This window comes from Podarcis pityusensis (genome assembly GCF_964106645.2).
Source record: "Podarcis pityusensis genome assembly, chromosome: 16".
In the NCBI taxonomy this organism is placed as follows: domain Eukaryota; kingdom Metazoa; phylum Chordata; class Lepidosauria; order Squamata; family Lacertidae; genus Podarcis; species Podarcis pityusensis.
Window position 1 is genome coordinate 10,706,552 of NC_138041.1, and position 141,057 is coordinate 10,847,608.

The 141,057-nt window shown below is 48.5% G+C and overlaps 5 protein-coding genes and 2 long non-coding RNA genes across 9 annotated transcripts; 4 read left to right on the forward strand and 3 right to left on the reverse strand.

Moving 5' to 3' along the window:
* The first annotated feature begins 2,207 nt into the window (after positions 1 to 2,207).
* Positions 2,208 to 17,155, forward strand: RAB1B (RAB1B, member RAS oncogene family). Its single transcript, XM_080984877.1, has 6 exons — positions 2,208 to 2,364; positions 9,467 to 9,539; positions 11,919 to 12,014; positions 12,233 to 12,328; positions 13,112 to 13,243; positions 15,247 to 17,155. Exons 1-6 carry the CDS (start codon positions 2,351 to 2,353, stop codon positions 15,439 to 15,441), a joined length of 606 nt encoding a protein of 201 aa, XP_080841003.1. The 5' UTR covers positions 2,208 to 2,350; the 3' UTR covers positions 15,442 to 17,155.
* Positions 16,788 to 27,360, reverse strand: LOC308465161. Of its 3 annotated transcripts, XR_013980300.1 has the most exons (4): positions 27,137 to 27,360; positions 25,274 to 25,393; positions 24,331 to 24,382; positions 16,788 to 23,396 (listed from the first exon to the last, which is right to left on the reverse strand). It is a non-coding gene; the product is annotated as an uncharacterized lncRNA (long non-coding RNA). The 3 variants fall into 3 exon arrangements; XR_013980299.1 differs by lacking the exon at positions 24,331 to 24,382; XR_013980301.1 differs by lacking the exons at positions 24,331 to 24,382; positions 27,137 to 27,360 and adding an exon at positions 26,294 to 26,481.
* A 1,398-nt stretch (positions 27,361 to 28,758) lies between these two features.
* On the forward strand, positions 28,759 to 77,239 carry CNIH2 (cornichon family AMPA receptor auxiliary protein 2). The gene is made up of 6 exons (XM_080984906.1): positions 28,759 to 29,190; positions 60,400 to 60,468; positions 67,384 to 67,431; positions 70,049 to 70,161; positions 71,852 to 71,995; positions 73,138 to 77,239. Exons 1-6 carry the CDS (start codon positions 29,110 to 29,112, stop codon positions 73,163 to 73,165), a joined length of 483 nt encoding a protein of 160 aa, XP_080841032.1. The 5' UTR covers positions 28,759 to 29,109; the 3' UTR covers positions 73,166 to 77,239.
* LOC308465201 lies at positions 54,921 to 56,633 on the forward strand. The gene is made up of 2 exons (XR_013980346.1): positions 54,921 to 55,254; positions 56,224 to 56,633. It is a non-coding gene; the product is annotated as an uncharacterized lncRNA (long non-coding RNA).
* A 6,942-nt stretch (positions 77,240 to 84,181) lies between the features above and the next one.
* YIF1A (Yip1 interacting factor homolog A, membrane trafficking protein) lies at positions 84,182 to 98,141 on the reverse strand. Its single transcript, XM_080984839.1, has 8 exons — positions 97,942 to 98,141; positions 95,561 to 95,781; positions 94,392 to 94,496; positions 92,604 to 92,682; positions 91,065 to 91,122; positions 89,830 to 89,985; positions 87,573 to 87,666; positions 84,182 to 85,449 (listed from the first exon to the last, which is right to left on the reverse strand). The coding sequence occupies exons 1-8, from the start codon at positions 97,970 to 97,972 to the stop codon at positions 85,300 to 85,302; spliced, it is 894 nt and encodes a 297-aa protein (XP_080840965.1). The 5' UTR covers positions 97,973 to 98,141; the 3' UTR covers positions 84,182 to 85,299.
* A 12,630-nt stretch (positions 98,142 to 110,771) lies between these two features.
* On the forward strand, positions 110,772 to 119,901 carry TMEM151A (transmembrane protein 151A). The gene is made up of 2 exons (XM_080984710.1): positions 110,772 to 111,234; positions 118,421 to 119,901. The coding sequence occupies exons 1-2, from the start codon at positions 111,142 to 111,144 to the stop codon at positions 119,780 to 119,782; spliced, it is 1,455 nt and encodes a 484-aa protein (XP_080840836.1). The 5' UTR covers positions 110,772 to 111,141; the 3' UTR covers positions 119,783 to 119,901.
* An 8,112-nt stretch (positions 119,902 to 128,013) lies between these two features.
* Positions 128,014 to 134,288, reverse strand: LOC308465051 (homeobox protein SIX6-like). Its single transcript, XM_080984864.1, has 3 exons — positions 133,397 to 134,288; positions 131,842 to 132,005; positions 128,014 to 131,263 (listed from the first exon to the last, which is right to left on the reverse strand). Exons 1-3 carry the CDS (start codon positions 133,793 to 133,795, stop codon positions 131,095 to 131,097), a joined length of 732 nt encoding a protein of 243 aa, XP_080840990.1. The 5' UTR covers positions 133,796 to 134,288; the 3' UTR covers positions 128,014 to 131,094.
* Positions 134,289 to 141,057: the final 6,769 nt, after the last annotated feature.

A 141,057-nucleotide genomic window follows, 5' to 3' on the forward strand; every position in this document is an offset into this window, starting at 1 on the left:
ATCTGCTTTACAAGCAGGAGGTCCCAGGTTCAATCCCCAGCATCTCTAGGTAGGAATGGGTATCTTCTCTGTCTGAAGCCCCGCAGAACTGCTGTGGATACCAGTGTTGATAACAGTGGGGTAGATAATAGTGGTTTGCTATGATATAAGGCCAGCTTCCTATCTAGATTCCTATGTTGTCTTTTAACTTGAGAGCCAGCAACCTTTCCCACAAGACACAATCATTCATTTCTTTCACATACAATATAACATCCTTTTCACATGTACTCCTGGCAAGCCAGGTGTCTACTATCTTACTGTATATCTGTGCAGCTGGTTATTCCTGCCTAAGTGTAGAACCTTGTTATGTACTGAAGTTCTCACCCTGGGCCAGCAGGGGGATACTGTAGATAGTTTTCACTCAGGTCCACATATGTAAATAAGGAAATGAAAGTGATGTTCAGTGATTGGATAGTTACAGAAAGTGGTTGCTGTTGCTTTGTAGTTGAGCTCTATATAAGCAGGTTGGCTGAACCCTTCAGCTCGGTTCTGTTCTGGCCTATGAATAAACAAGAGCTGTTTGAAGAATCGCTGTGTCGTCTGATATGCTCACCCACAACTTAACAAACCTTACATTTGTCCCCATTGAAATTCATTTTGATAGCTTGGGCCCAGGTCTCCAATCTGTTAAGGTCATATTGAATCCCGATTCTGTCTTCAGCCGCATTAGCTATCCCTTTCTGTATGTGCTTACATGCTCTTCCAAAATTCTCGTTTGTTTCATTTGGAATTGCATAGCTGCTTCCAGAACATGTCCGTACCATCAAAGCTGAGATGTTGGTGGTAGCTATATGTTTCTCAAACAATCTACTTATGAACAATGTTAAAACTAACTTAAACAGCACTCATCTCATCTAACCAGTTGGGCACAGAAAATCCAGTTTTTGAATTACTTGTTCTCATTATATATCATTAAAACATTATCCTTTAGACACCTATGCATAGGCTAGCCAGGGGTCAGCAAACTTTTTCAGCAGGGGGCTGGTCCACTGTCCCTCAGACATTGTGGGGGGGCCTGACTATATTTTGAAGGGGAAAAAATGAACGAATTCCTATCCCCCACAAATAACCCAGAGATGCCTTTTAAATAAAAGAACACATTCTACTCATGTAAAGACACGCTGATTCCTGGACCATCCACAGGCCAGATTTAGAAGGCAATTGGACCGGATCCAGCCCCCGGGCTGTAGTTTGCCTTCCCATGGGCTAGACCCAAATGAAATCAGTTGGGCTCTGCAATTTGGAAGTGATCCACTGCCCTACATCAAGGAAAGGGTATTATTTGCAAGGTTATAAACAAGCCTACACGACTGGAGTCCTTCATACCACAAAAATAAAAACATATTAAACGTGACAAAATCACTTGGTGACAGGCAGCGGGACAAATTGCCAAGGGCACTTCCAGATAACAGCTCTGCAGAGATCCAAAGCAGAGCGCTCTCTCTTGACACCCATCTATCAGTGATATTTAAGGATAATTAAATCAGTTCTACCCCAATGCACAAGCTAGATGAGTCACAGATGATCCCTCCCAACTGAAAGGGTTCTAGTGGATGAAAATAAGCTGTTATAACAAGGAGAGTAGACTGCAGATGCAGCAGAGTCAGTATACAGCATGTAACTAGACAACAGCAATTATTGCAAAAAATCAAAAGGCCAGTGCAGCCCAATGTCTGAATTATTTTACATGTACTGGAGCAGAGATTGTTTGTCTACCAACACCCCCATTTTTTAATTTTGAGAACTGCATGCCTATATTTGTTATATTTTCCAGTTCCAGAAATGTATGAGTAGACATTCTTAGTACTGCGTTTGTAAGGTCAAATAATTTCAACTCTGCACTCCCAGAAAGAGAGTCTGCTGCACTTTTGCTCAGTTGAGCGTTGCAGCGCGAACTACATCTCCCAGAAACCTTTGCGCAGGCAAGGAGCGAGTCCAGGTCACGCGGTGTGAAAGCCGACCCGAGGCGGGGCGTGCGCGAGAGGGAGGCTGACGTAGGATGTGAACGGCCTAGAACTCCCTTTCCCACAATGCCTCGCGTGGCCAGGAAGGCGATGGGTGGGGCTGCGGGAGCAAAAGCGCCTCGAAAACTCCTCTGGAGAGCGGGAGGGGGAGGAAAAGACTACATCTCCCGGCGTGCTCTACGCGCTGGCGCCTGCGCGGTGAGAAGTCGCACCTGAGGGAAAGAGGGGAGGAGGGAGCGGCCGCCATCTTGCGTGAGGGAGAGACCGGACCAGCTTAGCCAGGAAGGAAGGAAGGAGGGAGGGAAGCAGCTAGTCAGCCGCCGACCCACCACCGCGGAGGAGCCGCCATGAACCCCGAGTAGTGAGTGTTTCTCTGCTGGGCCTGGCCGGAGGGAGGGGGCGGACTGGCTTCTACTTTGGGGAAGGGGAGGGGCTGAAGTTCCGGGCTGTCTTCTTCCTTCCCCCCCATATGAGGCCTAGATAGACTCCCTCCCCCGGTTCTCCTAAGGGCGCCGGTGACAGTCGGTGTAGAGTGGGGGAGAAGAGGCTGAATATATATACATATAATATATATATATATACACACACAAATACGCATGCACATACACATACACCGTAGCCCATTCCTTATAGGTGTGGGGAGTAGTATACATATAACTGGTTGGAGGGAACGGCTGAAACTCGACTCTTGTGCCAGCCCCTTCCTCTCCCATGAACTGTTTAGCCCCGTTGCGCTATGGTGCCTCCTGTCCTTGGTAGCTTTTTATGTCTGTCCCCAACTTCCCACTATGTGTCTCTTGCTAGTCTTCACCCCACATTGGTCTTGTGCCATTCTTCCTCCTGCCCCCAAATTGCCCACTTGCCTTGTCTGTCTTTCCCTAACTTTCTGCTGTGTTTTCCCGCAACCACTCCCCTGCCTCCGCCCTCCCCTTGCAACTACTAGCCTCTTGTGCTATTATTCCCACCCCCCCGGTGTTCATGATTTTCCCCCTTTCCATTTCGTTTTTACACACCTGCATACCACACTGTTTCGCTTATAATGCATTTAGTTCACTTATTTCGTGAAATATCTAAAACAATGTGTGCAGTTAAGAAAAGAGAGATTTAGCCTGTTTTTAAGGACTAAGTCTTCACAGGGTGTTTGAAAGCAGATAGTGTTTCCTTAAGATGTACGATAGACAAACAGATGGTGGAAGAGGAAGATGAAAGGTCAATTCACTGATTAAGTGAGGCATACATAAATGTTATATATAGGTGTACCTGTGTATAAAGCAGGGATGGGGAATCTGGCCCTCCAGATTTTGCTGGACTACAACTCCCATCACCCCTGGCCATTGACGATGCAGGCTGCTGGGAGTTGGAGTCTAATAACATCTGGAGGGCTGTAGGATCCCTACCCCATATAAAGTTAAGCTTCTGTGTTTGTCCTCATTAACTAAGAAGAGTCTGTTCTCATACATCCCTGCAAAGAAAAAAAAATCTGTAATCCTATTCACCCTTACTTGAAAGTTGACTGTTTTACTCAGTGACACTTGCTTCCAAGTAAAGAAGCATAGAATCAGGATGTAAATTCCTGTGTCTATCTCACTTTCTGTTCAGTGGAATAGTCTTCGAGTCCATATAAACATCTTCCAACTCCATCATGTGCTCCCACTATATTGTCATGTGTTTTTTACTTTGTACAGGAAAGTATCCACCCAATCAGGTGAGTAGTTGTTTACAAATCTGCTGTTAGATCCTCCTATATTATATACCTGCCCACTTAAGTGACCACTTGCCACATTATGTGGTTTCTGACCTAGGAAGTCTTATGCCACAGTGAACAATTAAGGTCTTTAAGGTGCTGCAAGATGCTTTGTGTTTGCTGGAGTTTGTCTTCTGTAGAAGCTATTTAGGTGGTGTGGCCTAACTTCTGTAGTTGACACTGTTCATCTGACCACATTCATTGAGGCCTTGCGAGGTTATCCCAAAGTTGTTTCTGGTAACTTTTCCTGCTGTGTCCTACAGCCTAATCTACAGCCGTGGTAGAAAAGAGCGGGGGGCTTTTACAAGTAAAGTTCATGAGCAAGCAAGCAAGCAAGCAGGGATTTGGGCATTAACTCAAACTCCTGCTTCTTTCAAACTGTTAAGAACTTGAAACAAGTTTTGTTAAACTGAGGTAGTTTGTAAAAACAGTAATTTCAAACTGTGTACCAAGTAACACAGGTATCTGAGTGCATCTGTATTCCCATCTGCTGAGAATGGGAGAGCCCCTTAACACACTACTTTGTGTGTGCAGAGGCACTGGCTTGAAAGCTATTCTTTTATGGGCTAGCACAATCACATTTCAAACCCATCTGTCTGTTTTAGCTAGTCCTACGCAGAGCAGACCCATTGGCATTACTGTATATGACCAGCATTGGACCAAGGATGGACACAAGAACTTACATAGAACATAAGAAGCTCCCTTATAAGCTAGCTCAGATCATTTGTCCACCCAGCTCAATTTTGTCCATGCTGACTGGCAGCGGCTCTTCAGACTGAAGTCTTTCCCATGCAGCCTAGGATCTTTTGCATGCAAAGCATGTACTTAACTATTGAGCGACATCCCTTTAAGACTCTGAGTAGAATATGCTGTTGTTTAATTCCCAGATGTCAAGTAGTTGGGCTTTTAGTCACAGAGTGTGAAGGGAAAGCACTATGCAGGTGCTCAAAGGCACACTTTCTTGGAGATACAGAGTTCTGGCCATTGTATGTAGCACGGGAGACTAATGAATCTCAAAATGGGCTCATGAAATCTTCGGGCCCGGCCATAGTGGGCCCGAGGCCACTATAAGTTCTGGGACCTTTGGTCCTTTCTGCTGCATCACTGGCTAGTTCTGACTTGTAAAAAATTACTTGCCTCATGTTCTGTAGAGAATAAATAATGCTTCCATGAAATCAACCAGGAGATCATTGGTTTTACATTCATTCCAGGGATGGGGAGCCTGTAGCCTATCAGCCCCAACCAATGGTTAGGGTTGAAAAGAATTGTAGCTCAGCAACATCTGGAGTGCCACAGGTTCCCCACATATGTTTTATTCTAAGCTCTTGGTTTTCCAGTGTGGGCAAGCAGGCTAGAACAGCCTTCTTTGGGCCAGTTTCTTCTGTGGACTTCGTTTACAAAGGATTAACAGCTACCCATCAGGATGATCTGCTGCACCTTTTGGGAATGGCTACTCTGAGCCATCTCCAGAAACATTCACCCTCATTATCCAGGGTTGACTGTGGTTGCCATAGCCTCTGCAGAGGCTACTGTAGCTTGTCGGGTCAGCTTTGGTACCTTTGGTTTAAAAAACAAGAGTTTCTTCTCTATCATCTCTTACTTAGCTGGTCATAAATGCCGTTACCATTGAGGTGATGTGTTAGCAAAGTTACAACTGGTAGTGGCTGCAGACTCAGTGGCCAGACTTTGTTTCATTGGCGCCTAGGGCAGCAGTATCTTTTCTGAGTGCTGAGCCCAGGCTATATAGTTTACTCTGGTGGAGAGCTAACATAGCATAGTGGCTAAGAAACTGAGCTGTGGAAACAAGAAGTTCCCAATTCAAATCTTGCCTCTTCTGTTAACTCATTAGGGGCAAGCTAAGACACTCTCAGCCTTCCAGCTGCAATGTGGGGAATCATAATATTGATCTACCTTACAGGACTGATGTATACATTACTGATAAGATGTCTGTGTAGCACTTTGCTACATGCTAATCATCACATTAAGTGCTTGGCTGCACAAATCCAGAAAGCATCAGTTCTGCTGGTAAACCTGCATTACAACAGGAACCTCCTGTTTTTAGGGGTGAAGGTGGAACATGATGCTGCACTGGCAAAAATCTTGGGTTGCTCGACCCTTAGGTCTGTAAACATTTATTGTGGATGGCACCTTAAGAACTATAGTGGTGGTTTTGGCTTTGTACAGACCTATTTCTTAAATAGGTAGAGGTTTCTAGCCTTGAAAGGATGTTGGTTACGTCCTATAGAGGTCTGGTGTTCTGAAGCAAAGGGGTGTAGTTTTAAAATAAGGAGAAAGGAGAAATCATCTTTGGTCTTGCAGGGGGTGATAAGTGTATATAAAGTGTCAACAAGATCGTTGGGTTGTCATAACTACTCTGAAAAACAATCTTGAGGTCTCTTTTAAGTTCAAGGGTCTTCTTTCACGGGAAGTGTTCAAAGAAATGACCTGAAGATCATGTGCCATCCTTTCCTGGCAGAATGGATTTGCTGTCTGGCTGCCCTTAACTTTTTAGGACACCTTGGTCTTCACAGTTCAAGTTTGTTGACTGCCTCTTTAGCAGCTGCTGACTCCCCTGCCCTGGTAGCTGTGAGTTGGCTGGGAAAAAACAGATGCGTTCTAGGTTGTGGTGCAATCTGGCAAATAGATCAGAAGCATGTGATCTGGGTCAGATGCCTTTAATCTGAATTTAGGTTCAACAGAATTGGGGCTACCTCTAGCTCAGGCTAAAACCTTTTGAAGTCTGTTTCGCAGTTGTTTGTCCCTTTGGGCCCAGGGCTTGTATATATCTTGCCCTTCCTTTCTCAAACCTGCAATGAGTGAGGAACAGCTGGGAATTGGTGGCATTCCTAAGGTCACCTGAGTCCATGACTGAGGCTTGGGACTTTAGATTTTATTGGCATGCATTTGCTTTGTGAATAGCATTGCCTCCCCCACCCCCCAAGATTAGGGATAGTCCCTTCCCTCTGTGCTTAATCAGGAAAAGTGCCAGCACACCATCTCGTGACTCGCCTGCTTCCTGTCACCTCTCCCGCACACTAGTCAAACACTCCAATTAAGAAACTTCCTTCCTTCTGACTGTTGGCTATACTTACAGTTTGGTACATGGGAGAGAACATCCTGATAGTCAAGTGCCCTGTTGTGCTTTTGGGGTAGGGGGATCCTTGGCAGCAGTGCTGGTGGTGTGGCAAAGGGGTGGTGTTGTGAAACAGATTCCAGAAGGTTTCTGTGGTAGTCCCCTGAGCTGCAACTTCAGATGAGTTGGGGGATAATGGGAAGTGATTCTGGGGCTTTTCGGAACAGGAACGATGTAAGACAAAGGGCCTGAGTAAGACAGTGGAACTGTCTCCCTCTGTGGACTCTCCTTCATTGGAGGTTTTTAAGCAGAGGTTGCATGGCCATCTGTCATGGATGCTAGATGTCTCGTTCCCACTCTACAATTCTCTGATTCTAAGGCCCAGCGACTCAGCTGGGAGCATGATGGTGCTTAGATATATTACACACTCTTCATCACAAGGTCCTAGGGCAGGTCACAACAATGTAAAATACATTAAAACCAGTTTAAAACAATTTACAAGCACAACAGATGTGGGTCCTAAAATATCTATATCTCAAGTGCAAAAAGGCCAGGCATCTTCAGCCTACAAATGAAAGGTGTATAGTGATGGTGCTAGATATGTCTCTCTGTGGAGGGAGTTCCGCCGCTTAGGGGCTCCCGGGTCATCCCTATCTTGAGCTTCTGAGGGCAGAGGATCTACTCTTAATACCCTCTCTGCTGATCTTCATACCTGAGAAGGTCTGTATGGAAGGAAGCAATCTTTCATATATTTGGGGCCCGTTGCTTTAAACGCTAGCGTGAGCACCTTCCATTAAGCTCCCAAAGATGGCCATTCTTAATTGTTATGGAGGCTTAACAGTATTGTTTTAGAAAAGGATGAAGATAAGGTGGTGGAAGTTGTGTTGTAAAACCTCTAGGCCAGCATCTTCTAACCTGGTGCCCTCCAGACATTTTGGACCACAACTCCCATCAGCCCCAGCCAGAACATTGTAGTTCAACATTTCTGGAGGGCACCAGGTTAGAGGAGGCTGCTCCAGGTGGCAGGAGTTAGCCATGATTTAAAATTGAGCCTGTGTTTGAAACAGTTTGCAAACACTGGTTAAAGCTAACCATGGTTAGAGTTGATGTCGCTGTAGGTTAGCTCTGACAAAAGTGAAGCAAGGCAGGGATAAATTTTCACTAGGGTGTGTGGGGAGGAGAGTGCATGAATCACTGACTCACTCCCTGTTGCTTAACCATGAGTAAGAGATTGAGAGAATTATGTTTCTACTGGGCCTTACTGTCCCTAGTGCCAGTTAACCATACTGATTCATAGGACTTAGTAGACATAGTGCCTGAAGTCCACTGCTGCATTTGTCACTGGCGGCTGCATCTTTTAATTGGGCAAGGGGCTCTGTCCCTCTTGTCGAATCTGGAAAAGGGAAGGAGATGCTCACCTTGAAGTTCAGTCTCTCAGAAAGTAGTGAAATTTCTTATTGCTTTTTTAGTGCCTCCACCACAACCCATCCTTGGCAAACCAGATGTTGTGGCCTACAACTCCCATCATCCCTGACCACTGTCTATGTTGGATGGGGCTGATGGGGGTTGGAGTACACAGGCTCCCTGCCCTGTTCTAAGCACTTCTGAAGCTAGCATTACAAGTCCTCCCCTCCTTCCCTGGTCCTCCAATGCTCACTGGAAAATTGTAGCAGAGACCTTATCCCACACCTTGGGATAAGGGCAGAGCTGGGTCTCTGGTGAGTGCCAAGGCCAAGCAACATTTCTAAAACCCAGCAGAGTACATAATCATGGCGTATACACAGAGCCCTACCCTATGACTTTCCAAGGAAGTATCTGCTTTCGATGAGTAGTGCATTGTGACAGTTCCTACAAAGATGATTTATTTGGATAGTGAAGTCAGACCTGAACAATCAAACAGAACATTCAAACATTGCTCAAGGCTTGTGCATACACAGCAAACTCATCTAAATGATAACCTTGTCAAAGAAACAAATGTGGTGGGGTATTTAATGCAATTTGCTGCATTTCAAATACATGTTTCACTTTGTGTAGAGGTGCTCCTTTACAGAATACCTGCCGGCCCCAGATAATTTGGGGTTTAGCCATATCTCAGTGCTAGAGCATCTGCTTCTTATGCAGAAAGTCCCTGGTCTAATCCCTGACATCTCTAGATAGTGCTGGGAACATTCCCTTGCCTGAAAGTTTGGAGACCTGTCTCCAGGCAGTGTAGATGCTACTGAGCCATGTGGACCAGTGGTGTGACTTGGTATAAGACAGATTTCAGTTTCCTGTTGGGTGAGCTGGGACATGAGCTAGAACAGTGAGGAGGCTGATAATTGGGGGCAGGGGGGGGCAGTACCACTTGGGACCTAATGGTTTCTGCTTTGGCCTGCTCTGGCTCCTGATTTCTTCAGTAGATAACAATCAAGATGTTTTTGTACCTCCCTTGAGCAATTTCACAAGAGAACTTGGATTTCTGGGGCAGCCAGATCCTGTGCTATATTACTGTAATATTCAGAATACTCAAGCTTAGTATAAGAATGTCCTCACTGCCGAGTCAGGTACAGTGTCTGGAGAGGAAACAAATTAGCCCAGATGATGATGATGAGCGATACTTTTTCTATCCATACAAAACTTGTTTGTTCTCCTCTTTCTATTTTCCAGTGACTACCTGTTCAAACTGCTTCTGATTGGTGACTCCGGTGTGGGGAAGTCATGTCTCTTATTGCGGTTTGCTGTAAGTATTTACTCTTGCCCTAAGTGGCAACTTTTCTTCCTAGCCTGGGGAGCAAATGCAACCCTCCAGGGCTCCTTGTCTGGTCTATGGCATGCTTCCCAGGCCACCCCCCCTCCTCCAGACCACATCCTCCTTGAGGCAGCTGCCTCAAGGGGCGGAATCCATGTGGTGGCACTATGGGTGCAGGATGAGTGCCTAGCCTAGTGCTGGTGGAGAAGCTGCAAGAAACAAGGAGAAGAGGCAGCGGCTTCTGGCAAGATCTTGTGGACCTCTCAAAATGCACCTGGCATGTGGTGAATTTCAAATGCTGCATTTTGAGAGGTCCACAAGATCTTGCCAGAAGCCGCTGCCTCTTCTCCTTGTTTCTCCAGTGCTGGTGCCCCACCATGGGAGAAGAGTTGTGCTGACTACCACAGCTTCCAACAAGATCTCACAAGAGCCCTGCAGGATCTCACTGGAAGCCGTAGCTTCACCAGCAGTGCATTTTGCACCTGGCTACTGGACACTTGCGACCAAGTGAAGATGCCCAGGCACCAGGATGGCGCCTGACATCTCCACCATCTGAAGATGCACGCCTGGGGATCCTTGGATCTTGCCTGTTTTCACACACATCATGTAGAATTCTATCCATGATATTCTATCCATGATATTCTATCCATGATATTTTATCTACACAATTTGTATTGAATAATATGACTTTCAAGCCCTCTGGCCTCAAAATGGCAACTAGACATTCCATTTTGGGGACTGTACCCCTGACTTAAGGAGCCACTTAGTTCCTAGCTTATATATCTGAGTTTGAACCCCGGTAAGTGAGACTTCAGCAGGGGCAGTAGTAGGAGTTGAGGACACCTTCCTGTTTCACCTCAGGTAGTGAAATGGGATGGGCCACCCCTGACTCTGCACATCCCTCTTTCTTTTCTGGATGAAGGCTACTCTGCTCACTTTTGCCTTTCTCCCCACCCATCACTGGCATGTCGCCCTCAAAAGCTTTACCAGAAGGGAATGCAGTCCTCAGGGTGAAGGGGTTTCCCCAACCCTTGTCCTAGCCTATTGTTAGTGAGCCTAAGAGAAAGCAACTGATTGGAGCTGCCTCTTGGTGATGAGTTTTCTTAAAGCTTTTCAGTAGATTTGAGCCAACTGAAGAGGCACAAGACCTGTGACTAATCCCCTTGGAATCTCTTATCTCACCCCCCCTTAACACACACAAAAATACAACATTCATTGTGAGGAAGCTTTGTTTTCTCTGTTTGCCCCTCAGGATGAGCAGCTGTAGCAATACAGTTTTTAAATTTTTCTGGTCTTTAGGAAATCCCTCTTCCATTCCAACATGTCTGCCAAGGAACCCTAGTTTGCAGTGTAGAGAGTTTTGCTAAATGCATTGCTCACATGAGCTGAGCACAGATTAAGAAACAGACTCCCCCCACAACCGAGTAGTTGTCATGAGCCTAAAAATTCTGAGTATTATTTATTAAATTTCTATCCCACCCTTCCTGCCAAAGAAGCACAGGGTGGCAAACATCAAACAGTTTAAACAATGCAATTTAAAATAAAATAACCTATTTAAAACATTTGAAAAATTATCTAAAAACATTTAAAGGCAATCACAATGGTACTACTACCAGTAAGAGATCTCCCATTTCTGGGTGCTGTATTAGACATACTGCCTTGCCTGCAGGCTTACAGTCAGAAGGTAGAAACAAAACAAGAGGTGAAGGAGGAGAATCAAACTGGGGAAAGCCAGGATGAATAGCCATTGCACTGGAGTTGGGTGGCAGTTTCAGTACTAGCTGCCTGCAGTCCTCCCCAGCCTTCAGACTCAGACACTGATTGTCGAAAGCCACAAGAAAACCTTTATTAACTGTGATGTTCTTGCTGCTGAACTTATTCCCATTGAGAAACCCTAATGGGACCTTGAAGAACCTCTGAACTTGGAACAGTCCTGGGGCGAGGAATCATTGGTCTAGACTGCGCAGGAAAACAAGGGGAAAGTTGGTTTTGGTGGATTCCTTCCCTTCTGTTGTGTAATGCGTGGTTTATACAGTGGTCTCACACTACAGTTGTTCCTTGCCAGTTGGCATTCCAGGCATATGCCAGCCTTCCCCAACCCTGTGCCCTTCAGGTGTTTTGGATTACAACAACTCCCAATAACCCCCCATCCAGCATGGATGTGCTGCCTGAGGTTGGTTGGATATAAATGCCGTTACCGAAAATGTACGCTGCTTCTGTTTCATGTGTGTTTGGAAATCTCGAATGTTAGAATTGTTGGCTGCATTTTGATACACCTTTCCCTCACCCAACAAAAGAGAATTGAGAACAGGAACAATGACTTCTGTCTGCAACTTCTTCTTATTGTTGATGAAACACTCTCTTTCCTAGGATGACACCTACACAGAAAGCTACATTAGCACCATTGGGGTGGACTTCAAAATCCGCACCATCGAGTTGGATGGCAAAACTATCAAGCTGCAAATTGTGAGTCTGTAAATCTCTTGGTTTCAAAAGTGTCTTTAAATGAGTTTTTGGATGTGGGAACTAATCCCAGAATTCTGGATTGTTCATTGATTCCTCTGTGGAGAAGATGAATCACATTCCTATAGCTCTGTCTAAAGGTTTTGCAAGATCCAGTTTCATCCATGGGTTGTAATCTAATGGTGCTGAGCCACAACTGTTATCATCTCTTCCCTCTCCAGTGGGACACGGCCGGGCAGGAACGGTTTCGAACCATCACCTCCAGTTACTACCGAGGGGCACATGGAATAATTGTGGTGTATGACGTAACAGATCAGGTAGAGTAATGGCTGCATTGTGGTGGTTGGAGCAGGGGTGGGAGATGGGTTGGGGGAAGATGAAAAAATCTGTGTGTGTCCGTTTAGGGTATCCAGCTCTGGGGGTGAGGAGGAACAGTGGGAAAGAGGGACCATGAGTGTAAAAGGCAATCACCCACCTCATTTCTACAGAAGATGGTCTATGGCTGACATCTGTTCAGAAGGGTGGACCAAATGCTCCCATTTCCAGATGTTATGTTGGTAGCGGTGTCTTGAATCAAAAGGCAGCTCTGTCTAACTAGAGACCATGAGAAGCAATTATCTCTCTATCCCCGATTAACAGGTGCAGTTCAAATTGTAATGTCAAAACACCCAAAAGGATGAAAGCAGGACAGTTAACTGGAGTGAGTGAGCAAAGCTCCATTCTGGCACATTTTTACCTCTCTTATTGATGTATTTTGTGGATTGATGCATGGGTTGGATCCAATGATGTCCTACTTGGAGTAGACCCATTGAAATGAATGGACCTAAGTTTGTTCTCTGAACAGGATTAAAGTTGCCTACAACCCTAGGGCCATAATTTCGGAGAGCTCAGAATTTCCTAAGTTCTCCTTAAGGCTGAAGTTCTTGGGGGGTCTGAGTTTTGTATTAAGTATTTCGTGAGATTCTTTCCATTGATGAAGCTGTCTAGTCTGCCTGCAGTCCTTTCCAGTGCCAAGGGATAATCAGGTTGATGGCCAGGCTTGGAAGTCTGAGCTCTGCTGCCTCTCATCCTCTTCCCTCTTGTGGGCTCCCACCTTTCAGGAATCCTACAACAACGTGAAGCAGTGGCTTCAGGAAATTGAGCGCTACGCCAGTGAAAATGTCAACAAGCTTCTTGTGGGCAACAAGTGCGACTTGACCACAAAAAAAGTGGTGGACTACACGACTGCCAAGGTGAGCCGCTGAAGGCAAGGCAGATGCCAGTGGCTGGGAAGAATAGCAAGTTGGAGGAGTTGCTCTTGTCCTTTAGGGCTTCTCACAGGCATCTGGTTGGCCACTGTTAAAAAAGGTAAAGGTAAAGGTAAAGGGCCAGTCGTGTCCGACTCTAGGGTTGTGCGCCCATCTCACTTAAGAGGCCGGGGCCCAGCGCTGTCCGGAGACACTTCCGGGTCACGTGGCCAGCGTGACAAAGCTGCTCTGGCGAGCCAGCACCAGCACAGCACACAGAAACGCCGTTTACCTTCCCGCTATAAAGCGGTACCTATTTATTTACTTGCACTTAGGGGTGCTCTCAAACTGCTAGGTGGGCAGGAGCTGGGACCGAAAGACGGGAGCTCACCCCGCCGTGGGGATTTGAACCGCCGACCATACGATCGGCAAGTCCTAGGCACTGAGGTTTTACCCACAGCGCCACCCGCGTCCCTAGTTAAAAAAGGACACTGCACTAAATGAACCACAGACGTGATCTAGCAGCCAGGCTCTTCCTATGCTCTTCAGGCTTTTCTTAGGTTCTTCAGGCAGGCGCAAGCAAACCCTGCAAATCAGCAACCTTTTCCCTCTCATCCTCAAGGCAGGAAGTGGGGCAACGTTCGCTCCCTGTCAACCTTCTGGAGGCCATATACCAATGGTGGGTGGGATCAGAGGCAAAAATGGCTGGAGCAACAAATGTAAATTTTCATTTGGCAAGTTCTATTCTGCACAAGTTCATACACTCTCCCTCCTTTATCCTCAATCCAAACATGTGTGATCAGAGTTTGACACAATTCCAGCCGGGCAAAAGCACTCCGGGAAGATGTGGGAGGAGTGTAGCCTAGGGAGAATTCAGTGGTCCAGGTAGATGGCCTGGAGAGGCACATTTGACTCCAGGCCTGAAGTTCCCCACCACATCATAGGGCCTGGTCTGCATGTGACAGAGTACAGTGTTGTTGAAAGGACTTCAGCATAACCCTGCAGACAGCTTAGGCACAAATAGTCTTTAACAAAAAACAAAACACCTAGCAGCCGTTTAGTGGGGGGAAATGTTTTTAAAAACACATAATTCTTTATAGGCTTGGCTCTTGCATGTAACACTTCAGCGAAGGAAGGCAAAGCAATTCAGTTCAAACGCCCCATTGTAAACAGCTGTCCTGGATCAGCAAATTAATTATTCTTTACTTTTGCCTTTCAGATGCTCCGAATAGAGGCAGTGTTCTGTTTATTTTAGCTTTTCAAACTGTATGGTACAGACAGGTGTCTAGATCATATCTTTGAATGTCAGAATGCCTTGGGAACCTCCTGGCCCTTCTCTGGAACATCTGCTTTTATTTGCTTGCATCAGGGATAGCCAACATTGTGCTCTCCAGACTGTAGCACATCAGCTCTAGTGAGCAAGGCTAAGGATGGTGGGAGTTGTAGTATAGCGATATATCGATGGCACCGTGTTGGCTACTGCTGATTTACATTATTTATTTCCCACACCTTCAACCTAAAGGCAGTGGTGGTATGGTGGTTAGAGTGTTGGATTAGGACCTGGGAGAGCAGGGTTCAAATCCCTGCTCAGCAAAACATGCTCAGCCTAACCTGCCCCAAAGGGTTGTTGTGAGGCTAACACGAGGAGGAAGAGAAGCATGTACACTACCTGAATCTCCCTGGAGGAAAAGGGGGATATAATTGTAACAAAGAAATGTCCAAGGGCAGCTAACAATAATAGTAAGAAGCAAAGTACATTGTAATATTATTATTATTATTAATAATAATAATAATAATAGTATAAAAACAGCAAATTAAAGCAACAAATTGAAGGAGAATGTGAAGAAAGGCCTCAGGCAACAATCTCAGTGTACACGTAGATTGATTATGGGAGATGGTTCAGCTCCTGGCCTTGCAGTTGAGGTCCTGCAAGGAGCCTCTGACCTATGTAATAAAACCTGGGACTCTTTGCTCCTTCCTAACCTTCCCTCTCTCTTTCCTTTGGGCAGGAATTCGCAGACTCGCTTGGGATCCCCTTCCTGGAGACCAGCGCCAAGAATGCCACCAATGTGGAGCAGTCGTTCATGACTATGGCGGCTGAGATCAAGAAACGCATGGGCCCGGGTGCCACGGCTGGCGGCGACAGACCCAACCTGAAAATTGACAGCACTCCGGTCAAACAAGGAGGCGGCGGCTGCTGCTGAGGAGGAGGGACATGAGGATAGCGTGGGGGGGCAGCCGGGGGGGCAGGCTGTGGGGAGAGGGGGCCTGCCCTTCCCCTTCTGGTCCAGCCCCACCTCCTGCTTCTTTTTCTTCTCCGAAGGTGGCTTTCCCGGATGATACCTCGCCGGAGGGGGACGGGACCTCCCTCCCCTTCCAGCTCAGCTGCTCCAAGTGCTGTTGAGTATCCTCGGCCTGTTTATTTTGGTTTTGGGGTTTTGTTTTGTTTTGTCACTTAACTCTGTAGGGGATTTTGTGTGGGAGGGGTATTGGGGTTGCGGGAGGCAGTGGGTTGGGCTGAGGGTGGGCTCTGTACAGGTTGCAAGCTTCCCTACAACAGGGGGAAGTGGGGGGTGATGACATGCTCGTCTGCCTTGGGGCCCTCCTTCCCCCTCCGCACCCCCCAAGGTAGGCAAGGCCTGGGCAATGGTTCTCTTTGCTGGTTTCGTTACGCTGCCCTCCCTTCTCTTCCCCCACCTCCAAAACTGTGTTTCTAATCTGGGGCAGAGCGTTGGTTATCTTTCGCTTCAGTCTCCCTTTGCTTCCTGCCCCCATGAGTCTTTGGACTTTGCTAGGGCAAGCCTGAGTTCCTGTGTCCTGTCCTTCTTACTGGCATTTGACTGGTTTGTCAGCAGGCAGGGTTTAGCTGGCAAAGGGCTGAAGTGTCTGTGCATCTCCCCCCCCCCCTTGTCTCCAGGCCCCATTTGGACAAGATGCTGTGTGGCCCACCGCACTCATTCCCCTGCATGTAGCAACTGCTTTCTTTTCCTGCCAGGGGCGGGGGCTTGATGTCCCTTGCTTCCTTGCCATTTTTTCTACCACCACATCCTTTCCGCCCCGGCCACTCCTAAAACCTTTCCTCTCAGGGCACCCTGTCTCACAGCTCCTCGCTTTCCTAGCTGTCTTCTCCCTGCTGTGCCCCGTTTTTCCCAGCCTGCTCTAGGAACAGACATCCTGCTGGCCTCTAGCGGGAGGAGAAATGTGTAATATGGCCTCCCTCCATCACTAGCGCTGCTGCTGCTGCTGCTTCCCCTCGCCCAAGTGGCGGGTGGTTTATTGATCTAATTTAATCCTTCCTCAAGACTGAACTACTGGGAGGAAGGAAGGTGGGTCGCGGGGGGCTTCCCAGCTCCTGCATTCCACAGTCGATGAATGTATCTTTTGGACAGCTGGGCAAACTCTGTGAGTCTGCTTCAGGTGTGGTCTGAGCAGGACCCCGCTCACCTATGGCCATCTTGGCATGCTTTGGCCCTGATCTTCCTCCCACGTCACCCATTGATTCCCTTGTTGATATTGCAGGTCCGTGTAGCCAAACCCTATTCTTTTCCACCCACCCATCTTCCTTCCCTGGATCATGACCAAACCAAGGCCCATCCGTCCCCCCCTGTCGCCCCCACTACCCCCGGTTTGGGGCTCTGGCTCCCAAGAATGCTGTATCGTTTTTTTGTTTTTTTTTAGCACCAGGAAGCTGCATTTTCCATATTGCTTCACTACTACATTCATCCCATTGTCTTTCCCCTTCCCCCACTTTATTTAAGGAACGTCAGGGACCCCGCTGGGCCAGGAAGTGGGTGGAAGGTGGTTTTGTTCGTCAGCTTCTTCTTTTTCCACAAGTGAAATTAAAAAAACACAAATGAGAGGAAAAGAGAAAAAAATCCAATAAAACATAACCAGCCTCTGCAAAATGAGGGATTTTCAGGCTTGGCTGTGTAGTCCTTATCTTCCTTCCTGCAAGGGATTCAAAAGGGTTGAGCTGTGCTTATGGATTGTTGGGGTGGTGGTGTGTTTGCACTCTTGAAATGTTGCACCCAAGGAGTGGTGGATGTTAATGGTCTTAACTCCCACAGCTATGCTGGTAACCCCAGGCATCTCCTCTTCTTTCCTTTCCCTGCCCTGATGAAAAGCCATCAACTGAATTTGAAAAAATGTCGCCATCTCATTTCTGGCTGCAGGAAAATAAGTGTCAGCTGAAAGAGCGTGCCAGACAAGAGTTTTGTGTCCCTTTCTTGGTTCAATCAGGAAAAATCAGGTTCCTTTGGGTCTTCAACATCTTCTTGAGGAGAGTAAACTGTGGGTGGGAACGTGTCTCTGCATCCTGTTGGGCTCCCTATGGCAAGATTTGCCTTCCAGCTGAGAGCCACTAGTTTTTAATGTTCATTTTTAGCTTGGTGTAGCCAGTGCCGTGTCTGCTTTTGTGCCTCATCCTGGCTGGTAAAATCAGCCTCCATCTTTGACTTTATTGTGCAAGGCAGAGTTGATACTCCAGGGTGGGGCTCGGGTACTCTTTCTTTCATGATTCCACAGAACTGCTGAAAAGCAGAACGCAGGAAGCCTGATTGTGCAAGATGGATTAGGCAAACACTTCCAGGTTATCTGTAGATTTGTGGCTTTTGCTAACAAAACCCGGTTATCTTTTTAACTGTGGCTCGGGCTGACTGTGCTGGCTCCTGGCCTTTCATGAAGTGGGATTCAGAGAGCTCAGGTTCTCACTGCCCATTCTCCAGGTCGGACCCTAGAATTGCTGTAGCCAATGTGGTATATGGACTTAGGGGCAGGGAAGACTTCAAAGCTATGTCAAACCTGTGTGTGTGAATGAGAGAAAAATGGTAGGCTTCCCCCAGCCCTGCTCCACACAGTGCCATCCAGAAGCCCTGGACCACAACTCTTATTGACACCAATGGTTATGCTGGCTGGGGCTGATGAGATCCGCAGTCCAAAACATCTGGAGCACACCAGCCTAGGAAAGGATGAAGTAGACTGTTTCTGGTTATGTGGGCCACAGACTTACCTGTTATCAGGCATGGGAAAAGGTGCTTTCAAAGCCTCCATACAGGGGGTTTGCTCTTCTGGCAAAGCTTGTGCAGGATGTGGCTGTCGGAACACACTGGGAACCTCCAGCCACTTGTCAAGCTCCTTGATCATGCAGCCGTCAATGAAATTTAGGCAGTGGTCTCCTGTTACCTGCTGGTGCTTCTTGTCGAAGAACTCAGCCTGCAGTGGGCAGGAGAAGTGGTTCCTCCAGTCTCCAGCAATGCCTTTCCTCATGAACGGGCTTTTTTCGATCATCTCATGAGGGATACGTGTACCATTCACGAACCTGCAATGCCTCCAGGTGGAATCCAGGAAGGCACCCAGTCCTCCAGGCCCTCATGTAGCTCATCATAGGTGGCATTGGAAACCTCCAGCTCCTCCTTGCAGCTGAGTCAGACTTTGGTGTCCTCAAACCAGGAGCCATAATGCTCTGTGCCATCCAAGTAGCTGAGGAGAATCTCATGGAAGCAGCCAGGGTGATGGAAGAAATTGGCCATGCTTAGAACTGAGAGGACGACATGGCAACGCCTTCAGGGTTGCTGACCAAATGGATCACCTTGGGCTTGGATTTCTTCAGGGACGATGTTGGACACCCCTAGACTAGGCAACAATTGCACCATATCAGCCTTCATCGGCGTGCTGTTGTTGAACTACCCTTAAATCCAAAATAGTTTATCGCACATGCCTTCAGTTAGAGGGAGCTGTAGTTTGTTACGGGTGCTAGGAACTTAGCTCTGTGGGAGGTAAAGTTCCCATGGTTCTTTGGGGGAAGCCATGGGCTTTAAATATATGGTGTGGAGGCAACCAAAGCCTTTAGGGTACCACAAAGTTCTTAATGTATTATTACAGATTTAGGGGTAACAGAGTTTAGGGATGCGAGGGCACTCATAACTGCTAAGAGTTAGTGAATATCGGAAATTACTAAAATGGTAGAATTTAGATACTATTTGGGATACTGAAGGGAAAATACAGGCTGCAGCAGTTCTCCTGAAATGGGCCACACAGATAAGTTCCTGGGTTTACACAAATGAGCCTTGCTGGGCTAGCTAAATGCAGTCATTGAGAAACAATGGAGAGTCAGGTACTGGGTTATTAAGGGCCATTGGCAATGCAAAAAGCTACCCTTCCCTCCTGCTCTGAGGAGTGGACAGAGACAGTAGATTTGGGTGGTTGCCCAACGTGATGGGGGGCAGCGGCATGGTGCCACACAGGAAAAATGTGCCCCTTTTAAAACAGAGAGGCTGCTTAGCAAGTGTTCTTGGGAAGGAGAAGGAGGTGCCAGAGCTCCAGGCAGAGGCCAGGTGGGGCAGAACCATATTGGCAGGCTGGGGAAAAGGCATGGAAATGGTGTGCAGGATGCCATGAGCTCCAATGCTGTGCTGTTGTGGGGAACAAGCCCCCCCCCATGCTGTGAACTCTCTTTACCAAGATCCAGGTGTACAGAGGTGTAAAACCATATACAGTGGTACCTCGGATTACATACGCTTCAGGTTACAGACTCTGCTAACCCAGAAATAGTACCTCGGGTTAAGAACTTTGCTTCATGATGAGAACAGAAATCGTGCTCCGGCAGCACAGCAGCAGCAGGAGGCCCCATTGGCTAAAGTGGTGCTTCAGGTTAAGAACAGTTTCAGGTTAAGTACGGACCTCCAGAACGAATTAAGTACTTAACCTGAGGTACCACTGTATCTTAAAATGCTACAGTCTCTTATGTGCCTGAATTCCTAATGGAAACAGGACCCTGGGTAAGCGCCTGGAACCCCCTGGAAATTTGCTACCGCTTAGCAGCGACTGGGGTGATGTGCAACCTTTGTAACAGTATATAGGCTTTGTACACACTGGCATTAAAAGCACATTTGAAACAGAGACTTTCCCCCATAGAATTCTTGGCACTGTAATTTTCTCCTCCCAGAGTTATAATTCCTAGTAACCCTTAATAAACTACAGCGCCCAGAATTCTTTGAGGGGGGCGGGAATGTGCTTTAAAGGTACAGTGTGTACACAACCTTAGTTGTCCTAAGCTGTCCCCAAAGGAGCCACTAGAGGGTGCCAACCCACCAGCAACGTTTTCCAACCAAATCTTAATTGCCCCATTGTGAACCCAATTTGCTCTCGGGTAAGAAACAAAGCTGAATATGGGAGAGAATAAGAATTTGCTTTGCTCAGCAACCTCCAGCCTGCCCGACCTGTGCCAGGGTGGCTCGGAACAGCCGGCAAGGGACTGGGCCGCCGCGGAACAGGCTGTTTCTGCTGCCTATGGTAGTGTGAATGATCTATATGCTATTGTCCTGTTTCTCCCCAAGTCTCTATTTTAAGCCCTCAGCCGGCAAGTATTAAGGTCAGTTCAAGGCAATGGGAGCAGACTCAGCAAAGCATTTCTACACAGGGGAAAAGTCTACATGTCCACAGTGATGCCCACACTATGTTTTCTGTACCCTCAAAACACACCATACCCTGCAAGGCAAAACCTTCTAGAGGAATTACAGCAAAACTAATTAAAAGTTTTGTAGCAGCTTAAAAAATAACAGATGCTTATGATGCAAGTATATAAATACTTGTTGTTATTGTTAATTTATTACCTGCCCTTCACCCTAAGGTCCCAGAGCAGGTTACAGCATTAAAAACAACATTTAGAACAACTTTCATGATGGTCTAATGACATTGCAATATAACAGAAAACCAGAAAAACTACCGTATGGAAAGTTTGACTGTAGCATGGTATGAAAATATTCTGTTACAGATTATAACTATGCCAGCTAATTCTAAACAAGTAGCTGGACATTTGTTAGAAAGAATATTATGTAGCTGCCTTCTTTACCTTGAGCAATCAGGCAGTGATGGAGGGCATAGTGGTAAATTTTGAATTGCAGGTGCTTATTCTGGGAGCCCATATAGTCATTATTAGGATGAGAACAACTGCAATCCTATGAATAGCTTCTTAGGAGTGTTGGTTAGTTCTGACCGAATGGGTTCAGCTTATGAAGCAGGCATCTTTTAAAGGTCTTCATCCCACTGAAATGCAAATAGGCATTATTATCTAAACTGCTGGCATGAAGCTGGAACCTCATCAAAGGAAAGGAAAGAAGTGTCTAGCCTCTTGTTTCCCTCTATTTTAATCTGTTACGAATTTGAAAGCTTCGTTAACACTTCACTCACTTGCCAGAACAAGAAAAGTTATTTAACACTGCCAGTGCTTCAGCCAGCAGGTGACATCATTTGCTCCTGCTCTGGGGTGGGGAGAAGTAATCCCAGAGCTGTGAGTGCCAGTGCTTATGTATCTGCATAACGTTCCAGAGCATTGGCTGTAAAAAATAAAAAAGTAAAGGTGCTACGAGAGTCCCAGCAGATTTTCCATGAAATAAGTGAAGCTGCTATGGATGTTAATGGCAACAAAGCTAGAAAGATTGAAAGCAATACAACTACTGCTGTTATCAACAGGCACAGTGCTTATCAGGGCTGGGGAACCTTTGGCTCTGAAAGTGTTGCTGCACAACATCTCCTGGGCATGAGAAGTGCTTTGAACACTTGAGAGAAGAATACAGATGGGAAGCATGATATTCTTTACAGCAAGTGTAGCCAATGTAGTGCCTATTATGGTAGAGGGAAGTGGGGGGCAGATGGGGCTGGGAAGGTAGCCCATCTAGGAAAAGGAAAACTCTGACTCTTGCGAGATATCTTTGGGAGAAGAAAAGGCTACGGCAGTTGTTTTCAACCAGTGTGCCGTGGCACCCTGGAGTGCCTTGAATGATGGTCAGGGGTGCCACAGGCAATACTGGCCTCTGTCCCTTTCCCCCTCCCTCTTCTGATGCCCTCTCAGATCTCTGCCTCCCCAAGGCTTGCACAGCTCTTTGTTGCAGTGACCCTGGCTACAAGCTCCACAAGTGAATAGTGCTTCTGGGGCTGGGCAGGGGGTGCTGGCTGCCAGAAGGTGAGGCAGCCTCGGAGTAAGCAAGCAGGCAAGGGAGCCCAGCCAGCCAGCCAGTCCTCCAGCCCTTGCTGTTGGGAAAGGACAGTGTGAGGCACGTGAAGTGTAGGTGGGTTCCCACAAGGCAAGACACAATCATAACAGCAAGAACCTTTATTGAACTACATAACTGGGAAACAGGCAAAGCAACCGCTTATATACATTTCTGAAAGCTTGGGCCCCTCCCACTCACAATGTGATTGGCTGTCTAAACTTCCAAGCTGCAAATCACGACTCAGAGTTCAAGGGCCAATGGAAGAGGCCCAGATCCTGAAATGTTCTGTGATTGGACATCATGTATTGAATCAGAACACAGGAGCTCAGAATCCTTAGTCCAGACTCGAGCTCAGACAAACACAGACCACTGAACACATAACACCACATCTCTTTGGGGTGAGGTAAGATCAGAGATCAGGGGCGGCAGCAGCAGCAGCAGCTGCTGCCCGGAGGACTCCCAATAAGAGGGAAGAGGAGAGGAGACTGAGGAAACTCTACAAGGGAAGGGTGTTCGAAAAAGGATGAGAGACTGCCAGCATTGCAGGCAAGGAGTGACATACCTGGGCTCCTGAGCCCCACAGGGGTGCTGCAGGAAGAATGTAGTTAGTCAAGGGAGCCGTGGACTCAAAAAGGTTGAAAACCTCTGGGCTAAGGAGTAAACCCTACAAAAACCGGAGTCCCTAAGATGGTGGGTCCTGCCTGCCGCCTTCCTCCTCCTCCTTAGTCTTAGTGTTGCCCCTTGTATTGCTCAGCGAAGAGGAGGATGTGAGCAATGCTAGAATTAGCTGGCTCTGCCTGTCCTTGGCTCTGGCTCCACCTGCTTTGGGGCTCCCTGCCTTCTGCCCCACAAGTCCCCATGACACATCAGACACCATTGTTTACATTGGATGCATCCGCACGAACTTGGCTGCATGAACAGAGCCTGTGAGATTATAAAGGTTGCAAAGTCGAGGATTTCAGTTGCCTGGGCAACCTAAACCGAGCCTCCTCTCCCCCAACCCCATCGCTTTTCGGTTAGTGACATGGTCTTAAAGCCAGCGACTGCTGTTTCCCTAAGGTTCTTACCTCACTTTGGCGCTCTGGGCAGGGAGGAAGGGGCTGGTGGGTGGATCTCGATGTTGTTCTTGCATCGTGTAATCCAAGAGATGGGATTAGTTCCTTTAAAACCTGCGTGAAAGAACGGCTCAAAATTGAATTAACAATACTGAGGGATTTGGGGGAAGGTGGGGGGGGGGGAGCCCCAATGTGTTTCTGACAAATTGAACAACAACAACAAGTAGACAAAGCCTCCAGAGTACAAAGCCCAGATTCCAGGGATTTGCATGGGGTTTAGAGCCGATGTTTTTGTAAGGTATGTTATGTGCCGAAAACCGCATCTTCTTGTGTGTGCCCTACCCTACCTCCCTGGCCTGTCAACTCATTAGGGCATTTTTTTGGATCACTTGCAGCTGATCAATCAGTTAATAAAGCTAAATGCACATGTGTACCACCCAAACCAATATATATATCAGTGCTGTTGTTATTGTGATGAAACATTTGCAATATCTGAACCCACACATGCAGAAAATCTGAATCCATTTCTAATCCTTTAAAAGAGGGAGATACTATTGTTATTATTTAAGTTTCCATCTGGTCCTTCCTCCTGAAGGAGTCCAGGGCAGCAAACACACAAACACCTTCAAAACAATCCCAGTACTGTACAGATGCAGACTGGGAAAGGTCTTATCTTAAAAGGCTTGTTGAAGGGTCTTCAGCAGCTGCTGGAATGGCAAGAGAGACCATAATTAATGGGAGGGAGATCCAAAGGGGTAGCTACCCCACAACACAGGCCCAATTCCTATATCAAAAGATGGTATCTGCCAGAGGCCCTCTCCTGCTGCACACAGTGATTGATTGGGTATATAATCTTTCAGGTATCCTGGTCCCAAGCTGTAAAGGTAGCTTTTTGATATAATTGAGCGCTGCAAGGCTGGCTTAAGTGTTGATATGTCTGGGTACCGTATTTTGTTTTTCAAAGCAGGTTTCTAGTCCTCAGGAACGCTGAGGTTCCAGTTGCGAAGGCAGAAGTCTGAGCAAGGTTTGCTGTAAAGGAGCAACTCACTGAAGGAGAGAGGCCATGGGGTCTTGTCCAAAGGTTCTCTAGAAACCTGGTACTGGGAAGAAGTGTGAGAAGGTACAAGTGAACTGAAGAAGCTGCTGCACATTACTGTAGGGCAGGGGTGGCCAACTCCCAAGAGACTGCGATCTACTCACAGAGTTAAAAACTGACAGTGATCTACCCCCTCTTTTGGGGTTCAGGTCAAAGTTATTGAGCTTCTTTTAGGAGGGAGGGAGGGCTTTTTTTAGGGGAGCCAAAGTTGTTGGGCTTCTTTGGGGGGAGCCAGTGATCAACCAGTGATCTACCATGGATGTCCAGTGATCTACCAGTAGATCACGATCTACCTGTTGGACGTGCCTGCTGTAGGGGACAGTCCTCTTGCATTACCATTTCCCATTCTTTTTGACTGTAACACACCAGAACCAAAATGGCCTCCCTGAAATAAGCTCCATCGCCATTAATTAAAATGTGACGATAGCATCACCCTGGTTCTGAGGCAGGTGGCTGGAATGGTCAAAATAGGATTGGGAGACCGGGGTTCAAATCCCCACTCAGCCACAAAGCTCATTGGGTGATCCCAGGCCAGGCACCAACTCTCTGCCTAATCTATCTCACAAGACTGTTGGGAAGATTGAAGGGTAAAAGATGTGGGTATGGAGAGAACAACCTTGAGCTCTTTGGAAGAAAGATGGGGTATAAATGGAATAAAGAATTGCATCTTGAAGGAGCCCTCGGTTATTATAACATTTATATCCCCACCTTTCATTCAAGGTGCTCAAGGTGGGACACATGGGTCCCCCTTCCCCATGTTATCCTCACAACAACCCTGTGAGGTAATTTAGGCTGAAGTACAGTGAATGGCCCACAATCATGGGCTGGATGCAGATTTAAACCCTGGTCAAAGTTGGGGTTGTGAGTCCAGCGCTCTAACCACGATACCACATACCTCTTAAGGCTGCCTCCATTTTAAAAAGTTGTGATTTGGAATTTTAAACTGCGGTAGGACAAGACTTTTGTCTTTTGTTTAGAATGGAATATGAACGTTCAGGAAGGAGCCTGGAATATCCTTGAGGAAAGAGAGAGACACACAGGCACACATATTCCAATCACAACTTAAATGAATAAAATATTCATTATTGTGTGTAACTACCCACTGATTCATTGGAGCAATAATCTTAATTAGAATACCATGCATTATTGAAGTTCTGTTGAAGGAGGGGGGGGGGTGCACAAACACTCAGACACTACCACCCCATTTAAAAAAACCACAAATCCCCAAAAAGGGATCCAACAGCTTGCTTTGGCAGCTCCTGTTGACAACTGATCGATGCTTCTGACAGAATAGAACATTTTGTCAGATTTCATCAGCATGTGAGGAAAGAAGCTCTGAATGTGTATATTAAGAGCCGTCTGTCTTTTTTAAGAGTTATGGGGGGGAAAGGACACACTGAGAGACAGACACAGTGACACTCCATATACTGAACACACATTATTTCCTCCTGACAATCCCGGGAACTGTAGTTTACCCCTAAATAAGCTACCATCCCCACTGGTTGTGCTGGCTGGGGCTGGTGGGAGTTTTAGTCCAACAGCATCCAGTCAGCATCATGTTGGCTGCCCTTGTACCTTACAAAAGACACTTCTATGTAGGAATTCTTGAATAAAACACGCCGTGTACCTATCTTACGCATACATATTTGTTGGATTAAAAATTTGTTGACTAAAAAAAAAAGGGTTCTCATAACATCTTTCGGTCCTAACGCACCACACATTCCTTTCACACACTGCGCTTCTGTCAATCAGTTGCACCACTTTCCCTCCCTCCCTGCCAGCCACAACACTGTCTCCCTCATGTTTTTACACAAGTGTGCCCATGCACACTAAAATGGAGCTGCCCTGGCCTCCCATTCTGCTCCCTTTTCCTTCACACGGAGACCCCGTGCGATTCTTACACACACAAACACACCCCTCTCTTGTTTTCCACCCCAACCCTTGTCTGTTCACACGTCCTGCCTGTGGTGAAGGCACTGAGTGTGTGTGTGTGTGTGTGTGTGTGTGTGTGTGTGAGAGAGAGAGAGAGAGAGAGAGAGAGAGAGAGAGCTTGCAAGTGAAAGAAAGAACTGCATCCATAAGAGAGAGACGAAAGAAACAACTACATACATGATAGAGACGTTGCGAGGAAACCGTGAATATGAGGGAGCTGACTGAAAATACGGGTGAGAGGCAGGAGGAGACATAGGAATGGATTTGGGCGGGAAAGAGAAGAATGAGGTGTGAGGAAGAGCCTGGTACAGTACATCGTAGCACAAACACACTCCTTCCTCACATTTCCCTTTCATGGTTTCCCCCTCATAATCCACACTCCTATACAAGCCTTTCCCATTCACTCTTTCCTGACAGGATATGTGCCCCATTCTCCCCTGTCTGTCTGTCTGATACACACATAGACACACAGATCTGCAATGCATTTAAAACACAGACAGAATCCTCGGAACAGCAGCTTATTCCTCACAGAACTACAATTCCCAGCACCCTTAGCGAACGACAGTTCCCAGTTTATTTGGTGGTGGGGAGCCATGTGCTTTAAGCGTATGGCGTGTAGGCAAGCCAGTTGCCCCCTCGCTCTCCTCTATGCACGCACAAGCCCCTCATGCATCCACACAGTCACACCTCTCTCCAATTTCCTTCCTCCCCCCACTCATTTTTGTATTATGCATTTATCATCTATATTTGTTAGCCACTACATAAAACTTTCCGGGGCTTCGAGCAATAAATGGGGAAGTGCGGATCCCAACTAAGTTCTACTCACAAGCAGAGCCACTGAAATGAATGGGCCTAAATGAGCAGTGTGCTTTTATTCCAAAGTGGCTACACTTAAGTAGATGTAACATGATGGGCTACTGCTCAATGTATGCGTGTGTATACGGTATCATCCCCCGCCCCCATATGGACAACCACGAGCTAGTTCACACTCGCTTCCACACACTGGCGCGCAACCACATTCCTTTCGATGTTTTCACACGCGCCTGTATGCAGCGCCCCTAAGCCACGCCCCCTTTCAGACATCCAGAGCCACGCCTCCTCCGACTCACATTTGACGCCCACGAACGATCGCCGACAGCCACGCCCCCTTTTCACACGCGCGCACACTCTGCAGACTCGGCCCCTTTCAACGCAGCACCGCAGCCATAACATCTCCTTTTACGCATCATTTTTTATTATTATTATTATTATTATTATTATTATTATTACCCAAGGTCCCAGGGCGGGTTACGGTATAAAACACAACATTAAAAGAACTTTGAAAAGCGGGTCCTATCTCTCTCTCTCTACATGTATAGTGTCGAAGGGCAGGGGAAAGACCCCTTTAATTACCTCCACGCTACTGTATGGAATCCTTCACCCCCAGTGTAATGGTGTAGTGGTTAAGGAGCTGGGCTGGGACGCCGGAGACCAGGGTTCAAATCCCCGCTCCACCGCGAAATTCAATGAGTGACACTTGGCCAGGCGCTTGTTTCTCAGCCTAGCCTACCTCACAGGGCTGTTGGAAGGACTAAAAAATTTCAGAGAGCCATGGGTATGCTCCTTGAAGGAAAGGTGAGTATTAATGTAAGCTATTAATACCTGACAGTAAGCTCCACAGGGACTTACTTCCGAGTAGACACCGCTATGATTGCACTGTAGATCCCATATTACAGATCTCATGTTATTTATTTATTTAATGCTTGCATTCATATTCTGCTTTCCTTTCCCTTTCCCCACCCCACTCCTCCAAGGTGCTCAAGGCTGGCTTGGCACGTGGTTCTTCTCCCATTCCGCCTCCCCATCTCATTTAACCCCCACAACAACAACAACCCTGCGAGGTAGGTTAAACTGAAAGAGTGGCGGGGAAGGCAAGATGGAAGCTTCCTGGCTGAGGAGGGCGGGGACCCCAACCCTGTTCTCTCCGCGGTCCTCCCGCAATGCTCTAGCCCAGGAGTGCCAAGAAAATCTGGTGGGGCAAGTAAGGCCTGTCCCGCACCATCAATCACACGACACACACACACGCGCTCGCGCGCGCCACTTGAATGGCAATGCTCAACTATTTTATTGGGGAGACCCCGGCCCCTAGGAGTTGGCTCCTATGCTCTAACCACTGCACCACCGCTGCCTTATTCCGACTGGAGCCCCACGAGGCTCCCTCGCTCCTCCTCCTCCTCCTCTCCGGGCGCCTTCCCCCACCAGCGCAGCCCCGCCACGTGCTCCTCCTTCCCTGGGAGCCGAGCAGGGGACTCTCCCTCTTACCCCCCACCCCCCCCGGGGGGAGAGCGGGGCGCGCACCCTTCCTGGGGCGACTCTCTCCTCCCCGCCCGCCCTCTTTCTCCAGCAGCGGCAGCTCCTCCAGGTAGAAGCAGCCCCGCCAAGGCACCTCTCCTCGGTGGCGCCGCCCCGCTCCCTTCCCGCCGCCGCTTGCAGCTCCTCCTCCTCCTCGTCGTCGTCGGCGAGGGCGCCTCGCTCTCCCTCTCCCGGCAGACGGCGGCGAAGGAGCAGGATGAAGGGGGCGTCGTCGCGGACCTCGCAGCAGCAGCAGCAGCTCCTCTAGCCGCCTCCTCGCACCTTCCTCGCCTGCCGCTCTGCCCCATGGCGGAGTAGCTGCGCGCCCGCCTTTGCTGCCTTCGGGGCGGGGGGTGGGGGAGGGAGGAGGAGGTTGCCAAAGTGGGGGGAGGTCGCGGGCCGCCCCCTCCCTCGACAGCACCGCCGCTACTGGGACGACCACCGACGGCGCGCCCCCTCCGCCCCGCCATGGCCTTCACCTTTGCCGCCTTCTGCTACATGCTCACCCTGGTCCTCTGCGCTTCGCTCATCTTCTTCGTCATCTGGCATGTGAGTCGTCGGCTTCCCCCCACCCTGGAAGGGGGGACATGTGGGGTGGGGGGTGAAGAGCTGGGCTGGGTGTGTGGGGAGGGCTGTGGGGTGGGGGGATGTTCCAAGCGGGGCAGGATGGGGTGGGGGGCATTTATAGGCAACAGGACTGGGGTGGGAGGTTAGAAGTAGGGCAGCAAGGGGTGCATTTAAATGCACCTGGGGGCTGAGGCAGATCCAAGGGGGGGGAGGCTCTGTGATGGGCTAGGGGTTCATGGAGGGGAACATCTGGGGTACCCCAGGGTGGGGTGGGGAGAAAGAGAGCAGGGTCTCTGGGGAGGGCAAGAGGCAGTGGGGCTGCCAGTGCGGAATGAGTGGTTGCTTGGGATGTTGTCAAAAATGGGGGAAATAGGGGTGGAGAGATCAGGAAACTGGAGGGGGGCGTTGAGGGACTAAATGGGATTAGGGAGGTGGGGGCAGGGGACTCCTCAGTGGGACTCAAAGAAGGGGGCAGCAGCTGCCAAAGTGTGTTGGGGGGTGATATGAGACGGCAGAGTTTTCCAATGGGGCAGGCAGTGGGGTGGGAGAGTAGGGAGGCAATTGAGGTGAGCGAGGGGTCAAGCTGGGGCAATTAAAATGGATAAGCAGTGGGGGGGGGCCTAGGGAATGGAATGGGGGGAGCACAGGCAGGCAGTGTGTTGGGGGGGGATAGATGGCAGTGGGGGAAGATTGGAGAAGGTGAAGATGGGGCTGGAGGAAACCCCACAGGGAGGTTTGGTGATGGGGAAGTTGGGAGAGCTCATCTCCAAAAGGGTTGGTGGCAGGGCAGTGATGTTTTCACCCAATTCCTGCTGTGCTGCAGGTCTTTTTCCCCAGTCCTTTGAACCCAGAGCCAGCCGCCTGCCGCCTGGAAGGAAGTAGAGAGGGGTTTAAGTCCATAAGGCTGTTGCCCAGTGGTAGAGCGCATGAGGGCTTTGGGATGGGGTGGCGGCAATTGCTTGATCTCAGATAGTGGGTGCTGGGGTCACTAAGCAAGGGGGGTAGATGGTTCAGGGGGGCAATGGCAAGGGGTCCTGGGCAATGTGGTTAAACGCCAAAGAAATAGCCCCCCAAATGTGGGGCACTGTGAGCAGCTGTCTTATCTGCAAATCTGGTTTGTGGGTTTGCGGGACGGTTTGTGGGGTTTCTTTCTTGCTCCCTGCTGGAACGCAGGTGGGTTTCTGAAAAGAGGGGAGCATGTGGGTGAGAAAACCGAACAGTGGGGGGGGGGCATTTATTTGGATGGGTGGGGACAAGGTGGGGTAGGTAGAGATCCCTCTGCGTTTGGGGGGTCCGTAAACATGGCACTAGAGATTTTCATGGGTTTGGGTTGGGAAGAGTCGGGCAGTCGGCATCTTGTATACCAGGAACCAGTGTTTCTGTGCTACAAAATCCAGCATTATTTCTGGGCCTATTGGAGGAAATTGATACTCTTTTTTTGGGGGGGGGGTGCTGTTACCGGGCAAAGAATTTCATTTAGGGGGACAGTGGGAGAGGATTTCAGAAGCCAGCAGATCCTACTTTCGCTCAATCCAGCCACTACCTGCTGTTTCTTTCCCCTTCCTTCATCTTCTTTGCTCTCCCTATAGTTATTAAGGTATGTGGGGGTTTTTTGTGGCTGGGGAGAACTGCACCTCACACACGACTGCACCTCTGACTTGATATTGAACACCCTTCCTCTCAATTTTGCCCATTCCATTGTTATTTTTTTGTTAAAGAGGAAGAAGAAAGACAGTGGTGAGGAGGGTAGAAGATTTTTTTGGGATTGGTGGTGGTGGAATATGCACTTTTTTTTCTTGTGGGGCTCAGTATCCTCTCCACCACCCCCTCCCCACACAGTTCTCCCTATTATTGCATTTTTCTCTGCCTGAAGAGTCGGACAGAAAATAGGGGAGGTTCGTATTAAAATAGCTTTGGTTATCTATCCGTTTGTATTCCTCATGTGCTTTTTTCTGGGACGACCTGACTCTCTGTCCTCTCTCTACCCCCCTTTTTTTTGTTCCTTCCTTCCTTCCTTTTCGGTGACGCTTCCAGGAATCCCAGAAAAGAAAAGGGGGGGGGGGGAGAGGAACACACACACACACACACACACATTTTCCTCCCTCTGTTCCATCCATCCCCTCCTAATTTTGCTTTCCCTTCTCTCTCTCCCCCTCCCCACCCTCCATCCGTAACCAAGGAACCTGGCTCTGGTTGCCATGGAAACTACATATGTTTACAAAATGATGCTCCCTACTAATAATCCGGATGCTACTGTCTTTTAACCCCTTGGCTGCTGCAGCCCTGTGTCTCCCTCTCCCTTCTTCTGCTCGTTGGATGAGTTCTTCCCCCACCCACCCACCCACCCACCCATGCACACCCACACACAAACACACCTTCGTTGACATCGATAAGTCGGGGAGGGGGGTTGTTTATTATTATCAATGCGTTGAAAGGTTAGGGAATAGTTTGGGAAATGAGACTCACAAATGACAAGTCGTGGCAAGGAATCCTGATATGTGCGGTTTAGAACAGAGCGCCCTGCGCAAACCCTCCCGCAGCTCTGGTGCATAAGACCACATAGCACAGTCCGGTTACCTCCGTCAGGAGCTTCAAGCGTCATCAGTCATCTTATGCCCTACCAGAGTGGCCTGGGGATGGAGGCAGCCCCCAGGGGTGTCTGCTTGCCATTGGGGCTGATTGGGCAGCAGGCAGGGAGTCCGCCAGCAGGTGGCGCCAGAGCCAATGGCAGGCAGAGCCAGCTGAGTCTAGTTTTGCCCCCCACCCTCCTTCTCCCTGCTGAATAATACAAGGGGCAACGCTGAGACTAAGGGGGGGGGCAGGAAGGAAGCTGACAGTCCAGGCCACCCTCTGGCTGTAAGTAAGAAGGTAGGCTGAGAGTAGGCTCAGGAAAAGGCCATAGCTGCTTTGGGGGGGATTCATAAACATTGAAATGGGAGGGGAAAGGAAAGGGCCATAGCTTAGTGGTAGAGCACCTGTTTTGCATGCAAAATCCAGGTTTGATTCCCCACCTCTCCAGGTAGGAATGGGAGTGTCCCTGCCCGAAATTCAGGAGAGCTGCTGCCAGTCAGTGTAGGCAATCCTGAGCTATATGGACCAATGGTTGGCATGGTATATAATAAGGCAGCTTCCTATGTTCGTACAGGGGCTGGGGCTGTGCCCCCAATTGCCCTACCAGAGTAGCCTCCCTTCCGTCATGTTAGGGGCTGCTTATAGGTGGTCAGGATTTCGTTCTGTGCTTGTTTGCGTGGAATTGTGTGGTGGGTGGGCAGTGATGTGGTTAGGCGATTTCAGATTCTGGACTAAATGTTCTTGTAAGAGGCTTGGTGTTCTCCTTAGATGAAAGTGGGGGTTATTTAATACACTTCAGAATGTGGTAAGCCAGCCCACCCCCCCAACCCCCCGCTGCATTTGAGAAGGCCTTCCCAGACAGCACCGGATTCTCTCAGAAGAAATTACACCATGTGCATCAGGTGTGCCGTTCCCAATATGGCATCCCAGCCTGCCCTCCTCTCTGTCTCTGCCTCCTACGCTCAGGTATAATATGCACAGCTAATTGGCATGGCTTTAAAGTCATAGCCAGGCTTAAATTGAAAGGCAAAAGTGCAATGAAGCATGTGCAGAGCACCTTTGGTCCGTTCCCCCCACTGAGGATGTTTGGAGAGGGAGCTTAACTCAGAACTGCGCCGTAGAATATTTTCTGTGCAGGATGTTCCAAGGGTAATTGAGCATGTGCAGAGTGTGTTTGCTTTTTCCACCGAGGGAAGGCCCGTAGTGCAGCAGTAAAGCATCTGTTTTCAGGTCCCAGGTTCAAGCTGCAGCCCCTCCAGCTAGGGCTGGGAGATCCCCCTGCCTGAAACCCCAGAGAGCTGCTGCCAGTCAGTGTAGACAGTACTGAGCTAGATGGACCGGTGTTTTGGCTCATTATAAAGCATTTCCCTCTGTTGCTAAGGGAGAGGGAGCAGAACTGCCCTCCATGCAGAACATCCCAGATTCAGTCACAGGCCTCACCTGTGGAAAGATGACAAAGAAGACCTCTCTCTCTCTGCCTTAGAGAGTCGCTGCCGGCCAGAGTTGGCAGTACTGGACCTGATGAAGCAACAGAGGCTGCTCAATAACCTGATGCCTTAAGGCAGCTTCCTGCGTTTCTAATCAAGCAATACTAATGCTTTGTTCCTAATAGACAACAGGGGGCTGAAAGGTCACAGAATCTAACCTTGTATATAAGACACACCTCTGTGTTCCATCCTGTGTTTGCCGATGAGACTTAAAGGGCTTTTCGAACTTCAAGCCTTGTGTGATTTGTGTAAGCCAAATCAATTGTTTTTGCAGAACCGAAAGCAGAAGGTGTGTTGGGTGTGTGGGGTTGCAACGCAAGCGAGTCTTCTGACCAATTTATTCCTGGGACATTTATTCATTTAATATACGCCCCCTTGCCCGGTTCTGCATGGAGCACAGGGCTGGCTTGCACGGTTCTCCTCCTTTAATCCCCACAACAGCCCTGTGAGGTAGATTAGGCTGATAGCCAGTGCTTGACTCCAAGGTCACCCTGTGAGTTTCGTTCATGGCTCAGTGGGAGATTCGAACCCTGGCCTCTCAGGTCCTGACCCGACACTCTACCCACTAACAGTGCACCGGCTCTCATCCCTGACCATTGGCTGTGCTGGTTGAGGCTGGTACGGGTTCGAGTCCAGCCACATCTGGATGGCCACAGGTTCCCCAACCCAGACTATCCCACTCTCCTCCACCCCCCACTGAAGCAGGAACTGCTTGGAGCCTCATGTGTGAAGCCAGGGATGACAGCTAGCTGGGCGTGCAAAGGCTTTGAGGCTGACGACCTGCCGTCTCCCTTAAGAAAAATAGAAAAAGGACCTCTGAACGCTGGGATCAGTGGAACTGCTGGTCTGCCTCTCCTATGTGCGTCTATCTCTTTCCACCCATCTGTGATTAGTGTGGAGAGACTCCATCTCAGAGTACACGATGTGCGAGGCTGGGTTTGAAGTCCGCCGTTTCTCATTTTGAGGAGCATTGGGTCGCGGTGACATGCCAGTTGCGGCAATCTGTGCCGTGGTCTGGGAATGAATTATAAAGCGGTGGCGGCAGCGGTGGTGGTGGGCGCAGCCCTCTGCCTGCTTCTTTATAATACATTTGCCTTAGACCCACCGGTAAGGGGGAGGCTCGGCGGATGTTTGCAGGGGGAGAAACGAAAAAGCCATGTGCTCGGCCAGCTTGCTGGTGAGAGCAAGTGTCCTGCTTACTAGGCTGTGGGGGCTCTCCTTTCCCTCTCCATCCTTGCAAAGTCAGCATGGGCTGCCTCTTGGGATTTGCGAGCCCGGGGAGTCAAGCGAGTCAGCTCACCGCAAGCCACAGGGTCAGGCAAGTTGACTCGCATCCTCTGGTTCACTCCGAGAAAAGCCAGATTTCAGCTTCTGAAACAGAAAGCGAGGGCTGCTTCGCAGGCCAGATAAGACAACAAAGGTGGGGGCTGGGAAAGGATATCTGCTTATGGACAAGACACCCCCTCCTCAATCCAATTGGTACCACCCCACACTGGGCGTCTGTACATACCTTTGCTGCTTCAAAAACACTTGCTTCATCCACTCACACGTTGAACTTTTAAGCCACGGAAGCAGTAATGGCTGCCTAGTAGCGTTCAATGCGTCCCTAAGCTTCTGGTCCTCATGAGGTAGGGGAAATTCTTACGTTTAAAATACACATCATGCATTTGGAGCACACCCTGTCCTTGCCTCCCCCCCAAAGGACCCTGGGAACTGGAGTTTGTTAAGGGGGTGCTGGGAACTGGAGCTGTGCGAGGGATGCAAACTACAGTTCCCATGATTCTTGGGTGGGCGGAGGATGTGCTTTAAACATCTTCCTTATTTGGGTAGCTTTGAAGCCTGCACCCTGCAGTCGTTGCTGGAATATTTAAGGGTTTTTGCAGGTGTGCAGGTAGCTCACTAATCTGCATCTTTCCCCATCAATCCCTGTTTTCTTTATTTCCATTTTTTACATTGTCTGAGGGAAGCAGGTTGAGGTGTGTTCTCTCCTCCTAGAAAGAGCCCCTCTGCTCAGGGTTTCTGCCAAGCAGCATTGCTGCTGGTGCCCATTGGGGCTGGTGGGGCAGAGGGCGGGGGGGAGCCCAAAAGGGGGCGGAGCCAGAGCTAGTGACAGGTGGAGTCCCTCCTATTCTCCCCCTCCCTGTTGAGTTCTTCAAGGGGCAACACTGAGGAAGAGGAAGGTGACAGACAGTGCCCACCCTCTGGACAAAATGGGGCATAAGATTCCTGCATTGCATGGCAGGGGGGGTCCCTTCCAGCTCTCCCATTCTGTGATTCCAAGGGGGGCAGGCAGGTGGGGGCTGGCCCAGGGCAGACTGAACGGACCGGCCCTTATGAACCAGCCTCTGCTGCCTGCAGGATGCTATAAGCTCAAACATGTTTGTTATTACAATATTTGTATCTCACCTTTCCCTCAAGGACCTCGAGGTGATAGATATGGTTCTCACCCCTTCTAGTTATCCTTAGAGCGACCTTGTGAGGTAGGTTGGACTGAGAGATGGCGATTGGCCTAAGATCGTTTGGATGTGTGGAAACTGGAGCTCAGGACTCCCGGGTCCTAGTCCAACATGTTTCCCCCACCTCCAAAGTTTTCAGCCTTCTACCCCCCCAATTCTGTGAGTGATGAGGGTGCTCGAATCTTCATTGGGGTGTTTTGAGGACGGGTTGCCCCCTTTGTTTAAATATTTCTTTTCATTCCTTCAGCCCTCAAGGTTCCCTCGAGCGTGCTGATATCTCTCCCTCTTATGTCTCAGTTCTGCAGATTTCTTTAAAAACCTTCTCTTCTTGGGTGTAGAAAGAAAAATGAAAGGAAGAGTGAAATGTTTGTTTTTATTTTATTTAACAACCTTTATACATTACTTGATTGTAGTAAAACCTCCAAATGGGTCGCAAGCGGTGTTGAAATTATCAATAAAAAGCAGTGAAAAGCAGTGAAAAATAATTAGAAGTAAAGGAGATTAAAACAGGTCATCAGCTGCCTGTCTGGATAGGCTTAAGCAAAACTGCTTTAAGCAGGCACCAAAATTATTTGTTCGTGAATGTGGTAAGTACAGTTTTGCAGGCCCATCTATCGCATGCAGGCATGCTTGTAATGGAACAAAGTCAAACGTGGTGTGGTGGACTGTTAGAAGTGTGTCTCTAGGACTTGGAAGACCAAGTACAAATCTGTCTTCAGCCATGAACCATGCTGGGTAACCTTGCGGCTAGATCTCTCTCATCATCAACCTCATAGGGTGGTTGGAAGAATTTTTTAAAAAGAAGAAGGGCAAACTGTGTGTGCGCAACCCTTGGAGCAAAAGTGGGGTGAATAAAAACGTAACGTAAGCAGATCCTTGGTGGCAGACCCTGGTTTGTGCAAGATGTCTGCACCTGAAAACAATACACAAGCTAGCCATGGTTCCAAGGTATCCAGTTTCAACACATAGAGTCACAGAATGGCAGAGCTGGAAGGGACCCCGAGGGTCATCTAGTCCAACCCACTTCAATGCAAGAATCTCAGCTAAAGCATCCCTGGCAGGTGGCCACCCAACCGCTGCTTAAAAACCTCCACGGAAGGAGAGTCCAGGTAGATCTGGGGATGCCCATTGCGGTGGAACCGACGGCCTGAGTCAGTATAAGACGGCTTCCTATGTTCTGTTGGGGAAGGGCCATGCGTGGCTCAGGGGTGGAGCACCTGCTTTGCATGCAGAAGGTCCCGGGTTCAAACCTTGGCATCTCCAGGTAGGCATAGGAATGCCTCTTGTACAAAACCCTGGAGAACCACGGCTAGCCTCAGAGACAATTCTGAGCTAGATGGAGCCGTGGTCTGATTCAGGAACACAGGAAGCTCTGCTTATCTTGTGTTCTCATCTTCTACGAAGGTGTTCTGCATGGTATGTGGTGTGTAGGGTTTCTCGCCTGTCCTGGACCCATTTTGCCCTGTACATGTACCCAGAAACTCCAGAACAGCTCTTGTTCACATTTTAAAACGAGACTCCCTATTTATTCCAGCAATTTATTGGCCGCCCCCCACCCCGCAAAGCCCCCCATTCTGTTTATGGCATAGTAGCATAGTAAACACCATAACGTCATGTACGCAGCATAATGTCCGTAAAACAACGTTTAAAAAACAAAACAAAAATTGTTGCGCCAATACAATTCACCATAAGCAATTCATCTATAAGCAGCTGCACCAAGCCGTTCATCAGGCCAGCCCTGTGACAAACTCCGCAACGTGGCCCCTGCGAAACGCAAGTTGTCTAATAACATAAATTATCATCTATGCTCAGGTGCAACTAAAAACATACGGCATATTTAGCGCCACCAGCAGCAGTTTGAAAAATAGGGTTTTAGAAAGCCAGCAGCCGCAAGACCAAAAGCACAAAGGGTGTTCAAAGTGTGTATGCTTGAACACAATAAGAGCTCTGGCTGGCAAGCAAGACTCCTACAATTTCTTTGAAACTTGGTACCCTTTTTTTGGGTAACGTTCTCCGCTGGAAATCCCAACGTATTATTAATCTCTGTTCCACGGAGGGGGGAACAATCTGGTGGGATTTGTTTATTTGTCGTTTTGAAAAACCAGTAAATCTTGAAAAACCAAAATGTGCAAACCTAGTTCTAAGCACATAACGGCAGACCCTCTGTCGGCTCTCACTTGGGGGCTTTTCCCATGTGGGATAATTTCCTGCGGCGGTTGGGGGCAGTGGGTCAGGCCCATGCCAGCCTCTTGCTTTGCCACCCTATGTGCCAGGCTGTGTAAACAGCTGCCCCATCTCACTTGACAGAAGGGTCTGCTTTGCCGAAAGGGTGTTTTAAAATAGAGCCTCTCTCTGTGTGTGTGCTTGCGCGATGGGTAGCAAATCGATGTTGGAATGATCTTGTGAACGTGCCCTTGGAGAGCTCCTTGCCCGCTGGGTATGGTTTTAACTTGCTGGGTCCCCTCAATTGGCAGCTGTTGTTGCCCTGGCAACCAACCGTACCTCCCAGGTCTGTGCGGTTGAGGTGAAAAAGACTCTGCTGTATTTATTTCCCCCCCATCCCCTCCTCCATCATCTTCCCCCCTCCTTCCCCATTGGGGGCAGGTTCTCGTCTCAGTGGGAACAGGGGGGAGCTGTGCTTCTACGGGGGCGGATGGAAGTAGAACAGCAACCAAGCTCCCAGGCCTTTGATATCCGTTCTCACTGTGGGGCGGGGGGGGGGGGGTGGAGAGAGAGGAACAGCTTAGTCTGAAAGTAATGATACGTGGGGGCACACGTCGCCCCCGGTTTTGGTCGCTTTGGCTCCAGATTTCTCAGCAGCGAGGTGATAGGGGGACAACAGAGAGAGAGAGGTTTCTTCGCGAGGAAAGAGCAAGGGCTTGTGGGGGGAAATGCCAGGTATCTAGGCAAATTTGTGTTCCCGGATGCTGAAAAACCAGCGGCAGAGATGACGGGGGACATCTTTTCAAGAAAGAAATGCAAAAGGGGTTTTGGGTTGTGCAACTTTGGCAAGCCCAGAGAGGCATGAGGTGGAATGGCTGCCTCAGAGATTCATAATAAAACTCGCTCCCAGGGTCGTCGTACGCGAAAGGGGAATCATGTGTAGAACTGCTCATGAAAGTGTGAGGTCATTCATGGGTTGTTTGCGTCAATTTTATTCATGGAACTGTAGAGTCAGAAGAGACCCCTGTGGTCATCTAGTCAAACCCCCTGCAATGCAGGTATCGCAGCTCAACGATTCCTGGCAAGTGGCTGCCCAACCTCTGCTTAGAAATCTCCAAGGAAGGAGAGTCCACCATCTTCTGAGGGAGTCCGTTCCACCGTCAAACAGTTCTAACCATCAGGAAGTTTTTCCTAATGTTTAGTCGGACACACTTGCCTTCACAAAAGAGCTTTGGGTGGTGTCTATGGGTGTCTCCCCCCCTCCAAAAAAATTCTATACTAATATCATCCTTGTGAGGTAGGTCAGGCTGAGAGGTCCCTGCGTTTGTTCCCCAGCATCTCCAGGTACGACTGGGAGAGACCCCTGCCTGAAGCCTTGGAGAGCAGCTGCCAGCCAGTGTTGACCGGTGGTGGGGAATTTAAAGACCAAGGGCCACATTCTGCCCTCCCAGCCTCTCCGTCCAGCACTCTGGACTTTCCTCAGCTCACAACACCTCAGTGGTGTAGCATGGGTTGCTGGCCTCCAGGGCGGGGCAAGTGTTGTGCTCCCCCCCCCAGTGGACTGGGCAACTGGGGTGGGGGCACACGCCAGGGAGGGGGAACGGTGCCCACTTCCAACAAGCTCCTTGCCCACTGCCTCCATCCATCTGCTCACTAGACCAACCCTCCTGCTGCCTCAGCTGCCAGGGCTCTGTGCCTGTTGTGGAGGCACCCCCTAAAAAACGTGTGCCCAGGGCACCCCCCACTTTGCCTCTGCTTCGTACCCTCTTTGAGGGCTGTGTCCTTGAACTGTAATAAAACGTCCTGCTTGCCTGGAATGAAGAGCAGTGGGTGAGAGGGTTTAGAAACCACTGGTTTTCGCCTGGCTGTAGCTTAAAAGGTAAAGGTAAAGGGACCCCTGAACATTAGGTCCAGTCGTGGCCGACTCTGGGGTTTGCTGCGCTCATCTCGCTTTATTGGCCAAGGGAGCCGGCGTACAGCTTCTGGGTCATGTGGCCAGCATGACTAAGCCGCTTCTGGCGAACCAGAGCAGCTCACGGAAACGCCATTTACCTTCCCGCCGGAGTGGTACCTGTTTATCTACTTGCACTTTGACGTGCTTTCGAACTGCTAGGTTGGCAGGAGCAGGGACCGAGCAATGGGAGCTCACCCCGTCGCAGGGATTCGAACCACCGACCTTCTGATCGGCAAGCCCTAGGCTCTGTGGTTTAACCCACAGTGCCACCCGCGTCCCGGCTGCAGCTTAGCCTGCTATAAAAAAAAAGGAAAGCGTAGCACCTGTTGCTCTGCCCATCACTGACGGGCAGGCCCAGGGGGGTGCGCCACGAGGCAATGCAGGTCACAAAATGTCCCCACCTCTCAGGCCCCTTCTGCACTATGCATTTGAAGCAGAACCATGGCACTTGAAACAACCATTCTCCCAGAGAACTCTGGGAATTGGAGGGTGCTGAGAGCTGACCCCTATTCTCTTCCCAGTTGTTAAATTACTCTGTGAACTGCGAGAGGCATAGGGGTCTCCCCCCCCCCCCACACCCCAGGATTCTTCGGAGGGCGGCAGAAAGCCATTGCTGTTCAAAGTGGTGCTTTAAATGCATACTTCAAATGCACACATTGACAACACTGAGCTAGATGAGCCATCTTTGTAGGGTGGGTGGCCTAAGAAAGCCAGAAGTGTCTGGCAGCTGGATCAGGCCCATCTCGCCCAGCGTCCTGCTCTCAGGGTGTCCGACCAGATGCTCCACCAGGAAGCTTGCAGGCAGGACCCCTGAGCACAGCAGCCGCTCTCTCGCACCTTGCGATTCGCAGCAACTGGTCTTCCGATATTGGGGGTGGTGCACGGTGGGGAGGCTGGTGACGTGTTTCAGAGTTTGTTATGGAATCCTGATTAGTCTGCACAACTGAGCGAATATGCTTAGCTTAGCTGCAGAGGAAAGGGGAGGAAAAATAAGATAATTTCTGCCCAGGGCTTCGTTTGAGTGAGGGCTCATGGGCATTCTCTTCAAGGTCTGGGTTTGGTTTCCTCCCCCTCCCTTTTAATGCAAGTTCCTGAAGCATGTGAAATAATCATGCTTTATGAGCTCTGGGACTTTGTTGTCCATGAAGTGCAGCGACCTGAGATGGCCTTTTAAAAAGGACTTTGACAACTTTGCAGAATCAACTGCTTTTGGTAGTGATTAGAGGAGAATGGAGCCTCTCCTCACCTTCAGAGGTGTGTTGGAGATAATAATCTTGCCCCTCCAGCTTGCCAGATTTACCAGACTTTGGGATAGCAAGCAGGAGAGCAAGGCGGCTGCTTTGATTAACCCTCCCCTCCCCAGACGAGATTTCCCACTGACACCCAGTGTTAGAAATTTGGGTATATAAAGGTAAAGGGACCCCTGACCATTAGGTCCAGTTGTGGCCGACTCTGGGGTTGCGGCTGCTCATCTCGCTTTATTGGCCGAGGGAGCCGATGTACAGCTTCCGGGTCATGCGGCCAGCATGACTAAGCCGCTTCTGGCGAACCAGAGCAGCACACGGAAACGCCGTTTACCTTCCCGCCGGAGCGGTACCTATTTATCTACTTGCACTTAGGGGTGCTTTCAAACTGCTAGGTTGGCAAGAGCTGGGACCGAGCAACGGGAGCTCACCCCGTCGCAGGGATTCGAACCGCCGACCTTTTGATCGACAAGCCCTAGGCTCTGTGGTTTAAACCACAGCGCCACCCGTGTCCTTTTGGATATATAAGCTAGGTGCCAAATGGCTCCTTAAACCCAGGGTTGCAGTCGCCAAAACAGAATGCCTAGTTGCCTTTTTGGGGCCAGGCGGCTCGAAAGTCATATTTTCCAATGTGACTTTTTGGTTCCTGAAAGTCATTCCGATTGTGCAGATAAAATATAACTGACAGAATTCTGCTGGATGTGTTGCTGTAGTGTGTGAAAACAGTCCAGATCCAAGGATCCCCAGGCAGGAAACTCCAGATAGTGGAGAAGTCAGGTGCCATCCTGGCTCACGGGCATCTTCACTTGGCTGATAGCAAGTTACAAAATGTGCCTGGTGAATTTTGAATGAATTTTGCCACCCCATCCCTGGAATGCCTTTTGTTGTTGTTGTTGTTTAGTTGTTTAGTCATGTCCGCCTCTTCGTGACCCCCTGGACCAGAGCACGCCAGGCACTTCTGTCTTCCACTGCCTCCCGCAGTCTGCTCAAACTCATGCTGGTAGCTTCGAGAACATTGTCCAGCCATCTCGTCCTCTGTCGTCCCCTTCTCCTTGTGCCCTCAATCTTTCCCAACATCAGGGTCTTTTCCAGGGAGTCTTCTCTTCTCATGAGGTGGCCAAAATATTGGAGCCTCAGCTTCAGGATCTGTCCTTCCAGTGTGCACTCAGGGCTGATTTCCTTCAGAATGGAGAGGTTTGATCTTCTTGCAGTCCATGGCACTCTCTTGAGTCTCCTCCAGCACCATAATTCAAAAGCATCAATTCTTTGGCGATCAGCCTTCTTTGTGGTCCAGCTCTCACTTCCATACATCACTAATACCATGGCTTTAACTATATGGACCTTTGTTGGCAAGGTGATGTCTCTGCTTTTTAAGATGCTGTCTAGGTTTGCCATCGCTTTTCTCCCAAGGGAGAATGCCTATTAGGCTTGTGGAAAAGTTTCATGGGCATCTATAGAACTTCCTGGGTTTTTTTTTTGTTTGGGGGGGGGAGCCTAATTGTTGCACAGGGAGGGAAGCTACGAACCATATCTGGCTCCTGGGAAGCAGGTTTCGCACCCCGAGCTATTTGTATAACATAGGAAGTTTCCTTCTGCTGAGTGAGACCATGGGTCCATCTAGTGCAGTGCTTCCTACACTGACTGGCAGTGGCTTTCCAGAGTTTCAGGTAGGGGGTCTTTTTCAGCCGTTCCTGGAGTGCCAGGGATTGAACCAGGGACCTACTGCATGCAAAGATGCCAGTGAGCTACGCCCCTTTCCCATAAGGTAGCAGGTGATGGCAAGCACCTTTCTCTGCACTGCCAGGCCCCTTCCAGGCATCCATTCTTATTTTTCATTCATGATGGTTTGTGCTCCTGATGGTATCAGGGCAGTTATAAGCCACATTTCCACAGTATTTGTGTCTTGGACAAGGGCACCTCCGTCAACTCACAGAAATCTCCAGAGTAATCTGCTGAGACAATGAACGTGACATTACCTAATGCCTGTGATTGATCTCAATTTTTACGTGTGATTTGTTAAATAAATCACCTCTGTGCGAATGATACATATCTGCACAGGGAATGAATGGGGAATAGGAGGTTCTTTTGAGCCGCGCGGTTTATCTGTCTTTATTGCCGAGGCTTTATAAATAAAGACTATTACAAAACAACATTTCTCCCTGTGGAGGTTTTGGGTGTCTGTGAGTATTTCGGTTTAAAATCAGTGTCTAGCCTGTAACTTTCTGCACCGCAAATGTTCTGCAGGTTGTGTTTTTTTGCCCCACTTTTGTTGTGTGGTAGTAGCCTCTCTAGACAACAGTGTTGTGGTAGTGTTGAGGAACTGCCACAGAACAACAGATGGAATAAATCAACCACTAGTGTGGTGGTGTTGTTGTGTCAAGGACATGCTGCAGAATTAAGGTAAAGGGACCCCTGACCATTAGGTCCAGTTGTGGCCGACTCTGGGGTTGCGGCGCTCATCTCGGCCGAGGGAGCCAGTGTACAGCTTCCGGGTCATGTGGCCAGCATGACTAAGCCGCTTCTGGCAAACCAGAGCAGCGGACGGAAACGCCGTTTACCTTCCCACCAGAGTGGTACCTATTTATCTACTTGCACTTTGACGTGCTTTTGAACTGCTAGGTTGGCAGGAGCAGGGGCTGAGCAACAGGAGCTCACCCCGTCACGGGGATTCGAACCGTCGACCTTCCGATCGGCAAGTCCTAGGCTCTGTGGTTTAACCCACAGCGCCACCCGCGTCCCTTGCTGCAGAATTATACCCACAATAAAACCCCAGCGTGGAGGGGCCCTCTGTCAGAACTGATAGTACACGGCAGAGAGGGGGCTCTCGGAGGTTTGGGGTGGGTGGCGTGGCCTGGCAGGGGCTGCCACAGAGAACAGCCCTCTAAGCTGTGCGATTCCCTCGCCTGGCACCCTCACAGTACAAATTTGGGTGAATGCTGAAGACGGATCTCTGTTCTCAGGACCCACCCTGCTCCAGCGACTGCCAACTGTTCTTGTTTTTGAAATAACCTTTATTAAATAATAATAATTGTTGCATGTTGAACAGGGGAAAAAATGACAAGCTAAGGAGGTTTCTGCCCCAAAATTAAACAGTATATAAATTTTACGAAATACATAAACACCCCACTCTTTCCCACCCTCCCCAGCCTGAAGACATTGCTCAGCTGTAAAGAGAAATACCAATAGTTTACAAAGGAATGGGCATGCAAAGGATCCAAAAGTTGTTAATATTGATACAAAGGAAAATATTAGCACAACCATATATTACGGAATGAGGCAGGTACAGTTTGTCTTGTAGCGTCTCTATGGGTGTTAAATAAATGGGCAGTCCCTCAGGGGTTTCTAGCTACACAAAGTTTTTTGCATCAGTTTTTCAGGAAGTGCTATGTCCCAAATGACATTATACCATTTTTTGTACTTTTTGTACATTTAAACCCTTTGCGTCTTTCCAATTCCTTGCTGTTGATACTATTCTTGCTGCCACTAAGAAGTCACCAATTAAATGTTTATATAACCTTTTGGTTGCCTCCTCTGTCATTTGTTTTGGCTGTTTTTAATAGTGAATCTTAAATTGTTTGTTAACCTGCCCTGGGACCTGCTAGAGAAGGGCAGGCAATAAATTTATGATTGATAACAATTCTGAGCTAGGTGAAGCCGTAGCCTGGTCTCCCAAGGCAGCTTCTGATCGTTCTCCCATTCCGGTAACAGATGGGGGAGCTGTCCATAGTCCTGAATGTTCAGAGGCAGCCGGAGCTCAAGTGATTGCCTGCTCTTAGTTCATCCTCCGATGGAGGTAGAAGACTACAACATAAAATCAGTGGGTGGTATCCAGCTAAATTCTGCTCAGAGTAGACCCCTTGGAAGTAATGCACCTAAGTCAGTCATCTTGATTAATTTCAGTGGGTATACTCTGAGTAGGGCTAACATTGGATACAACCCATTTAATCTGAACATAGAATTGTAGAATTGGAAGGGGTTATTTATTTATTCGTTATTTATTTAATTTACATACCACCCTATGGATCTCATGGAGGTCATCTAGTCCAACCCCCTGAAATGCAGGAATCTTTTTGCCCAACGTGGGGCTCGAACCCAAGATCCTGAGATTCAGATTCTCGTGCTCAACGGACTGAACTATTTAGCAGGTAAAGATAAAGGAACCCCTGACCATTAGGTCCAGTCGCAGACGACTCTGGGGTTGCGGCGCTCATCTCGCTTTATTGGCCGAGGGAGCCGGCGTACAGCGTCCGGGTCATGTGGCCAGCATGACAAAGCCGCTTCTGGCGAACCAGAGCAGCGCACGGAAACGCTGTTTACCTTCCCGCCGGAGTGGTACCTATTTATCTACTTCCACTTTGACGTGCTTTCGAACTGCTAGGTTGGCAGGAGCAGGGAACGAGCAACGGGAGCTCACCCCGTCACGGGGATTCGAACCGCCGACCTTCCGATCGGCAAGCCCTAGGCTCTGTGGTTTAACCCACAGCGCCACCCACGTCCCTGATTTAGCATGTAGTCAGTGTTAAAATGGGCCAGTGACTACATAATGATTTGTCTGGGGTTGACTGATGCCCTGCTTTCCCTGGAGTCCCGGGGGGGGGGGGGAGAGAGAGCTTCCTTTTGGCATCCTGTTCTGATTTCTGGATGCACCAGAGCTATTCCTTTTGGTGGGATCAGCATTTCTTTGCTGACTTCCGCTGTCTGCTTGTCTCAGACCATCATTTGTCTGTCTGGGTTTCTTGGTTTGCTGCATTTCTGTCTTCTCCCCCCTCCAATAATGTCGGTGACACTGTGTGTGATGGCGAAGGGGGCTCCTATCAAATTATCCTGACAACAACCTGTGAGGTAGGCTTCAGTGGGGAGAAAGCAATTCGGCCAAAGCGCTGGTGAGCTTTTGTCCCTGAGCAGGGATTTAGATTTGCATCCTCTGGGTTGTCTCCAACTGAGTTCTACTTGGGAGTAGACCCATTGAAATTAATGGACATAACTTAGCCTTGTTTATTAATTTCAATAGGTCTACTTTGAGTACGAGTTAGACTGGATACGGCCTTCTGTGCCCAAACCTGCTAAACTGTGTTCACTGGAGAACCTGTTATAATCTGTAGCTTATATATTTTTTATGCAAGAGCTAATTTATTTTATTGGATTGATTGGTTTGTCTTTCAAAGCGTACATCCTGCCTTTTTGCACCAGGTGGACTCAGAGTGGCTCACCGTGTAAACACCTTAACGGGGTATGAGAAATAAAGAATTACCTCCTGCTTTTCCTTTACAGCCGTGGTCCCTGCTTTTATCCCACAACAACCCTGTGAGGTAGGCTAGGCTGAGCAATAGTAACTGGCCCAAGGCCACCAGCTTTGTGACTGCCTATTTGAACCGAGTGATTGCATCCAGTCCTGTGTGTACCAGTTTCCCTGTCCTGCAACAGGAGTTCCTCTCCCCACACACTGTCAAGAGCTGCACCCAGGATCCTCCAGCCGCTCTGGAGCAGGTCTTGAGGGGAGGGAATGTTCAGGGGAGAGGAAGGGAGGTTTATGTTGCACAAGCAGAGGTCTGAGAGTGGATTTAGGCAGAAGGAATGAAAGGGAAATGTGTGTGAGAGAGAGGAATGTGTTTGTGCGATATGATGCGCCTGGTCTCTCCTCACACCTAACACTTCTTTTCCCCATCCAAATCCATAACTGTGTTTTCTCTCTCACACATATTTGCAGTCAACACCCTCCTATTCAAAGTTTCCTCGCTGTGCGTCTCTGTCTCTCATACACACACACACACTCTGGACGCTCGCACGGGTTGTGATTCAGCGCTTCTGCACATGCCCAAGCGCCAAAACCCGGAAGTAACCCGTTCTGGTACTTCCAGGTTTGACGCGGTGCGCAACCTGAAATTGTGCAACCCGAAGCTTCTGCAACCCGAGGTATGACTCTGTGTGTGTGTGTGTGTGTGTGTGTGTGTACACACACACACACACACACACACACACACCCCATATTTTTCTCTGTATAAGACAAGGTTATATTCTTAAAAAATTATGCTAAAAATTTGGGATCATCTTATACACGGATAGTGGAGAGGTGGGATGGGCGATTGGTGGCTGCTGTGAGCAGGAGATTGTCAACACTGTTTTTGCAGGCAATTGGCGGGTACGTCAAGATCCGGTTGCTGCTGCAATCGATTGTGCGATTGGCTGTGGCGATCCTGCTGGTGTCTCCTCAAAAAAAGCTCAACAAGTCTGGACAATCCCCCCCCCCCCCCATTTTCTCAAATTGGAGTCCCAAAAAGAGGGGGCATCTTTTGGGGCATGTTATACACGAAAAAATATGGTGTGTGTGTGTGTGTGTGTGTATGTATGCATACAGTTATTTCTTTCACTGAGAGACACACTACCGTCACTTCTTCAGATAGGTGCAGGGAAAGGCAGTGTGTGTGAACAGACACGGGTTGGGGTGAGAAAGAGGAAAAGAGAGGTGTGTGTGTGTGTGTAAGAATTATATGGGGTGCAAATGTGAAGGAAAAGGAGGAGAACAGGAGGCCAGGGCACCTCCATTTTGGTGTGCCCGGTCCCACTTGTGTAAAAACAGTTGGAGTAGCTCATTTGGCAGAGCATGAGACTGAAGGGTTTGGGTCCCAACTTGGGCAAAAGATTCCTGCCTCTCTGTAGGGTTGGGCTCCACAATTCTGTGTGAGAACGTGAGGAGACAGTGTTGTGGCTGGCGAGGAGGGAGCTGTCTGAGAGAAAATGGTGCGAGTGAATCACAGAAATGGCGAGTGTGCCGGGAAACTCTGAATCCGACGCTCCAACCATTGCCCCACGCTGCTCCTTCTCGCCGGAGTGCAGAGAGCCGCTTAAAGGTTCTGCCAGCACCACCACTGCTCCTTTTTGATGCCTGCATGCCTGTGGGGAGGGGGCTCCCTCTGTCTCTTGAAAATTGTTTGTTAAAAATATTCCATTAAATTCAAAACCGAAAATGTCGTCTTATTAGAAGGTGTCGATGAAGTGAAGGCATCTTTAAGCATCTCATCGCTCCCAATTGATTTCTCCTTCTAAACTCTGCAGCTTAAGAAAACTTATCTCATTAAGAATAGTATACTATATCAAAAAATAAAAATAGAAAATAGTAAATAGGATCAAGAATGCATGGCAATAGCTCCAAAAGAAATTCTTCAGCTGATGAGGTCTTCCGGAAAATATTTTTCTTTTAGAAATAAATCCTTAAAAACAAAACAAAAAAACCTGCATCTAATATTACAGATGCAACGTGATTGTTCTTAAATTCCCCATATCAAAACGAATGATAGTGGAAATCTTATTAATAATCAGTATAAACCAAATATTTTTGGCACTGTTCTCCTGTGGCTGGAACTATACTTTTTTTTTTTTTTAGCTTTTGGAGTTTTTATTTTTATTTTTGTGGAGCTTTTGAGCAACCATAAAGCGTATTTACTTGTGGGGAGTGCCTTATCTCTGCGTTGCAGGGGGTTGGACTAGATGGCCCTTGCGTTCCCCTTCCAACTCTGCAATTCTACGATTCTATCCCGTACGTACTGATGTCATCACTTCAATCTGCAGACTTTGCCCTTCTTCAGGAGTCATGCAATGATCATTCCATGTTTATACGGAGTTTTTTCTTAAGTGTGGCCTGTCCTTTGGAACTCACTGCTGATTGACCCCATCTCCATTTAGACTTTTGTGGGAAATGTTTCTATTTCAGCAGAGTCTATCCAAACATGTGATTTGGTTACATCTGTTTTTCAATTTGTTTCAAATGTTTTGTTTTTTTAACAGTTTTTTTAAACATTTCAGTTATTTTATTTTATTGTTATTCTTTCTTTTTTTATCACTGCCCTATCATTAGGTGTGTTTGCCATCCTGGGCTCTTTTTGGGAGATAGGATAAATAAACAGATAGACAGATATTTTAAAAATAACTTATGAATAACATAAGAAGCATCGGATGTTAAGGGACCAGGATAGGAAATATACAAGAACACAACACAAAAGTTCTTTTTCCTTCAATGACAATAAGGCAAAAGAACTATGGGGTTGAATATTTTCTTGGAATTTATCGTTCTACAACATCAGAAAAATACTCCATCGCTCTCTAAACTTGTTTGGCTGTTGATCTTCCGACCTGTTTTCGTAGTGTGTCAATTTAGGTAGCTGTAGTCTGTATTTTTTTTTTTGAAAAACCAAATAATTTGGTGCCGTGTTCTCCACTCCTAAAGCTGGTCACACTACAGATCCCAGCAGCAATGATAAGAAGGATAACCATTTCCAAAACATCACCAAGGATTAAACCTTTTAGATAAACATATTTGGGTTTCGTGGCAATTTGGGGGTCAAAATTCAAGGTTCACCCAGAAACACAATTGGTTGTTCCCTGCCATAGAACATATTGACACACAATCTAATATTATGCAAATTGACATCCCTTCTGGCTTGTGGATTCTTTAATCCAGGGATGGAGAAATTTGGGGGAACCTTCAGAAGCTGTTGGACTTCAATGCCCATCACCCCCAGCCAGCACACCCAGTGGTCAGGGATGATGGGAGTTGGAGTCCCACACTCTCTGGGAGGGCCACAGGTTCCCTGATTTAATCTACCCTCCAGATTCTCACATTCCTCCGCACTCAATGCAAGGGGTGTGCATTGCGTACATCCTCCTCTTGCCGTTGCCTTTTAGACAAACACGTTTACTCAGACACAGCTATAGCCGTATTATACAGAGCCCCAGGCCATTGGCCCACCTATCTCAGTGTTGTCTACACTGACTGGCAGCAGCTAGTCAGGACTTCAGCCAGGGGACTCTCCGAACCCCCCCCCCCCGAGATGCTGGGGATTGAACCCGGAACTTCTACATGCAGGGCAGATGCTCAGCCACTGAGCTACAACCCTTCTTCTGTCTTCCTGCCATCCAAATACAGTGGTACCTTGGGTTAAGAACTTAATTCGTTCTGGAGGTCTGTTCTTAACCTGAAACTGTTCTTAACCTGAAGCACCACTTTAGCTAATGGGGCCTCCTGCTGCTGCTGCTGCTGCTGCTGCTGCTGCTGCTGCTGCTGTTCTCATCCTGAAGCAAAATTCTTAACCCGAGGTACTATTTCTGGGTTAGTGGAGTCTGTAACCTGAAGCGTCTGTAACCTGAAGCATCTGTAACCCGAGGTACCACTGTACATCTTTTTAACAGCAGCCCTGTCCCCAGGACTTTGACCACCTCATCCTCTTAAATTCCCTCCCCCCCCAACTACACAGCAAAAATCTTCCACTATTATTATTTTTTAAAAATAAGCCCACCCCAATCTCTTGCTTACCCTTATCTAGGGATTGGGGTGGGGTGGGGAATCTGATTCAGCTTGCATTTAGCAGGCGGTCCTTCCTAATTTCTGAAACAATAAACGAACCGGAGAACAGCCATCCTTTGGGATTTGCACATCTCCAAATTCTGCAGCTGTATGTCCTCCAGGCATGCGACGCGTACGAAAGCACACATATTAGGGTAACGTGTGCGTATAAATCCATACATTAATGAAAACGACATATAGAAAACAAGACTGTAGGTTGAAAGGCATGGCATAAATAAATAAATGCTCTAGAGACAGTTGCTTGCACAAATGTGTACATTAAGGCGTTGCAGAAATGTGCACACTGAGAGAAAATTCACACGGAAATGCTGGTGAATTTTCCCCTCCCTCCCCCAGTGCAAACTGATGTGGAAATGTGGAAAACCTAAGATTTGTGGGGGGTGGGACAAGATCCTGCATTTGACTTATTTGCTCTCCTTAATACTGTGTTTTTATATCGTTTTCTTTCAAGGTCTAGGTTGGTGACCTCAGGAATCTCGCCCTCCTCTCCCTGCCCTGCCCTGTCCTGTCCCCCGGGCATATTTTGGGGTATTTGGTGGCCAGTGAAGGAAGCAGAGGTGATTAGGAAGCTGGGAGAGGAGGTTGGAGTAGGAAGCGAGGAACCCAGGGCCATGGAATGTTCTCCTGTTCCGAACGGAGGAGAACGCAGCGTGCGAGTGTCGCTAGGCAACCCACTACAGGCGCCTGTAGCGCACGGTGTGCCTTTGACAGGTGACGAGTGCCGGTTCAGTCGTGGCTGTCAGAGGAACGGAAAAGGGAAGAGGGAGACCTTAGTGAAGCAGGGAGGCGTTCTCTCTCCTCGGCCCGTAGGTGTGCGGGGAACACTGTTGGCCAGAGCTTAGGACATCAGCAGGACTGTGGAAAACCACTGCAAAGGGGAATGGCCTATTCAGATGGTCCCTCCAGACTGGCGGTGGGTTATGTGTGTGTATTCTGCAACAATGCAATTGGCATACTCATAATGCAATAGGGGAGCCAGTGTGGTGTAGTGGTTAAGAGTCTCGTAATCTGGTGAACCGGGTTCGCGTCTCCGCTCCTCCACATGCAGCTGCTGGGTGACCTTGGGCTAGTCACACTTCTCTGAAGTCTCTCAGCCCCACTCACCTCACAGAGTGTTTGTTGTGGGGGAGGAAGGGAAAGGAGAATGTTAGCCGCTTTGAGACTCCTTTGGGTAGTGATAAAGCGGATAACAAATCCAAACTCTTCTTCTTCTTCCTCTTCTAGGGGAGGATTTTTGCAGATTGTTCCATTTTATTGATGGTGTTTATATTGCTACTCTCCCCCCCCCCCAAAGGAGCTCAAGGTGGCGTAAGTGGTTCTCCCCCTCCTAGTTTGATCCACACAACGACCCTGTGAGGTAGGTTAGGCTGAGAGGCAGTGACTGGCCCAAGGCCACACCGGTGAACGTTGTGGATTTGAACCTTGGTCTCTCCCAGCTGCTAGACCGACACTCTATCCCAGGGGTCAGCAACCTTTTTCAGCCGTGGGCTGGTCCACCGTCCCTCAGACCATGCAGAGGGCTGGACTATATTTTGGAGAAAAAAAATGAACAAATTCCTATGCCCCACAAATAACCCAGAGATGCATTTTAAATAAAAGCACACATCCTACTTATGTAAAAACACGCTGATTCCCGGACCGTCTGCGGGCCAGATTTAGAAGGCAGTTGGGCCACATCCGGTCCACGGGCCTTAAGTTGCCTACCCCTGCTCTATCCACTATGCAGCCATTGGAGTTGTTCTGCGGTACTTCCCGCAATGTTAATTGCATTGCATCGGGCTGGACTAGATGACCCTTGGGGTCCCTTCCAACTCTACGGTTCTATGATTACCATCTGGAGGGAGCTCTCTTGCACTGCAGTGCAACGGAAGCAGGATAAAATAACAGCAGCAGCACCCCCAGAACATTTTGACTGCCTAAGGACTAGCGCTCAGATAGTTATTTGTGTGTTTCATCTTAAAAATTGCCTATTACATTTGATTGTAAGAAGAAGAAGAAACTTCAAAGTAGTTTACAAAAAGGATACAGAACAAATATATATAAATTCAATAAACAAACAATAATTATAATACCAATGAAATCACCAATGAAAACAACCATTTGAACATTCCAAAGATAATGGAAATCAACGATAAGAACCAGATTAAATTACATGCGACGTTCTATATGCCTCGGTAAATGGACCCCTGACCATTAGGTCCAGTCGTGGCCGACTCTGAGGTTGCGGCGCTCATCTCGCTTTATTGACTGAGGGAGCCGGCGTACAGCTTCCGGGTCATGTGGCCAGCATGACTAAGCCACTTCTGGCGAACAGAGCAGCGCAAAGAAACGCCGTTTACCTTCCCACTGGAGTGGTACCTATTTATCTACTTGCACTTTGACGTGCTTTCGAACTGCTAGGTTGGCAGGAGCTGGGACCGAGCAACGGGAGCTCACCCCGTCGTGGGGATTCGAACCGCCAACCTTCTGATCGGCAAGTCCTAGGCTCTGTGGTTTAACCCACAGCGCCACCCGTGCCCCTTATATGCCTAGGTAGGCTTGCCTTTAAAAAATGCCTTTGGTCGGGTCCGAAAGCAGTACAACGAAGCTGCCTTTCTAAATGTCAATAGGCAGGGAGTTCCAAAGTGTTGGGTGCTGCCACACGAGAAAAGATTGGCTTCTTATAAATGCAGAATGAATATTATGCAGCACCTGTAACAGGGCTAGTTCTTCAGAGTGGGCATATAAGGCGTAAAGGGGTTTATATGTTTGGGTAAGGCAAACTGAGTTAGCAATTGGTATGTATATATGAGAGTTAGTTAAAGCTTCCTGGCTGAACGCTGTTGTGGATGCTCAGGGCTGCCATCAAGGAGGGTATAGGTGAGGCACTTGTACTGGGCCTGGTCTCTGGAGAGTCCTGGCACCAGCACCACAGCACAGCTGCCCCACTTACTTGCAAATTGCATTAGCTGACCCAGCAGGAGGAATCCATTTAACGCACCCGGCAGCTGCAAGGACAAGTTTCAGAGCGAGGCGAAGCAGCCCTTGAAGGAGCTCAGGAGAGCCCCTCTCGGCCCAAACCCAACCCTCTCCACTCCAGAGAAAGATGGCAGGCCAGGCTTGTTCTCAGGAGGGGCCACTCTGCCCCACGGCTGCTGCCCCACTTAGTTGTGAGCTGCACGAGGCAAGCATGTCAATTCAGCTACAGTTAAGGAAGAGAGTTGGTTTGTGCACCTTTCTGTATGTGAGCAGCAAAAAACTGTATCATCATCCTCTATACAGCCACATTTGTTTGCATGTGGTATAATTTGTGTGTGTATGTGGGGGTGTTCAACAAAGTTTTATCCAGAGTAAACCTATTAAAGTTAATGGACCTATGTTAGCAGTGCCAGATTACCAAACAGACAGAGTAGGCACCGGCCTATGGGACTCCCGCCTTTTAGAGGCCCCGCCACAATGGATCAAAATAATACTGATTTGATCTTGAAAGAAAATCAAAAATGTACAGTGGTACCTCAGGTTACATACACTTCAGGCTACATACGCTTCAGGTTACAGACTCCGCTAACCCAGAAATAGTGCTTCAGGTTAAGAACTTTGCTTCAGGATGAGAACAGAAATCAGGCTTTGGCGGCGCGACAGCAGCAGGAGGCCCCATTAGCTAAAGTGGTGCTTCAGGTTAAGAACAGTTTCAGGTTAAGAATGGACCTCCGGAACAAATTAAGTACTTAACCTGAGGTACCACTGTATTAGGAGATAATTTGCAAAGGGCCCCCCGAGATTTCATCTGTCTAGGGGCCTCCTCAGGGTTTAATCTGGCACTGTACATTAGCCATCTCCATTACTTTCAACAGGTCTACTCTGGGTAGGACTAACATTGGATACAACCCGAATTCCCCCGCTAGTTATAGGAAAGAGCATAGGCTGTGACTTTATACCAAGCTGGACGATCCATACCTGTAGCTTAATATTGTCCAGTTTGCACCTATCACTAAACCATGGTTAATGTAAACCATGGTTAAAGGTGAGGCATCTGGCAGACGATTAACTAAACTTTGGTTCATTGTGTCACAGAATAGTTTAAAAACGACAACAACCAAGCCTTGAGAGAGGTCTGAACTTTTGCCTCCCTTTTCTCACAGCTCTGTAGATTTTGGGCACTGATGGCTCCTTAGCCATAGTTAAAGAGGTCAAGGTCTGTGATCCCACGTATTGCTAAGCCATGGTTAACCTTAAGTATGGTTGATAAGCCAACTAGAAAACCTCGGTTAACAAGCTGCTTTTAACCATAATTAATGAACCTTAGTTAAGATGGTGGGCTGGGTTCACACAGAACAATAAGCCATGGTTTCATAAATCACAGTTTAATAAACCATGGTTTAGCATTCTCCAGGGTACTTTTTCCAGGGTACTACTTTCTTGAGCCTACTGGAGATGCTTGGGATTGGGCAGGTGGTCTCCCGCTGAGCTACAGCTCCTTCAAGAAGACGGAGCTCACACAGGCAGCCCTCTCCCCAGGTTTTCATGTAGCCCTCATTCCATGTATAAATGTTTGATTCCATTGCCAGTGTTGGCTGGCGACCATTGGAACCTATAGGGCAAAATGCAGGGAGCCCAACAGCAGGTGGCACCAGAGCCAATGACAGGCAGAGCCGGCTAATTCTAGTTTTATCCCCATCCTCCTCCTCTTTAGGTTATTAAAAATAACCTAAAAGCTTTTGCTGGGCTCCTTTGCCCAGACTGCCAGGAGAACTCTCAAGGGGGCTGTCATAATTAACAGTTCAACACTGAGATTATGGAGGAGGAAGCTGACCAGCTGGGCCAACTCCTTAAAGTAAGTAAGTAAGAAGGCAGGCAGGTAGAGGCTGGCTGAGACCCCAAATGGGCCACTCTGCAAAGCACACAATGCCTTTACAAAGGATCAGAAGGCAAGTCCCTGCTCCTGAGGAGCTTACAATCAAAAATCTGATGACAACAGAGGGGAAAGGACGTGCATTTCTATTTATGTGGACTCTGGCAGAGTTCCAAGTGGAAGACTAAGCGGTTGGCCGTGCCAAACATTTCAAAGAACAATAATGAATTTTTAAGAGTGGTAAATGACGGATTAATGCAATGTGTGGTGTTGGGACCCTGTTCCCGTTCCCCAACCACTGGAACTCATTGTTCAGCAAGCCCTCTGGCTTCTGAGAGCACTGATGATGCAGGGTGACGTCTTCAATGTTACCTAGCGTTTTTTAAATTCAGATTCTCAAGAAGCTAATAGCTGTCTTGACTTTGTATACTCCCCCTCCCTTTCTAAAAGCCCTCTAAAGCTAAGGCCGCCATACATCTAGAATTCCCTGGACATAACTGGGATTTCAAAGGCGGAATTGACATCCGGGGGGGGGGGGATTTTCAAAAGGCTGCATTTTGCCCTAAAAATCGATATTTTTTTAGCTCAACAACTTTTGGGGTGTCCTGGTTTTTACTTTTTGAAATACGGCAACCCAGTCTTAAGCTAGCAGCCATCAGCAGCTTGCCTCTTGTGGCAATGAGTCCCAGGGGATGTTGCAATTGCGTAAGAACCTCAGCTCTCAGGGTGCTTTTTCTGTGGTGGGCAGAGACCCTCGATCGAAAGGCTCTGCCGCTCAGCTGGTGCTGATGGGGAGGAGACACCTAGCCCCGTGGGCGGCTTCGGCACATGCCAACCGAGCCCGGGGGGCTCTGAGCCAACATCCTCCCCCCCACTTCCCCATCCCCGCTCTGGAGACTTTGTCACTCTGAAGATCTGGGATGACTCACCCGGTTTGGCTGCTTCCTGTAGGCCTCCTTGTTCCTGAGAAGCTGCTTCGGGTAGGAGACCATATGGCGCTGAAGAGAGGAATGGAGGCACCAGGGGTCGGTACGTTAAGGGAACCTTCTGGGTAATTAAATCCGCCCCCTGAGCTCTGTGAAAGAGGCATGACGTCTGGAAATTTCCTCCGAGATGCTGGAAAAGAAACATCGGAGCAGAGGATCTTGTGATTTTGAAGGCCGGGGGAGTTACGCATAGTGGGAAGCGAGGGGTGAACTGGGCAACCAGAGAATCCTGGGTTATGGCAGCACAGATCAGAATGAGGCCTTCGGATGGAAAGAAAAAACTGCCCTCTTTCTCGGAGTTTGATTAAGACCTTTAGAGGCCCTAAGCACTGAGGAGATTATGGTGTCCCCCCCCCCAACCCAGATATAATTCAACCAATTCTAAACCATAAAACAACCTTTTTTTGTGATGAAGCAACATGAAACTTACAGGCATTCCCAAATTGAAATACAGTGGTACCTCTGGTTACGAACTTAATTCCTTCTGGAGGTCCGTTCTTAACCTGAAACCGTTCTTAACCTGAGGTACCACTTCAGCTAATGGGGCCTCCCGCTGCCACCGCGCTCATCCTGAGGTGAAGTTCTTAACCTGAAGTACTACTTCCAGGTTAGCAGAGTCTGTAACCCGAAGTGTTTGTAATCCGAGGTACCATTGTAACTCCTTTCTCAGTTTTCTGACTGCAAAATTCTAAATAAGTTTGAAGCTGACTCAAAGAAGCCCGTCTGCTTCATGCGAAGGAGGGACAGTGAATCAAGTGTGTCCTGGCACTTTGTTCTCCTCTGAGGGTTTTTCATATATGAATATTGATAGCTAGGTAGAGATATATAATTAGAATCAGTTGGAATATAATTAGTTGGAAGGGACTACAAGGGTCATGTAGTCCAATTCGCTGCAATGCAGGAATATTTTGCCTAACGGGCTCAGGCCCACGGCCCTGAGATGAAGAGACTTCTGCTCTTCTGGCTGAGCTAAGGGCATGGTGCGACTGGACCTAAGGTTAGGGTCCCTTTACCTTTACCTTTGGACCACTATGGCTGGGGGCATCCTCTTCCCAGGCCCCTGTGGGGCAGTGTGAGGAGGCAGCTCTCTTTGGGGTGGGGTGGGGGGCAGCTCAGAGACTATGGATGGTAGCAGTGACTGCCCAGAGGACATCCAGGGAGAGGAGGCTGAGGAAACTCTCCACAAGGGAAGGGGGTTCGAAAAAGGGCGAGAGGCTGCCAGCTCTGCACGCAAGGGGTGTCATAACTGGGCTCTGAACCCCACAGGGGTGCCGCAGCAAAAATGTAGTTGGTTGAGGGAGCCGTGGACTCAAATAGGTTGAAAATCTCTGTCCTAGTTTAGGTGGGAAGAAGTACAGTGGTACCTTGGGTTAAGAACTTAATTCGTTATGGAGGTCTGTTCTTAACCTGAAACTGTTCTTAACCTGAGATACCACTTTAGCTAATGGGGCCTCCCGCTGCTGTGCCGCCGCCACATGATTTCTGTTCTCATCCTGAAGCAAAGTTCTTAACCCAAGGTACTATTTCTGGGTTAGCGGAGTCTGTAACCTGAAGCGTCTATAACCCGAGGTACCACTGTAATTTTTAAAAAGCAGGAAAATGGGGAAGAGTGCAGAGTGTAAGGAAGTCTGGAAATTTGAGAGACGCAATTTAATGTTATTTATTTTTTAATTAAAAGAATGGTGCTGATTAAAAACAAGACCACAGCTATTTTATCTGTAGAAAACAATGTGCAAATCATATATGCATCTTATTGACTATTGACGTTTCCCTATAGGTACATGCTGGACGTGAAAATTACAAATGTGCTGTTAATGTGTGACAATCTACCTGTGGGTTGCATGTTCAAGTGTTGATATTTTTATGACCTATTCTTAAACTTTTTTTATTTTCTTTTTTACTGAATCTCCACCCAGCCCCCTATAAGAGTTGTGAACAATTGTGCAGAAAAACACAGTCATTAGAAAGTAATAAATAGAAATTTCCAAAACAACTACAGTGTGTGGTGTGTGATTATGGACGCAGATTTTAACAGAGTGCTTTTTAGAGGCGAGATTAACACGGTCACATCGGAAGCCTCCACCCTTTGATCTGGCCCTAGCTGATTCATGTGTGCTTCAGAGTTTGCAAATGACTGAGTAGAAACTAATCTGTCTTTGATGAGGGTGGGGAGTTACATTGGTGGACTTTTGGATTTCAAATTTCAATGGCGTCCTATGTGATACCAAAATTTGGTGCTCCCGCACCTCTTGCCTTCCGTTCTACATCACTGCTGCAGCATCCTCTCGGCTCAGCAACCCATGCAGGCGAACAGGTCGTGCTCCCCTAAATCTCCCTTTGATCTTTTTCAATCTGGGGACTGGATCCCACTTCTGGGCCACTTTCCTGGGGCCAAAAGCTAGTGATGGAAAGAGTCAGAGAAAAAGCAGGCGGAGCAATGGAAGCAAATTTCCCCTTTGGCTGATAACAACAATGACATCAACAACATCATCAACAACAACAACAATAACAACATTTCTATACCACCCTTCATCCGAGGATCACTGGGCAGTTTACAATATAAAAAGACAAAAATGCACAACATAGTAACAAACAAAAACAGTAACACCGCCCCCCCCCCCAGTATAAAAACCCATAGAATGTTTAAGTAGCCAAAGGTCTGGGAGAAGAGTATATGTAACGAAGGTGCCAGGTGAGCCTCCCTGGGGAGAAATTCCTCAAGCAGGGAGCCACTGGAGAAAAGGCCCCGTTCTCGTGTTGCCACCCTCTCGCAGAGGCTAGTTTCTGCGCACATGCACACACAGCCCCTTCTGTCCTCCATTCAAGCAAGCAAGAGGCATGATCAGAGTTGAAGGACACATTCCAGCCAGGCAAAAAACACCCGAGGGTGAAAAGCAAGACCGGACAGGGGTTGTGGCCTGGAGAGAGTCCCAAGGGCCTGATAGAAAGGTCTAGAGGGCCACATTTAGGCCACACCCCTGGTCTATGACACAGATGTTAATGTTACCTTATTAATTATATATTTATTTAACAAAATTTGCAGCCCGCTTTATCTGTAAACAATAAAATGTTTAAGCCGTTTGCAAAGAATGTAACATACATATTAAAATTGTTAGTAAAAAAAGTGATGTTAAAAACAAGTTGATTTTTAAAACAATGATAATGTTATGGGCATTTCAGGTTCATGCACATTTCTTGCAGCTGAATGTCCAGTTGGCCGTTGTGGTTGTTTTTAAAATGTAACATCCAAAATGCAACTATTTATTATCTACCTTTCTGTATTGCTCAGGAGGCAATGGGCGGTTCACAAGCTCATAAAATTTATTTATTAATGTATTTATTTCACGTGATTTATCTACCGCTTGGTTGCAGTAAAACCTCAAAGCAGTTTACCAGAAGAATAAAACAATAAAATCATCAGTAAAAAACATTTGTCTAACACATTCAAATAATAATGTCAGTTAACGATAAGCTAAAATCCAGATTTAAAGCACATCAGTTTTCTACAAGTCTGGAGAGGGTTGCCAAAACAAAAATGTTTTAAGCAAGCACTGAATAGAGTACAGCAAAGGTGCCTGCCTCTTGTCAATAGGCCGGGAGTTCCGAAGTTTTGGGTGCTGCCACGCTAGAAAAGATGGAATTCTTATCAATGCAGAACAAGTATTTTGCAACACCTGGAACAGTGCTAATTCCGCAAAATGCCAGAGATGAAGAATAAAAATAAATAAAGAGAGTGAAATCTGTGGCAGATGAATGCATCTGGAGTATAAAGCCACTGGCAAGTGCAAAACTGTAAAAAAAAGCGCCACATTTGTTTTATTTTCAAAAGAGAAGGACTGAGCAGGTTCCCAGCCTCCAGATGTGTAACTGCTGGGAGCTGCATCCTTCCTTCTTTGCTCCTCCATCTCCTCTTTTCCCTCGTATTGAAAAACTCCCTTGCGCAAGGAAACAGCGGAAGAAAAGCAGAGCCCTGGATATAAGCGAAGCCATTCAATAAACGACAGGAATGTATCCTTGATTTACATAAACACCTGCGTTGGTGCTTGCTGATGCTACAGTTTGATGTTTGCATCTCATGGCTTGACAGGTCCTCTCAATAATTTCTCTCTCTCTCTCTCTCTCCCCCCCGCCCCCTGTTTAGATAATTGCCTTTGACGAATTGCACATGGACTTCAAGAACCCCATCGACCAGGGCAACCCAGCCAGGGCAGTAAGTCTATACATGTCGTGTCAGAGGTGTCTCTGTGTCCCATTCATTCGCCTTTCCCTGCCTCCAGTCCCATCCTTCGGCAGTCTTCCTCTTTCCCTTGTTGTGCAGACCCAGACCTGGTTTACATTCAGAAACCAGCGAAATGCAAGGCATTGTGACGGGCAGGAAGCATCTGCAGGGGAAGCAGGGGGCGGTGCCTCTCTAGGAGTGTCCTTTCCGGCATCTCAGTGGTAAAGCCTGGCATTCAGAAGGTCCCAAGCTTACTCGTCGGTCTCTCTACTTCAAATTTATTGTGATTTATTTTCACTTTTTATATCCCACCTTCCCTCCACGGACCTCAGGATGGCGTACTCACTTTCTCTGTGTTATCCTCACAGCCACCTTGTGAGCTTTGTGGTTGAACGGAGGATTCGAACTCAGGTTCTAAGAGACTGAAGAAAAAGGTTGCAATTTGGGGTTTTAAACTGTGGGGGTAGGACAAGACTGTCTTTCATTTGAAGCGACAGATGAAGATACAGGGAGGAGCCTGGAATATCCTCTGAGGGAAATAATCGCACAGAGAGTCACATGTGTTGTCCTGCCCACTTTCCTCACTGGCTATGGCTGCCATTGCCATGTGGCCCCTAGTCTGGATGTCCCCGAGGGGAATCTGGGACCTTTTGCGGTTAGGAAAGTGACAGGGGAAAGTGTTGTGTAATGATTAGAGCATTGGGAGAGACAGTGGTTCAGATCCCCTCTCATTCATGAAACCGCACAGGGTGGTTGTGAGGACAATAAGTGAAAGTAGATAAGAGTTGTGGGAAATAAATGTAATAAATAAGTAAAAGCAAATCCACTGGAAAGTTTGGGGACGAGTGGAGGCAGTAGGATAGCCATCTTTGAATACCTGGAGGGCTACCTCATAGAAAGGGAACAAGCTTGCTTTTCTGCTGCCCTGGAGGTAAAGGTAAAGGGACCGACTCTGGGGTTGCGCCACTCATCGTACAGCTTCCAGGTCATGTGGCCAGCATGACAAAGCCGCTTCTGGCGAACCAGAGCAGCGCATGGAAACACCGTTTACCTTCCCGCCAGAGTGGTACCTATTGATCTACTTGCACTTTGACGTGCTTTCGAACTGCTAGGTTGGCAGGAGCAGGGACCGAGCAATGGGAGCTCACCCCATCGCGGGGATTCAAACCGCTGACCTTCTGATCAGCAAGTCCTAGGCTCTGTGGTTTAACCCACAGCGCCACCCGCGTCCCACTGCCCCAGAGGGGAGGATTCAAATTGCAGGAAAGGAGATTCTGACTAAACGTTAGCAAGAACTTTCTGATGGTATGAGTTCTAAGGCAGTGGAACGGACTCCCCCAGGAGGCAGAAACCTTGATTGGAGGTTTCTGAGCAGAGGTTGGACGGCCACCACCAGGGGTCCTTTAGCTGTGATTTCTGTATTGCAGGGGACTAGACAACTGATCCTTGGGTCCTTTCCCACCTTATAGTTCTATGATTCTGTATCTTGGTGGATGGATAGGAAAGCTGAGATGCCTGGAAAAGGCCCCAGATTCAGCCCCTGGCATCTCCTAGCAGGGCTGGGGGAGACCAGCCATCTGCCATGGATGCTTTAGTTTAGATTTCTGCATTGCGGGGAGTTGGACTAGATTGCCCTCTAGGGTCCCTCACAACCCTGCAATTCTATGATTCTATGACCTCCTGTCTGAAACGCTCAAATAAATAATAGGAAAGGCCACCGTGAAGCAAAAAATAGCAGCTGTGCAGTTTAAAGCATCATCAAATCACCTCCTCCCCGCAAGGATATATTTGTTCGATAACCCCCACCCTCCAATCTGGGTCTGTAGGGTGAACTCTCAGAGCAGAGACATTGGACCCTCCGGAGAAGGAGGCAGCGGAGGGGGAAGATGGGGTGGGTGGGTGGTGAGGAAAGAGCTGTTTTTGAAAGCTGGCAGGGCTGTTGTACTGCAATTGGGAGGATAAAAGGTGGCTTTCATCCGCCGCTGAAAGAGCACAAAGGAATGGCAGGAGTCGGGAACATTCAGCCATAGGAAACCCTTTGAAATCCCGCCCTGAAAGTGTCGCTCAGCAGCCTCCCCGCAGAAGCAGGGGGAAGCCGCTGCCCCCTCCCCAGCGCTGCGCTGCCTCCCCCGCTCGCGCTGCCGCAGACAGGCTGGCGGATGTGCCGGCGCTGTTCATTCAGAGATAAATATCAGAAGAGGGAAGATATCAGGAGGTTCTCAGACCAAAGGCCCGTCCAGTCTAGGATCTCGTGTCCCCCAACCAGATGTGGATGGGAGTCGGACAAGCGGGACATTGGCATGGCAGCAACAGATCTGGCTCCATCTGCACTCTCCATCTAAAGCAGCGTCACACCACTTTAAACAGCCCCAGAGGATCCTGGGAAGTGTTGTTTGTCAAAAGTGCTGAGAGTCGTTAGGAGCAGACGCTTCCTCCCCTCGCAGAGCTACAGTTCCCAGAGTCCCCTGGGAAAAGGGCTTAGTTTTTAAACCACTGTGGAATACAATGGTACCTCAGGTTACATACGCTTCAGGTTACAGACTCCGCTAACCCAGAAATAGTACCTCGGGTTAAGAACTTTGCTTCAGGATGAGAACAGATATCGTTCTCTGGCGGCGCGGCAGCAGCAGGAGGCCCCATTAGCTAAAGTGGTGCTTCAGGTTAAGAACAGTTTCAGGTTAAGAACGGACCTCCGGAACGAATTAAGTACTTAACCTGAGGTACCACTGTATATAGCTCTGTGTGAGGGGAACAGGGGTCTCCTAACTACTCTCAGCAGCTTTAAAAGTCATGTTTCCCCCTCAGAGGATGCTGGGAACTGTAGTTCACGAAGAGTGTGGTTAGGAGGCCCCTGTTCCCCTCACAGAGCTACACATTCCACAGTGGTTTGAAAATGAAGCCTTCTTCCCAGGGAACTCTGGGAGTTGTAGCTCTGTGGGGTGAATTGGGCCCTCCCAACAACTCTCAGCGTGCTTCAGCTCCCATAATTCTTTGGGGGAAGCCATGATTGTTCTAGTGTTATGGTGCTTTTTTAAATGTATAGTGCCGGTGGAGGTACAGTGGTGGGAAACTCTTTAAAAAATAAATGAATGAATCTTTCTTCCATGGGAACTCTGGGAAACGTGCCTACTGTACAAAAGTAAAAATTATATCCATTGTTTCACCTAATTGCTTTTTGCCTCTGGCCCCGACCACAATTGGCATGTGGCCCCCAGAATGTTGCAGTGCGGCCCATGGGGCTGAAAACCATTCCCCAAGGCTGACTTAACGTTGCTGGCACGCATCCAGGGGGCGGGGGGCGCTTTCTGGGGGCGGGGATCGCCTCTCTTCCTCCACCAGTGGGGGCAGCTGCCCCTCATCAAGTAAAACAAAAGAAATACTTAACTAACTGACCAATCACGTCGGTTCTGCCCCCCAACAAAATTCCTGGCTACGCCCATGGCCCCAGCCAGCTTTGTCCAGTGGCCTGGAATGATGGGAGCCGTAGTGCAACAGCATCTGGAAGGCCACAGCCCCCGCCCCTCCCCATCCCTGGTGCAAAGGTTCTGCAGGCCATTTTTGGCCCTCGTTTAATTGGCACCGACACTGGTTCCTAGCAGGCCAGGAGACGGCATTATATGAGTAAAGTCCACTATCCTCTGAGCTATCCACTTCATAGGATAGTTCAAGACTCTTCATCTTAGGGTTGTGGGTTCGAGGCCCACACTGGGCAAAAGATTCCTGCATAGCAGAGGGTTGGACTGAAGGATCCTTGTGGTCCCTTCCAACTGTACAATTCTATGAAATGGAGGTGCAAGATCAAGGACAGTTTGGTAAGAAAAGTGGAAGTTTTGAAGCAAGGGAAGGAACTATTAGGTTAGCTCCTGGGCTGTCCCTGATAACTTTCAAACACAAGAGAGAGAGAGAGAGCTGACACGGTGCCAGGAAGGTGGCACGTCTTCTGGGTTGCCCCCTCCCCTCCCCTCCTGCAAGTATAAATAGTTTTGTTTGACCTCAATTTCTTTCCACGTGTCACAAGCTCCAGAAGAGGATCTCACGGCGCAGGCCAAGGCTAATTTCCCGTCCCCCGTCCCATATCTCTCTTGGGATTCACCATGTGGCCTAAGAGGAGGGAAATTGGGATTTTGGCAAGTGGGCAAAATGGCCTCATGGGCTAATTTGGACAGGTGGGTGGGGACGGCCAACTGCCAATCATTCCTGACGTCACAATGACACCGGGTTCAGTTTTTGTGCCTCAACTGATTGTCGGGGCTTGGCAAGTGGGACACCCAGCCAATATTTTGGGATGGGGGCCACGACCCTCACATGTGAATTACCTGACATTTGGAAGGTACGCTATTTGAGAGCTGGCTCAGCAAAGCACCCCACAATCAGCTGTGGGGTAGCTAAAACAATGGCTCGGCCTAGAAAGGGTTTGCTGGTACTAGCAATGAGCTGATTGGTGGCACCTGCAAAACCCTGCGCAAGAGGGCTTTTTGAAAAGGCCTCTGCAAGGCCCGACTATCAGTCTCGGCAGAGCCCCTTTCAAAGTGCAAGACGGCAGGAACAGAACTGGCTGGCTAGATCGGAAAAGGGGGTTCAGGCAGGGTTCATGGGTCAGTGCCAAAGGCTGTCTCTGCGTGGAGCCACTGCTCTTGACCTCCCAAACGATGCAGGTCAGGATTTGAAGGGCTGCCGCCAGGGCTTACAAAATAATTACCACCAATTAGTTAAAAAATACAATTTTGGGATTAAGGGGCTGCAAACCAGATAAGGACAGAGCGCTGGATAAATGCGATTTTTGAACGGTTCATTATCCCTGTTCGCTGACAGATTTATTCCCCACGCACCCAGAGGATTACACGGTGTGTTGCGTTTTGAGAAAAGCAACCCGATGGGCTGCCTGTTCACACTTCCGGTTCAGATTGCGGTGCTGGTGCCAGGATTAGGCCTTTGAGGGTCAGCAGCCTTGTCAGATTCCTATGTAGCATGGAGAACTTTGCATCTTTTGCTCCGGCAGTGGCGAGGAATAAATAGCTGGATCCGACTCTCTTCTTCTTTTTTTATTTTAAAAATGCCTGCTTTGGTTTGAAAAAAATATTTTGTGCATGTTGGTCAGCCTCTCTCTGTCTCTCTCTGTCTCTCTGTCTCTCTGTCTCTCTCTCTCGCTAGTTGCTTTAGGGCTTGTTGTACAGTGGTACCTTGGGTTAAGAACTTAATTCGTTCCGGAGGTCCGTTCTTAAGCTGAAACTGTTCTTAACCTGAGGTACCACTTTAGCTAATGGGGCCTCCTGCTGCTGCCACGCCGTTGCTGTGCAATTTCTGTTCTCATCCTGACTCAAAGTTCTTAACCTGAGGTAATATTTCTGGGCTAGCGGAGTCTGTAACCTGAAGCATCTGTAACCCGAGGTACCACTGTATTTAGAAAGTGAAAAGGATAGTTGTATGTTGTTCTAAATTCCTTTGGGAGTAAAGGCAGCGGAAAAATATAATCCCTGTGGTCAGAGTGTCAGACGAGGACCTGGGAAACCAGGGTTCAGATTCCCACTTATCCATGAAGCTCATATGGTCACCTTGGCAGCCTAGCCTACCTTACAGGGCTGTTGTGGGGATTCAATGAGGAGGAAAAGACCCACGTAACCCTCTTTGAGATCCTTGGAGAAAAAAGGTGGGATATAAATGTGTGTTTGTGTGTGTGTGTGTGTGTGTGTGTATACAGTGGTACCTCGGTTTAAGAACTTAATTCCTTCTGGAGGTCCGTTCTTAACCTGAAAGGTACCACTTTAGCTAATGGGGCCTCCCGCTCCCACCACGCTGCCGGAGCACAATTTCTGTTCTCATCCTGAAGCAAAGTTCTTAACCTAAGGTACTACTTCTGGGTTAGCAGAGTCTGTAACCTGAAGTGTCTGTTACCCGAGGTACCACTGTATATGTATCCCCAATCTCAGTAGACCTAGTGAAAGGAGTCTACTCTGAGTAAGACCAACATATATATATATATATATATATATATATATATATATGTATGTATATATGTGTGTGTGTGTGTGTGTGTGTGTGTGTGTGTGTGTGTCACTTTTTACCCCCCCCCCATGAACTCTAAGCAACTTGTGGAAAACAAAGATTAAAAATAGATAAAAAGGAAGGATAAAACCAACCTAAAATGGTCATATTAAAAGTACTCCTGGAGATGCCGGGAATTGAACCTGCGACCTTCTGCATGTGAGGCAGAAGCTGTGGCGCTGCGTTATGGCCCACCCCCTAAAAATAAAGGAAGATTCCCCTTCTCATGGTTCTAGGTGGGCTGGTTTAAAAAGGAGCCCAGGAAGCTGTGTTATACTGAGTCAGACCACTGGTCCACCTAACTCAGTTTCGTTGACACTGACTGGCAGCCGCCTGACTTGGAGAGTTCCATGGGTTGAACCCAGGGCCTTCTGCAGGCAAAGCAGATGTTCTGCTGCTGAACTATGGCCGCTCCCCACATCAGAAGGCTTTTGCAGGGCCATCTTAGCAGAAGCACAAAAACATTTTGGGGAGGGGGAGACCAAAGGAATGGGGAACAGGAAATGACCCACGGCCCAATAAGGACTCATCAGCAGGTTCACTGGGTGTGGAATGCTGACTGTTGGGGGGTGGGAATGGAAATGGAGGAGGAACGGAATGGAGTATCCAGGAAACGGGCCGATCTGCCTGGTTAGCTGGCATCCACAATAGGAGGACTTTGCGCTGCAACATTCTGTTGCTGTTCAACCCCCCCTCCAACCTCCCCCTATACAAATCCTTACAGAGATATTTAATGTTCTCTGGTTACATCCCTGAGGATCCATCGACTCTCCCCATATCCTCCCCCTCCTCTCTCCATCTTACCCAGTTGCTCCCCTAGCAGTTTGACTAGTGTTAATTTCATTTTTTTATTTCTATACTTAGAGAGAGAGGTTGAAAAACATTGAACGCATCTGTTGCCTCTTGAGAAAGGTGAGTGCCTTTTTGCTTCTTTGTTTGCTGGTATCTTTCACCCTCATTTAACCTTTTCCCTTTGAGAACCCTATGACACTCTCATCTCCCTGATGGGCAAACATGTCAATTCCAGTTTCTCTCGGTTTCTCATCTTTCTGATGTTAAGGTCAGTCCTCCACCTTTCCACATCAGTTTGTGATTCCCTCCCGCCCCCCCAAATTTCATGAAAATTCACCAGAAGTTTAGTGCAAATTTTCTTCTAATACACACATTTTTCAGTGCCATTTTGCTCAATATATCTATGCTCTTGCAAGCAGTTCTCCCTAAAACAGCCCATTTTTCTACGTTAGTTTCATTAATATATGCATTTATATGCACATGTTTTTTGCACTTTTGCCTACCGGTACTTTACATGTTTTTGCAAAGCATGTTTTCTATAATGTTTGTATTTTCCGAAATATAATGCATTTTGTATGTTATTTTCACACATACACACACACACACACAAAAACAACCCCTTATCCTCAGCACCCCTTACCTTACCCTATAAAAAGCATTATTCAGACTAGCAGTTTGCACGACCCACTAAGGAAGATAATAACACAATAAAATCCAAAACAATAACAATTAATTGCGCAGCTATTCAAAATGTGATTAAAACTCTTTAGTTTAATTAATTCAACAAAATGGATGGGCTGGATTCAGTGGTAACAGCTTTTCAAAGTCTGGTAGTCATTCACACTAGTGCCCCTCTGCCACCCTCCCCCAAATAATCCTGCCGCCTGCCAGAGGGCGCCCAATTTGAGAACCACTGTTGGTATTTTTCTACACATTGTTAAGAGAACCTCATGGCAAACCTTGGAGAGGTGCAAATTTCTAAGGCTGTGTTTTGGGCCGCAAAATATTGGGAAGCATTAATTAGTGTAATTCAACTTTAAATGCAAACGGAGTCAAATTTCTACCCCCACCCCTGCCACACTCTGGGATGACCCTCCAGAGCACCTTTAACTCTGGCACCCAAGGGTGTCAGTTGACAAGCCAAATCAGATGAGTATCTAATTGCTCCTACTTTACCGTTCTCCCCACTCTTTCTGATGTTTTTGGTATGTGTGCTGCTGTTTACATATCCCAAACTGGGATAGCTCAGTCAGTAGAGCATGGGACTCTTGATCGAAGGGTCGTGGGTTTGAGCCCAACGCTGTGCAGAAGATTCCTGCATTGCACAGGGTCCTCATAAATGACCCTCGTGGTCCCAACTCTACAGGTGAAACTCGAAAAATTAGAATATCGTGTAAAAGTTCGTTTATTTCAGTAATTCAACTTAAAAGGTGAAATTTGGGGTTTTCGTCAGCTGTACGCCATGATCATCACAATTATAACAAATAAAGGCTTGATATATCTCGCTTTGCATGTCATGAGTCTATCTCATATATTAGTTTCACCTTTTAAGTTGAATTACTGAACTAAATGAACTTTGCCATGATATTCTAATTTTTCGAGTTTCACCTGTACAATTCTGTGACTCTATGAAAACTGCCCCACCCATGCAACAAGGGGGTTATCAGCAGACATGTGGGAAGAACCTGGAGCTTTGCAGGATTACAAAAAAAAAAAAAAGTTAAGAAGAATACTCTAAAGGGGTGGTGAGCCCCCCAAAACTGTCCAGTGAGGACTGAGTATATTCAGTGGCTACAGAATGCTGACTGATGGGGGGGAGGTGGAAAAGAAAAAAAACATGGAAGGAGAATAGAATGTAGTGACTTGGGAATCTAAAATAGGGAGGGCTCTGTACTGCAACATTTAGATGCCGTTCCCACTTGTCAAGACCAAGGGCACACCTACATCCATTTAAAGCACTGTGATACCACATAATAATGATAATATTAATAATATTTATTTATTTATTTATTTATTTGTACCCCGCCCATCTGGCTGGGTTTCCCCAGCCACTCTGGGCGGCTTCCAGCAAAATATTAAAATACAGTAATTCATCAAATATTAAAAAGCTTCCCTAAACAGATGTCTTCTAAAAGTCAGATAGTTGTTTATCTCCTTGACATCTGATGGGAGGGTGTTCCACAGGGTGGGTGCCACTACCAAGAAGGCCCTCTGCCTGGTTCCCTGTAACTTGTCTTCTTGCAGTGAGGGAACCGCCAGAAGGCCCTTGGCGCTGGACCTCAGTGTCTGGGCAGAATGATGAGGGTGGAGATGCTCCTTTAAGAGTTATACCCTCCTCACAAAGAACCCCGGGAACTGTTGCTTGTTAAGGCTGCTGAGAGTTATTAGGACACCCTTCCTAGAGCTACGATTCCCATAGTGGTTTAACAACCCACCCATCTTTCCAGAAGAGCTGTAGCAAAATAAGGGTGACTGGGTGCCCTACTTTCCAGTTCTATGTTCAAAGGACTTCTCTGCTTGAAGGTCTTTAGGGTCTAAATCTGGTGGGCAGGGTGGGGACAATTGGCCCACAGGCTCGGGAAGATGGGAGTTGTAGTTCCAACAACATTTGTGGGACACCAGGTTTTGGGGGAGGCTGTTTTTAATAGGTTTTTTCCTTTTATCTGCTGTGTGTCGCAATGAGTGCAGTATGTGCCCAAAATAGCCTCACTTTTTGACCAGAGGGTTTCTCTTGCAGCTCGTCGTTCCCGAATATTCCATCCATGGCCTTTTCTGCCTGATGTTTCTCTGTGCAGCTGAATGGGTGACTTTGGGACTTAATATCCCGCTGCTTTTCTACCACTTGTGGAGGTGAGGCTGAGCACCAACACGGCCTAAACACACCCCAGTGCTTCCATGCTGCAGTTCACGACAGGGAGATTGTAGCCTTCCACATGTTGTCAAACTGCAACTCCCTCCAGCCCTCACCGTTGGACATCCTGGCTGGGGGAGACGGGAATTGGAGGCCAACAATATATTGGAGGTTCGTCGTCCCTGGTTTACAGCACTGGGAAGGAGTTTGACACCAGAATCGATTTCTACAGCCGCCAGGAAGACACTCAAATCTTTCACTTCTGTTTTCAATTAACCACAGTTTAGTGTTACTGTACATCCAAACCGTAAACTGTGGTTATTTTTTAACTTAGATTTGTTTGAAACAAGCCAGCTTCAGAGATCATAATTTGAAGCTGGCTTATTTCAAGCAAACCATAGCCACGGTTTTGGCAGTTTCAGACAACACAAGATGAATTGCAATTAATTACAAATGGAAACTGTAGCCGATATATAAAGGTAAAGGGACCCCTGACCATTAGGTCCAGTCGCGGACAACTCTGGGGTTGCGGCACTCATCTCGTTTTACTGGCCGAGGGAGCCAGCGTACAGCTTCCGGGTCATGTAGCCAGCATGACTGAGCCGCTTCTGGCAAACCAGAGCAGCACACAGAAACGCTGTTTACCTTTCCACCAGAGCAGTACCTATTTATCTACTTGCATTTTGTGCTTTCGAACTGCTAGGTTGGCAGGAGCAGGGACTGAGCAACGGGAGCTCACCCCGTTGCGGGGATTTGAACCGCCGACCTTCTGATCAGCAAGCCCTAGGCTCTGTGGTTTAACCCACAGTGCCACCCGCGTCTCTATATACCTGCCGATATATAACTTATGTTAAAAGAAAGGAAAGTTGGCTTATTCATTTTTTGAAATATAGCACCTGGATCCCAGGACTTATTGTGTTGGGTGCTGAACTGAAGTTTGGATGAAATTAAAAACAAAAATACACACACACATACCATAAAACCTGACACAGGTTTTTAAATTGTGTTAGCTGTGAAACTTGACCTGTTTGCAAAACATAAATAAATAGCTTTAGGGGATCATCTCATTCCCTGCACTGGGACAAACCTGTAAGGATAGTTAGATTATAGTCTATTTCTGTACATCTCTGTAGGTTTGAAGTTGCAGCCCAGGAAATTGATGCTTATAGAAACTTGTGCAGGAGGGGGGATGCAGGAAGCAGGAGGGGAAGGAAGATTGCCCTTTGCCAGCAGAAATGAAATATTTAAATTGTATCATTAGACCATACCTGCACCGTGTTTCTGGGTCTGAGAAAACAGGAAGCTGATGTATACACAGACTATTAATCCATCTAGCTCACAATTAATCTACTTTGGGGCCCTCCAAGTTGTTGGACTCCAACTTCCATCAGCTCCAGCCAGCATAGCCAACAGTTGAGAATCCCGCAAGGTGACAGGTTTCTCACCCCTAGCCTTGGAGGAAAGGCAGGGTTAATTGTAATAATAAATAATGCCTTGCCTGACTGATCAGGGAACACCTTTTTTGCATATGTCTTATCAAGAGGTTTTCAGTAAATGAATTTAAGCAATGAATTGGCTCAAATGTAGCAGATCTTCTTTAAGACAACCACCACCTCCACGAGATGGAAATTTAGGGGAGAGATTGGACATTTTCACTCACCTCTTTCCTCCCCCCCCCCTGCCCTCCAGGTACTTCCACCGCCCAGCAGATGGCTCAGAAGTGATGTACGACGCCGTCTCCATCATGAATGCCGATATCTTAAACTACTGTCAGAAAGAATCGTGGTGCAAACTGGCCTTTTACCTGGTGTCATTCTTCTATTACCTGTACAGGTGAGTTTCGTGTGGTCAGCTCTGATTTTAGAGAGGCGTTTCCTTTGGGAAGTTGAGGGGGGGTTGGGTGCTGCTGCAGACTCACTATGCGCAATAACAATCTGCTGTATAGAGGATCCTCTATACACAATCTTTGAGGGCACAATCTTTGAGATCCACGGGGCTGCAGATTTAACTGGGCTTTAATAAAGGCGATCCTGTCTCTCCGTTTCCGTGCAAATCCTTAAAATGAGAAGGTAGCACCAAAGGAGTTCTTATACAATGCTGCTATTTTAGAAATGGATGTTGCTGCTTTGTCCATTTGAAGGGATACATCAGATAATCGGCACTTCAAAAGCCTTTTCCACAAGCTCCACCCCAGCTTTTAACTTACAGTTCAGAAAAGCCTAATTTCCCCACTGGGGATGAAATAAACTGCTTCCAATGTCCGCAGCTACCTGAAGAGGACAAGACGGCTACTAAAAATAATTTTTAGGCAGAAATCTGCTATTATTTTTATGTCACTGTAAGCATTGTTGTTGTTACTGGTTCAGCTGTGTATAAGAAGTAGCCCAGTGTAGAAGAAATACAGTTTTCAAAAACTCATTTCTAGTATATATGGACCACTTTTCACCATAAATGGTCTCAAAGCAGTTTACAGATGAATCAATAAAATAACGCACCAGAAGTCTGGAACCCGTGACCCTCCAGATGTTGTTACTAAATGGGAAAGGGTCGAGGTAGCTCCATGCTCCTTACAAATCCTTTTTTTAAAAAAAATCATTTTTATTGATTTTCCAATAAAAAACATCCAAATAAATATCCAATCATAATACTTCAGTTAAAAACTAAAAAACTAAAATAAAAAAGATCAAATTATAGTCCAAATTGTATTTATTAATTTCTTGGGCCTCCCCACGGTCTGGATCTCTGGAGCATATCTCTGCATCTTAGTCCTGCTTCTCCTTGTTGTATCCATATTTTCCACATCTCGATATTAACGCTTGGTAATTTTTGCTCCTTATTAATCCTAATGCGTAGCTTGCTTCTTAGCTACTATTATTATGGGGGGGGGGGGACCTGTGATCTTTGCTGTCTTACTCCTGACTTTGGTGACGGCTTCTTCTCTCCTTCCTTTCTCGCTTCACATTCCTGTTTTCCAGTATGGTTTATACGCTGGTGAGTTTCTAACAGACACCCTTTGCAGGGTGGGGGACGCCCACCACACCTGGACTACGAAGTTAACGTGCCAAGACTGTGTGGCGGGGTGGGACGGACCCATGCCAGGCCCGAGGGCCCCCCACCCCACTCCCATGTCCGAAGCCAATTCACGCTGCAAGACTGTCCTTTTCCTGGCTGCCTTGGACAATGATACTCTGCTGCCTCATACCGGATAGGGGGGCCTGCCGTACCACCACCACCACCACCAAACCCCCCAGCCCCAGAAATAACGACCGCCGGCTCTATATTTTGGAAAAGGAAGCCGGAGCCGGCCTCTCTGCTGATGGACCTCCCCGTTGCAAGGAGCTCATTGAGGGAGGGCCGCAGCCGGAATGGAGTTTTCGGTTGAGGGGTCCAGACCGTATTGGGGTGCAGGGCACTATGTGTAAAGCAGAACTAGGGTCTCTCTCCAGCTGCATTTATCGCCAGCTCTTGCTGGACATGGAACCTTTTGTGTGTATGTGTGTGTTCTTCTACTGCTTTGGGATATTTATATATAAAAATAAATAAATCTGGGGAGAAGGTCTGTGTGTGGTTCACCCCACTCCCCAACTTCTTTCCACGGCCCCAGCTCCTGGGGAGGTGTTCCTCCAGATATAGTTGAATGTCGCGTCCCCCCGCCTTATTTTCTTTGGTAGGTTTGGTGACGGTAACAACTTCTCCACAGTGGAAGGAAGGAGGAGGGCTGGAGAGGCGAGGGAAAGCCTCAGCAAAACCAAGGTGGCAAAGTTGGGCGGCCATTTTGTCACCCTTGCTAGCGGAGGAGATTCAGGGAGGGGGTTCGGAAGGGGAAACCCCCCTCCCCAATTCTTCAGCTTTTGTTTCCCCTCCTCTTGCTCCAACAAGAGCAATCAGTCTACTACGGGAAGCAGTTATTCAGCAAGCGCAGTTTCCCTTTTCTTCTCCTTTATTTCCTTCTGAATTGAATTGCTGAATGTTGTCAGATGGGGAAGGGATGCTGTGACTGGAAGTCGTGGAGGCACTCTGTTGTCATGGCAACTCGCGGGCCTATCTTCCCCGCTGGCGCTTTTCCTTTTTGGTACAACTCCTGGCTTTTCTGGGAGGGGAGTGAGAGGCCTCCCTTTCATGGGAGACAGACCCTGGTTTTATTTTATTTTTCGGTAGGGCCAGAAATCACTCCCTGCCTGAAACGCTTGAGCTTCGGCAAGCCAGTGTTGACAATACTGAGCTAGATGGATAGTGGTCTGATTCAGTCTAAGGCAGCGTCTTTTTTAAAACCAGGCCTTTCCACGAGGACTGGAATCTTCCTTTATTTTAGGGGATAGGGCCAAAACTCACAAATCCCACAAGTGTCCTGGGAAAAGCCGAGAAAGTGGCGGCCATTTTGGTTGGCGCGATTTTGCGACACAGTTTCTCCCCTGAAAAAGTGTGGAACCACAGTGCAAAATGTGTGCAAGATCACAGCAACCCCAATGGCTGCCATGTTCTCGTGATTTAAAAAACCGGTGGCATCCTGGATTTTGGCTTCATGGTGTTGGAGGGTATGAACTCAGTGGCATAACATCTGCCTTGCGTGCAAAAGGTTCTGCCAGCACTTGCCCCTAAAGGCAGGTGTTGATAAATCCAAAATAAGAACCTATATAAGAAAAAAATAGCCCTGCTGGGCCAGACCCCACGTTCTTCTTAATCCAGCGTCCCAAAAAGTGGCTAGCCAGATGCTTTATGGGAAGCAGGGCTGGAAAGGAAAGGGCCTTCTCATGTTGCTTGCCCTCAGCTTATGCTAACTGCTCCTGAACATGGAGGCTCTATTACCTATCCTAGCTGACAGCTGTTGATAGACTTATACCCCCACCCCCTTCAAGAATGTGCCTCGTCCTTTTCTAAAAGCCATCTGAAGAGAAAGCCCACATGAGCCAGGAAGGACCATAACTCAGTGAGAGAGCATCTGCTTTGCATGCAGAAGGTCTCAGGTTCGAATCCTGGCAGCTCCAGGTAGGGCCCCTGTCAGAGGCAGCTGCTGCCAGTCAGTGTGGACAACACTAAGCTAAGATGAACCCATGGTCCGGCTTCCTCTGTTCCTAAAGGCCCTCACTGTGTCTTGAATTGAAAATCAATTCGGCATTTTTTTAAACAAGCCTTTTCAATGTTTGTTTTTGTTTATTGCGCTTAAGACTCCACTTTGCAATAAAAACGGCTTACAGACAGTAAAATCCACACCCAAAACTTAACTGATCCACATAAGGGACACTGCAGTAAAATCAGATAAGTGGCTGGGTACAAATAATAAAATTATTATTGTTGTTGTTGTTATGATGATGATGATGATGATTAAAAGAAGTGTAATTAAATGAAAAATACAGATTAAAACAGTAAGCAGCAGAGAAAAATCAGCCCAGTAGTCCTCAGCACTTAAATAAGTGAAAAGGGGGGGGGGGCTGCCTATTGATAGGGCCAAAACTCACATATCCCACAAGTGTCCCGGGGAAAACTGGGACATCCAGTTTTTTAATCTGGAGAAAGTGGCAGCCGGTTTGATTGGCGCAATTTTACGGCACAATTTCTCCCCCGAAAAGGTGTGGAACCACAGTGTGAAATGTGTACAAGATCAATGATATCCAGATACTATTTTTTGTAAAATACCTAAATCTTTTAATGAATAATCATTTAAACCAGGCTTTTTCCTGGTTTTTAATACCCTAGTCCTTGAAGCTGTTTTTCTACCCCAACCCCCCCCCCCCAAATAAAAAATGGTCACCCTTAGGCACTACTGAAATTATTGAGATTTCTACACAAATAATTTCTTCTAGATTGAGGTCTGAACATGGTAATTATTCTTACTCTTACCTCTTAGTCTAAGACGCACACGCACAAAATATATATGGTATGGGTGTGGGTGTGGGTGTGGGTGTGTGTACACACACACACACACACACACACACACACACGTATGGAAAATATTTTCCCTCAAACAAGTAATGATATTTGTAATCACTGAGAGGTGGAAATAGCAGAACCAAAGCTGGGTGTTACATCGTCTGTCAGGCCAGTTTGTTGCTCAGCCCAGAGGTACTGCAATACACCATCTTATTTATTTTTTTCATTAAAAAATTATATACCGCTTGATTGTAAAAAAAAACAAAAAAAACCTCAAAAGCAGTTTAGAGAAAGAAGAAAACAATAAAATGCTTAGCAAAAAAATAAAATAAAAACCTTTTCAAACAAATTATCGAAAATCAACAATGAGATAAAACCAGATTAAAGGTCAGCATTTCTACACATCTGGGTAGGCTTGCCTAAACAAAAACGTTTTTAGCAGGTGCCAATAAGGTGCCTGCCTGGATGCTACTAGGCAGAGAATTCCAAAGCATTGGTGCTGGCACACTTAAATACCGACTTCATACAAATGTGGAATGAGCATTATGTGGCACATTTGGAGCTGTCAAGTGGGCATATATGGGGCAGGGCCACCTTGCAAGTAATTTTGATGGATTGATTCAATTTCTTACCCATCCTCCACCCTCAATAAGGTCCCAGGGGCAGGTTACAGCAATACAATTGTAAAAACAAACAAACAGATAAAGCAGTTAACAATCAAAACTGTTCCCAAGTAGAAATCCAACAAAACGAAATACCTTTAACTGCTAAAGGCCAGAGGTGCCGCTCCTGCATACGGCAGAAGCTGTGCAGCGACAATGCCATATATACACACCTCTCTGTGCAAAGGGAGGCCCAAACCATTCAGGGAGCTGTCACAGAGCAAGCCCTCTCCCAAGAGGTCATTCCCTGAACTGCCGAAACAGCCCCCCCCCGCCCCCCCGGTAGATCTTTACACCCAAGAAAGTTGGTAGGGGTGGAAACGGCCTTTCAAATCCATATATTTATGTGTGAGTTTTGATTACTGATCTGGATACTCTCTCCATCAAATCCCACATAAATTTCTCTCTTTCTCTCTCTGTGTGTGAGAAAGAGTGAAGGCTGTGAAAGGCACTCTGCGCGTTCTCAGAGGCTCCTCCTGCCGGCATTATTTACAGCGCACGGAAACTTGGATAGGAGTCCTGGGCTTTGGGGTTGCCAATTTAGCAGGGTTTTTAAAAAAAATAAAATAAAAAAAAAACCCAACCTGGCCTGCTCCTGTGATAGATAGATAGATAGATAGATAGATAGATAGATATTCTATCTATCTATCTATCTATCTATCTATCTATCTATCTAACACTTGCTTGACCTTCAGAAACCAGCAGGGAATGTGTTCCAGAACATGTTGATGAGTATTATCATTTCTTAACATTTGTAGTTCAAGTTGGGTTTTCGGAGCAATGGTTACTTAATTAAGTTGACCACCCTTTCTTGGGACCTGGTTAAATTTTGTGTTTGTGATATAACCCTGTGACAACCTGCTTTCTATTTGGATTTTCTTGCCTTGACGGTGTCCTCTTAGCTCGTTAGGGGAGAAATGTTTTTGTCTGGATCCAGCCTGCTTATGGTGCGTCCAGTTTAGGGGTGGTCAAAACAGAAACAAATGGGACAGACCGCAAATGAAATCTGGAAAGTCTGGCCCTAGAGGATTTGGGGGTGGTGGTGGTGGGAACGGTCACCTCACCGTGGTACTATTGATTCCTAAGCCCCTTCCCTTCCTTGCGCTCTTTTTTAAAACTGATGACCCCCCCCCCCAGGGGACTGTTGTATAAAGAAATTCTGTTGGAAATAAAAAAAGAAACGATTTGACTGTGGCTGGTGAATAGTACCATTATCCTGATATATTGGGGGGGGGGGCTCATGGACACCACATTTCCCTCCCAGGGTTAGAAACTCATAAATAAATAAACCAAGGTTACAGTCACCAAAGTGGAATGTTTAGTTGGCATTTGGGGGCAAGCAAGATGGGACGTGGGTGGTGCTGTGGGTTAAACCACAGAGCCTAGGACTTGCCGATCAGAAGGTCGGCGGTTCGAATCCTCAAGCTCCCGTTGCTGTTTGTTGCAGCGGCCCTGGCTACAAGCTCCACAGGTGAATGGTGCCTCTGGGGCTGCCCACGGGGTGCTGGTTGTCAGAAGCTGAGGCAACCTCAGAGTAAGCAAGCAAGCAGGCAAGGGAGCCCAGCCAGACCACCAGCCCTTGCTGCTGGGAATGGACAGACTAGTGGGAGGGCAGGCAGGCACTGCACTGGCCTTTCTTGTGCTTGCTGTGTGCAGTGCCAGCCTGGGAACTGAGCGCCCTGTGCTGAAGAGGAGCCTTTGCCTCATGCAGGCCTGGCAGTACCTGCTGCTGCTACTGCTGCCTCCCAAGGTAAGGTGCTGGCCTCACATTCACCTTTAGCCAGTCTCCTTTGGACCAACGTGGGTGGCGCTGTGGTCTAAACCACAGAGCCTAGGGCTTGCCGATCAGAAGGTCGGCGGTTCGAATCCCCGTGACGGTGTGAGCTCCCATTGCTCGGTCCCTGCTCCTGCCAACCTAGCAGTTCAAAAGCACGTCAAAGTGCAAGTAGATAAATAGGTACCGCTCCAGCGGCGTTTCCGTGCGCTGCTCTGGTTTGCCAGAAGCGGCTTAGTCATGCTGGCCACATGACCCGGAAGCTGTACGCCGGCTCCCTCGGCCAGTAAAGCGAGATGAGCTCTGCAACCCCAGAATCGGCCATGACTGAACCTAATGGTCAGGGGTCCCTTTTCCTTTTTAACATGGCGCCAAAGTCTTATTTTTCAAATGATGGACTGGCGGATTCTCAGTTGAACATCTGGCTAGTTCAGATGACAATCTTGAGCTCGGTTAAGAACTTTTGAGAATTTAAAAGAAGAAAAGTTCCTTGACCCAGGGGCAGTCCACATATATATTAGCCTATTCCGACCTCTTTTTCTTAATGGTGCCATGAACCATTCACAATGTAAGAATATCTTCACAACTGTGAGCAGGGCAGTGGGGTGGGGTATGTGAAGCGACAACAATTCACTATCACATTGTTCACTGCCCTTGGCTCAGGCTGCACAGGAAAAGAATTTTGGTTCCTGAAATTCATTTCAATTGTGCAGATAACTGATAGAATTCTACAGGACGGGGTATTAGTGTGTGAAAACAGTCCACGGATTCCCAGGCTTGCACCTCCATATGGTGAAGATGTCAGGCGCCATCCTGGCCGTTGGTCAAGTGCAAAATGTGCCTGGCTAATTTGAAACACTGTTCCCTCCTCTAAAGTGGTTTGCCAACTGACCAGGAAAAGACCAGCCAGGCCTGCTTGTGTGTAGTGAAAGCACCCGCTTGATTTTCCACAGCAACCAGCTTTTATATCCAGGCTGGGGAAACTGCAACCCTCAGTCCCCAGGGAGCACGGCTGCTGCGAGTTGTAGCCAAGCAACAGCTGAAGGGTCAGAGGTTGCCCATTGCTGCTCTGCAGTTATGTCCTAACTCACAACACCAAATGTGCCTCCCCGTACAAGGAAAAGCTAGACCAGGCCAAAGGGGGCCGCATCCTGTTCTTGCAGTGGCCAACCAATGGGAAGCCCACAAGTGGAAGCCGAGTGCATCAGCTTCTCCCTTCTGCATGCAAAGCATCGTGCCTTACCACCAACCAGTGCGCTTAAATGCTCAGATGCACTTAAGCTACGTTTCGTTTGGGAGAAAGGATTACAGAGGGAAGGCAAAGGGCTTAATAGAAAAAAATTGACTTTTGAGAAGTGATTTGGAAGAAAACAAAGAGGGAAAGACGGAGCCCTGCTGACTCAGACCACAAGGCCTCCCTCTCTAATCCAGCAACACACTTCCTACAGTGGACCGAAACTCCAGAAGGAAACCGTCAGGCAGGACCTTCAGTGCAATAGCCTTCTGCTATTCAACCCTGGTTAGAGGTTGATGAATTTAAGGCTGTTTGGGACAGAGGGAGGGATCCTTTAGCACCCCAGCTGTTGATGGACGACAACTTCCATCATCTCCCATTGGCCACACTCGCTTTAGCTGGTGGGAATTGCAGTCCAACAACAATTGGAGGGCCGAAGGTTCCTCACCTGTCCTTTAGGATATCCCAGCACCTGTTTGAGATGGCCTCATCCACTATGGATCAGGTCCTCCAAGTTGTTGAACTCCAGCTCCCATCAACCCCAGCCAGTGTGGCCAATGGTCAGAGATGATGGGAGCTGGAGTACACCTGGAAGGCCACAGGCTCCCCATCCCATCCCTTCTATAGGGCATCAGAGGCTGTTACTGTTCTCACCTGAGCAATTCACAGATGTATCCCACGGAGCCTGAGCCATCCGCAGCTGGATTCCTCTTGAAATAGCAACGCTCTCTCGAAAAGCGGCAGTCCCGGCAGAATTTCCCTCCCCAGAGGAGCCAGTCAACCTGGAAACATCCTTTGCCTCCTGGCTGTTCCTTTTTCTGCAGCGGTGCAGAGGCCTCTTGCTTGATTTGAAACTAATGCGCAAATTGATTCCGTCCGGCCAGGTGACTCCCTCTTCTCCCATGCTCACAGAACCCAGATGCTTTGCCCCAGGGCGGAATAAGTCCCATTGTTCCACACACACAACCCAAACGTGCACCTGGTCCCCCGTGACTAGCAGCTACAATGAAGGATTGCAGCTGGGCCCTTTTGTGTGCAACAGCATCTCTCTCTGGATGCGGAACAGAGGGGGAAAGGAATTGGTTTTCTGTTAGTTCCACAGGCCTGGCATTCAGCAACAATTGGAGAATTAATGGCGAGCTGTGCTATCGTTTTGCAGCAGCAGTTATTGTGCCGGGAGTCTGTTTTTAAACAGCAAACCTGTGCTCACTTACTGAGAGACCGTTCCCTAAATAAAAGAAAACACACATGGTTTTTGTGACCTGCATTCTGTGACAAGAGGGCAAATGACCAGCGACTCCCGAGGATCTAAGCTTGTAAAGGTGCAAGATCTGTCCCCGAGCATTGCCTCTTATCGAAAGAATCCTAGGCTGCTCTCTGCCTGTTTCCCTGCAAAACCCAGCACAGAGTGGGGTCAGCTGTTAGACTGCGTCTGAGAATATTCTGGGGGAGAGGGGTGAAATGCGTATGTGTGTTTTGTATAGGCAGTTTATAAGAAGTACTGTGAATGGGGCGTCTGCGAGAGGGAGGGAAGACAGGACACAGAGAGACGCTATTACACACACAAACAGCCGCCCCCACATCCACGAATGTGCAGATCTCCACTTGCAGGCTGTAAAAAAATGTAATCTGAAGCCGTTTGAAGGCTGTCAGCAGACCATCTCTCCATCCTTCCACACTTCCCCTCCCTCTCTCCCTTAACCTTCTGCTTGCGAGGCTAAACATAGCCAGTTCTTTTCAGTCTTCCTTTCTCCTCTTGTTGCTTAGGATTTTTTCCTCTTCTTCTGCCTCAAGCCAAAAGTGTAATTGTGCTCCATGATTTGGTTTCATGATTCATTTTAAATGCCGTGCTAACCATTCTGCGTCCCCTGCATACACTGGGGACAGATGTGCCTTTGTGAGAAGGGGGTGATGTTCTGAACTGGGGAGCAGTGGGGGGGGGGCAGTCGATGGCCACCAAACTGGATGGCTTTAAAAGATTAGACCAATCCATGGCTGGAGCCAGTGCATGCCGGTATAGTGGTTAGAGCAGGCATAGGCAGACCCGGCCCTCCAGATGTTTTGAGACTACAGTTCCCATCATCCCTGACCACTGGTCCTGTTAGCTAGGGATGATGGGAGTTGTAGTCCCAAAACATCTGGAGGGCCGAGTTTGCCCATGCCTGGTGTTGGACTAGGAGAGACCAGGGTTCGAATCCCCCACTCGGCCACGAATGAAGCTCACACTGGGGGTGACCTTGGGCCAGCCACTGTCTCTCAGCCTAACCTACTTCACAGAGTATTTACGGGAGAGAGAACCTTAAGGGAAAATATATGGTATGATACAAATGCAATCAGTAATGACAACTATGAATACCAGTTGCTGGAAACCACAGGAGAAAAGAGTGGTCAATACTCTCTTGCGATTTGGATCCATTGGTTCCGGTCCTGCACTCTAGGGAGCAGCAGGAAACACTCTTCCTCCATCTTCCAATGCGACAGCCCTTTAGATATTTGAATATGGCTATCGCGTCACCTCCCAGCTTTCTCTTCCCCAGGCTAAACATACCCAGCTCCTTCAACCGTTCCAGCAGGGCTGTCTGTATGCCTGTTGCACCCCTGCCTTCTCTCCCGACTTCATTAGCAATGCCGCCTCTGCCCACACAAGCAATGCCCACCCTCCCCGTTGCTTTCTGCGCTCGTGGACCGAAGAAAGAGCCGCTGCGCGAAATCAAAAATTAAAGAGGTTTTGAATTTCTGCCTCGGAGCACCTGGCATTTGAGATGCAAAGGGTGAAGCCCTGGGCCTGGGAGTTTGGAATGGAAGGGAGTGTACGGAAAAGAGGCTTTGAACAGATTAAATCCTGACACCGCAGTTTCGCATTGCAAGTTATGCAGCCTCCGAAGGGCTGCGTACGGGCACACAGACATCTACGGAGCTTTGAAGAAAAGACAGGCCCTTGCAGGTATACATATCCAGGCACGCAGAAGAACACGGACAAGTATTTTTTTTGTGTGCATTTTTTTGTGTGCATTGTTGACTTTAGCTTTTAAATGTCTCCAAATATGTGCCAAGCTTCTTTTCAAAGGATAATTTTGATGTTTTAACTTTTTTTTGTAAACCGCTATAAGGTTTTTTATTAGTTGAGTGATATAGAAATTTTGTTACATAATAAGATATAGAAATACATATATATATGAGAGAATGACTTTGGAGGGCCTGAGGTTCCCCACTTCTGCTGTAGAGTGAATACACTCGACACACAAATTATGTCCTAGAGAGTTCTGTGGGGCTTGGTGCTCATTATGCAGTTATTATACCGGCTGACAACGAAAGAAAAGAAATAAGAAGAGTGAACACCGAAAATCTCCTTAAAAGCTGCGTCCTACCATGACCCCCTGCAGCAGAGGGCTTTGGCCTCTCACCTTTTTGAATCTCACCTGTGTGAATTGACGGCCAAAGGGAGAGTAGGCAGGGACCAGCAGCTGCCAGAGAACGTCTCCTTCAACCCCCTCCTGGGAACAGGTCCTCTGAGAAGTTCCCCCGTAATTGCAAACAGTGAACAAAATGCTTTTTCTTCTTCACTCCAATAAACGCTCCTTCAAACAAGCCACGGAGAAACAAACATGCGGGCACACAGACATCCCACACACAGCCAAGTACCAAAGCAGTCTCTCTGCAGCTGGTCCGTGATGCGTCTGCTGCCGCCTGGCGTCAGAGGTGAGTAACTATTCTAAGCTAAGAGGATAGCAGGGAAGTGAAGGCCCACATTCGCTCCACATCTTTATAAGCACTAGGGTACCACTTAAAACAGCCGTGACTTCCCCCAAAGAATCCTGGGAAATGTAGTTTGTTAAGGGTTCTGAGAGTTGTTATAGACTTGCCTATTCCCCGCTCACAGAGCTACAATTTTCAGAGTAACCCTGGCCATTAAATCACTCTAGGAATTGTGGCCCTGTGAGGAGCTAGGTAGTCTGTGAACAATACTCAGCACTCATCAGGGAAGTTTTAAATGATTGTTTTACTGTGTTTTTAGTATTTTGTTGAGAGCCACCCAGAGTGGCTGGGGCAACCCAGTGAGATGGGTGGGGTATAAATAATAAAATTATTATTATTAATTATTATTAACAATCCCCTATTCCTCACAGGGCTACAGTTCCTAGAATGGCTACACAATATATCCCTCCTCCCAGCGGACTCTGGAAATTGTAGCTCTGTGAGGCAAAAAGGGGGGTCTCCTCACAGCACCCTTAACAAATGAGAGTTCCCAGAATTCTCTGGGGGAAGCCATGACAGTTTAAAGTGTTATCATGCCACTTTATGGTCTGAATGTGCCCAAAGAGAAAACCACGAGGGGCTGCTTTTCGCGGCGGTACTAAATCAAGCAAAGCCTATTTAGTCACACACCATTCTTAAAATAAAGAAGCACAGGCGCTTTGCTGGGGGAGGGAGAAAGTTGGCAGCCACCCCCCAGCCGGATGAAATGTGAACACACGCACAAGTTGTCAAGCACATTTTTATCGTCGCTTCCAAGAACGAACTCTCCCATAAACAGATGGGGTGAAAGTTGAAATGCGAAGTCTTTCCTCTGAAAGTTGGCTACAAGACACAACTTAGCGGCTTTGCAGATTTCGTTAAGGTTCCCCCCCCACACCTCCTTGTCTACCCAAACCCACCTCTTTGCTGGCTTGTATCTGTGGCAGTAAAGACATTTTTTAAAACCCCCAGCAAAGGTTAAAATATATATATATATATATATATATATATATATATATATATATATATATAAAAAACAAATGGGGAATAGTTTGAAAGTACCTCAACAATACATCATCTGATGTGTTATGACCAGTAGTACACAGTCCTTGAGAGGTGAGGGCGTCTGCTCTCTGACAACACAACAGCAGAGGATGGGGGGGTTTTTTTGGGGGGGGGTCCACTGTCAATACTCAGCTGGTGGTGCTGGGGGTTAAAAGACCACCAGGTCGGGGGGCAAGCAGGAGAAGTCATTTAAAGTAAACCAGCTGATTTTCAGAAGAGGGAAAAAGGGTACTTTGCTCCAGAAGGCAATAATAAGAATAATACACCAGAACTCATGTTCTTAAAAACTCTTTGCATAGCAAAAGTGCTCCCAGGAGCACGAAGGGGGTGGGGGGAAGTGTTTGGAACAACCCTGCCCCACCCTATCTATCTGAGTCTGCCCCCATGAACACCCCAAGCAAGGAGACGTTTGCAACGACCAGTGGAAATGGAACAGGCCACAGATTTGGGAGTCAAGCCGAGTGGGGGTGGACGGGCAGGCAGTGTCAAGCCCGGATAGTTTTGACAGTCCTCACTTCCCCTCCGTTCATGATTTTGTGGGGGGCAGGGAGCCCCTCGAGAAGACGTGGCACCTCCCTTATTCGGCATCATTCCTTGCGTCAGCGGAGCCCCCGTCCTCCTTCGCAAGGCCCAGCATTTGGATGGCCAGGAAAAAGTGGAGTGTGTACTTCAGGGGATTTGGGGCCGGTGGGTGGGAGAAATAAGAGGGCAGGAAGAGAGAGGGATCCTTGCAAAGCCAGCCCCCCCCCCCCCGGCAAACATTGGGGCTGCCACGGACGGGTCATCTCCTCCGCGTCGCCTAATGAACCAGCTGTGCAGTCAGCCAATAGAGGATCAGAGGCTGGAAGGCGGCGGCTGCTAGGGTGACGTACATCTGCGCCCTCCCGCTAGGCCGGCTCATCCCTTCCTGCACCATTGAAGGAAGGATCTTCATCCGCAAGGAGCGTACCTGGTTCAGAGAGAGGAAATATGCCACACATCAGAGGTTAAGGAAGAAGACTCGCCTCTCTCCCCACCCCACAAATCACTCCTTTATTGTAAAAGCAAGGGTGGGCGACCTGCAGCCTCCCTAGGTGTTCATGTAGCTAGAAACTTGTAGCCCTGCTATCTCACAGAATAATATCACGTCGGAAGTGGACCCTGGGGCTCATCTAGTCCAATCCCCTTGACCTGCAAGAATAAGCAGTTGTCCCTTAACGGGGATCGAACCTGCAACCTTGGCGTTGTCAGCACCACGCTCTAACCTGCTGAGGGATGTTGCTGGACTCCTCAACTCCCATCAGCCCTGAGGCAGCATGGCAAATAGGGATGGTGGGAGTTGTAGCCCACAGCCACATTTAAAGCACTGTTATACCACTTTAAACCCTCACGGCTTCCCCCAGAGAACCTTGGAAAGTGCAGTTTGCTAAAGGTGCTGAGGGGTGTTATGAGACCCCTTTTCCAAATATATATATATATATATATATATATATATATATATATATATATATTTAACATATTGTCAGCAATCCCTTAACACAATTTCATATCTTATACAATTTTTTGACTTCCGTCAATCACATCTGAAAATTTTCCAATCTTTTCCACTTAATTTACATTTCTTAATTTCACTATTACTTTTAATTTTCCTAACTAATAACTCTCTTCATAATCTTCCTTGCAATATTTCATATATTCCTCCATACAAAACTTCTTGTATTCCTACTAGCATAATCTGTTGTTTACAATTGCTTTTCAAATAGGTCACATATTTATTCCAGTCCTCTGAGAATCTCTGGTCCCGCAGGTTTCAAATCCTTCCTGTCATCTTATCTAATTCTGCAGAGAGACCCCCTTTTCCATTCAGAGCTGCAACTCCCAGAGTTCCCAGGGACAGATTGTATAACCACTCTGTGTGATAACTGTAAGCTCGGGGGCGGGGGGAGTGCCGCCTGATAACTCTCTGCTCCCTTACACAAACTGCAGCTCCCAGCAGGGCCGTCTTACCCATTGGCGCTAGGGGTGCAGGGCACCCGGGCGCTGGGCTCTCAGGGGCGCCAGGCCGAGAGTCCGGGGCCCGAGAGTTGAATCCGGGGAAGAGCCCACCCGTCAGTCGGAGCGCCACAGAAGGCTCTTCTACTGCGGGCAGCTCTGCACCGCGAGTTCGGGGGTGACCGAGCCAGCGAGATGCTGAGATGGGCGGGCGGCCGGCTCTGCCCTCCTGCGCACCTGGGACTGGGCAACTGGGGGGGGGGGCGCCAGGCAGATCTTTGCACCCCAGCGCCACATATGCTTAAGACATCCCTGGCTCCCAGAATGCTTTGCGGGAAGCCATGACGGTTTAAAGTTATCTCCCACTTGGACTACTGCAATGCGCTCTACGTGGGGCTACCTTTGAAGGTGACCCAGAAACGACAACTAATCCAGAATGCGGCAGCTAGACTCGCCAAGACCACATAACACCGGTCTTGAAAGACCTGCATTGGCTCCCAGTACATTTCCGAGCACAATTCAAAGTGTTGATGCTGACCTTTAAAGCCCTAAACGGCCTCGGTCCAGTATACCTAAAGGAGCGTCTCCACCCTCATCATTCTGCCCGGACGCTGAGGTCCAGCGCCAAGGGCCTTCTGGTGGTTTCCTCATTGCAAGAAGTTACAGGGAACCAGGCAGAGGGCCTTCTCGGTAGTGGCACCCACCCTGTGAAACGCCCTCCCACCAGATGTCAAAGAAGTAAACAACTACCTAACATTTAGAAGACATCTGAAGGCAGCCCTGTTCAGGGAAGTTTTTAATGTGTGACATTCTAATGTATTTTTAATCTTTATTGGAAGCCGCCCAGAGTGGCTGGGGAAACCCAGCCAGATGGGCGGGGTACAAATAATAAATTATTATTATTATTATTATTAAGTGGTGCCATAAATGTTTTAAATGTAAGTGTTGTTGTCGTCTAGAAGCATGCAGAAGCTCGCAGGCTCCTCATTCCCTTTGGTCTGATCTACCAGGAACTCTGTACGTCCCCGGGAAAGGCCTGCTGACGAGACTTCCTGCCCCACGGCATCCTGGGAGTGCCAAGGCCCAGATCCCAGTACTCACCATGAAATACATAAGAGCGCAGGAAGCCCAAGCCAAGGCGATGTAATAGCCATTGCTGCCAAACGCGAGGCCGCCCACCACAGCTAGGATCATCCTGGAGGAGGAGGAGGAAATGGCAAGTGTCATCATGGCTGTTAAATCCCCTCCTGTCAAGGCTGTCATCCAGACCCGGCATTCTGAGATTCACAGCTGTTGTTAAGATCTCTGCCAATCACCCCCTTTTAGTCAGGCGAGACGCATGTCAGTTCTCAGCGCTGAAAGCTTTATAGAAATTTTTAAAAGCTTACGAGGTGCCGGGACACAAAGGTGCCTACGCATAGCATATTAAAAAGAAACTTTGGGGAAATGATGTGATCGTGAGGGTGGGGCAGGGGGGGAGATTCTTAAAATTGTTGGCATAAATATATTCGGTGCTGGAATCATACAAGTTTAACTTAAAATTTTGGGGGAGTAATACTGGAAGCATTATGGGAGGCAAAAATTCTGTTTATTAGTAAAAGCAAATGGTGGTAGTTTTTAAACAAGGTAACTGCAGAACTGTTTCCCTATATGTGACATTTATGTGTATGCATAATTTAGGGTTGCCAAAAGTCCGGAATACAGCCGTCAGAAACAGTGTCCGGGCAGAATTTGCTTAAATGTCCGGGAAAATCCAGATGTATGGAAACCCATGTCTGAAGTCAAGATTTTGACGACTTTCCTTAAAAACAGCTAATTTTTTTTTGAGCTCAACAACTTTTGTGTCCGGGTTTTCACTTTTTGAAATGTGGCAACTCTAGCATAACTATACAGACCCTCTGGATAGATACAGTGGTACCTCAGGTTACATACGCTTCAGGTTACATACGCTTCAGGTTACAGACTCCGCTAACCCAGAAATAGTACCTCAGGTTAAGAACTTTGCAGGAGGCCCCATTAGCTAAAGTGGTGTTTCAGGTTAAGAACAGTTTCAGATTAAGTACGGATCTCCGGAACGAATTAAGTACTTAACCTGAGGTACCACTGTATTGCAAATATCTATCACATATTTGCATTAAAAAAATCAATGCTAACTTACTGTGATGGGAAATTTCCCCAGAACAACTTTTTCAGTTATAAAATTTAAATGTATATCACAATTTCCAATTTAACCAAATAAATATGTCTGTGCACGTGTGTTTTTAAAAGACTGCCTGTACATTCACCTTCTGAATCAGAAGTCTTTGCTTCCCATCTGAACATGGATGGGACATTAGGTGGTGGCTGTATTTGGCAAATGCCCAGAGGCACAATATAGAGAATTTTTGGAGAGTGGCAGGACCTAGAATGGATGGGGAATGGGGATGGTGCTCCAGGTGTTGCTGGACTACAATTCCCATCATCCCTGATCGTTGATGGGAGCTGGAGTCCAAGAACATTCAGAGGGCTGCATCTCACATCACAACACTGCATGGAGGTGTGTGGTGAAGTCATTACAAAAAGGGAGTTGTGCTGGTGGTGGATGATGATGATGATGATACTCTGTATATTCCTCACAAAAGTGACCCAAAGCAACTTACAAACACAAGGTAAATACTATAAACAATTACAGCAAACACAACACTTCAAAACACAAACCAAAAACACAACTACACACACACAAAAGATAGGTCTTATAGATCCAGTTCCGCTAAGAGAGGCCGCAGGTACTCTAATTAAGGGCCAAAAGGTCACACTAAATTAAAGTTATTGCCTGGTGCCTATAACTAGATAAAGAGGGTGCCAGGTGAGCCTCGCTGGGGAGAACATTCCACAAGCAGGGAGCCACCACTGAGAAGGCCTGTCCCCATGTTGCCACCCTCTGGACATCCCAGAGAGGGGCACACAGAGAAGAGCCTCAGAGAGTGATTGCAGGGTCTGATTCAGTTCATGGGAGGAGAGGCAATCCTTGAGGTATTGTGGTCCTGAGCCACATTAAAGCCGCAACGAAGAAAATACAAGAGTCAGTTTAAACACCTCTCAAGACCCCAAGTGGAAGAGCCAAGTTGGAGAAACATGCAACAAGAAGTCTGACCTCACGTAAACACAGCCTCCTATGGTCCCAAGGACCGCTAGGCCAGAGATGTGGCCTTCCTGATGTTGCTGGACCCCAGTCGCCGTCATTCCTGACCACTGGCCTTGCTGGCTTGGGCTGATAGGAGCTGGAGTCCATCCAATATTCAGAGGGCTTATGGTTCCTTCCCAGTGTGCTAGGCCAACAGCGTACCAGCCATAAGGCAGAAGGGAGAGGCCTACTTACCCAACGTATTTGTAGCCGCAATAAGCAAGCAGGTCAAAGGTGCCCAGGTCGCTCTGGACCGTCACAAGGTACAGGCCCAGCAAAAGGGCAAGAACCTCAATCACGACCCACACGAACGCTGTGCTGGCACACATGCCCAGGACCTCTGGTGAAAACCTAGGAAGGGACAAGGCGGAAAGAGCAGAACGGAATGAATGTCAGGAACGAACATAAATATGTAAGAAGAGTCTGGCTGTTGGAATGCAATGTTAATGTGCTGTCTAAAATGTCTAAGATATTATTGGATTGTCAGACAAAGGACGAGCAAGTAAAATCCTCAATGATACATTGGGCAATAGATATTGGATATAATATAGATATGGAAGGGTGGGAAGGATTGTGGAATACGGATATAAAATTCACAGCATGCTATGGCTTAAGAGAAAACTATATGGAAATGTTATATCGATGGTATCTAACACCGAGTAAACTGGCAAAAATGTATAAATCAAAATCGAGTAAGTGTTGGAAATACAAAGAGAAAGAAGGTACTTTTTATCATATGTGGTGGTCTTGTGGCAAGGTTAAAGCTTACTGGGAAATGATATATAATGAATTGAAAAATATGTTTAGAGTAACATTTGTAAAAAAAACCAGAAAAACCCAGAAGCTTTTCTTTTGGGAATTATAGGGGTAGAACTACCTAAACAGTATATAAATTTATTCAGCGGCAAAAATGTTATTTGCCCAAAAATGGAAAGAAGTCCCAACGAAAGAAGAATGGATACAAAAATTTATGGACTATGCAGAAATGGCGAAACTTACCGGAAAAATAAGAAATCAAGATAACAAACTTTTTATAAAAGCATGGAAATGGTTTATTGAATATTTAAAAAAACAAATTGTAAACAGATGAGGACATTGGCAGGATTATTGCAATAATATGCAGTTTCATAAGAGTACATAATTAAAGTAGATGAAGAAAAGAATAAGTTAATTTTTAATATGCAGGAAATGATAAAAATAAATTTAAGGAACCACAGAAAGAGGAGGAAGGAAGTGGAGTTTTACAAGAGCATCTCTGCCTACTCGTAATCATAGAGTTGGAAGGGCCATCTAGTCCCTCCCAACTCTATGATTATTTAGCACCATTACTACAGAGGGCAATTTAAGAAATGAAGCAGGAATAAGGAATCTGTGACCTCCAGGTGTGGGAATTAAGAGGATGGGGGTGGGGAGGAAATCTCGTTCCTTACCTTTTCTGTAAACCAAGTGCCATCCCAGCAAGTAAGATATAGGTAATGAAAGCCATACCTGGAGAGGGGGAAGAATAAGAATCACACTCATGAGAACTAGCCACTTTGATGGAACTGCAGTTTTCTGGGATGGTGGGGATGGAAAGAGTAGAGAGTTAGCTTCTACTATAATTAGCTGTCCTGTCTAGCTTAACTGTAAAACAAGAACGGGGAGCCTGTAATTCTCATCAGCCCAGGTGAAGAAAGGTTTGGGATGATGGGGGCTGGAGTCCAACGACACTCGCAGAGACACAGGCTCCTCATCCCAGCTCTAAGAGACAGACTAAAAATTCGAAGCAATTCTTTAACACTGTTGCTTTGGAAACTGGATCCCATCTGCGCTGCACATTTAAAGCAGGACCACAGCACTTTAAACAGTGATGGAGTCCCCCAGAAAATCCTGGAAAACCTGGTTTGTAAAGGGTACTGAGAGTTCTTAGAAGACACCGCCCCCAATTCCCCTCACAGAGTTGCACTATCCAGCGCTCCCTGTGAAAAGGGATTGGTTGTTAAGCTACTCTGGGAATTGTAGCTCCGTGAGAGGAATAGAGATGTCTCCTAACAACCCTCAGCACCCTAATAAACTTATTCCTCTGGCCCTGCCCATAAATTGAATGCGGCCCCAAGGAGGCTGCGCACACAGAAATGTGGCCCTCAGTCTGTAAACCATCCCCCACCTCTGATTTAGAAAGTGCTTTTTAAAAGTAACAAACTCTGGGTATTAGGCCAGGGTGGAGGTGAACATCAAGAAACGCTGCTATGAATCACCTGTTCAGTTTTCCCAAAAACTATCAGTACAGTGGTACCTCAGGTTAAGAACTTAATTCGTTCTGGAGGTCCGTTCTTAACCTGAAACTGTTCTTAACCTGAGGTACCACTTTAGCTAATGGGGCCTCCCACTGCAGCCGCGCGATTTCTGTTCTCATCCTGAAGCAAAGTTCTTAACCCAAGGTACTATTTCTGGGTTAGCAGAGTCTGTAACCTGAAGCGTCTGTAACTTGAAGCGTCTGTAACCTGAAGCGTCAAGGTACCACTGTATGTGGACAGGCAACATAAAACTTTGCCACTCTAAATAAATTTTGGCATGGACGTTAGCTAGGATTTCAGCAGCCCAGTAATGGAAAACCTTGGAAAAAAATACGCATTTGTGGTAAAAATAAATAGTGGACCTTGGCTACTGTGGAAAAAATAAACTGTGTTTCTGAGGATACAGAAAGATGGCGGAGGATCCAGAAGGCTTTCTTGTCATCGGGTGAGATTTTATTTCCTGTGCTTCGTACTCCAGTGCTAAACATTCACCCTCCATGCCAGCTCGGGAAATAAGGATGGCCTGATTTATACTGGTGTGCCACCATTTCTTTCTATTGTTACTGGTTGCTTGTTTGCTTTGAATATGGTACGATGAAACACTGTACTACCGTACTTTTGGGTTGTTACTAATGGTAAAATAAGGAATAAGTAAAGAAACCCTCGTATGTTCAAGAGAGAGTCTCCACTCACTAGGAATGTAGAGGTCTGGAGCGTTGACGTCCTGCCGTGGCGTGAGGGGGACATCTCTGTGGTAGCGGACTTCCCAGTTCTGCAGAAGAAAGAAAACAGGCGCAGGTGAGGGCAGGCTGCCCAAGACCAGTTTCAAAATACCTTTTTTTTAAGGGGGGTTCATGTTTGTTCTCAAACGGCACTGAAGCTGAGGTGGGCAAAGCTTGGATATTTTATTTTTATTTTTCTGTACAGCTGTATTGTAGAATATTTGAGCAGCGTTCACTGTTAAAACAAAAAGCACCACAGATTTTGTTTTTAAAAATACACATAAGCATTGAGGTGACGGGCAAATTAAACTTGAAACATCTGCCCAGGCCTGATAGCATTAAAAAGTCTTCAAGAGACTCATGAAAGTCAACAGCGAGGGTGCCTGCCGCATCTCTGACTGAAGCATGTTCGACAACCAAATGCCCAACTTTGAATTGAAACCAGGCTGTAACACAGAGGAATAGCCAGCAGCTCTCACCCAATCTCAGTGACTGAGCTGGGATACAAGGCCTCTCAAGTGATCCTTAAGGTATCCTGCACCCAGGCTGTCCCTTTCAAACAAAATGTAGGAGCATAAGAAGCTGCCTTCTAAGATGCCAGTCCTCAAGGTTCTGAAATAAATGGCTGACATAACTAGAAACATAGGAACCTGCCTTGTAGTTAACTACATACGCCGGGTGAAGAAGCCCTCCCTTTCATCTGTCCTGAATCTGCCCCCACTTCGCTTCATTGGATGACCCCCATTTCCAGTTATTATGAGAGAGGGAGGAATGGTACTTCTTTTGTACCATGCATAATTTTGTAAAACTTCACCTCGGCTCTGTATACCTGAAGGAGCGTCTCCACCCCCATCGTTCAGCCTGGACACTGAGGCCCAGCTCCGAGGGCCTTCTGGAGATTCCCTCATTGCGAGAAGTGAGGCTACAGGGAACCAGGCAGAGGGCCTTCTCGCTAGTGGCACCTGCCCTGTGGAACACCCTCCCATCAGATAACATCTGAAAGCAGCCCTGTTTAGGGAAGTTTTTAATGTTTGATATTTTGTTGTGTTTTTAATCTGTTGGAAGCCACCCAGAGTGGCTGGGGCAACCCAGTCAAATGGGCAAAGTATGAGTAATTATTATTATATTATTATTATTATTATTATTATTATCCCCAACCACCCCCCCTTGCTGAGGCCATAGCCAATGGCATGGGAAGGGCGCTCTGTACGTGCTTGGAAATATTGTGGGTACATGTCTTCTCTTTTTTGAACACACCCAGATTCTCTCCCCCACCCACCAATAGCAGAGAATGAAATCCAGCAGTGTAGTCTCTAAGTTGCTATAATCTTCTACCCATTAAGCCCTTCCTGTGAATATCCTAACTGCAGCCAAGGAAAGAACTATGTGGCAGAAACTGTCCTGTCCTCCTGAACTAAATGTCTGTCACCTGCTCTGCTCCAGGATCTCATCCATGGGAGCGGCACTGCTCTTTATCAAGGGCAAGAGTGCCAGAACTGACACAGACTTTAACACTAAGAACTGTAACTTTGGAAACCTGCGCTTGAGCTTGCTATTTTCCTCCTCCCTCCTCCATCCTTTTTCCTCACGTGACATATCTTTTTAAGATGCTTAGCCTGAGGGCAGGGAGGGGCCATCCCAGAAATGTACGCCACTATGAAGGGCCTTTTCCAGCTGAAGGGTGGGATATAAAAGCTGTAAATAAAACCAAGACCCCCAAACCGAAACAGCGGGCAAAGCGCCACCTCCCTATCTGTACCTGGTGTACATAAGGAAACACCAACAGGGCGAGCTTCTTCATCACGTAAGTGGTGTCCACTGCAAAGAAGTATTTCAGCTTGTTCATGGACATAAACCGATGGATCTGATGGAAGCAAAATTCAAGAATGAAAAATTATCCAGCTCAGAAGAAAGTATTCTTCTGAATTCCACACCTACTATACCTGGGAGATAGCTCAGCCGATAAGAGTGTGAGATTCTTAACCTCAAGGTCGTGAGTTCGAGCCCCACGTTGGACCAAACATTCCTGCATTACAGAGGGTTGGACTAGATGACCCTTGTGGTCCATTCTTTCTCTACAGTTCTACGATTCCGTAAGGAATCTGACAACTGGACAGGATAAATGGATTCTCTGTGCCCTTACTACACCCAAAAGACCAATACTGATGCACTGGGAATATAAATCTATGGCCCCTTTCAGTCAATGGATGAAAGATACAACAACAATCACAATTTATGAACACATTGCTTATAGGTGCAGACTTTGTGTGGATAAGTATAATGATATCTCTTCCCCTATTCCTCCCCTCCACCAGTTTTGTAGCATGCTGGCAAAAAAAGAGAGTGTTTTATATTAGAGAGGGGGTCCCAAAAGCATGGGGGGGGGGGGCAAGCACAAGAAGCACAAAAAACCCAGAAGGGGAGAATGAACCAACCCTAAGCTCAGCCCCAGCGGCATTATGCATTTAAAGAACTTTATCAAGCCCTGGCTTCCCCCTTCCACCATTATTTGCTAATGGTGCTTGGAATTGTAGCTCTGCGAGGGGTGAACTACAGTTCCCAGGAATCTTTGGGGGTACGGAAGGAAATATGCAGCCATGGAAGCTTATGATACAATGACTTTAGGGCCCCACGTGCACCCTACATTAAAAGCAGCACTGTACCACTTTATACAGGCTTCCCCCAGACGACCTGGGAACTGTAGTCTGACATCGTTTGGAGACCCCTAGCCTCCTCCCAGAGCTGCAATTCCCAGCTTTCCCTGGGAACAGAGACTGCTTGCTAAACCACTCTGGGAGCTACCAACTCACAGCACACTTAAACTACAGTCCCCAGAGTCCTTTGGGGGAAGCCACAATTGTTTAGGAAGAGGTGTAACAGCGTTTTGGACGTACAAGCCTAGTCCATAGGATGAATGCCTCTTCCTACCTCCTTGTGCACAATGTCCTTGCCCTGAGATGCGATGGTGGTGCCGTAGGCCATCGCTACGTTGGCCACTGGGTCGGCAAAGATCTGGTTGAAACCCATGTCGATGCCTGGGGCCGGGTAACCTGGCTGCTGGGGGCCGTAGACTGCACTGGTGTCGTCAAAGAGCTGGGGGGCATCTGCGTTCTGCGGCACGGGAGGGATCCTTGTCCTGTGTTTAGAACCTACAAGAGACGGGGTTTTATTAGGGAGGAGAGATAATTTTTTTTAAGAAAAGAAGGCATATCAGATGGTCAGAAACACCCTTACAAGAGCTTGGAAGAAGAAACACCTACCATGGGTTACATAACGTCCCAAGGATCTTAGGTAAAGGTACCCCTGACCTTTAGGTCAAGTCGCCGATGAGTCTGGGGTTGCAGCGCTCATCTCACTCTATAGGCCGAGGGAGCCGGCATTTGTCCGCAGACAGCTTCCAGGTCATGTGGCCAGCTTGACTAAGCCGCTTCTGGCGAACCAGAGCAGCGCACAGAAACGCTGTTTACCTTCCCGCTGGAGTGGTACCTATTTATCTACTTGCACTTTGACATGCTTTCGAACTGCTAGGTTGACAGGAGCAGGGACCGAGCAACGGAAGCTCACCCCATCGCGGGGATCCGAACCGCTGACCTTCTGATCAGCAAGCCCAAGGCTCTGTGGTTTAGACCACAGCGCCACCCGTGTCCCTCACCCAAGGATCTTATCTGAGCACAATTATTATAAAGGCCAATATATGGTTTATTTCCTTACGGGACACTCAGCTCTGTTTCACAATGGTAGATAAGAATCTCAGGAGGACTAAGCACCCTCAGGAAGGAAACTACTATCCCCCTGTAATAAGGTGGCTGCCGATTAGATACGAGACCAAGCTACCTGGCCCCTGCCCAACGAGAGAGTTTTGGGGCCACGACAAAACAGTTGCCAAGAGAGGAAAGCCCAGCGAGAATGTTTATGCTCCTGCGAAGGCCTCCAGCAGGAGGAAACGCTGCTTCTGAGCCCAAAGGTGGAGAGTAGGGAAGGAAAGGAGCAACGTGGTTTCTTGTTAAGCATGACAGAGTCTTCCAAGCCTCCGCCTGCAGAGAACCAAGTGGGAGGTGAGAGACGGAAGACTGAGCATTTGTGCATCTGAAGGGTAGAAATCTTGAGAGAAAGGCGAATTGGCGGATGAGGTTTGCCTAAGGCAGAGGAGACAGGGATAGCTCAGTCGGTAGAGCATGAGACTGTTAATCGCAGGGTTGTGGGTTCGAACCCCACATTGGTCAAAAGATTCCTGCATTGCAGGGGGGTTGGACTAGATGATCCTTGGGGTCCCTTCCAACTCTACAGTATGAGACCGGGGGTGGGGGGAGGAGAGAGTAAAGCTTGCAATGCTTTGCTCTGACAGAGCCGCACAGTTGTAGTTAGACTTCAGCTCCCATCAACCCCAGCCAACGTGACCAATGGCAAGGGATGATGGGAGTTGTAGTTCAGCAGCGGCTGGACAGGGCTCCCAAATTCTCATTGAGAAGCTCCACAGGAATCCTCATCATTTTTACTAAATTATGGCCTACTACTACAAACCATTTATTCATTTATTAGAATAAACAAACTAGATTTTTTTTGAAAGGAGATTTGTGTCCTGCCTTTCCAATTCCAAAAGGGGTGGGGACTGGGACTCAAGGTAGTTTAAATATATAACGAAAATCAATTAAAAACAGAAAAGGGAAAACACCCACCCACCCACAACTTTTACAACACGTCACTTAGCAATAACAACAAACTGTATCCAATGCTAGTTCGGAATAGACCCACATAAATTAAAAAGCATGACTAACTTAGGTCCATTAATTTCAGCAGTTAAATCCCAAGTGGAACTGAGTTGGGATACAAGCCAGGACTAGTAATAATAATTTAAAAACACACCAGAAAGAAAACGAAGGCAACAACATTTATTTACTTTTACTAAGGATTTGTGAAAGAGGCTAAGTCTCTCTTTCTCTCTCTCTTTTATCCACGAGGGCAGAACACGTAGCAAAGAGGACGCTTTAATTATGATTACAAGCCTCTTTGGAACTGAACCCAGGACGGTCCAAGAGCCAAAAAAGCACGTGCTCTGCGGCCGAGTTCAGGCCCCTTCCACTTAGCTCCCCTTAGGAAGCAACAGGATTATCGGGGGCGGGGAGAGAGAAAGGTCTTTTGGTGCTAAGGCCCTCATCCCGAGGCAAGCGCCACCCCCATCAGACCCCTCTTCCATACTGTCTGGATACAACTGCGCGGGGGAGGGAATCGGCACCCCAACATTGAAGCCACGTCCGGGGCCTGTTACCCCCTTTCCGTTTCCCCCCTCCGAGTCCCCCTCAAGGTCTTACCTGGGCCCCCATAGCCAGGGGGATAAGCCATGGCTCCCCGCGATAGTTTGCAAAACGGGGTCCCCTCTTCTGAAAGTGTGATCAACTTGAAATCAAAGTGGGGGGGAGGGGGAGGGAGACTTGAAGACGGATCAAAAGGAAAGGGGAGGGAGACGCAAGTCCAAGCCACGTCCTCAAAGCCTCCAGCGCCGCAATCCTCGGCCTCCCATTGGCTGCTACGGTGGCTGCGCTCAGGGCTCTGAGCGCTGATTGGCGGGAAATGTATCCATTTCACTCTCTTTTTTCCTTGCTTCCTCGCAGCTGTTCCAAAGGGGCGGAGTTCCCGCTGTACATTCGGTAAGAAGTCCTCTTAAGGACGCATGCGCGCGAGGAAGTTCCATTCACCCCGCCCCTCTTTTGTCGAAACAATTATTAGCAGTTAACAAACTGTATGTGGCAGTTGAGGAGTTTGTGGCTTCTCCTATTTATTTATTTTTTTTTGCCAGTGTGGTCTTTTTAAAAAACATCTGTATGATCCTTTTTGTTGGATGATTCAAATAAAACTGGTTTTGTTTTTTAAGATAAGTTTTCAAGATGCTGTTGTTGTTGTTTAGTCCGACTCTTCGTGACTCCATGGACCAGAGCACGCCAGGCACTCCTGTCTTCCACTGCCTCCCGCAGTTTGGTCAGACTCATGTTAGTAGCTTTGAGAACACTGCCCGGCCATCTCGTCCTCTGTCATCCCCTTCTCCTTGTGCCCTCAATCTTTCCCAACATCAGGGTCTTTTCCAGGGAGTCTTCTCTTCTCATGAGGTGGCCAAGGTATTGGAGCCTCAGCTTCACGATCTGTCCTTCCAGTGAGCACTCAGGGCTGATTTCCTTCAGAATGGATAGGTTTGATCTTGCAGTCCATGGGACTCTCAAGAGTCTCCTCCAGCACCATAATTCAAAAGCATCAATTCTTTGGCGATCAGCCTTCTTTATGGTCCAGCTCTCACTTCCATACATCACTGCTGGGAAAACCATAGCTTTAACTGTATGGACCTTTGTCGGCAAGGTGATGTCTCTGCTTTTTAAGATGCTGTCTAGGTTTGTCATTGCTTTTCTCCCAAGAAGCAGGAGTCTTTTAATTTCGTGACTGCTGTCACCATCCGCAGTGATCCTGGAGTCCAAGAAAGTAAAATCTCTCACCGCCTCCATTTCTTCCCCTAAGATAAAATGTTGAAAGCTTGCCCAAAGGCTTCCATCCTAAGAAGACACAATTACATTGGCCAGTGTGAGAACACCATGCTGGACTATTTGTGTGTTTGGCCTGATCCAGCATGCTCTTTTTGTTTTCTGATGATACAAGAGGAAGAAGGGATGCGGAGGGAAGAGGAAAGCAAGGAAGGGGAATGCATAGGGATGAGATTGATGTATCCAGCCACCAGATAGCACTCTGTGATGCTCACAAGCAAGGCATAAAGAAGCAGCGTCCTCCTTTGTCTACCCAGCACCTGTTATTTATGGGTAGCTGCCTCTGACCATGGGAGTTCCATTTTCCTATCATGCCCGATCCCGCTTTTAATAACAATCTAAGCCAATTGCCCACCTAGCAGTTCGAAAGCACGTCAAAGTGCAAGTAGATAAATAGGTACCGCTCCGGTGGGAAGGTAAACGGTGTTTCCGTGCACTGCTCTGGTTCGCCAGAAGCGGCTTAGTCATGCTGGCCACATGGCCCGGAAGCTGTACGCCAGCTCCCTCGGCCAAGAAAGCGAGATGAGTGCCGCAACCCCAGAGTCGGTCACGACTGGACCTAATGGTCAGGGGTCCCTTTACCTTTACTTAAGCCAATGGCTATTGCCACATCTTGTCACAACAAATCCCACTATTCTTTCTTTTCAGCAACTTTCCCAGCTCCACAATCTTCTTTTGTCAAAATGTGGTCACTGGGACTGAACTGTATGCCGAATGTAGCCAGACCACAGATATAGAATCTTAGAAGTGTAGAGTTGGAATGGACCCCCTCCCCAAATGGTCATCTAGTCCAACCATCTCGACTGAAGCATCCATGACAGCTGGCCATCCAACCTTAAAAACCTCTAGTGAGGGAAAGTCCACCACCTTCTGAGGAAGACCGTTCCACTGTTGAACAGCTCTTACTGTAAGAAAGTTCTTCCTGATGTTTAGTCGGAATCTCCTTTCTTGTAACTTGAAGCCACTGGTTCAGGTCCTACCCTCAGGAGGAGAAAACAAGCTTGCTCCATCTTATATGTCACAGCCCTTGAGATATCTGAAGATGGCCATCGTATCTCAGTCTCCTCTTTTCCAGGCTAAACATACCCAGCTCCTTCAACCGTTCCTCATCCGGCTTGGTTTCCAGAGCCTTGATCATCTTGGTTGCCCTCCTCTGCGCACCATCCAGCTTGTCAAAATCCTTCTTAAATTGTGGTGCCCAGAACTGGACACAGTGTTCCAGGTGTGGCCTCACCAAGGCAGAATAGAGTGTCTACTTTTCTGTTTCTTTCTTTACAGTTCCTGGTGTGGAATCTGCTCACTGTAGTTGCACTCTTGAGTAAGCCCCATGACCTCAAGATCCCTTTCCTGCTCTCCTCTAGTGGAGGCCCCATTGGGGTATAGAATGGATGGGTAACATCTGTCGTCCTCCAACAAGACAATATAACACTGGTCCTAAAAGACCTACACTGGCTCCCAGTACGTTTCCGAGCACAATTCAAAGTGTTGGTGCTGAGCTTTAAAACCCTAAACGGCCTTGGCCCAGTATACCTGAAGGAGTGCCTCCACCCTCATCATTCAGCCCAGACACTGAGGTCCAGCTCCAGGGGCCTTCTGCTGGTTCCCTCACTGCGAGAAGTGAGGTTGCAGGGAACCAGGCCTTCTCAGTAGTGGCACCCGCCCTGTGAAATACCCTCCCATCAGATGTCAAGGAGATAAATAACTATACAGCTTTTAGAAGACATCTGAAGGTGGCCCTGTATATGGAAGGTTTTAATGTTTGAAGTTTTATTGTGTTTTTAATATTCTGTTGGGAGCTGCCCAGAGTGGCTGGGGAAACCCAGCCAGATGGGCGGTGTATAAATAATAAATTATTATTATTATTATCCATATGTTATTATTCCAGACAAATCAGGCCCCAGCCAATCAGGGATCACATATTAAATGCACTTGCAGAGGTATAAAGAGAGGGTGGGAAACCTGTGAACCTCTACATGTTTCTAGACTCCAGCTCCCATCATCCCCAGCCAGCAGGGCCAATGATCAGGGATGATTGAAGCTGCAGTCTGACATCTGCAGCATCAAAAGGAGTTCTGGAGGGTGTCAATACAAGAACAGAGCTTTTTCAGTGGTGGCTCCCTGTATGTGGAACACATTCCCCAGGGAAGTTTACCTGGTATCACCTTTATGTATTTTTAGACACCAGCCAAATACTTCTTAGCCAGGTTTTTGGCCCTTCATTTTAAGGGTTTTTAAGTATTTGTGGCCTTTTTTAGTAGGACAGGACCTCTAAAGCTTTTTATTGTTTGCTTATCCTAATTGGTTTTAGCATTTCTCTGTGGCTTTCAGTCATTTCCACGAGTACAGCGACTAAATAATAACAATAATATTTATTTTTCTATTTATTTATTAATTGCATTTATGTCCCACGGGGTTTTTTTCTTCCAAGGTGGTTCTCCCCCTTCATTTAATCACAACAGCAACCCTGTGAGGTAGGTTAGGCTGAGAGGCAGTGACTGGCCCAAAGTCACGCCCACTGAGCTTCCTTGCTCAGCAGAGGAGGATTTGGATCCTAGTCTCTAGGTCCCAGTCCAATGCTCTAACCACTAGACCACACTGTATTATATAACAACAACAACAACATATTTATTACAGTCATACCTCAGGTTACAGATGCTTCAGGTTGCATTTTTTTGGGTTACGGACCACCAAAACCCGGAAGTACTGGAACGAGTTACTTCTGGGTTTCAGTGGTCGCTCATGTGCAGTAGCGCTAAATCACGCTTTGCGCATGAGCGCCGAATCGCAACCCGCACATGCGCAGACGCACCACTGCGGGTTGCGAACGCTGCGGGTTGCGAATGGGCATCCTGCACAGATCACGTTCGCAACACGAGCGTCCACTATATTTTTATTATTATTGTAAGTGCAAGCGAATACATGTGCACACACTTTTCTATCCTTCCATTTAATGAACGGAAGTGCGGCTGTACCCATTTCACTCAGCCCAGGTTAAATTTAGAATGCATTCACATTTTCTTAATTAACATCATCTCCCTGGTAAAGTTTTGGTTGCGAGTCGCGCGCTCCCTTGTCACAATCTGTTCAGGGGCTCCTGCCCTCCTCCCCGGCAAACTCTCCCCCCACATCCCCGCCACCCTCCCGTGTCCCACTCTTACTTCCTACCATCTGTGCTCAGAGAACTGAATCTGCACAGGCTCCTTCAGGACATCTCGAATGTGTGATCGAAAACATATGGGCCGTAAAATCTCCGGAGGGAACCTGTGTGGCAGCAGCAGAATGCAGCGAGTTCTTCAAGCCGAGGTCTCCTCTTTTCAAAGCGCTGGGTAGGCTCTGCAGAGCCCACGGAAAGGGGAGACCAGGGAGGGGACTGTACCACTTTGAGCTAATTGATGGGGAAATTGATGTCACCCCAAGGGCCACATTTCCTTCTGGGCAATCTTCCAGGGGCCATTTGCCAGGGCTGGGTGGTGCCAGAAGCAAAATAACTGAGTCTGAATAACTATCAGGATCACACATCATTTCTTTAAGACTTTCAAATTAAATTGCAGCTGTCCTCTGAACTTTAGAACTCTATGCCTTTCAGAAGACCTAGGGGATCTCATCTACCCCTTTAAATGCATATACAGTGGTACCTCAGGTTGTACTTAATTCATTCCGGAGGTCTGTTCTTAACCTCAAACTGTTCTTAACCTGAAGCACCACTTTAGCTAATGGGGCTTCCTGCTGCTGCCGTGCCGCGGGAGCACGATTTCTGTTCTCATCCTGAAGCAAAGTTCTTAACCTGAAGCACTATTTCTGGGTTAGCGGAGTGTGTAACCTGAAGCGTATGTAACTTGAAGCGTGTGTAACCCGAGGTACCACTGTAAAAGGTAATAGGCTTACTTCCAAATTGAAAACGCACAGAAAAACTCAAGATACATGTTGATCTACCCACACTTAGGTGAGGAATCATATGATTATATGCTGCTTTAGAGTTTTTAATTCGATTCAACACATGTAATTATTATTAATATTCATTATTTCCAGTCGTTATCTCTGAGAAACGTAGAAAATAACAGGATATATTTATACGAATTCTTCAAACTTACATGACCCCTTAAAAATTTGGTAAGGAACCAAAAGTTGCATAATACTGTTTTATAATTTATGATAATTTAGAATTTAAATGTATTTTCATGTAATGCTTGATACTTCCAGCTGATGAAGGTGAATACATCAAAACAGGGCCCTGTCCGGGTTTCTGATCCATAACTGACTTCTGCTCAATGATTGAAACTAAGATCTTCACGTCAAATCTGACTATGGACTAACATGAACTTATCTCTACTCATAAACTCTTATCTTTAATACTGTAACGAATTATTGTGTTACACATATCCTTATGAGTTTGAGTTTGTAATCTCTGTTTGAGTTTGTAATCCTTGTAAGAATACATACTTTTGAATGGATTAGTTTTTGTTACAACTGACTATCGATTTGCGAGTAGGGACCACTCCCACTTTTGAAACTTATATTGGCCAGAGTTCTTGGTGTGCTTTTTTCTTGGTACCGTATTTTTTGTCCCATAGGACGCACCTAGTTTTTTTTGGGGGGGGGAAATAAAGGGAAATTCCCCCCCCCTTTATTTCCCCCCCCAAACCAGGTCGGGGAAACCAAACCAGGTCGGGGAACAGCGGTATGGTGGCGCTCCGCCTCCCCACTGTCCCCTGACCAGCCTCCAAACCAGGTTGAGGAACAGCGTGATGGCGGCGCTGCGCCTCCCCGCTGTCCCCCGAGCTTGTGGGGCTGGCTGATGTCTGCCTGGCGCACGAGGCGCTCTGCTTCCAGGGTGCCCTGCGCGCCAGGCGGCAGGCTGCTATCCGCAGCGTAGGGAGCCCTGCGGGAACTCCCGCGGGCTCCCCAGGCTTGCTGATAGCTTCCTGAAGCCTGGAGAGTGAGAGGGGTCGGTGCGCACCGACCCCTCTCGCTCTCCAAGCTTCAGCGAAAGCCTGTATTCGCCCCATAGGACGCATACAGATTTCCCCTTCATTTTTGGAGGGGAAAAAGTGCGTCCTATAGGGCAAAAAATACGGTATATTTAATAACAAGAACTCCAGCTTGTTTCTACATGCATTCACTCACCCTTCTCTGTGCTCCTCCCAGGCAGGGGTGGAGGAAGGGGGGCGGTGGGAGTGGTCTGCCCCGGGTGTCACCACTGAGGGGGGTGACAAAATGCCAGGCAGCTCTCACCGCAGGGCCTGCAGCACGCCCAAGCCATGCATCTCTCCTGGGAGTGACATGGTGGCTTGGGTGCCCGAAGGCTCCGCACTGCCCCAAACGGTCTGCCTGCTGCCTCCTCTTCAGCTGTAGGGCGGCAGAGTGGGAGGAGGCAGGCAGACTCCTCAGAGGCCCCACGGAGTGTCCTGCCCCTGCTGGCCCCAACCCTGGGTGCATGGCATGCGTGCCGCCCCAGGCGCCCAATCAGCTAGCTTTGCCGCTGCTCCCAATGTGGTGTAGTGGCTAAGAGCGGTAGACTTGTAATCTGGTGAACCGGGTTCGCTTTCCCGCTCCTCCACGTACAGCTGCTGGGTGACCTTGGGCTAGTCACACTTCTCTGAAGTCTCTCAGCCCCACTCACCTCACAGAGTGTTTGTTGTGGGGGAGGAAGGGAAAGGAGATTGTTAGCCACTTTGAGACTCCTTCGGGTAGTGATAAAGCGGGATATCAAATCCAAACTCCTCTTCTTCTTCTTCTTCTTCTTCTTCTTCTTCTTCTTCTTCTTCCCCCCAGGCAAGCATGATCAGAGGTCAAGGACACATTTCAGCCAGACAACAACATTCAAGGAGGGTGCACAGCAGGGCTGTGGCTTGGGGCACTAGCGTGGCTACGGGGTAGGGATGGCCGCACGTTTTTTTCAGCAGCACAACCAGAGAAGCAGCAAACTCAGTGACCGCCTGGGTGGCAAAAGCCCTAGCTACGCCTCTGGCCTGGGGAGAGACCCAAGGGCCAGGCAGATGCCTGGAGGACTGCATTCTCCCCTTGGGCCTGAGGTTCCCCATCCCTGATGTGTGTGTGTCATTTTTGAATGCTTCCCCCCAATTTTTTTTAAAGAAACACAACCCACTAATAACTCCCTGCAAGTAAATAAGTAGCTCATCAGGGAAATAGGTTATATCCCAGCCCTTTCCTTGCTCTGTCAGTTTTCTTCTTGATGGGGTTTTGGTTTATTGATTTAATGATGTGAATACACAGAGAGGATAATTATAAATACGACCCCTGCAGTTGGATTCTGAAATGGCACAGCATCGAACTCTTAGCACCTCATTCAGAGCCAATCTGCTCAATTAAATTCTCAGATTTTTTTTTTAAGTGTTGCACAGACTAGAACCAAATTAGTAATAGCAATTAATTTCAATGGGTCTGCTGAGGCTGGCATTGGCTAGAACCCTGAAACTACGTATATATGGCATTCCTGTCTGTCCCAAATCTCCCAAAATTCAGTTTTTTGGATTAGTACAAAGCTCTAGTGTTATGAGAGATGGAGAAAAATTATTTTCTATCCACCTTCTCCGTGCCTTAAATCATTTTATACACCTCTGTCATTACCTGCCCCCCTTCCCTTTTTTAAAATAAACTAATAAATCCCAAATGCTGGTACATTTATTATAATTTATAGACGTAAACAGTAATTAATGACCATAGCAATATGTCCTCAGGCAAGCCTTTACCTGCCTACATCCTCGCCCCAATCAACATACCATCACACAACCCATTACTGCAATATGATCATATAGTTATATTTTTACAAGAGAATATTAACATTCGCTCCCAACGCTAATACTCCCTTAGGACTAATTCAGGTGTATTTCTTAACTCAATCCTGCCATCTACTGAACAGCTCTGGAAATGCAAGTGTTCAGCTCCAGCTGGAGGGAACTCTGCTCTTATGCGGTTCCATGGAGGGATGTGCTGTGCTAGGGCTGATGGGAGTTGTAGTCCAAGACATCGGGAGGACACCAGGTTGGGAGAAGCTACCATTGGCCAATATCCCCTCATTTGATAAGAAGAACCAGAGGACAAGCTGATAGCAGCTTGCCCAAATTCATGCAGCTAATCCACAACGTTATGGGTTGAGATGAGGCCATGAGCAGTGAACCTTCCCCCCCCCCCATCAAGGGCCACATTCCATCTGGGGTATCTTGTTGGGGGCTGTATACTCAATGATATCCAAGGCAACATGATGACCAGGTACAACAATGCGATGTCAATATAAACTCTTTATATAATCTATACAGAACATTAAACAGTATGAAATACAGTGGTACCTCAGGTTAAGAACTTAATTCGTTCTGGAGGTCCGTTCTTAACCTGAAACTGTTCTTAACCTGAAGCACCACTTTAACTAATGGGGCCTCCCGCTGCTGCCACGCCACTGCTGTGCGATTTCTGTTCTCATCCTGAAGCAAAGTTCTTAGCCCGAGGTACTACTTCTGGGTTAGCGGAGTCTGTAACCTGAAGCATCTGTAACCTGAAGCGTCTGTAACATGAGGTACCACTGTATATGAAATATGCACTCTCTGCAAAACTAAATAACCAGAGATCTTATAAATCTCTGAAAGTCACAAAATATGCACTCTGGATGGATTCTCTTGAAAACATAGAATCAAATAAACATAAGTCTTCTAAGTCTCTGAAAATCTTTGTAGACTATGCAAGTCTCTGAAAGAAGCAATGGGTCGGATTCTTATCTGGTGAAAACAAGCCGAAAAGCTTTGTTTTATGATGTCCAACGCTGCCAAAGTGGTCCGCAAACAGACGTAGTGACAGTGATTCCGGATATACCCACTGTTTCATGGAATTCTTCTTCAGCAGAGCAGAAGGATACAGAAATGCTTCATAAACCCGTCTATATGGTGATTGGAATTGTATAACAACAATTGCTATGGAGCAGGGATCATCAAGTTATGTAAAGGGGCCTGTATACTGGCAGCTGACACAGCCAGAGACAAAGGTGGATGGAAACACACACCCCCTTCTGGGATAGCTCAGTCGGTAGAGCATGAGACTCTGAATCTCAGGGTCATGGGTTCAAGCCTCATGTTGGTTCAAAAATTCCTACATTTAAGGGGTTGGACTGGATGACCCTCGGGGTCCCTTTCAGCTCTACAATTCTATGATTCTCTCTCTTCCTCTTCCTCTTTCTCTCTCTGCAACCCCCTGCACACACTCCCCCCCCATTCCCTTCTCTCTCTCTTTGCCATCTTTTCTTTCTCTCTCTGCCACCCCTTTTTTCTTTGTCACCCCTTCCTCTGCCACTCCTTCTCTATATCTCTCTCCTTATGCCGCCGCTCTGTTTCCCCCTGCCTGCCCACTAGGCTGCTTGAAGACGGACAGGTGTCTCTTGCCAGAGGTCTGAAGTGGCTGGTCTCAAGGGTCAAAGGCTGCCCACCCCTGGAGCAGGATATCTGAAAGCCTGCCTTCTTCCGTACTGTAATGAGTTCAGGGGTGCCAGACTCCCCCCCCCCCCAAATTCCTTGATCTAGTAAATGTTAGAATTTAAGTAAATCTCCTTGGGTGAAAATATAAGCCTGGCCAGTTTCCCAATGAGGTACAGTGGTACCTCGGGTTACATACACTTCAGGTTACATACGCTTCAGGTTACACACTCCGCTAACCCAGAAATAGTGCTTCAGGTTAAGAACTTTGCTTCAGGATGAGAACAGAAATTGGGCTCCGGCGGCGCAGCAGCAGCAGGAGGCCCCATTAGCTAAAGTGGTGCTTCAGGTTAAGAACAGTTTCAGGTTAAGAACGGACCTCCAGAACAAATTAAGTACTTAACCCGATGTACCACTGTAATCACCTGGGAGATGAGCCATTAGAAAAACAAAAGGAAATGTAATGGTCCATTAAGAAAGGATAGGGAGCTCCCTGCCAGGTGCCAAAATGAATGGGGTCCCTCCTCCAGCTTAGCATTACTTAGAAGAACAAAAGCAAGGCTTTAGAGTTTAGAGTTGGCTGGAATATGACCTGGAGGGAAAAGGTTGCAGTCTGGTAAATGCAGCAAGCTGGAGCGAGGGTCAGAGCACAATGGCTGGTGTTTGGTTTTGGATCCAGGCTGTGCCTATGGGAGAAGCAAGATCCTCTGGGGGTGTTAGTGCTATGAGCCCCTCCATCTCAGGCTCAGGTTGCATATATGTGTAAATAAACCATATATCATAAAGGCACCACAGTCTCCACTGCCCCTCATTTCCAAAAGGAAACATGGACCCTGGGTAAGCGCACTTGGAACCCCTGGGATCTCGCACGACTTGGAGAATGGGTTGGCATGCAACAATATGAACAGCCTGCCTATTGAGAGCATTGTAAGAGGCCCCTTCTCCTGTGTGGCAGAATGGCTCCTGAAGTCTTCTTGCTTAGGGCCAGGGGGTTCAGCTACATGGCCCTTGGGATCCCTTTCAACTCTGCAGTTGTATGACCAGGAAGAGGTCCTCTTCAATGGCTGCACCCAGGCTCTGGGACTCTCCCAAGGGAAGCTCACCACACCCCCTCCCTAATGGCATCCATATCAGGGATGAGCCCTGCAGGTGTTCTTGGACTCCAATTCCCATCCCCCCCACCAGCCAATTTGAATCAAAATGGCGGAGAGAACTTTTCAAAGCTGCACTGATTTTAACCAGATTTTGCATGAGACCAAGGAGCAGGTTTTCGTCCGTGTTTGGATACGAATGGATGCCATTTTGAATCAAGGTGGCAGGCTGAACTTTCAAAACTGCTCTGATTTTAGCCACTGGTTTAAAAACTGCACTGATTTCTTTGGGTTTTTGTGTGTGTTTTTAGACTTCCTGGGCAATGAAAGGTATGAGGCTGCTACTAAATAATTGTAGCTTGACAAAAAATCTCCCCACCAGCAAGCCTCAGGAAGATACCATGTTGGATCTATGTAAGAATCTATTTGCACGTTTCCCATCTTTTACTTGAAATGTACCCAGGTGGTCTCTGTGTGCTTTTTCTGTGGGGGACGATGGAGAGAACCATCGATACTGAACCTCCCTGAATCGATAAAGGGAGCAAATATAACCTGGAGGCACATGACTTCCCCCAAAGAATCCTGGGAACTGTAGTTTACCTCCCACAGAGCTACAATTCCCAGAACACTTCACAAACTACAGTTCTCAGGATTCTTGTGGGGACGTCGATTTAAACCTATGGTGTGTACATCCTCGAAACTCATTGTGCCTTGAGGAGGCAAAAGACTGTTTTAGGGCAACACAGCTAGAATAGAGAAACATCTAGGTCACAGATGGACTCCAGCCCTCAACAACCTGACCATTGGCTATGGCTGGGGCTGATGGGGGTTGGAGTCAGGCAGCAGCTGGAGGCTCCCCAGCTTTCCCATCCCTGTTTTCTAGTTTCGACATCACTTGGATCTGATCCACACATATTATATATACATCAACTGATGTCTCCAGGGGCTTGGTAAGTGCCAGGAAGCTGAGATTGCAATCCTATGACCTCCTTGCTTAGGAATAAGGTCCATTAGCCTCAGAAGGGCTGACTGCCAACTCCTGCGGAGGCTGGTGCAGAAGGCATTGGGCAGAAGGCAGGGAGGCTAACAGTAGGTGGCGCCAGAGAAATGGTAGGCAGAGCCAAGTCATTCTAGTTTTGTCCCCATCCTCCTCCTTCTTTTTGCTGAGTTCTACAAGGAGCAACACTGAAACTTAGGGGGAGGGAAATGACAGGCAGGGCCACCCCCCACAGCTGGATGTAAGTAAGAAGGCAGGCAGGAGGGAGCTGACTCAAGGTGGATTGAGGTTGGGGGAGCAGGGCTCCACTAACTTGGATTGCTTTCTAAAGATTATCAAACAAATTCATTGGTATCAATGGCTAGTACAGTGCTACCCCGGGTTAAGTACTTAATTCGTTCTGGAGGTCCGTTCTTAACCTGAAACGGTTCTTAACCTGAAGCACCACTTTAGCTAATGGTGCCTGCTGCTGCTGCTGCCTCGCCGCCGGAGCACGATTTCTGTTCTCAACCTGAAGCAAAGTTCTTAACCTGAAGCACTATTTATGTGTTAGAGGAGTCTGTAACCTGAAGCGTATGTAACCTGAGGTACCACTGTAACCAGGATGGCCGCGCTGTGCTCTGAATAGGAGCTGCTGGGATCTGCAACAGGGGAGAGTTCCCTTTTAGTCAAATCCCGCTTGCTGGTTTTCCACAGGCACCTGGTTCGCCACTGTGAGAACAGGTAAAAGGTAAGGGTAAAGGGACCCCTGACCATTAGGTCCAGTCGTGACCGACTTGGGTTGCGGCGCTCGTCATGCTGGACTAAATGGGGTCTGATGGTTTATTTTGTTCGCATCCCTGTGCGCCTCCAGGGGTGAAGTCCAACCACTGCGTTAGCAGCCCTGAAGTGACCACCCCGGGGCTTAAGCCTGGGCAGTTGTGTCTGGAGGTCCTGGGCTGCCCAGATGACAAGAAGACCACCCGCCTCTCGGCCTCACCAAAAAGGACCACCGTATAACGCCAAGGTGCATAGAACTGCGAAACGTCTGCAGGACTCCTCTTAAAGCAAAAGCAAGGCGCCTTCCGAAGTGACGTGAACATAAGATAGGAGAGGAGGAGCAGGAAGAGATGGAGGATTGGGGCGAAGCGGCTGGAGAGCTCCGGGAGGCACTGAGGCGGAGGCCGCGTGTGGCCCCTGGCTGGGGCCTCGGGCGGGGGTGGCCCAGCGCGGGGAAGGCGGCCCTGGCTCGGTGCGGGCTCCCTTCCAGCCGCTAGGAGGAGGGCGGAGCCGGAGCTGAGCGCGCGGGCGGCGAGCGGAGAGCCCGGGGAAGGTGCGCGCCAGGCAGGCAGGCAGGCAAGCAAGCAGGCGAGGCGGCCGTCTCCATGCCCCGCTGCAGAGACTGGGCGAGTCGGCGCCGCTCCTGCCTCGGGGCCGCGGAGCCCCTCGCCCGCCCCTAACATGCGGCCGGGGCGCCTGCTGGCGGCGCCACGCGTGAACCATGCCAGGCTTGGCAGAAGAAGAGGGGGCGCAGCAGCCGGGGGCGGGGGAGCTCCCCACGCTCACCCCCGCGGGGGGACCCCCTCGGGAAGAGGTAAGGCCGGATAGCCCCCGAAGCCCAGAGCCAGAGACAGGCGCGCTTTGCGCTGCGCCCTGGGCGCACCGATTTGGAGACCCCGGGGGGCTTCTTCAAACTCCGGGAAAAGCGGGGTGGGGCAGGTGGTCGAGACTCCTGGATCGGGGCCCGCTTCTCCGAGCTTCGGCCCACTAATCCCCCACCCCCACCCCCGATGGTGGGCGAGGCTGCGTGGGGGTGGGTGTTTTGGGTGGTGGTGGGGAAAGGGAGACAACGGTGGTTTTGCTGCAGGGAACACGTGCTGCTTTGTGTCTTATTAATAGCCAGACGGGGGTTAAAAATAAACGGGGATGGGGGGGAGCGGGTAGAGGGGACGGCGCAAGCAGGGCTTCATTTGTCCCATCATCACCATAGGAGACCCCCCCCCATTCCTCGCCCCCCCCCCCACCCTCAGCAGCATCGCTGGGATTTTTTTTGCCGCGTTGTGATTTGGAGTTGTGTATTGTGCGCGTCCAGAAAGGGGTGACGGTGGCGGGATTTCGCGGGGGATTCCGAGCTCGGGGATGGAGGAAGGGAGAGAAATCGGTTAGAGCTAGAGGAAGCCTTTATGGATCTGCAAAGAAAGGGGTGTGTGTTTTGCTACCGGCGTTGGGAGAGGGGGTAGTGGCGGGTGGGGTGGGGGGAAACGTCCGCCCGCACGAAGTTCTGCATTGCACCAGAAGCAGGCAACGTCCTTCTCTCCGCTTTGCTGCTCGCTCTCTCTCTCTCTTTTTTCCTGCTGGTGGCAGCGACTCCTGATGGGGATGATGGAGGGATTGTCTCTGAAGAAAGGGGAGTTGTCGGGGGTGGGAGACAAAGCGAGCAGGCAAGGGAACGAGGGAGGGGTGGTGGCTTGGTGGGTTTTTTTAATGTGAGGGGCGTCCGATGGCGAGGGGGGGAGAATCCTGCCACCAAGCCTGGCAGGTGGAAGAGAAATAACGAAAAAAGGGGGAGGAAAGGCTGTATTTTTGGAGATGATTGCGCACCGTTGGGAGTTGATGATGGTGCAACCTTTCCACCATTTCTCTCCTAAGCCTGCAGAAAAAGCTGGTGTTAGGTGTCTTGTGGCAAGAGGAGAGAGATAATTGGGAACAGTTTCTCCTTTAGCTGATCGGAGAAAATTCAGATTTATCTGGAGGACAAACCTGCCCCGCTTCCTTCCTCCATTCCAAAGCTCCCCAGATCAATATCCCCATGCACGCACACGTATTTATTGTTTGTTTACTTACAGGAGGGGTTTATACCCCGCCCTTTTGCAAAAAAAAGGGCTTTCTGACAGCGGCTTGCAAAAGTCATTCAGAGACGATCCCTGCCCTCAAGCTTTTTAATCTGAAGAGACATGACACACAAGGAAAAAGGAATGGGGAGGGAGGAGGATAAAGCAAGCTTAAACACAAGTGCACAAGTAACATGTTTTAAAACGCAGTTGAGAGCCCTAGCTGGTGCAAGTAGCATTTCTGGGTTTCTTGGCCTTGATAAACAGTGCCCGCCCGGTCGGATCCAGGAGCGGAACTGATGACAACATCCAGGCCAGGAGGACAAGGTAGCTCCTGCAGTACAGCCTGAAACTTGGTGGCTGCGAGAATCCACACAGAAGCGAGCTTATCGGAGTCACCCACTGCCCTCATCAACAACAGAGGCAATATTTAAAGTACAGGGAGCTGAAATGGGAAGGAGAATGTTTTTGGTGAGACTTCTAATGGATTTGCTCATAGAACATAATAAGAGCCTGCTGGATCAGGCCAATAGCCCATCTAGTCCAGCGTCCTGTTCCTCGCAGTGGTCAACCAGATGTCTCGAGTCTGCAAGCCGGACCTTAATTGCAACAGCATCTCTTCCTGCTTATGATTCTCATCATCTGGCATTCAGAGGCCCCATCTGCACTTCAGGCAATATCACACCGCTTTAAACAGTCCTGGCATCCCCCAAAGAATCCTGGGAAGTGAAGTTTGTTAAGGGTGATGACAGTTGTTCGGACACCTCTATTCCCCTCACAGAGCTGCAGTTCCCAGAGTTCCCTGGAAAGAAGGATATATTGTATAACCTCGCTTGGAACTGCAATTGTTAACAGATGCCCCTGTTCCTCACAGAACCAAATTCCCAGAGTGAATTAATGGTCAGTTCATCTGCCCAGGGTGCTATGGGAATTGTGGCTCTGTGAAGAGGAATGGGGGAGTCTCTTAACAGTCTCTTAAAGGATTGGCTGCTAAGTCACTCTGGGAATTGTAGCTGTGCACAAGGAACATGGGTCTCCAAACAGCGCTCAGCACCCTTAGCAAACTGCAGTTCCCAAGATTAAGTCCGGACAATTGAAAGTGACGGGATATTGCTAGCCTTCTAGCCTCCGACCCTTCACCTTACATCTTTCAAGGTCCTTCATGGTCCCACTTCCTGAGCTGCCTCTTTCCTGTCTGCCAATTCCAGGGCCCTTCACCCCCCATATCAGCCTGATCCTGCCAAGTGATGGCACCAACTATTTTCCCTGCCTGTGCTGAGATGACAGTTCTGAGCCCCAGTAGAATATAAGGCAAAGCCCATTCCGCTACATTGGCCCAGTGGATCCTCCTGTCTGGTATGGGGTGGTCCGGTGGCCCTTTGGATCTTGTTAGACTCTAACTCCCACCAGCCCCAGCCAGCATGGCCGATGGTCAGGAATGATGGGAGTTGGAGTCCAGCATTATCTGAAGCAGGGTTTCCCAAACATGGGTCTCCAGCTGTTGTTGGACTACAACTCCCATCATCCCTAGCTAGCAGGACCAATGGTCAGGGATGATGGGAGCTGTAGTTCAAAAACAGCGGGAGACCCAAGTTTGGGAAACACTGCCCTTCCTGCTCTGATCTATAATGACAGTGAAGGCTAGGCGTTAGTCCCGCTAAGTAGGAAGGGGGTCTTGATAGCTTCTCTCCTCCAGGAGGCAGTGATGGCCGCCATCTTGGATGGCCACTGTGAGAACAGGATGCTGGTCTAGATAGGCCACTGGACTGATCCAGCAGGCTCTCTTTCTGCTGGTGTCTTGATGGGCGAAGCCAAGGATCGCTAACATTTTGTGCCCAGTGGGCACATTCTGAATTTTGAGAGGGTGTGGCGTGTGTGTGTGGGTGTGTGGCATAACACAAAATGGCTGCCACAGGGAGCACAACATAACACGAACTTGGAGAGACGGCCTCCTCTGGCAACCTTACGTTCCCTGCGGGATGTCAGCAGCGTCCTGCTGGCCCTGATTGTGAAGATCACACAATATTGATTACACACACGCAGGCCCTGGCGCTGCTTCTGCCTAACAGCAACAGGGAGCAGTCTTCAGCGCCAGGAGAAATATACAAGGCAGCTGCAATGCAATCTCACTTCACATATATCGCTTAGAAGGTTACCTGCACATTTTGCCACATTTTGTGCTTTCCAGGAGAGCTAGAGATTTTTAAAGAAAGAATGAAATGAAATGGAAGCTCTGAGCCTTTGGTGGTGCTGGGTTGGCGACTCCTGGGCTAAGCCCCCCCCCCCCCCAGCTTTCAGGGGCACCTGTATTTCAGTGCCGCAACATCCTTGTATCCTAGATCCCATGAGCTCTCAACTTGTTTTCTTCAGCATCTGTGGGGTAGTGCGGCCCTTTTCAGAGCTAGCTGCCTGTCCAGTTTGTGGGCCTGATTATTGATTCCTGCCCCCCCCCCCAGTCTGGTTTTAGTGTTTACATTCCTGTTTATACACTCGGCAGAACTGAGTGTGGGCTGAACCACATCGGGCTTTTGCTTGCAGGTGGTGGGAGGAGTTTTGCATGTTTAAATGTAATTCCACTAAAATAAAGCACATGTCACTGCATATAGAAATCTAGCAAGCCAAAGAGAAACTTAAGCGGAACGCTTTTCCATGACACTCTGGCTTTTTACATGCGGGGAGTTTGCTGTGTACTTTTCTTTAAAACAAAAACCAGTATAGAAATTATGGTGGTGATAATGATAAATCTCACTGGGAGAAAAGGTGCCTAGACATTCTGTTGTGGAGACCAAACCAAGGTTTAAGGTGCCATTTGGCGATTAGCTTATAGATCTGACTTTCTAACACGGCTCTGAGGAATGGGATTCTGGACTCCATAGGCTTTTTAGTTCAACCAAGCCGCAGTCCTCTTACGCTCTCATCGCGTGTTTTCCTTCCTCTTCTCTACCTCCTCTCTGAGTGCAGGACTGCAAATGGCCAAGCTCTTTCCTGATGCCTCTCCCCCCCCCCCCCCGGGACCACCCTAATAGCCATTTGCTCTTGGCACATTTCCCAGAAGCCTTTGCCAAAACCTTTGCATCCTGGGATGGGAAACCAGGGTGGGAGGATGTGGGCAGCGCTGGTCCGAGGCAGAACGACTGTTGGCACATAAACCCAGAGCATTGCTTCCCACAACAGAGGGCGCAGTTCGCGAGGGAGACGGGCCGACCGTAAACCTCGTTGAAAAGTTTTAAGCCAGGTGATCCACGTGCCAGGAGCATGGTTCGATCTGTGTCAGGAGGACAGTGACCACACACAAAATGAAAACACACCCCTGCTCGCCTAACCTGGAACCAGTGTAGTTGCAGTGACACCCAGGGGTGAGGGGTGGGGACAAGGACTGGACAGCAGTACAGTTTCTGTAGGTCCATAAGTTTGTTAGGGGCCAAATGGGGCCACGATGCTCAGGAGCAGTCTACCCCCAATGCTAAAGGGTTTCCAATGGAAGGAAGACATGCTGGTTTCCTAGAAACACCAACCTATTCACCACAAGAAGCAGGGTACTGGGTTAGACCCTTTGGGTGTCATGTAGCAACAGCGTTCTTCTTAATGTCCCTAAAAAGACTGCTCCCCTCCAGTGTTGGCTAAACAGCCTAAATCCAAGTCATGTGGTGTGTTCCTTGATGTGTCTAGTAGTTCTGAGAACGGCAACAGCAAGATGTGGCCAGGCCTGTCATTCATCATAGCTGCCAGGATGCAGGAAAGCAGGAGAAACTTGTTTCTCTTAACGATCAGATGGTTGGAATCCTGCCAGTATGCTTTTCCCCATATACTTCCCAGGCTGGTCTATTAGGGCAACAGGGGCAGTGCCCCATTAAACTCTGCCTGCCTTCTTTCTTCCAGCCAGTCTAGAGGGATGACTTTGCCTGTCCTCCTCCTCCTTAGTCTCAGTGTTGCCCCTTGGAGAACCCAGCAGGGAGGAGGACATAGCTGTCAACTTTTCCCTTTCCTTGTGAGGAATCCTATTTGGAATAAGGGAATTTCCCTTAAAAAAGGGAAACGTTGGCAGCTATGAAGGAGGAGGAGGAGGATGACGAGACATGGAAGAAGCTAGAATTCATTGGCTGTGCCTTTCACTGGCTCTCTGGCTCCCCCTACTGTTGGGCTCCCTGCCTTCCACCCTACCGATCCCAGTTGGCAACAGCAGGAGGACTAGCGACTTGCGTTATATATGCTGCTTTTAACAGAAGCTGGGCATTCAGGGACTGAGTCTGGAATATCTAGCTGTCAGGGAGCCAGCCAGCAATAAATCACATGAAGTATGTGAAGTTAACTCTTTATTAGCAGAAACAAGGCCTGCTCAGGGCAGCCGAGCCTAATGACCGCAGTAACTCTTCTTGGTTGGCCTTGCCCCTATGAGGCAGTTGCAGAGGCTGAAGATCTCTGCCTTCCCACAGCTGCCTAAATCTCCTCTGCGTCGTTCCCAAGCCATCTGATACTCAGCCTACTTGCCTGTCTCTGTTCCTTTCTCTTCATACGTCTTCTGGTCCTAGGAGTCGCCCCCATGGATCAGATGCAGAGAGGTCCCTGCTTCCCCACAGCCAGCTGAGTCTTCTTCTCTCTCCAGGGTTTCCCCCCAAGCAATCAGAAACTGCGCCTTTATGCCTGTCTTTCCTCTTCCTGGGGCGGAATGGGGTGTTGCAGCAGGAGTGGGAGACACCCGTGACTTTTTTTTTTTTAATTAGTTTTCAAAAATATACATTTATACAACACTCTCTGTTTCTGTTTGTAACAAAAAAGAAAATTATAGCAACTGAAGCAAAGATACTTCATATACCTCACAATACACATGAAACTACAATTTATGAAAAAGAACAAAAAGAAAAAATGAAGAAGAAAAAGTAGTTGAGGTTTTAAAAAGACTTCCAAACATTCTCATTGTACGTTATCTGTTAAATACACTTTTGCCGCACAGCTACTTATTTCTTCTGTTTTTTATCGTATTTCTATGTAAATTGTCAATTACATTTATATACTGCAAGGCTCAGTCTGAGTCTGCCAGGAGAATACCCTTTATACCCTTTCTCCATGGTTCTTCAAATATTAAATTTTTAATATTCTCCATTCCTTTTTGTTTTGTTTGGCCTCTAACTCTTCCCGTCACTTTTGCTCGCTGCAAGTATTCTACTCTTCACAAGCCTCACCCATCTCTGCTTCTTGGCCTCCCTCCTCTCCTGCTTCAGCTTCTGCCTCTGATTCTGGACTTCTCTCTGCCATAGTCTCTCCCCACTCACTAAACCCTGTTGCCTCTCCATCGTCCAACACCTCTTCCCCGCAGTCTTCTCCCTCTGTCCCACCACCATTCCCCAAGCTCTGAGCCTTCTCCCCTTGGTGGTTCCCCAGCTGCTGCTGCTGCTGGGTGTTATTATTATTAATAATAATAATTGAATTTATATACCGCCCTATACCCAGGGGGTCTCAGGGTGGTTCACAGAATAAAATCAATATATAAAACCACAAAATCCCTAATATAAATAAAAACAACAACATGATAGCCCCCCCCCCCAAAAACACATTTTAAAAGGGCATAGGATGTTAATCGGATCAACCAAAGGTCTGATTAAAAAGGAACATTTTTGCCTGGTGCCTAAAGGTATAATGAAGGCGAACTTCCTGAGGAGAGCATTCCACAGATGGGGAGCCACTGCAGAGAAGGCCCCGTTCTCGTGTTGCCACCCTCTGGTCCTCTCAAGGAGGGGGCACGCGAAGGAGGGCCTCAGAAGGTGATCTTGGGGTCCAGGTGGGTTCATATGGAAAGAGGCGGTCCTTGAGGTATTGGGGTTCCTCCACCATTTCTCTGCAGCCAGCTAGCCCACGACACTAACCTACCATTTTGTTTCTCTCTCTCTCTCTCTCTCTCTCTCTCTCTCTCTCTCTCTCTCTCCCTCTCTGTCTTTCTCTGTCTCTGAGCAGCAGCGCCCCCTCAAGCAATCTCTGAGCAGCTCCCTCTGCCGTGAGTCCCACTGGAAATGCCTGGTGCTGACGCTGCTGATGTACGGCTGCTTTGGCGTCATGGCCTGGTGCCGCCTCTCGACGGTGACGCGCCTGAACTATGTCGACTCCTACCGCGACGCCTCCCTGGTCTACCACGACAGCCCTTGCTCCAACGGCTACATCTACATCCCCCTGGCCTTCCTGGGGATGCTGTACGTGGTCTACCTAGTGGAGTGCTGGCACCGCTTTGCCAAGGGCCAGATGCAGTACCGCGTGGACACGGCCAGCGTCTACGAGAAGGTGCAGCGCATGCAGCAGGCCACGCCCTGCATCTGGTGGAAGGCCATCAGCTACCACTACATCCGCCGCACGCGGCAGGTCACCCGCTACCGCAATGGCGACGCCTACACCACCACGCAGGTCTACCACGAGCGCGTCAACACCCACGTGGCTGAGACTGAGTTCGACTACGCCGGCCACGGCGTCAAGGACGTCTCCAAGGAGCTGCTGGGCCTCTCAGATTACCCGGTCACCAAGCTGCGCTTCACCAAGTGCTTCAGCTTCGCCACGGGGGAAGCCGAGGCGGCCTACCTCACCCAGCGGGCCCGCTTCTTCGGCGAGAACGAAGGCCTGGACGACTACATGGAGGCCCGCGAGGGCATGCACCTCAAGAACGTGGACTTCAAGGAGCACATGATGGTCTTCCCCGACCCCGGGCGTCCCCCCTGGTACACCCGCCGGTGGGTCTTCTGGCTGGCCTCCTTCCTCCTCCTCTCCTGGCCCTTGCGGGTGCTGGCGGAGTACCGCACCGCCAACGTCCACTACCACGTGGAGAAACTCTTTGGGGCGGATGACGGGCCCAGCCCGCTGGACGCGGTGGGCGGCTACGTCCGGCGCATCTCCCGCGTCAACACGGTGGACATGACCGAGCTGGAGTGGCACATCCGCTCCAACCAGCAGCTGGTGCCCAGCTACTCGGAGGCCGTGCTGATGGACTCCACCGTGGTGGCCGGGGCGGCCTACCTGCGCAGCTGCCAGCGCTGCCGCCGGACTGTCAGCAGCAACTCCTTGCCCTCGCGCGGCACCCGGGCCCTCTACGCCCGGCTGCCCTTCAGCTGCAGCCGCTTCTCGCTGAGCGGAGCCCGGCGCTGCGGGGGAATCCTGCGCAGCCTGAGCGGCAGCCATGTGGGCAGCAGCATCGAGACGGAGCCCCTCGAGAGCCCCCCCTGCTACCAGGACGCGCTCTACTTCCCCGTGCTGATCGTGCACGGCGGGGAGGGCTGCCACCGCAACGGGCAGAGGCCCGGCCCGGCGGGGAGGGCCTCGGGGACTCCGCTGTGACCCCAGAGAGAGAGGAGCCCCACCGGGTGGGAAGATGAAATGGAATAGCAACCCAAAAGCCTCCGCCCTGGCTTGTTCCCTTATTACCTGAGTGCCCCTGCAAAAAACAAAACAAGAAATGGACTGTAGGTTCATTTGGTCCACCCATTTCCAACCTCCTCTAAGTTATCCAGGGGATGGGGAAACAAAGGACCCTTTTTGTGTGTGAGTGTGTGTGTGTGCACGCGCACGTGTATCCAAACGGAGCCAGTTGTGCAAAGGCTGGCTTGTTTTGCACAACCCTTTGCTTCAAAACAAAATGCCCTTTCTTCTTCTTTTTCTTAGAATGTGGTTGTTCAACAAGTTCTTTAAGAACAGAAGGAAGTGGGGGACGGGACACAGAGGAAGGGGTGTCTGGCTTTGAAGCAGGCAGTTTCTGGGGCTGAGGGAGAGAGGAAAGACCAAGAGCAACATGGGGTATGTGAACCCCTATGTTTGGGCTGCTTTAGAAGCCTTGACGTCACTTCTCCCCTTAAGTTTTGTTTTTTTACTCTGCACCACTGAGCCCCTCCATGACCACGAGGGCTAAGCATCACACTCAGGGTGTCGGGAGGCCTGCAGTTCTTTCTGGCATTGTAGTTACAGGAGACTGGCTGCTCCTGGCCTTTAGATGCATTAAAAGGGGGGGGGGGTTAGAGGATTCCCTTCTGAAGCCTGATTGGGAGTTGGGTGGCCCCATTTTTCATCGACTGAGGATCTGTGCCTTTGTAACAGAGAGAGATCAAAGGGCCAGGCGCCTTGACCCACCCCAGGTATTTTTGCCTGCCGTTTAAAGCGACAACAACACACATGCACACCTTTCTTTGTGGGCTCAGCCCCTTGGCTACCTACATGTAGCCTCTGGGTTCAGGGACAGTGCAGGCAACTCCTCATTTATGCGCAATCAAGGTACCGGAGCTTCGCCACAAACCCAGAAGTGGCAAAAACGTCCTTTAAAGAGTGTGATAGTTGCAAAAATAGTGCCCAGCAATCTCAGGAGCCTTTGCAAAGTGAAAAGTTGGGAGTTTGAGTGTGGTGGTTTGGAGGGAGCAGTTGTGGTGGAGTTTGGTACATTATTATTATTTTTTTAAGGGTTTTCAAGGGTTTCCAGAAGTTCAGAGGGTGTTTACAGGCTTTTCCAACGGCGTTCCCAAAACACGCAATTTCAGTTAAAGGCCTTGGGATGTAACCACCGCGTAAAAATGGGGAGTTGTCTGTATGCCTTCGAACGCCAGGTGCTGGGGACAGGTAAATGGGGAGAGCTCTTGCCTTCCGGCCTCGCTGGTCAGCTGTCAAAAACGGGATACTAGACTAGACAGACTTTGAGTCTCATCCAGGGAGACGGTACTTCGCTTCCAAAGTAAACTGTCGGGGCAGGCAAATGCTCTCGCTTTTGGCTATCCATCCATCAGAAGCTTTGTGCAGAATCAACGGACCAAATGTTATTGCGGAAGGGGGGGAAAACACCTCCACCGCAAAAAAAAAAAAAAAACATAACTGAACGGCTTCAGGAATCCTGGGACCAGACAGGGCCGGTCCTCCCATTAGGTAGAATGAGGTGGCAGATGTTGGGGGCGCTGGGGGCGGAGCCCTACTCAGCTGTTCCTCCTGATTGGCTGTCCAGCAGTGACGCTTCCTTGGTTGTTTGTGTGACTGGCTGTGTTGCCTGTTCTCTGCGCAGCCTGCCGGGAAAACTTTGCCTGCTCAATAAGGAAAAGCAGAAAAGCAGCCAGCCCGGGCTGCACACTCCAGGAAACGCTTTGTAAGCGCATGTGCGCCTTGGCTCCTGGTGGTGCTGCTCTTTGCAATGTCTGAGCTGGCAGGACAGTGAGTGAGTGGTGGGAGGGGGACGGAGCTTGAGTGTGGGCCATAGAGCTGGACCCCTAAACTAGCCTGCGGCCCTCAGGTGCCTCTGTAGCAGGGAAGCTATCGCCTACTGAGTTGGCTTGCATACGTGGAAAGCAAGATTCCTAGGGACATAGCCACCATTCGGTAGTTCAGGGCTGCTGAGGATGCTGGAAGGTGGAAAAGGATGTTGGACTTAGGCCATAAACCAAGACAGGACTTGGCTGACATGTCCGGGCTTGCAATGGAGGGCCCAGGCGCACATTTTCCATACAGTCATTCTGTATTCTGTGTTGTGGCCAGCTATGCTCTACTCAAGAGCAGACGCACTGGTTTTTCAATCCTAAATTAGTCACACCCAGTCGTTTTAACGGATCTGCCTTGAACGTTGGGAATACCATCACACAGTTAAAACGGCCCTTGAACTTCCGCCAAAGAATCTCAGGAACTGTAGTTTGTCAAGGGGGCTGAGAGTTGTTAGGAAACCCCCTTGGTGCTACAGTTCCCTGCACCCTTAGTAAACTACAGTTCCCAGAATTCTTTGCGGGCAAGGAGACACGGCTTAAGGTGGCAGGAGGGTGTTTTTGCATATCTGGTGTGGTTGCGACCTTGGGACAGCCACAGGTTTAGGCTGGCTTAACAATTCGTTCTCCCTTTTCTGAGCAAATGACGGGAGCACCATTTTTATTTTAATAAGGCTTGGGCTAATTCTGAGCACTCCTGGAATGCCACGATCCTCCGGGGAGGGGGGGAGGATAACAAGCTTGTAGTGTAGATACACCCGGGAATAGCTCAGTAGGTTGAGCATGAGACTCTTAATCTTAGGTTCATGGGTGTGAGCCCCAGTTGGGAAAAAGATCCCTGCCCTATGGGGGAGGGTTGGATTAGGTGACCCTTGTGGTCCCTTCAGACTCTACGATTCTATAAAAAAGTTCATAAAGAAACACATTTGCTTTCTTCCTGCCTCTTCCAGTATTCTGGATCCCAACCATGTTCCTTAGATAGGACTTTTTTGGACTGTAGTGGTTCTGCCTCTCCCAAAATCTTAAGTAGGCAGGGCTTCTTCCTCCAGCCTTCAAATGGCCTCCTGCCAGGGACTTTTCAGTTGTGGCCCCTGCATTGCTGCAGGTTATGTCAAGGGGCGGGACATCACACACACACACCTTTTTCCAGGCTTCCTGATGCTCCTTAGACTCTACCATGCGCAGGCTACAATGCTCTCCTCTCACCTTGTGAGGAAAGCATGTGTGTGTGCGAAGGGACTGGCGTGTGTGAGTGTGCGGGGGGAAGATGTTGTCATTCCCAACCCCACCATCCCATTATTATGACTGGGGGGGGCGCGTCTCCACATGTGACAGGCCCAAGGAGTCCCAGGTGGGGGCCTCCATCGCCATGCTGTTGTAACTTCAGTGTGAGTTTGCATCGAGACCACTGGTTTCTTCCTGTTTTCCTGGGGGACGGGGTGGGGGGGTGGCGAGGTATAGAAGCCCCCCCCCATTCTCCCTCCCTCCTGCTCTCTCTCCTCCCGTCTCCATGCAACACAGGCGCAATTCAAGAGAAGAGACTCTTTTTATTGTGCAACATGAATGTGGACGTGGAACTGTTAACCTAAATCGGAGGGGGTGGGGGTGGGGCGACGTTGGGACTTGTTGATGTTGGAGTGAAATAAAAATTACTTCGAGTCCCTCGCTCATAGGACAATAAAGATCTTTCGAGGTAGGCAGGCGCCTCTTGTGTCCTTGTGGGGGTCTTCTGGATGTGGGGAGCAGGAAACATTGGAAAGGAAGATTGGGGTTCAGGGACTCCCAACTCCCATCAGCCCCCAGCTGGCATGCCCAGTGGCAAGGGATGATGGGAGTTGTAGTCCAACAGCCTCTGAAGGTTCTGAGCCTCCTATATGCAGGGTTAAACCACAGAGCCTAGGACTTGCCAATCAGAAGGTCGGCGGTTCGAATCCCCGCGATGGAGTGAGCTCCCGTTGCTCGGTCCCTGCTCCTGCCAACCTAGCAGTTTGAAAGCACATCAGAGTGCAAGTAGATAAATAGGTACCGCTCTGGCGGGAAGGTAAACGACGTTTCCGTGCGCTGCTCTGGTTCGCCAGAAGCGGCTTAGTCATGCTGGCCACATGACCCGGAAGCTGTACGCCGGCTCCCTCGGCCAATAAAGTGGGATGAGCGCCACAATCCCAGAGTCGGCCACGACTGGACCTAATGGTCAGGGGTCCCTTTACCTTTTACTGATCTGTGACCTCTCAAATATACCTGCCCCCTGCTGTTGCAGCCAGTTGGGGATTAGCCGACGGAGTGATTGACAGGCACTCGATCCTATGAAGGGTGACTTAACACTGGGGTAGCTTCTTCCAGTTTTCTGCAGCCTGGTGCCCTCTCTGGATGTTTTAGACTCTAGCCAAGGGCCAGTCACAGAAGCTGGGAGGGCCACATTCTGCCCAATGGCCTGCACTTTCCCAACCTTGGTCTGTAGTGACCACCAGCAGGCTCTCTGGCATTTCTCAGCCCTAGGGATGGTGGGGATCAAAGCCATGCAAACCACAGCTCTTTCCCTCTTGTGTTAGCCTCTTAGCCAGGGGTCAGCAAGGCTTACCAGGATCACTCCCATGGAGATCTTCCGTGGGAGTGATCCGGTGCAGCAGGGGGCCAGTCCACTGTCCCTCAGACTTTGTGGGGGGCCAGACTATACAGTGGTACCTCGGGTTAAGTACTTAATTTGTTCCAGAGGTCCGTTCTTAACCTGAACCTGTTCTTAACCTGAAGCACCACTTTAGCTAATGGAGCCTCCTGTTGTTGCTGCACCGCTGGAGCATGATTTCTGTTCTCAACCTGAAGCAAAGTTCTTAACCTGAGGTACTATTTCCGGGTTAGCAGAGTCTGTAACCTGAAGCGTATGTAACCCGAGGTACCACTGTATTTTGAAAAAAATAATAATGAACAAATTCCTATGCCCAACAAATAACCCAGAGATGCATTTTAAATAAAAGGACACATTCTACTCATGTAAAAACACGCTGATTCCTGGACCATCCGCGGGCCGGATTTAGAAGGTGATTGGGCCGGATCCGGCCCCCAGGCCTTAATTTGCCTACCCATGGGTTAAGCGATCCTCACGGGCTGCTTCCGGCCCGTGGGCCTTAGGTTGCCGACCTCTGCTCTTAGCCCATCACAGAACAGTCCTGCTGCTCTGGTTCTGCTGACCATCTCCCCAGGGGTCTCGGACACTGCATAAATTATTTCAGCAAGGTACGTACAATCTGTAATAGTAAAAAAAAGTAATGTAAAGCTGAGTGTTAGAAGAATAGAATGAAACTGATATTTTCCCACTTAAAACTGGGCAAGATGCCATAATTTGCACCCAACTTTTTTGGCTTTATGACTTTGGGGGTGGTTGCCCAGTTTTTGAGATTTGGCAGTGAAAGAACCGTTTAAAAAACACCAACTAACTTTTTGGGTCTCTGGTTTAATTTTAAAGCAGTAAAAATTACAAACTTGCTAAATAGAGTAGCTTGAATATTAGCCTCCCAAATCTGCCATGTATAAAACCTGAGTACAGGCTACCATTGTCCTCATAAGGTAGAGAAGCTGCAATCTAAGAGATGGGGGGGGGGGGAGGCTACTTTCAGTCCAGTCCAGTATATAGTCCAATACAATATATTTTTCCTTGGTGCTTACTCCCAGGTAAGAAGGGCAGCTGAGTTCCACCTCCCCACCACCCATCAGTGGAAAACCTAAAGGGAAACAATTAATTAGATTGGGGTGATGAGCCTGTGGCCCTCCAGAAGTTGCTGGACTACAGTTCCCATCATCCATTGCCCATGCTGGCTGGGGCTGATGGGAGTTGGAGTCCAACACCATCTGAAGAACCTTGGAAGCCCCATCCTCTAAGATATGGGATCCCTGATTGGTTAGGACATATGCCTATAACAGGATTGGGGAACCCGGGGCCTTCCACATGTTGGACTCCAACTCCCATCATTCCTCACTATTTAGTGCTGGCTGGGGCTGATGGGAGTTGAAGTCCAACCGCCTCTGGAGTGTACCCAGTTGGCTACCCCTGCTGTAGCCTATCATCTGTTGCTGGACTCAACTCCCATCAACCCCAGCCAGCAAGGGAAACGGTTGGGGATGATGGGCACTGTAGTTCAGGAACACCTGGAGAGCCACAGGTCTTCCTGTCGCCACTCTCCTCCCTCTCATTTATTTGCGTGTGTGTTTTATTTTTCATGACCAATTAAGCCCAGGCAGAGCAAGGCCAAGGTTTTGAGGCCCTGCAGCCAAGTTGTCTGTATCTCTTTGCCGCTTCTGCCCTGGCAACCGCAGCAGCTGAGGAGAGCTGCCCGCCTTGGCAGCGAGCAGATGGGAGTCAATTGCTCGGAAGTAAGTCGCTTCTCCCCGGGTGGTGGCTGCAAGGAAGCCTGTGGTGCTGTCCGATCCCTGCATCCTTGCACGCCTCAGAGCATCCTCTCATCCTCCCGGTGTTGCCATGGAGATGATGGCAGAGTGGCGGGGAAACTCAGGCAGGCGGGAGAGACGGGAACAGATCTCCCCTTGCTCTCTTCCTCCCCCTCATGCGGCTGCCCAGTCTTGGCCTGTAAAATCTCAACCTGCTGCCTTTTTCGCATAGCCAAGAACACCAGAAGAGCCCAGCTACATCGAAACCACCATCTTGTTTTCACAGTGGCCAACCAGATGCCGACCCCAGAATCGCCCCCCAGCAGGACTGGAGTGCAACAGCTACTCTCACCACTTGTGATTCCCAGTAACTGTGATTCAGAGGAACATTCGCTGCCTCCCAAAAGGAGGAGGAGAACATAGCTGTTGTGGCTAGCAGCCGTCTAGGGTCCGGCCCTTCGTGATTTTGCCCAATGCTCTCTTAAAAGCATCCAAGTCGGCGGCCATCACTGAACAACTGAACCTTTCAAAACCAATCATTTACCACACTATCAATCTGCAGGGTCTTCTCGCTTCCTCTACCCCAGGGGTCCCCAAACTAAGGTCCGTGGGCCGGATAAGGCCCAAGGGACTCGTTTATCTGGCCTGTGGTGACCCCCGCCACCCGCTGCCGCCGTCCACTCTTACCGGCACTGCGCTGCGCGGCTGCCCACTTCTGGGTCGGAGGAGACCAGAAACAGCTTGTGCGCATGCACAAGCGTTTTTTCTGGTGCACATCTGGGTCGGAGGAGGCCCGTGCACATGCGCACAAGCTATTTCCGGTGCTCCTCCAACCCAGAAGTCTGCCGGAAATAGTGTGTGCATGTGCGTATGGGCACGCGCCCTCCGGCCCGCCACGTGATCAGCGCTTGAGACATCGGCCCGAGGCACAGTAAATTTGCTGACCCCTGCTCTACCCCATCCCTGCTCCCCAGCTTTACCTAATGGCATATTCCGTCTTTCGTTTGATTCCAGAAAGATGGTGCTACAGGGGCAGTCTCGTTAGGGTGTGGATAATTGGGCCTGACCCCCTGCCCAGATGGCACCAGATTTCCTGCCCTTACCCATCTTAAAAAAATAAAATAAAAATGGCCCCCATCCACAGTTTGAAGGGCATCTGCTCTCACAAAGACCCCAGCACTCCCATTTTATTTTCTCCAGAAGCATAAGTTTCCACAAACTCTTATTTTATTATTACATTTATCTCCTGCCTTTCTTCACAAGGAGTTCAAGGGGACAGATATGTTTCTTCCCCACTCTCCATTTTACCTGCACAACAGCCCTGTGAGGTAGGTTAGGCTGAGAGGCAGCGACTCCCTCCCTACCAAAGTCACCCAGTGCGATTAGTTTTGTGGCCAAGTGGGGATTTGGACCCTGGTCTTGTCTTGCTGCTGCAATCCCAGGAATTAAGGCTGCTTTGGAGCCAGACGTATCTGATAGCTCAGGAGAGGAGACTAAGGGCTTATCCTCACTTATCTTGTGCCCTGCTCTTTCCAGGCAGAGGTCCACACTTTAGCACGCCATGTCAAATCATTTTTGGATTTTTGCCCCAAGCTTTCCCTGCAAAAACACACTATTTAAAGCAGTGGTGTAGTGTGGAGGTGGGGCATAGGGGCTGTTGCCCCGGGCGCAAAATTGTTAGGGGGCACAAAAATTCCAACACCTGATGCTGCCTCAATGCAGCTGTTGTGCTTTCATCGTTGAAAATGGCTTCTCCACGCGAACCAGGAAGTGACCTCTCCAGACAACGGAAAGGCTCTTCTTACCTCTGTTGCTGTGATCTCCTGTGTGACACAGACGCCGTTAGGCAGCTGAATGCACATGTGTACTCCGTTCTTTTCCCTCTCTGCCACCCACCACCTCCACTCAGCCCTGGGTGCTGGCAACTGTTGTAAACAGAATCTGGTCTTGTTCCCTTGTGGGGTACACAAGAGCCCTTATAGAGTCCTTTGTAGGTTCCCCATCGGTAGGAGAAAATAACAGAGGCCAACCAGAGAATATTGAGAAGCAAAGCAGCTAGTAAGCCTGATCTTTATTAACGCTGTTGCAACAGGGTGCTCCCCTCACACGCAGGAGGACGGAGGAGGACCCAGAACAAAGGTGGGCCTCCCTTTATACAGACATTTTGAAATTCCCTGCCCTGGAGCTCAAGACCACCCCCAGAAACATCATACATACATCATAGAAAAGGCGGTCTACAACAGAAATCTGAGTGCTTTGTTTATCTCCTGTCTGCCAGGTTATCTGAAAATGCCTTATCTGATTGCCTTTCCTGGTAGTCTGGCCATTCCTTTGAGATGGTAATCACTTAATTCCCTCTCCCTGCTTGCAGAGAAACATTTGGTCAGTTTGGGAGTCAAAATGGTTTCAGGAATGTATTCCTGTGCTGCTCCAGACATGTGGTTTTTATATTTATGTATGTGTTTGCTTGATACATTTATGAACATTTATTATATATCTAAGTCCTAAAAATTCTTATAACACAACCCACAGTACACCACTACTTTAAAGCTGAATTGGAGCAAAAGTAAATTCAGCTTTTATGCAGATTAGCGCTTGCTCCGATTGAGCTTTAAAAGAGCAGGTTTTGTGGGGAAACCAGAATAAAGGGTTTGCTCAGACATGGAGCTTTCAATCATGGACCATGCCTGGAAAGAGATAAGCCCTGAGAGTGGGACTGGGTGGAATTAATACAACCGGGACCTTTAAACAAAATGCTGCCAAGTGGCGTGCTTCTGTTCAGGGTTCGAGCCATGTCCCTTCCCCACATGCTCCATGCCACGCCTATTGTATGTACTCAGTCCACACTGAGCTGTTTCTGGTTCCTTTTAATGGTGGCTGGTGGCCATTGGGGCAGAAGGCAGGGAGTACACCAGTAGGTGGCGCCAGAGCCATTGACAGGCTGAGCCATTCTAAGTTTGGTCCCCGTCCTCCTTGGTGAGTTCTACAAGGAACAACACTGGAACTAAGGAAGAATAAGGTTTCAGGCAGCAGCACCCCCTGGACTGGATGCAAGCTAGAAGACTTGAGTGGGGGACCTGTGGCCTTCCAGAACTTGCAGGATTACAACTGCCATCCTCCTGGACCACTTGCAATGCTGATGGGACAGTGCCTCATTTGCCCTAATGGACCAGCCTCCACTTAGATCCCCAGGTGCTGTTTTTTGCCTACATAAGGAGAAAGAATGACTTGGCTCTTGGATGACTTAGCAGCAGATTTTAGGGAGGACAAGGCTTTCAATGACAATGAAATGAGACAATGGCTACTAATCACACCTCCACTTTCAGAGGCATCTTGTGCCTCTGAATATCGGCCTAAGCCAGCAGGCTTGCCTTAGCTCATGGATAGGCAAACTAAGGCCCAGGGGCCGGATCCAGCCCAATCGCCTTCTAAATCCGGCCCGCAGATGGTCCAGGAATCAGCATGTTTTTACATGAGTAGAATGTATCTTTTTATTTAAAATGCATCTCTGGGTTATTTGTGGGGCATAAGAATTTGTTCATTTCCCCCCCAAAAATATAGTCTGGCCCTCCACAAAGTCTGAGGGACAGTGGACCGGCCCCCTGCTGAAAAAGTTTGCTGACCCCTGCCTTAGCTCTTCTTATTACACAGGGTTCCAGCCTTTTAAAAGCGTTGATCATGGCTGTATCCCTTCATTCCTTCTCATTCCAAACGCTTCTCTTCTCAACCTCATGCCTGCAGAAGGGAGCCACTAGAGCATCCCTTTGTTTGTTTTTAAGTGACGCATCGCCTCTGGAATGCAAAGCCACCATCATTTATTAATGCGGCGCTGGCATTTTTAGTGGCGCTCTCTAGATATTAGAATAGAATCATTTTATTGATACTGTGCCGTAAATATACTCAGCAGTTTACACAGAGAGAGATAAACAAACAACCCCAAAAGAGAGGCCACTGCCACCCCCACCCCCCGGGGGAGACCTCAATCTCAATTTATGTGGCAGAGGATGAAATCGGAGGGATGAGCCAAACTAAACAAGGGATTAATGCAAGCAGATGTAGGTTACCTGTATGGACACCTTGTTTCAACTGAGGGATGGAGGGATGCAAAGGGTTTAGCCAAAAGCTTCATGGACACAGTGGCTGGGCCCCAACCCCTAGGTGTGGCTGCAAGTGCCCTGGCTGCTGGTATGTCTCCCACAAAGTACACCCAGTGGCCAAAAAGGTGTGGAAAGCTGCTTTCGATCGTTCCCCAAAAGGTGATTGGTGCTGTCAGTTATTTAACAGATTCCTTTGGCTCAAAATCGGCAAGAGCATCACTGATCTAGGTGCATCCATCCTTACCCTCCGCCCCGACCTCTTTTTAATCTACAAATACCCCCATATATGTTCTCTTTCTCGCCTTACTTCTCATTCACTTCCGCTTTAACTCCAAAACCTCCCAAATCTATTTCCTCTCCCCTCACTCCTGGCTTTTCCTCGCCCTCTTCTCTCCAGTCCTGACTGCAGACTCAGCAAGACGTCATTCTGGATGCCTGAGCAGGGAGCCCTTCCTTCCCACTGGTTTAGGGCCCAGAGAACTACAGAAGGGCCTGGTTGTGTGAAGTGAAGATCTGGGTAGGCTTATCATTTCATTCTGGTTAAATTAGATGCCGCCCAAGGCAGGCCTGAGAGAAGAAAGCCTGGAGTCTTCACTGATCAGGAGCCTTTAATTCTTAAGCCTGGGCCCTGGCGCCCCTTCTCTCGAGGTAAATACACCTATTTTTTGTAAAGTGGCAACGAGACTCTGGTTTTATCTCCTCCGAAGGATGCCAGTGCTGCAAAGCTGCTCAGGGGAAGGCAAGCGGGATAACAGGGAAGTTAGCCAATAAACTCTCCGTTCCCATCATTCCTGCCACACCCTCAATCTTGGCACCTGGTTCCCTTTCCTTAAAACCTCCCCCGCCCCCATTCCATAAGTAATGGGGTTCGTGATGACTGCATCTCATTCCCATTGGTCGTGCCCTGCGTCTCCCACACACCCCAGCCAGCCAGAACCCCTCGGCTGGATCAGTCTTCCCAGGTCTCCCCTGCTCTTTGGCTGTTTTCATTGTCACTGGTGGCTGCGGTGGGATCCCTCTGCTCCCCGGGTGTGCTGTTCTCTTCTGCCAAGCACAGCTTGCTATTTAGGGTCTCGGTTTGGATGTCTCTAGGCTGGGTTGATGGCTCCTTTTGCAGCCTAATAATAATAATAATAATAATAATAATAATAATAATAATAATATATTTATACCCTGCCCACCTCGGTGGGTTTCCCCAGCTACTCTGGGCGGCTCCCAACAGAATATTAAAAATATGATAAAACATTTAAAACTTCCCAATACAGTGCTGCCTTCAGATGTCTTCTAAAAGTCAGGTGGTTGTTTATTTCCTTGACATCTGATGGGAGGGCGTTCCACAGGGCAGGTGCCACTACTGAGAAGGCCCTCCGCCTGCCTCCCTGTAACCTCACTTCTCGCAGTGAGGGAACCACCAGAAGGCTGATAACAAATGGAGGGAGCAGAGCAATGGAATAATTTTTTTTAAAGCCACGTGGATTTTTTAAAAAGGGGGCAGACACCCCCCCTACACCCCCCCATGGTTACTGAAGAGTACGGTCGATTCATCCCAGACTGTCTTCTTAAGACTGCTGCTTAGGTATTCTTATGAAATGGAGATGCCAGAGACTGCAGTGGGAAACTTTGGCATGATAGAGATGTTCTACCGCAGCTTGAGTTAGGCCAGGCCTGCCTTGCACTCTCTCCAGCTGTTTCTCACCTGTGCTTGGCTGATGCTGCGCGGTCTCTCTGCCGGCGGTTTTTAAACCAGTTCCCCACTTGGGTGGGGGTGAGCCCTGTCGCCTGGGCCAGGTGCCTCTTGCGGGAAGGGTTAGGGTACGGATCCTGAAGGTACCATTCCCGCAGGAGGTTCCGCGTCCTTTCCTGGGGGAAAAGGAGAACGGATGTCAGGCCACAGGACAGGTGCAAAGGAACGAGGAAAGAAAATACTCTTCTGCGGAGGCTGAAAAGCAGAATCAACTTATGCTCCATTTAATGATGTCTTTACTCTCAAATTCCCTTCTCTTCAAGAGGTGTCCTTGTCTCCACCCCTCTATTCTTCTCCATGCCTGCTATTCTTCTTCATATTTTCTTTTTACGATCACTTGTTTTTGTTTTAAATTAATTGCCTTTTGCTGGTTTTAATATATGTGTGTATGTGATTCTTTTCTTGCTTATAATATTGTGAGTCACTTTGAGCTGCCATAGTAAACAAGAAAGCAAGTAATACATATAATTACTGATGATAATAATAATAATAATAAATAATATTATTACATCCCCCCTTAATGTGATGGATCCTGCTGTTTGCCAACACTTGCTCAACTTGTTTTATAAGTGGGACAAACCAGCCTGTCAGCTGTTCCTTCCTTCCGGACCGTCCATCCCATAATCCCACTCCATTTGACCACCACCCTTCCTTTCCCCCCCTGTCCAGCCAACAGGCAGCTAGCAGTCTGTGACCACAAAGTATACTCAGTCAGCCCTCTTTGTTTTTGGGGAGTGGGGGGTGGGATTCTAGTGAAGAAGCACACAAGCGTGTTTGCTGCCCCTGATTGCTTTGCTTGCCAAACTTACCTCCCCGATCGCCCTTCTCACACACCACACCAAATTGCCCCGTTTGGTAAATTGCTGTGTGAAGCCCCCTCCCCCCTTTTGTTAAGCATCACTTCCGACACATTTGATGGAGTTTGGAGCTGCTTCCATTAAACAGCTCACTCGTCCATTTGCATGGCTGCCTATTGGCAGCCAAGCGAACTGCAGAGTGTGACAACACCTTGCATTTTTATGTATATAGGAAGATATATACAAGTGGTTTTTTTCGCCAGGCTGGAATGTATCTCTGTACTCTGATCACGCCTCTCGTCTGCCTGGATGGAGGATAGAGAGTGCTGTGTGAGTGCATGTAGAAACTATTGAAGAGCAGTACTTTGCATGTGTTGCTCCACCCACTTTTGCATGTGGCCCTCGGAAGGTTGCCTGGAAGGCAGTGTGGCCCTTGGGCTGAAAACGGTTCCCGATCCCTAACGCAGATCTAGATCCCGTTTGTCTCCATGGCAACAGGGCAACCTCTTTAGACATGTAAATGGCGGTACTCAACTGGCCAGCTAAGGACGTTAACTTACAAAGAAACCAGTCTGACCAGTTCAGGGGTCTCTTCTAAGATTCCAAGGCTCCTTGATACAGAAACACAGGCATGGAAAGGACATGAAGATATCATACAGCCTGACCCCCCCCCAAAAAACTCTATAGCAATATAATCAGGTCCTGCTCACCTTGAAGCCATTCACTTTCTGCTCCCCGTCTTGGCCAGAGTCCCTCGGCAGACCAGGGACCTTCTTCCGGGCAGGTGATCGGTCTGGCGGATGTATTGAGAGCCTGTCTCCGCACCGCAGGGCTCCGAACGGTTCCAGGTGGTAGGTGGCCATAGTGGCCTGGCTGCAGTAGGGCGCCAACCACGCAGCCGAGGGAATCGGGCTGCTGAACAACTCCAAGTCATGGCAATTGGCGTGAGTGCAGCCGAGGCCTTCGGGGTGCCGGAGGGCGAGCGACGGCGGGAGGGACCACAGGAAGCGGGCGAGGCGCTCAAATTCTCCGCTCTCCTGCAGGGCTTCGCAGACGCGAGCCACCTGGCTTGGGGAGAAGAGGGGGACACTTGGTGGGGGCAAGGTCATCTTGGGGGACGGGCTGAGGCTACTGGGAAGCTAGGCGAGGCAGGCCTACGGGGCGAGGGGGAGCAAGATGGCCGAGCTAGGGGTGCGGGGAAGGGTCTACAGGACACAGTGGCAGAACACCCAGAATGCCTTGGGTAGAGGAGGGAGGGAGGGAAGTATGAAGGAGAAGGAGAAATAATACGAAGAACAACACAAGTATTGTCAGTAGAAGCCCTCAGCGATGTTGTCATAGGAACAGGGTGAGGAGTTGCAACCCTCTCCCCAAATCAGATTCTCTTCTGGAATAGAAGAGCCTCAGTTGCCGGATCAGGCCAAAGGCCCATCTAGTCCAGCATCCTGTTCTCACAGTGGCCAACAGAGGCCTTACGGAAGCCTGGAAGGTGGGCCTGAGGGCAGTAGGCCCACTGCTGTTCTCCTCCAACAACAACCTCTGATTCTGGAAGCAGAAGCCACTGTTGGTTCCCAGCAACTGGTATTCAGAGTCATCTGGACTATTTTTAATGTATTTCTTTTATTTTCGGGACCCTGCACTCATAATCTGATGCCCTTCTTTGTGTGGCCCCTCCATGAGAAGTCTGGAGGGTGGCAACACGAGAACAGGCCTTTTTTGTGGTTGCTCCCCATTTGTGGTTGCTCCCCAGGGAGGCCCGCCAGGCACCTTCCTTACATGTCTTTAGGCACCAGGCAAAACCTTTCCTCTATAACAAGGCCTTTGGCCTTTAACTACCTGTAGCCTTTTAGGAAATGGGCGGGATGTTTTAAATGTTTTAAATTTTATAAGCCATCCTGGCTTATAAAAGCTAGCCGGGAAGGACTGGGCGATGGGCTTCGTGGGGTGGTGAATGCTTCCCTCCGTGAGGGAGCCTTCCCAGACCCGCTGAAAGAGGCGGTTATTAAACCGCTTCTTAAAAAACCATCTTTAGATGCGGCCACGATAGCCAACTATCGCCCAGTCTCAAATCTTCCATTCTTGGGCAAGGTGATTGAGCGAGTGGTTGCTGAACAACTCCAGGCACGCCTGGAAGAAGCGGACCATTTGGATCCCTTCCAGTCGGGATTCAGGCCTCATCATGGGACTGAAACTGCCTTGGTCGCACTGGTTGATGATCTCCGGCGGGCTAGGGACAAAGGTGAGAGCTGTTTCCTAGTTCTGCTGGATCTCTCAGCGGCGTTTGAGACCATCGACCATAACATCCTTCTGGACCGTCTTGAGGGGCTGGGAGCTGGGGGCACTGTTATACAGTGGTTCCGCTCCTTCCTCCTGGGCCGTGTTCAGAAAGTGGTGGTGGGGGATGAGTGTTCAGACCCCTGGGCCCTCACTTGTGGGGTGCCTCAGGGTTCTGTCCTCTCCCCCATGCTTTTCAACATCTACATGAAGCCGCTGGGAGAGATCATCAGGGGATTTGGGCTGGGTGTTCATCAGTATGCAGATGACACCCAGCTCTACCTCTCTTTCAAATCAGAACCAGTGAAGGCAGTGAAGGTCCTGTGTGAGTGCCTGGAGGCGGTTGGAGGTTGGATGGCGGCTAACAGATTGAGGTTGAATCCTGACAAGACAGAAGTACTGTTTTTGGGGGACAGGAGGCGGGCAGGTGTGGAGGATTCCCTGGTCCTGAATGGGGTAACTGTGCCCCTGAAGGACCAGGTGCGCAGCCTGGGAGTCATTTTGGACTCACAGCTGTCCATGGAGGCACAGGTCAAATCTGTGTCCAGGGCAGCTGTTTACCAGCTCCATCTGGTACGCAGGCTGAGACCCTATCTGCCTGCGGACTGCCTCGCCAGAGTGGTGCATGCTCTGGTTATCTCCCGCTTTGATTACTGCAATGCGCTCTACGTGGGGCTACCTTTGAAGGTGACCCGGAAACTACAACTAATCCAGAACGCGGCAGCTAGACTGGTGACTGGGAGCGGCCGCAGAGACCACATAACACCGGTCTTGAAAGACCTACATTGGCTCCCAGTACGTTTCCGAGCACAATTCAAAGTGTTGGTGCTGACCTTTAAAGCCCTAAACGGCCTTGGTCCAGTATATCTGAAGGAGCGTCTCCACCCCCATCGTTCTACCCGGACACTGAGGTGCAGCACTGGGGGCCTTCTGGCGGTTCCCTCACTGCGAGAAGCCAAGTTACAGGGAACCAGGCAGAGGGCCTTCTCGGTAGTGGCGCCTTCCCTGTGGAACACCCTCCCACCAGATGTCAAAGAGAACAACAACTACCAGGCTTTTAGAAGACATCTGAAGGCAGCCCTGTTTCGGGAAGCTTTTAATGTTTGATGTATTATAGTATTTTAATATTCTTTTGGAAGCCGCCCAGAGTGGCTGGGGAAGCCCAGCCAGATGGGCGGGGTATAAATAATAAATTATTATTATTATTATTATTATTATTATTATTTATTTCCTCTTGGTTTTAATGCATACCCTCCAACATTCTGAAACAACATCTGGGATGCCATCTTCCTGGTTTCCAACTTCCCATTTTTTAATCGCAACTATACCCATTTTGGTTGTCGTAATCTTGCGTGATTTCACGCCCTGGCTTCCTCCTCCCAAAGATGAACCAAAAGATGCACATTTTGGGTGCCTGCGCAAGATCGCAGCCCCCCAAAATAGTGCTTGGGGGGGGGAATGGCCTCCGTTTTCTCGCAATAAAAAACGGGATGTCTCAGTTTATCCCGGACACTTGCAAGGTCTGTTAATATATCTGTGTGGGGTTTATTATCTGTTAGTTTGGTTGGTTGTAAGTCTCTCTGGATGGCCTTGGGCATGATAAAACAACAAAATAAATAAAATAAATAATAACAACAACAATAATAAATGTACACCCTCCCCACCCTCTCAGAGGAAGCGAGGGAGCAAACAGCAAATGATAAAATAACAAAAGCGCCTTTAAACATCTTAAAAGCCAGTTCCAATGCAGATGCAGACTGGGATGAATATCTCTTCTTAAAAGGCTCATAGGAAGAGGAAGGTCTTTGCTAGGCTGCAAAAAGACAACAGAGATGGCCAGGCTGTCTAATAGCTAAGGAGAGGGACTTCCAAAGTTGGGGCCACCACACAAAAGGCCCAATTCCTACATTGTGAGGAAGGGACATCCTAGAAAGATAGTCTCTGCGGGACTCCTTCCCCTGAAGAGTGAACTGATTTGGTATATAAGAGGTGAGATGATTCTGGTCCCAAGTTCTTATAGGGATTTATGCAACCAAAACCAACGCCTTGAACTTAGCCCGGTAGTTAATTGGCTGCTAGACTCTTCTAGCCAGAGGGAATTTCCCCGGGCACAATATCCACTTGATGTATTTAGAAACCCACCCTACTATGCGTCAATAATGGAGGAGGGGGCTGGGACACCCTTTGCTCCTCTCCCCAGCCAAAATGGCTTTGGATCACATGTAATGATTCTTCAGGAGAGCAACTACATCTCTGTCTCTTAGGAGATCACAAAAAGCACACCCTAGAGCAAACCATCTCGAGATTCCTGCCACCCCTCCTTTCCAACTTTGCAATCCCAAATCACACCTCTCCGAAATTCCCTTGTCACCCCCACACACCCTGCCACTCAGATTGCCAACTTTCACACAAGCCTCGTTCCGCTGCCCCTTAACCAATGACTTGATCTGCAGGAATAAACTGGCCTTCCATCGCCTTTATTTCCTCTCCCCTCGTTGATTTCCACAGATCAAGACGCCATTAAAGGTGCAGGAATAGGCTGGGATTTCCTCGCCACCCTCCCAAACAGTTGGCAACTCCACCTTGAACTGAAACCTGAAATCGCACCTATACCAGACCTTTCCCTATAGATATCCAAGCCCTGCTCATCTTAACTCCCCCTCCCCATTTTTAAAAAAGCTACTCATACACAAAATGTTGTTTACCTTTTTTACACCCCAAATGCCTTCCTTGGTGGGTTTTAGAGCAGGGGAATCGCTGGGGACATCCAGGTGGAGAATCTAGAGGCGCAGGGTCATCCTTAAAGGTCCCAGCGCTCCGCGGGGACCCTCGGCCGGTTGCTGTTTGCGGCAAAAGAATCTCCCTTTCTGCATCGAGAGTTTCTTCTCGAACGCCTTGGGATGAAGCCTTGATGCTTTGGCACCCTGATTACCGGGAGCTAATCGCCACGCAAGAGGGTTTTAAACAGCTCAGGGAGAGGTTGCCTTGTGAGTGGTTTGAAGCGCTGACTTATTAATGTGTCAAAGGGGAGGCTGGACTTCAGCCGCTAGGCGATCACAAAAGGTCTTTCTGGCATTAGGCGCTGCGAAGAGGGAAGGGAGAGGCAGATGGGTGGGCGAGATTGGGAGACCCGAGTTCCCCCCCTGAAGTGAATCTGGGGGTCTCCTGCTGATTCTATCGGGGTCAACCCTAGATTCTGACCCCAGTTTCCCCCAGCGCGGTTGATGCCGCAGTTTAATCCAGTGCTTAAATTTTTGTATCTATTTTACATGCAGATATACACTTCCTTGGTGTGTGGGTGTGTGTGGGTGTGGGTGTGGGTGTGTGTGTGTGTGTGTGTGTGTGAATCACCACTTGAATTGACTTCCACACAAACGGGCCTGGGCCTTAAGGTCAGCTTCGGAGGTCATGATTTGTTTCCCTAACAGGCCTGATAGTGAGGGGGAGAAATTCGTGTTCAGTTCATCTTTAAAGGCCTAGGGCAAAGTTGTGTGCTGAAATGCATATATTTGTGAAAACAACATACAAAAAGCATTGTATTTCAGGAAATTGCTCAGTGAAGGTGTGTATATTTAGGCAACGTTTCAGAGGAAAATGTGTTTATTTGGGAGATATTTGTTCTGAAATGCGGGTGAACTTTTTGAGGACTTAAAAAAAGCAACTCAGTTTCAAACTGATGTGGAAGTGCTGAGAACTTAAGACTAGAAAAAATGAGAAACTGAGAGAAACCGAAATTGACAGATTTGCCCCTCCCTTGATATTGTTTATGGCATAAATCCACCGAGCCCCTTCGTTTCCTACATTTAGGAAGACACCTTAGAACAGGCTTTTAAAGTATATAAATAGTGTGTGTGGCTTACTCTGATGCACCATATGAGCTGCTTTTAGTTTATTCTGATGTTATTATGAATGTTCTCATTCTTGGAATTTTTTTTAATGTTTGCATTAAAAACATTTTTTTTTAAATTAAAAACATTCTTCTAAATGTTTGTATTTGATTCTGTTCATTCAGTTTTACAGTTTTCCGCTGTTGCCCATGCTCCCGTATGTGTTGTGTGACCTGTGAGAGCTCACAGAGGCCCAAAGACACACTGTTTGGGGGCGCTATACTCACTATGGTTCTGAAAAATGTGCATTTTGGAGAGCCAGACAAGATTGCGGCCCTGAAAAGGGTGCTTTTTTCAGTGCGGGAGTGCTTTTTTTGGGGGGGGGCGCAAGATCTTGGCATGAAATCGTGCAAGATCACGGTGCCCAAAATGGCCGCCATGCTCTTGTATGAGAAAACAGGATGTCCCATTTTCCCCCCAGGACACCCGCAGTGTATGGGCTTGCTGGGCCTTCGGCCTGATCCCATGTTCGTATGAGTAACAAATAATTGTGACGATTATGATAAAGATGAAGTCGCTGGACTGGTAATTTAGGACGGATTCATTTCCCAGACTCCTTCCACCCACCCCCACAAAGGATCATATCCTATTTTGGGCCTGGCCTGAATAGAATGAGAGAACCCTCTTTAGCTAGAAAGCAGGAAAATGTGAGGATCTCTCCACCCACTGGGTGTTTGCTTAGGCATGAAGTGAGGTCATTAAGCAGCAGCAGGATGGAGACAGGCGTCAGGTTTTAAGAGCAGTCGCAGCGGGATCTTCACCCGAAGTCTTTAAAATTTGCATTCAAGATGGGTATAGCTGGACCACTTTTGCCCTTCGGCTCTGTGGGAGGGAGTTATCCCTACCATGTTTATTCATTTATACATCCACTCCATCCTTCCCTTAAAAACAAACAAACAACTAAATTGCTAACATTTGAAAGAGAGGAAAAAAACACTTGCAAAATGGCCCAGGGGGATTGGGGAGGGTTTGTCACATTATGGATGCTAGCCAATCAGTGTCTGCCACAGCCAGTCTCCCACTTGGCCCAAGAGTTCCAGAACTCATTTCTTAAGCGCTCATTCTGAGAGGATAAGAGATAACAATGGAAGGGACTCAACGGCACAGGGGCAAAGCATCTGCTTTGTGTGTGGAAGGTCCCAGGTTCAATCCCCGGCGTCTCTAGGTAGGGCTGGGAAAGACTTTCTGCCAGAAGCCCTGGAGAGCTGCTGCCCATCAGTGTGTAGTAGATAGTACTAAGCTAGATGGACCAATTCCGTATCCCATCCCCATCCTCTCCCACAAAAGGGCTCTTAAGGGGCAGGTGAGGATAAGACCTTCTGTTGGAGCCAGTGTGGTGTAGTGGTTAAGAGTGGTAGTCTCGTAATCTGGGGAAACGGGTTCGCGTCTCCGCTCCTCCACATGCAGCTGCTGGGTGACCTTGGGCCAGTCACACTTCTCTGAAGTCTCTCAGCCCCACTCACCTCACAGAGTGTTTGTTGTGGGGGAGGAAGGGAAAGGAGAATGTGAGCTGCTTTGAGACTCCTTAGGGTAGTGATAAAGCAGGATATCAAATCCAAACTCCTCTTCTTCTTCTTCTTAAGAACTCCTGAGAGAACTGCTGTTGGCCAAAGCAGGCAACACAGTATCTCACACCCTCCAAGCATCCTGATTTTCCAGGGACAGACCAAAGGCTTCTGATTAGATACCGGAATGTCCCTATTTTCCCCAACAACAACACCAGCACCAAGATGGGGGAGGACAATGAGGAGCTCTGGAAGGTGCAATCGGAGGGCAGGGCCGTCCTGGGTTCGAGAGGAAAGGGAGAACAGAGCAGAGTGCAAGGAGCCTTGATTTTTTAAAAAATTGCTTTGTGCATCTACGTCTCATCTTGCGTCTTTCTAACATTTATTTATCAGTGTGTTTCCCCCCCTTTTTGTAAATCTACCAAATAATAAAATGAAATTAGGATTAAGGGGCTTTCTCGGGACGGTGGAGGAGGGCATGGGGGCTGTCTCCCATTGGCATAGTGGTGGAGGAGATGCTTGGGGGGGTGGACAAAAAAATGGGGGGTCAGTTGTTGGGGCGTGGGAAATGTCTCTATTTTCTTGTGTTGGAGGGTATGGTGTCTTCCTCTGAGCAAAGAGATTGTTCCCTGGGGCCAACTTCTTGGTGTGTCTGGTTCCTTGCAAGCCTGCGAAGGGCAGGGGGGAATTTTGGCAGGGGAGGGG

What these genes read in the sequence shown, in the direction of transcription:
- LOC308465051 (XM_080984864.1), bottom strand. Translation starts at nt 133,795, where the DNA reads ATGACCTTGCCCCCACCAAGTGTCCCCCTCTTCTCCCCAAGCCAGGTG. An exon ending in AGAAAGTGAATGGCTTCAAG is followed by an intron (nt 132,006 to 133,396) that starts GTGAGCAGGACC and finishes CTTTTCCCCCAG; the next exon opens with GAAAGGACGCGGAACCTCCT. An exon ending in GCAGCATCAGCCAAGCACAG is followed by an intron (nt 131,264 to 131,841) that starts GTGAGAAACAGC and finishes TATTATTATTAG; the next exon opens with GCTGCAAAAGGAGCCATCAA.
- RAB1B (XM_080984877.1), top strand. An exon ending in AAACTATCAAGCTGCAAATT is followed by an intron (nt 12,015 to 12,232) that starts GTGAGTCTGTAA and finishes TTCCCTCTCCAG; the next exon opens with TGGGACACGGCCGGGCAGGA. An exon ending in TGTATGACGTAACAGATCAG is followed by an intron (nt 12,329 to 13,111) that starts GTAGAGTAATGG and finishes CCCACCTTTCAG; the next exon opens with GAATCCTACAACAACGTGAA.
- YIF1A (XM_080984839.1), bottom strand. Translation starts at nt 97,972, where the DNA reads ATGGCTTATCCCCCTGGCTATGGGGGCCCAG. An exon ending in CCCTGGCTATGGGGGCCCAG is followed by an intron (nt 95,782 to 97,941) that starts GTAAGACCTTGA and finishes CGTCTCTTGTAG; the next exon opens with GTTCTAAACACAGGACAAGG. An exon ending in TGTTTCCTTATGTACACCAG is followed by an intron (nt 92,683 to 94,391) that starts GTACAGATAGGG and finishes TTTCTTCTGCAG; the next exon opens with AACTGGGAAGTCCGCTACCA.
- TMEM151A (XM_080984710.1), top strand. Translation starts at nt 111,142, where the DNA reads ATGCCAGGCTTGGCAGAAGAAGAGGGGGCGCAGCAGCCGGGGGCGGGG. An exon ending in GGGGACCCCCTCGGGAAGAG is followed by an intron (nt 111,235 to 118,420) that starts GTAAGGCCGGAT and finishes GTCTCTGAGCAG; the next exon opens with CAGCGCCCCCTCAAGCAATC.
- CNIH2 (XM_080984906.1), top strand. Translation starts at nt 29,110, where the DNA reads ATGGCCTTCACCTTTGCCGCCTTCTGCTACATGCTCACCCTGGTCCTC. An exon ending in TCTTCTTCGTCATCTGGCAT is followed by an intron (nt 29,191 to 60,399) that starts GTGAGTCGTCGG and finishes CCCCCTGTTTAG; the next exon opens with ATAATTGCCTTTGACGAATT. An exon ending in CTTTTCTACCACTTGTGGAG is followed by an intron (nt 70,162 to 71,851) that starts GTGAGGCTGAGC and finishes CCTGCCCTCCAG; the next exon opens with GTACTTCCACCGCCCAGCAG.